General features: G+C 39.4%; 2 protein-coding genes and 1 long non-coding RNA gene across 7 annotated transcripts; 1 reads left to right on the forward strand and 2 right to left on the reverse strand.

Moving 5' to 3' along the window:
* The first annotated feature begins 36500 nt into the window (after nucleotides 1-36500).
* On the forward strand, nucleotides 36501-82540 carry ntrk1 (neurotrophic tyrosine kinase, receptor, type 1). 2 transcript variants are annotated; one of them, XM_041987636.1, is made up of 17 exons: nucleotides 36501-36697; nucleotides 40854-40928; nucleotides 42607-42678; nucleotides 46026-46094; nucleotides 48575-48729; nucleotides 49039-49181; nucleotides 50485-50623; nucleotides 53151-53483; nucleotides 53754-53762; nucleotides 53871-53929; nucleotides 54014-54116; nucleotides 58428-58583; nucleotides 58750-58880; nucleotides 60853-61025; nucleotides 65601-65841; nucleotides 68841-68999; nucleotides 82006-82540. In XM_041987636.1, the coding sequence occupies exons 1-17, from the start codon at nucleotides 36501-36503 to the stop codon at nucleotides 82189-82191; spliced, it is 2400 nt and encodes a 799-aa protein (XP_041843570.1). In that variant the 3' UTR covers nucleotides 82192-82540. The 2 variants fall into 2 exon arrangements, with proteins under 2 accessions (XP_041843570.1, XP_041843571.1); XM_041987637.1 differs by lacking the exon at nucleotides 53754-53762.
* Nucleotides 43236-62010, reverse strand: LOC121641488. Its single transcript, XR_006010704.1, has 3 exons — nucleotides 60657-62010; nucleotides 52637-52740; nucleotides 43236-43408 (listed from the first exon to the last, which is right to left on the reverse strand). It is a non-coding gene; the product is annotated as an uncharacterized LOC121641488 (long non-coding RNA).
* Nucleotides 82541-84833: 2293 nt separating the features above from the next.
* On the reverse strand, nucleotides 84834-121419 carry paqr6 (progestin and adipoQ receptor family member VI). Of its 4 annotated transcripts, none has more exons than XM_041987641.1 (9): nucleotides 121210-121419; nucleotides 101787-102052; nucleotides 100037-100081; nucleotides 99017-99144; nucleotides 98546-98751; nucleotides 95250-95376; nucleotides 94663-94759; nucleotides 94220-94364; nucleotides 84834-87701 (listed from the first exon to the last, which is right to left on the reverse strand). In XM_041987641.1, the coding sequence occupies exons 1-9, from the start codon at nucleotides 121268-121270 to the stop codon at nucleotides 87433-87435; spliced, it is 1344 nt and encodes a 447-aa protein (XP_041843575.1). In that variant the 5' UTR covers nucleotides 121271-121419; the 3' UTR covers nucleotides 84834-87432. The 4 variants fall into 4 exon arrangements, with proteins under 4 accessions (XP_041843575.1, XP_041843576.1, XP_041843572.1 ...); XM_041987642.1 differs by lacking the exon at nucleotides 121210-121419 and adding an exon at nucleotides 120791-120934; XM_041987638.1 differs by lacking the exon at nucleotides 121210-121419 and adding an exon at nucleotides 113185-113460.
* Nucleotides 121420-121896: the final 477 nt, after the last annotated feature.

Raw genomic sequence — 121896 nt, forward strand, 5'->3', positions numbered from 1 at the left:
TTAATTCAGAGGTTCTATATGGTAAATTCACAATAAATGATCCACGACAACAACATTATTTATCCCACTTTGTTGCTGAAGGACCTCTATTTTGACACACTTTTGATCAATCAGATATCTTAAATTGATTTTAATGTCCAATCAGGAGCAGCCAAAGATGAACAAGTGAGAAGAAAGTTGTTTCTCTGTTCGAAAAGAAGAAAAATAATGGTCCTCTATAGCTGGAACAAAGCCAAGAAGATGTTTTTGATGTTTGAAATGTTTTGAAATGAGCTGCATTGGAGTTGGTTTTGTGAGGATAGTAGGAAAATAGTAGCATAAATAACTGTAAATAGCAAAAAACAGCTGGAGGAAAAAGTGTAAATATGTAAATAGTTTCTGTTGTGTGTTTGTTACAATACCAATATTTTTATCTCCTGAAAGCCAAGACGTAAGAAAATGATGTGCAGAAGAAAAAAGGCTTGTCAGTGTTGATCTCTGTGTTAATTCTACAAAGTTCTGTTAGTTATAAATTGGCCTTCATGGTGCTATATTTTTACACATTTATTTTACAGAATTTTAGCTCCATAATCTGACATCTGAGGCTGTCTTGAAAACATAATGTCTGGATATTGACTGGGATTAAAAGAGTTGAGGCTCTACATGCATTTTTACATTTAGAAACAGGTGGACGAAAACTAGCAAATAGGAAAAAATGAATCAAGAATCAAGAATTGATAATTAGAGACATTTTCATAGGTTTTCCTCAGTGAATTTTTACTGCAAATATGCCCTAACATTTTTCATGTTGCCATGGTGACACGTCTTTACAAAACCTGCGTTGTGGCCTTGATCCTGACTCAAACACTGGGTTTCCCTTCACTGGCGAAGCAAATCTAAAGCGATTGTTTTAAAAGCTGCAAAAAAGAAAAAGGGAATGTTTCCATCATCTGGTTTAAAGTGAACCTGGCTGTCACCAGAGATTGGTGGTATGGGCTACAATGCTAGCTGCTGCAACCGAATCAAAACACCTAGTAACACCTAGAAGAGGAAATGGAGAGAACTCATCTTCAGGAATCACTTTAACCTCTGGATATATTTGGCATATTATGACAACTAAGATGCTGTTCAGTCATGAGTTTGTTTGATGGCTCAGACTGGAAACATTCGGTGAGATGTAATTTTAGGCCCCCCCAAAAATCACATCCACACTATTTCTAAAAAGATTTCTGTCCATGTGAAAATGCAGATATGACTGATTTGCAATCAGGGGCTAAACCAAAAGGTGGTGGTCTAGCCCCTACATCTGAAGCCATGTTGGTCAGTCAGAAAGCTGATGAAAAACCCTAAAAAAACTACAGCTTCCAGCCAATCCTGCTGGTTCTGAGTTGTGGAAACTTTTTTTTCACTGTCCTCTATAACGCATTATGATTTGAATGAATTTGCATGTGGATGACAGGCGCTCAGTGCTCCTCCTTGCCAGGTCAGACCTGATTTGGAAAGTTGTTTCTATTCATCAATACTACTCTGAAAGAGAAAAAAACAAAACAAACAACAACAATAAGAACACTTCAGATGAACATATATTTTTTGTAGTTTAGTATTTTTGTGCATTTTGATTTTTTTCTATTCATTTTTTCTTATTTGCACCTTATAAATGTGACTCAGCTACGACAGTGGAAGCATGGGGATGTATAATAATTTAGCAACGGGAGCAAATAGGATACAAAAGCCTCTGCAGTTTCCTTCCCACTTACATCACATTTTATACAGAACAAAACCTATTTACATTTTTCTTAAAATGCAGGAATATATGTAACTCAGGTGTAGCTGATATCTGACTGGAATTCAGTTTTCTACTGTGTGGAGAACCAGCTGATGAACCTTTGCATCTCCACCTGCTGACCAACACTTTGTCCATGTCTGCTGCTTACCCCCGTCCATGCAGGAGGTCACAGGTTGGACTGTTTGGAGAGTTTCCCCTGACCATCTGGAAAATGTGAGTGATTTAGAATTGATCTCCTCCCTCATGAGAGCTACTGTCGGTTCTCTGAAGCAATGCTGTACTTTAAAGTAGAAAATAAGCAGTAACAGGCAGTAATGCAACCTAAGAGCTGAGAGAGATTGTGACATTCGCAGGCTGATTTGTAGTAATTACACAGTCAGCACCAATTAAATCCTTGAGGGCCATTTATAATTTTATTTTGTGTATGTGGCTTAATATTTGGCTCAACAGGGGTCCTGTGAAAATGTCTTAAAGCCTTTCAAACCGAAGCGAATGCCTGGCTTTTTTTGGAATAACTTGAAGGTAATCATAGTGGTGGAACAACTGAGAAGTGTAGTGCACTCAGAAGCCATAATCCAATCATATTCACGAAACAGTCATTGATGAAGTGTTAAAGTTAATTATAGAAAAAAGAAAAAAAAAAACAACAACAAAAGACTCCCAGTGACATTTGTCAATTAAAAAAAATTCAGAGCAGGGGTTGAGGTATAGTAAGCACCATATGTAGGCAGTGGATATAATGGTCAACTTGTGTGCAGTCCTGCAGCTAATGATTGAATATTGGATTATACAGTATCACCAGAAGCATTAAGTCATCGTCATGAAACAATAGAGCGGGGGGTGGGTGAAGCAAGATCATTGCTACTACAAAATATTGATGCCTCGGCTGGCTCGTATCATTTTTTTCTGAGTGGGGTCCAGGCGCTGAAATGTAAATAAATCTATCATAGCGAGGAGCTGGGAGCTCCAGTTACCACTCCTAACAATCAAGAGGCTTTTCATGCTGCCCTGGAGGGCCATTCCTGTAACGCTAGCACACTGGAGAGAGCCACAAATCATCATCTCTCCTCTGATGGAGCTTTCTTTCTTTCTCTCCTCCTTTTTTCTTTGCTGTTTCTTTGCGCTGGCACCATTTCTGCTCTGTTCTTAGCCTCCCCCCTTTGTAACGTCCCTTTTTTCCTCTTAATGCCCTTCATTGTTATGTTCTCATGCTCCCTCCTCTCACACAGCTCTGATTTTATACCAGAAAAAAACCCTAAAATTCCTTTTAAAACCCAAATGACAACTAAAGGAAATCTTACACACCTTCAAAGATTTATCAGCATCTTATCATCTTTATCATCTTTAAAATAGACTCATTATGTTTATGAATATACAACTAAACATCTTCAGTTTATTATATATAAATCAGGGGTTGGACTCGATTTAAAATTTTAATCTAATTAATTAAAGGCCTTGTAATTATTTAATCTCGATTAACTGCATTTTTAACACACATTTAAATGGATTTAAGTGGATGACTGAATCAAATAATAGACAAAAACATTAATATTATAAACTCAAGCTCTAGTAATATCTGGAAAATGCATTTAATTGCATTTATTTCAAAACAGTAGAAAAAGAAATAGAAAATATCCTTTACACTGTACACTTAATAATATACTTTAATATCTGTCAGTAAGCCAGGGCAGGATCAGCCAGCTGCAGCTTTGAGTCTGGTCATGGAGCAGAGGTGAACATCTCCTGCTCTGGAGCTGGAAGCTGGGACTGATGTTGCGAGGAGCCGAGGCTAACGGGCTGAGTTAGCATCGCAGCTTAATGAGTAAACGTTGCGTGTTTTCACGTCAGTCTCCAAAAGTCTCCAGAGACATCAGAACAAGTCTCTAGATTTGTTTCTACTCGCTTATTTAAATATTCATTCATTCATTCATTCATTCATTCATTCATTCATTCATTCATTCATTCATTCATTCATTCATTCATTATTATTAAAACATTTACTAAGATTAATCACAGCTTTCAAATTAATCATGTTTTATCATCAGACTATGCCTGAAATTTGCCCGTTTTTACTGTATTATACCAACAGAACGAGCCGATGTTACAAATATTTATTGTTAACTGACCCTTTCTTGGGTAAAGGTCAGATGTCCAATGGTCAATAAATGCAGCATATAATGTACTAAATCATCTCCACTATGTTTTAGATCGCAATTCAGAATTCATATATCATTTCACCAACCATCTCCATGGTGATCATTTCTGTCCTAAAACCAGCAGATGTGACGACTGAAGTTAAACAGCCAACATTGATGAAGAAACTCTGATAAAACTGATGATCTGGATAAAAACAGGTTTTTCCTTTGATCATTGAAGTGTTAGTGTTTGTGCAGCAGTGATAAAAGTCCTATAGCAGCATCACCCAAAGTAAACACCTGCTGATAAAATACATCATTGACCATTTGTTTTAAGGTTTTTCTTCACTTTTTTACATTAGATGATAACTTTAGTTGTAACAATCAGTTCAATATTTAATAAAATCTAGACCTAAAATAGGGTCTCATTTGTGCCCCCTTTTCCTGGTCAGTGCTCCTGCCTGGCCCCCCATCACAACTTTTCTAGACCCGCCCCTGCATAGCTGAAGTACAAACCCTGTCTACCACCAGCCAGCTACTGTGTTAGAGAAGGTCCTGCAAAAAACAACACTTTGGGGTAAATATGTGACAGTGTGAACCATGAACCACTAGTTTCCTCCATCTCAGCTGAACGATAAACAAACACAAGAAGAGAGAAAAGCTGATAAGCCAATCAGCTGATCAACGGAACAACAACATGAGAGGAAGGAAGCAGCTGCTGCACAAACACTGAGACAACCAGACCAGACCAGAGGTCCTCTAAAGCAGACACGTTGGTGCAAAATGCAGGATAAGTAAAAAAAAAAAATAAATAAATAAATAAAAAAAATACAGGAAAAGTGTAGGTTTGAAACCCTCTCACGGGGGGGGATCATAGATATATGAATGTTAATGATGATGATCTGGAATACTGATTGGTCCGATCTGAATCCAGGTTTCCACTTCATGATGGTCCATCCCAGAGCCTCCGAGTCCAGAGAAGTCGACTCTGGAACTCTGGAGCAGGTTAAGTTGCGGCTTCTTTTCCGCTCAGTAAAGTCTGTGAATGTAACACGGTCCTGTTGATCCTTGTTCATGTGGTTTTATCAGCTGTTGATGAATGATGGTTCTTTATGCTTAGATTTGCTTTCTTGTCCTTTAAACACTGAAATTCTTCCAGATTCCCCGATATTCTGATATCCCCAAATGTGGTGTTTGAGTTGTTCTGAAACATTCTGTAAATATTTTAATGCATTTGTTGGCAAAGTGTCAGCCTTCTGTCCACAGCTGCTCTTTAAAGACTCAGCTTTACCTGGTTATTGTTTTATTTTTGTACAAAATCATATGATTGTTTCATTACTGGCCACACTTTGCCTCCATTTTAACATTTTGGGGAAAGTTGCTAAGGCCTTAAATAAATAAATTGCTGTATGTTGACAAATTAATGAAATAATACTTTATTTATCTCAGAGAGGAATTGTAGTAGTTTTTTAATGACTATAAAGAGAATAATAATAATAAATCATAATTAAGTTAAATAATTAATAAATGCAATAATAATTATATATATGCATATATATATATATATGCATATATATATATATATAGAGTTAATTAAAAAAAGATTAAATATTTTTGACTTTTAGTATCTGTAAAGACAAAAGTCAAACTAAATGGTGGAATTAATTTTGTGTACTATTACAACTTTTAATAATATAATTCAGCAAACATGTTCAAGTATGACTGGAAGATTAAAGCATTTCCAGGCAAAATTAAACATTTTCTCAATTACGAGTGAGTCGACAGCAGTCAGCTCAGCCCTCGGAGTTCCTGAGTGTCGGCTACTCGTGTTTACACCCCACATCACTCCTTTGTGGTGGAAAAATGGATTTGCTTTTACAGACAGCAGGCTCTTTTCAGAAAGCTTCAGTGCACCGGGCAGAAATGGTGCATGTTGGTAAGGAGGTTTTGTTCTGAGGTGAGAAAGAATCCCCCCTACACACCTCATCAATCAACACACCAGGATTTGTATTTTCTTCTTATTTTATGAGAACATGCATGTTTTAGGCATGGATGCCATCTTATCTCCAACCGTTACATGAATAACATCTGTTGCTGCTGCTCATTGAGTGATGATGCTATCTTTCTCCCTGATCAATGCTGGCCTGAGCTTGTCATTGATCTGTCTGGGTCAAGCGCTGGGACCTGGCTTGTTGGGTTCTGATCCACAGAGAGTGGCAGGGTGACACGGGTCATGGCTACAGTGGGCTGAGGTTAATATGAACCAGCTAAACATGAAAACATGATGCAAAACACAGGAGACGTGCTTGACTGTCAGCTGTTTGTGTTTAACTTTGGGGAACCAAGAGGCTGAATTTCCTTTCATCTACTTTGCATATGTAAATTGTAAATGAACCTTTTGATCATGGACTTTTTTTTTATCATGGACCATTTTTATTTTTTGTCCTTCTTCTTCTTGGTAGCTGCAGCATCCACAAAACCGCAGTCGACAGTTTGGGTCAGACTTGTGTGTTTTGTTGGAGTCGCAGTTATTTTAACCTCGTGCTGCTTGCTTCAAGCAGAGATAAGGGGCGTCCTACAGGAGTCGGGTAGGCTCACCTCTTTCTAACTCCCACTACCTGATTTCTTTTATTATTGTCCAACTTGTATTCTTCAGAGCCACCTGATGCTGGCTCAAGTGGTATTTCAAGCAATTTAAGAGTACCCCTCAGGATCTACAAAAGGCTTTATACATTTTTCCCAAGCTATGGTGTACAAGTCCTGCACTTACCTGTGACCATGTCCCGAATTTTTATTTTTTCAGCTTTAAGCAGATACAAACATATAGCCATTTCTTGACTGTATGAACTTATAACTACGGTGGCAGAGAAGTACAAAAACACATTACCATTTAAAAAAACACAGAAACCAATTTGTATTTTATAGAACACATTCACAAATTTGAAAATAAATTTACAGTTTAGGAAACAAATGTGCTGTACGGTGATGTGGTGGTTAACACAGAAAGAAGGTTGCTGGTTCGAGCCTTGGCTGGGGGCGGGTATGCATGGCTTCTCTCCAGGTATGTCCAAAGATATGCATGTTAGGCTAATTGGTGACTCTAAATTCACTCTAAATTGAGTGAATGTAAATGGTTGTTTGTCCCTCCATGTTGGCCCTGTGTTGGACTGCTGACCTGTCCAGGGTGTATCTGGCTTTCACCTGCTAATTGCTGGGGTGGGCTCTAGCTTCACTGCGACCCTGTATTGAACTAAGCGGAATAGAAACTGAATGGAAACAAAAGATTTGTAGTTCAGCTACAACGTCTACGGTGGTTCTTCAAGGGCACTTGTTTTGCTCCTCAAATAACTGCCATTGACTTCCTGTATGTAGCTGAACTATGAATCATTTTTTGTACAAGATGAGGTCATTGCCAGTATTTAAGACATTCCCTTTCTGTTAAGAGCCATCTTTAGTTAATTTGTTTCGTGATTTGTATTTGTGTTTTGCCATGTTTACTTTAGTAAATTTTCTTCCTAAAAGTTTGTGAATATTTTTTTTTATGAAATATAAATTTGTTATCAAAATATAAGTTGGTTTTCTAAACATGATTTTGTTTTAAATTTGTGTTTTTTGAAAGGTAAATGTATTTGCATCACTGTACATAACACTGTACATAACAAAAGAACCAATTTTAAATGGGATGTTCAGAGACTTTGTTACCAGCCGTCTGTCATTTTCCTTTTTCTTTAGCTGCATTTTTAAAAAATCCCAAATATAACAGAGTTTGATAGACAAGTGCATTTCTGCATCAACAAGGGGATTCACAAAGAGCTACTGGCTGGAAACTTGGCTTTTCTCAGCATGGTGTGAAATGTGTCTTTGAAAAAATAGATGAAACTGGATAAGTGGAGGACACAAAAAGTTTCAAGTCTAAAATAAAATAAAAAAAAAAAAACTATCCATGGCAGATGAACAGGATCTAAAAGAATCCATCAAAGACCTGAACCAGGACCTAAGAGATGCATCTGGTCCTTCAGCTGATCCGTCTACTGTTGGCTGAGGACTTACTAATCTTACTAATTGTAAGAGGTTTACTAGCAGCAGCACTATGTCTCTCATGAGTAACATAAACGTATGGCTTTATTACACTGATCATCAAGCAGTCCATCCAACATATATTGTTCACTTTCAAACAATTATTCTCCAACTTCACTGATTTTGTTTTTCAGCTTATTCTCTTATTGGCCAGTCTAATTAACGTACAGTGTTTTTTCCAGATACAGAGTACACAAAACAACCTGGGAGCGGCGATGTGTGACAGATGTCAGCGAATCTTCGGGTATCCAATTAGCAGGGTTGTACACGAACAAGTTCAAAAGGACCTGTTCATTTGTCTGTTTCTAAGAAACGTACCATAGAAGACACGCACAAGTGGAAAAGCTTGAAGTACGCAGAAATAGCAGCCCAAGCAGAACAATGCGGCTGGCGTACTAAGGTTTTCCCCTGTAGAAGTTGGATGCAGAGGGTTTGTTGGCAAGACCACAACAAGGCCCCTGAAGAGAATGGGGGTCAAAGGACAGGCCTTACAACAAACTGTGAATTCAACTGGCAACTGGCTGTGGCTCATGAGGAAAGATTCCAGCTGGGCCGTGAGAGGACCACTGAGGGTAGAAACAGAGGGGGGTACACCTGGAATGCCAGGTGCTGCCGTTGAGCCCTCTGGAGGAGTCATGGGCCTATATCAGCAAAACACTGAGGAGGAGGGAAGGGAATTTCCTACCCCTCTCCCACCCAAAACCACCAAGAAAGAAGCAAAGCTGATTATTCCAGGGATTGTACCATCAAGTCCTAAAGCTCTACTTCTGAGAATGTTGAACTAAACAAAAAATATTTGCAAAGAAAGAACTTGAACTTGTTCATATTATGTGAGAACCTACAACAGTCACTGCCTGCATTTCCCCAGTGCTACACCTATTTCAGACTATGTTACCCACAATGCATTGTGCACTCTAGCATACCTGGAGATACAGAGTACACATCAGACTCCTTGTCTGCTTACGATTATTTACAGAAATATGACAAACTGCAAATTATGTTCGTCTGAGTTGAAGCATCTGTCCAGTGTGAGAAGATGTCTTCTTATAATATTTCTACACTTTGCAGCATTTTCTTCTTCTTGCTTTAATATTTATGGAAGAGGTAAGCTGACAGAATTACTTTGTTACACTGAAAATGGTTTTTCAGTGAAATAAAACAAAAATAGAAACAGTTCTTGTCCTTTGTCCATGCATCTGTTTCACATGCAGAGATATTTTATGTGCTAGTTTAAGGTCTGGTATAATTTATATTATTGCAGGAAACAACATTTTAATATATTTTCTTTCTCAAGTTCAGGCATTTAATCCCACTTCTAACCTAGTGTTTTTAAATTAACTGAATTTTGAACTAGCTCAAAATTGAAATGGTGAACTCTGAATGTGGCTATTAATTTTAACTTATGAGAACTGAACTTTGAACTAGTTCATGAGAAGTGTGCCAACTGGTCACAGCCAAGTTTATGAGCACAGAACTGAATATTTATATGTTGTTTGTCTGCATGCAACTGAAGCCAGATGTATGATGGACAGTGTGCAACTTTGAACCAAAGATCATTCATCTTTAATTTACTGTAATTACTGCCAGGCTTCTGGTGGGGCACCTCTCCCAGTGGGTGACTGAGCCCCATCCATCCTGCCAAAATGGCAGCTTTATAGCCTTTTTCCTGGATGGGCCTCAACAGGCCGATGGGATGGGGAAAGGCTGTCTGAACAGTGGGCAAACAAAAGGATACATCTGGCTGAGAATTTAATGGGTTGCCCAAGGGTAGTTGGTTGTGTTCTTGGTTGGGACAATTAAATAATTAGCCAATAGTCTTTTGTGGTGCTCTGGGTCTGTTTCTTCCAACCAAAGCCAAGATATGGTTAACTCCAAAGATAAGGGTGCTTTGAAAACTGTTTTGAGTTTGTGTGAATGGTGATCAAAATTACAGCTGGTTTAATCTCTTATTTGAAATTTTCTTCCTATATCATTGCATTTTCTAAACATATTTTTCTGCTAAATGGATAAAGAAAATTTATTTACCATGAGACTTTTAGACAAAAGTGTGAAGTCAGTGTTGTCTTGCACATTTTCTGTGGTGACTGACATAAATATCAGGTTGGAAATGTTCAGTCATACTCTGCCTCAAATCACAAACACATTTACTCATTCCAATGTGTAGAAGAGTTAAGCTAAGTGTGGCAATGCTCCGTAAACAGGAGAGTCTTTAGCTTGCACTTAAAAGTGGGTGAGGACTATTCAGATTGGACGGAGTTTGGTAGATTGTTCCACCACCAGTGAACAACAGGAAAAGAGTCTAGCTACTGATTTTGCGCCATGTTGTAGTGGGAGCACTAGGCGTTTTTTTGCTAGCAGAGTGTAACTATTGAGAGGAAATGTAGCTCTGGATTAAGGAGTAAAGGTAGACAGGAGTTGTTTGGGTTATTGTTTTGTAAGCCAGAAGCAGAGCTTTGCATTTGATGCGTGCTGCTACTGGAAGCCAGTGAAGAGCGATTAGCAGCGGAGTGACATGAGCTCTTTAGGTCTGGTTGAAGACCAGACGTGCTGCAGCATTATGAAACATCTGCAGAGGTTTAACTGAGCATGCAGGCAGGCCAGCCAGGAAGGAGGTGCTGTAGTCAATGTGTGAAATGACCAGAGCCTGAACCAGGAGCTGTGCCGTGTGTTCAGTCAGGTAGGGTCTGATCCTCCTGGTGTTGCAGAGAGCAAATCGGCAAGATCGAGCAACCAACGCAACATGGTTGTTAAAAGTCAGCTGGTTGTATACCATGACACCAAGATTCCTGGTAGAAGACGTAGGCACAAGCGTGATAGAGTCAAGCTGTACGCTTATCTGTGGCGGTAAGGAAGGATTAGCTGGATAGAAATATGGTTGGTCTTGGACAGATTTAGCTGAAGGTGGCGATCCTTCATCCATGTGGAGACATCAGCAAGGCATGCTGATATTCGCATTGAGACGGTTGTGTCGCCAGGTGGGAAAGAAAGGAAAAGCTGAGTGTCATCTGCGTAGCAGTGGTAGGAGAAACCATGAGAGCTAATGACTGCACCGAGTGAGGAGGTGTATAGTGAAAAGAGTAGAGGACCAAGCACCGACCCCTGAGGCACACCTATTGTCAGCCCATGTGATCTGGACATTCCTCCATGCCAAGATATTCTGAAGGATCTTCCTTTGAGGTAGGACATAATCACGAGAGGACAGATCCCAGGATGCCAAGCTCTGAGAGTGTGGAGAAAAGTATATGATGGTTGACCATGTCAAAGGCAGCAGACAGGTACAGCAGTATAAGGATTGAGGGTTGACCAACGGATCTGACAAGCCATAGGGAGTCAGTAACAGCAGAGGAGTTTCAGTAGAGTGGCCTTGCCTATAGCCAGATAGATGTGAATCAAACAGGTTGTTGTCTTGGAGGAACTGTGAGACCTGACTGAAGATGGCATGTTCTAGTAGCTTAGACAGTTTCCAACTGGGGCTGGGTTGAGTGTTGGTTTCTTCAGCAGGGGGGTCTCTTCAATCTCTTGCTCCATCCTTCCAGCACTTTTGAACTCCTCCACTTGAAGACACTGCACCTGTTTCTATTTGATGACCTTGGTCTCAGATTCAGAGGTATCGTTTTGCATCCCAGCTGCTTCACACTCAGTGGCGAATCACTCCAGCCTGATGAAGCCACCTGAACCTCATCATCTCCAAAAAGCAGAGACCCAATCATTAGATCACTAAACCGGACCCCCTCAACACCTTGGCTGTGCATTGAAATTTTGTTCATAAAAATTATGAACAGAATCCGTGACAAAGGGCAGCCTTGGCAGAGACCAACCCTCACCAAAAACTAATCCGATTTACTGCCAGGAATGAGGACCAAGCTCTGACACTTGTGATACAGGAAGCAGACAGCTCATACAAGGGGGTCATCTTGTGGGAGGTGCTCCCACAAGATTACCTGAGGGACACAGTCGAACATCTTCTCCAAGTCCACAATGCAAATGTGGACAGGTTGTACCCTCATGCCCCCTCCCAAACCCTGCAGACAGTGTAGAGCTCTTAGACATAATAAAGAGTAGACATTGCACTCACTGTGGCCTCCTGTCGGAGCTGACAAGCCGCTTGACCACCAGTTTGGGCCACTTGTCAGCTTCGTTATAATTGACTAGAACTCAACGGGTTCTCAATCTATTTTCCAGCGTTTTTTCTTTGTTGCAAAAAGTGAGACATGTTGTTCTGATACAGGAGGCTTAGTTACAGTGATTGTCATAGTTTGTGGGCAGATAGGCATAGTAATAATTTATTTTGTGTCTGTGTGCAGGTACATGATGTATTCGGTGTATCATAAAACACACACACATGCATAGAGAGACAGTAATAGTCAATTTTACTTAATTAAATAACTGGTTCTATAAAAATATTCAGTGCAAGACATGTATACAAAAAAATATTTGAAATATTCAAACATATCTGTAACAATATTTTCACACATACCTGTATGTACAGTAGAAACACATTTTGTCACACACTAAGCTATCAGTAAAGTATAACACAACATCCATAGTTAATTGTAAAAATTTGGCAACGTGGTGAAGCCTTATTTTATAGAACACTGGCACAACCAATGACAATAAGATGGAATGATGGTTAACAATGCACCTGAATAAAGCAACAGCATCAAAGCCAGAGACAAATGTTTTAAGACTCCTCAAAATATTGTTATGCTTGCATAATGACAATAAAAATCTTGAATGTTGAATGTTGAAACTGATCCAGAAGTCTGGTTCTGTGCTGGGGATATATCTGGAGCTGCTGGAGCTGGTCGTCCAGGAAAGATGGTGCACAAGCTGCTGAACATAATAGCTGACTCTTCACATCCTCGACACAACATGGTGAAGAAACAACAGAGTGTGTTCAGTGTAAGACGTCATCAAGTCCAAGACAGAAAGACACCAGAGATCATTCCACTTAGTTTTTTGTCCAGCTGAACTCTGAGGTACTTGGATTCCTCCAGCACCTTCACCCTTTCTACCAGGATGGAAACAGTGTTTTGTTTACTCTTGTTTCTCCCAAAGTCAACAATCATCTCTTTTTTTGTTTGTCTTCAAGATGAGGTGATTGTTTCTGCACCATCTCACAAACTGACTGACCAGCTCTTTGTACTCAGCTTCTTGTCCATCAACAATACTCCCCACAGCTACAGGAGTAATCAGAGTATTTCTGCAGATGACAGAACTCAGAGTTGTAATGAAAGTCTGAAGTGTGAGTTTGTGTGTTTCAGATCCAACATTAGGATTTATCCTTATTGCTGTCTTTTGTAATGTACATAGTGACTGGAGACTGCTTTTGTATGTGTTACCCCAGATACTCACACAGTAATTCAGGCATGGTAGAACCACTAAATATTAAATATGCATTGCTTTTTGGCTTTCATCTATACTGACATATTAAATCAACGTGCAGCTCAGTGTCATCTTTATTATTGATGTGCTCACATCTGCATCCAGAAGAGATTTGTTGAAACAGATACTGAATTCCTGACTTGTATTCATTGCATATTAATGATGATATATATTCTCCAAGTTTAATAATAATGTTAATTAACTAATATTCACTTTCTGTTTTATGGTCCTCAGTCAACATTCACATTTTTTTCTCTTTATACTGTATTTTACTTTTAATTCATTCATGCATGCACAAGGCACTTACAGACACAGCAGTGCAGTGCATCTGTGAAGCAGTGAAGTTTTAAAAACAGCCACTTAAGAGGAGCCACCCCAGCTACACACCCATCACTCATAAATAAGATGCTGTGTAAGTAATGTTGATGGTTGAAAGCTGGATTTCAATGTTTTTTTAATTATACCACAGAAGCTGGCCGATTTCAGTCTAAAATCCCCTGTTTGAATGAACCAGTAAGCCCACAGAGGTTTACTTTGGAACTTTGCCGGATTCACACAACCTGTGAGCCTTTGCATGACCACCACATTAAGGAATTTACAAATATTTATTCAGCCAGGAAAATTTGCATGTTGTTGCTCTTTATTCACTGCGTGTCAAGTTTTATGGGTGAAGTTCTAGTTCTATGCTGGTTTACAAAAACTTGCAACACTGGCCACTTTGAGGTCCACCTGTTCAACCAATTGTTAACAGAACATCTAATCAACCAATCACATGATAGCAACTTAATGTATTTAGTCATGTCGACATGGTCAAAACGACTTGATGAAGTTCACACTGAGCATCAGAATGAGGAAGAAAGGTGATATACAATCATTTCTTGGATTACAATTTACAAAGACTCACCAAAACTGGACAACAGAAGATAGAAAAATGTTGATGATGAGTCTCCATCTCAGCTCCATCTCAGCTCCACATTCAGATGCTAGGCTCAGAATTTGGTGGAAACATCATAGAAGCATGGATCCATCCTGAACTGGATCAACGCTTCAGGCTGCTGGTGGTGTAACAGAGTGGAGATTATTTTCTTGGCCCACTTTGGGCCCCTTAGTACCAACATGGTCTGGTTTAACCACTACAACCTACCTGAGTATTGTTGCTGACCATGTCCATCCCTTTATGACCACAGTGTAGCATCTTCTGATGGCTACTTCCAGCAGGATAATGCACCATGTCACAAAGCTCAGATCATCTCCAACCTCTTTCTTGAACATGATGATGAGTTTACTGGACTCCAATGGCCTCCGCAGTCACCGACATTCAGTACAATAGAGCAGCTTTGGGATGTGGTGGAAGAAGAAATTTTCATCATGGATGTGCAGCCCACAAATCTGCAGCAACTTTGTGATGCTGTCATGTCAATAAGGAGCAAAATCTGTGAAAGGCTGAATGAAAAACACAGTTTGAGGCACTTTGTAACCTAGATTGTTAAACAGTGTTTTATTAAGTTTGGACCAGTTATTATTTGACAGCATAGCTCATATAAGCATGAACCTTCTTACTGGTTCAGGGAAAATATTTAAAATGCACACATTGCATGTTAGGGAGACCTGTGTCTCTGTTGGATGACCTTCATAAAGAAAGGTTAATAAATAACATGCTTTCTCGAGAACGCTGCTTAACACAGCTATATGGTTATATAAAGGATGGGTAGTTGAATAGATCATTTTGTTTAGAGAACCTTCCAGAGTGAAATGACCTGGAAGTATATAGCAGTCAGGATAAGAGCTGTTTGGATTGTCCAAATACTAAAAAGAGGAGATTAAGTGCTTCCATTATTGTTTCTTTCTGCATAGAGTGGGCCATCCTTTATGAAAGAAAGGAGATAATTTCCCACACAGTTCCTTGCAGCTGTAACTTTATATACAATGCTCGATTGTGTTTATCCAGCTGCTGTGATTAATGTGGATAAAAATTATGCCAGATGAGTGGGTTTAAGCAGCCAGTTTGACTTTTATGTCCTTCATCTTTCCTTTGTTTCAAACATTGATGATGTCAAATTTGATATTATATCTTAACACACCAATATGGTATATAGTCTGTGACACTTAGCAGACTGCATCAGATGAATTACTGTATCTAAAGCACTTTCTGTAGAGTATTTATCACATCTGAGTGTCTTTGTCATCAGATTATGATTGTAGCGCAGTCAACTTTCCCAAAGTCCTTTCAAATCTCTTCTACCATCTTTCCCCTTTGCCCATGGGGCCTGGTCGGGCTCACTCCTGATGGTGCAACATGGGCCCTCTCCTGTAGACTCACCACTTCCAGGGGGGGCCATAGGGGTCGGATGCAGTGCGATCCGGTGCCTGATCCTGATCCTCAGCTGCAGAAGTAGCTCTAGGGACTTGGAACATCACCTCTCTGGCAGGGAAGGAGCTTGAGCTGGTGCACAAGGTTGAGCGGTTCGGGCTAGATATAGTTGGACTCACAGCTTGGGCTCTGGAACCACTGTCCTTGAGAAGGGCTCCAGAACTCCCTTTCTGGAGTTGCTCCTAGTGAGGGTCCACATGTGCACTTGGCACCAGGACACTAGGCTGCAGTTTCTATACTAGGACAGGCCAGATTCTGGTTCCCGGGGAGCAGATCGGGGTTATGGACCTTGCTGGTTCACCTCAGTTGCCAGTCTGGGAACAAACCAGGGATTTGGATCATATTGCATGTCCATAGTTTGCTGGATGCTTACAGAGTAGGTTTGATCCTCTCATTCAAACTCTCCAGTCCAGTCCGTCCAGTAGCAGCTTGTGTTTTACTTTTCAACAACAGATCTAACTTTTGCCAGGTTACATGTTCATCAACGATGGTGACTGCAGCCTCCTTGAGTCACCCAAGGCTCCAGTGGAGCAGACAAACAATAGAAAGTAAAAAGAGGAAAGAACTGTGTGACAAAGTGGAATAAATTCATTCTGAATGACTAAATGCAACCAAAATGTTAATTTTCCATGAAGCTACTCTGTAAAAATGTGATGGTAGTAACCACCAGTTTAATTTAAATTTTTATTATAACATTTTTAATCAAGAAGTGTTTTTCCAGTTGATACGAGCTTCAGGCTGCGTTCGTATAACTGGGATTTCAGCAGGTAATCCTTATTTCTTTATACAAAAGGAGTTTATTAATCAAAAACAGACTAAAACAGTAAAAGCTTCTTTGGTGTGGGTTAAATCGTTATGTTCCAAACAGTGGAAGCTGGATGCGGTTCAGTCAGCTATTACAACATGAAATTGTTGAAGCTTTTTTCTTATGTTTCCTGCCTCTTATTTGTTGACATGCAGTCATGAGATATATAATGTGGATGTTTCAGAAATAACCTCCTAGCATCTGCTGTTTCCTTCTGTCCGCTGTGTCCCCTGTGCTGATTGTTAGCGTGTATTTGTGCTTTAACCTCCTCTAATAACCCGTGGCTTCACATATTGTGAGTGGTACATAATTATTATGTTCTGTCTTCATATTTAGCTGTATTGTTGGTTTTTCCCAGTAATGCATAAGGCAGGTTCCATAAACCTCTTTAATGTGAGTGGACATACTGCATGAGTCACAATATGCTTTGTGAGTTAATATTCTGAACTATTTCAGTGATTCTGGGAAGTTCGAGTAGAGGCAAGTCATAAAAATAATTGACTATGAGTCATCCTGACTTCACTTAATGAATGGGTGGGATTTTTGCGTGTTTTTGCCATACTGCATGTGTTTTTTTAACACTAGAAGTCCCAGGAATTTTGATGTCTCCCTAAAGTCCCAGAGAAGGGTCGAAAGACCTTTAGTCCAAACTGACGACTCTGCTGGCAAAAATTAGCATCTCTTCATTTGTAAATGCAGCCATTACCTGAGGAATGCACCCATTGCATCCAGCCCCTCCTTGTTACCTTGAAACGTCTGGTAAATTCTGTGGCAGTGGGGGATGGTGGGCTGAGGGGGATAAATAGTAGCTAGCTTCACCTCGAACAAATAGAAGGAAGCAAAATGCAGAGGCGGCTTACAACTCAGCAGGCATTGGACCTGATCCTCAGCGATACAAACCCTTGTGACTCAGATGGAGAAGAGATACAAATTCAGCTGGATTCGGACTCTGACTCTGAGCAGTCTTCAGGTAAGATTTGAAACTATTATTGAACTTTTTGGTATGACAAATTTCTTTCTTTCTGCTTTGTCCTGTACTGTGAGTTGCAACACTGGAATTTCTCCATTTTGGTACAAATAAAGGATTTTTTTAATCTTATTTCCAAAACATCCTATTTTCGTCCTCTGAAATTGTGAAATTGTTTACCTTGCAGATGATGAGACTGCTCCACTGCCAGAAAAGAGGGCTCGGTTGGGAAGTGAGAGGACAGAGATGGCTAAAGATGGCACAGTGTGGCATGAAGAACAGCTGGGGACATGTCTCAATTTCACCCCAATAGAACCATACGGCACAGATGGAGAGCCAACTGCTAAGGCCAGAAGAAGTATCCGGACTCGTCTTCAAAGCTTCTTCTGTTTTATAACACTTGAAATGCTTCGTAGCATTCAAGAATGGACCATTCAGCATGCACGGCAAAAGGAGCAGGCAGATTGGTTCATGAACCTCCCAGAACTAATGGCATTTATTGCAATTATTATCTTGCGGGGGGTGAAGAAAGTTCCATCACTACGTGACAATTGGTCAGCAGAGCTGGGAAACCCACGAATCATTGCTACTATGGCCCGAAAGCGCTTCCAAAACATCATGCAACACCTACGCTTTGATAACATGTTCACACGCAGTGAGCGAGTGGAGACAAATAAGTTTGCTGCAATTTCTAATCTGTGGGAATCTTTTGTCAATAACTGCATCAGATCTTATAACCCTGGTCGACACATCACTATTGATGAACAGCTTTTCCCGACAAAGACTCGCTGCAGTTTTCTGCAGTACATTGCAACAAAACCGGACAAATTTGGCATTAAGTTTTGGCTGGCTTGTGACTTGAAATCAAAGTACATTTGCAATATCCTGCCATATCTTGGCAAGGACCCCAGTCGTCCCAGTGGAGAGAGACTCTCTGAGAGTGTAGTGATGAGGCTGATGGAGCCGTTCATGGATAAGGGCAGAACTGTAACAACAGACAATTTTTTTACATCGCTGTCCCTTGCGCAACGACTGCTTAGCCGGAAAACCACCATCCTTGGCACAGTCAACAAGATTCGCCGGGAAATTCCTCAGTCAACTAGACTGAAGGACCACACTAAATTCACCACTCGAGTGTTTTCCACCACTGGTGCAACACTCACAGTATATGCGCCGAAACGGAAAAAGACTGTCTATCTTCTCAGCAGCATGCACAATGTGGTTGAGACTGAGAATACCACCAAAAGGAAGCCAAACACTGTCACACAATACAACACCACAAAGTGTGGTGTGGATGTGATGGACCAGATGGTGCGGGAGTACAGCGTGCGTGCAGGAACACGGAGATGGCCAGTCGCCGTGTTCTACAACATGATCGACATGGCGGCACTGAACGCTCATGTTCTTCATAAGGAATGCACCGGAGTGCAGGAGAGAAGAGTGGACTTCCTGGTTGAGCTCGCGAAAGAGTTGGCCAACTCTCATGTGAGTCAGAAGAAGGCACATAAGGAGCAACTGCTTCAGCAGCAACCTCCCACACCTAGCCCTGGGAAAAGGGCAAAATGTCAGGTCAACCATCGATGCAAGAACAATTGCGCAACTGTAAGATGTGTTGACTGCTACAAATACACATGTGGCAAATGCAGGATGGAGATACCATGGAAGTGCCAAGCATGTTTGGACTTAGCACAGACGGACTGCTGAAAGAGCAGAAAAGCCATTCACACAAGGGCATGCCACTGTAGCCTTGTGTAAATATTTGTGAAATTGTTTCATTACTTGCATTATTTTAACTGTTTTGTTGTTTTTTTTATGACAAAAATAAAAAGCATTGGAAAAAATTCACAGTTGTTCTTTTATATCTTTGTCATGTTGACATTTATGCCCTCTTGACTTAGACACTAATGCTTCTGGATATTTTACTCACAGACCCTGCCTGTACCACCACAATCAAAAAATGTTCATTTTAAATATTCAAAATTGTTCATTGCTTGGGCTTTTTGGACATAAGGTACATGAACATTGGGTTAGAAAGTTTGAAAAATTGGTAAAAAATTCTGAAAAATTTGTATTTTTTCATTTGTATGAAAAGAGGAGAGCTGGACCTTTTAAAGTGATTTTTAAAAAAAATATGAATTCATCATTTTGTCATATCATTCTAAATTGTTTGCTTTTTTATTGAAGGCCCACAATGATTATCTTTTTTTTTTTCTTCTAAAAGCACACAAATGTGTCGAGGAGGTATATATCATATATCATATCAAATATATTTTTAATTATTTGAAATATACTAGAATGCAGGAAAACCTTTCTGAATCTGTTTGAGGTCTACTCCAATCTCATACTCAGGGGACCAAGCAGTGTCTCAAGCCAAGCTTTGGGCAAAAGTTGACAGTCCAGTTTCAAGAGTCTACAGTGTCTCCCCTAAGTATGCGCCCTCCTGGGGTGTGCCAGTAATTGACTCGTCTACAAACAAAAGAAGCTGTTCACAGCTTAAGACAGGATTTTAGCTAAAATCCTACTGGTCAATCGACCCATCTCTGGGTTGTAAAGGTAGAAAGGTCAATTGACCCCTCTCTGGGACTTCTAGTGTTAAATAGAAGCTTTTGCATGTGTGAACATGTTTTCTTTGATTTGGTGACAAAATTGTGTTGAACTTTTATGTAATAAAAATACAGAAAGCAAGCAGTAGTTGATTTTGTCATTTTTGTTTCGCCTCAGGGTGAACAGCACTGTACGAGATGACTACACGGGTTGTGGCTATGTATTGTAAAAATAAGTGGCTCTTCACTCCAATTTTTCAATTAGGATAATGGAGAGCCGTTTTTTATAAACATGGATATGAACTGGAGCTGTGTGTCAGCTGGGAGGGAGAAGGGGGGTGGAGCTAGGAAAAAAAAGAAGAAAGAAGCTGATTTTTTTTCTGTCTGCTGCCTTTAGGTTGTTTCTTTCTTTATGTGTAGTAAATATTCAAATTATGAACAATGAAATAAACAGTTAAGATGAAAACCTTCATTAAAGTTGTCAGGTAGAACCAGATAAAACAGAGCTGGTGCAGCTTTCAGTAAATTATCTATGTAGATTTTGTTACAGTGCCTTCCATTAGCAGCCATATACGCTCGGTATGAATACACACTCAGCGGCCTCTTTAACAGACACACCTCAATAGTACCCGGTTGGACCCCTTTTCCCTTCAGAATTGCCCAAATTCTTAAGATTCAACAAGGTGGTGGAAACATTCTCAGAGATTTTGCTCCATATTGACATGACAGCATCACACAGTTGCTGCAGGTTTGTCGGCTGCATCCATGATGAGAAGCTCCCGTTCCACCACATCCCAAAGCTGCTCTACTGGACTGAGATCTGGTGACTGTGGAGGCCGTTGGAGTCCAGCGAACTCATCGTCATGTTCTAGAAAGCAGGTGGAGATGATCTGAGCTTTGTGACATGGTGCATTATCCTGCTGGAAGTAGCATCAGAAGATGCTCCACTGTGGTCATAAAGGGATGGACATGGTCAGCAACAATACTCAGGTAGGCTGTGCTGGTTAAACCAGGCCATGTTGGTACTAAGGGACCCAAAGTGGGCCAAGAAAATATTCTCCACACCATTACACCAGCATCAGCCTGAACTATTGATCCAAGGCAGGATGGATCCATATTTTCATGTTTCTAGCAGATTCTGAGCCTAGCATCTGAATGTGGAGCTGAGGTGGAGACTCATCAGACCAGCAACGTTTCTTCATCTTCTTTTGTCCAGTGTTGGTGAGTGTGTGTGAATTGTAGCCTCAGTTTCCTGTTCTTAGTTGACAGGAGACACTTGGTGTGGTCTTCTGCTGCTGTAGCCCATCTGCTTCAAGGTTGGACGTGTTGTGTGTTCAGAGATATAGTTCTGTGGACGTTGGTACTAAATAATTTTCAGTGATTTCGAATATTATTTGGGCTTGAAATGCCATTCATACATTCACTATTTAAGAATCCATTTGTAAGTGTCTGTAGCAGCACTTCTATTACAGTATTTTGCAAAATAAAAGTGATGTTTCTAACATTTTGATCAAGTTCAATTGTGATTTGCAGGTGTTTCCATTGAATGGTGTTTAGTGCATTAGCCGTTATTCTCGTAAAATCTCGTTCCGTGAGACTCCACTTTGTGGAGCAAGGAGATTTTTAAATCTTTGTAAAACTCTTGCATTTTGTCGTTGTTTGTTATCAAGGATGATGATTTTATTTTTTTCTTAACTATTTATAAGAGATTTCTGTCTCCTTCTGCGTATACTCAGACCTCGCCATCTTTATTTGAAATGCACTGGTCCTGTGAACTGCTCCGTCACGTCCGGTGAGGCGTAAATGCGAGTAAAGTGTTTCCATTACAGTTTCACAATATTCTTCTATATTGACGCATCTGAAAAACCACCTCATGAGAGGGTAAAAACTTTTTAGGGATATTTGGGTGTTTTTTTTAATGTAGGTGTTTCTATTTCTGTTTTTTATTGCAATTTTTTGTTTTTTTACTGACTTTTTTATGCATCTTTTTTGTTAAACTTGATTATAGTTAATTTTTTTTAGCGTTTTGTCACGCCATTGTTCTGTTGACTGATTGGATATGTTATATGGATGAATTGCACTTTGGGATCAATAAAGTTGTGTAAATCTGAATCTTTAGCCTTACAGTTTTGCCTAATGAAAGAAATCAGTACCAGCTGATCATAGTTGAATTGCAGAGGAGGGAAGTGTATTTATTGAGAATAAAACTGACAGTCACACAGTTTACTGTTAGATTGATGTTTGGTCTGAGCTCTGTTAGCTGTGTGTGCTAATATGAGCTCTCATGCATGCTGCATTAGAGGGGCGGAGCAAGAAGGGTGGCCAGGGTGGCACTGGACACCTCTGAAATCTAATTAGACACCCTAGGTGCCACCTCAGGTGATTGACAGGTCATTGGAGGAGGACAGAAATGTCTTTCCAAGCACTCATCAGTTCTATGCACCAGTTTGAGGTAAATGTTAATGTGGCTTCCTAATTAGTCATCTTTTAAAAATAGAGCATTTAAAATATGGTCATCATCAATATATAATAATATATTATGTAAAAATGAACATTCTTGCTGATATCAAATCTATTTCAATGAGTCTAAATGAGTCTATAGTAAGTTTATTTTTACAATTACTACATCTATAAAGAGTGATAATGAACTGTGTAACAGTCATCTTTTCTTTCAAGATTTAATTAAGTTGATTAATATAAGTAGATTTCTTGTCCCTGAATAGAATATTATGCCTTGTAAACTTCTGCTTGTTTAGATTTTCTAACAGCCTAATAACATAATTTTGCAAATAATCATAAGTGCGAAAAACATCCATCTTTTCTTTTATGTATCTACTAATGTCCAAATCAAACCTACGCCTTTGCTTTAAAACCTCTGGAAAGTTTGTCAGCTTGTGAAAAGAGGACATAATTTGTACCATGAAACTTAGTTAAACGAGGAAAGCAAATAAAATAAATAAATAAACAAGTGAAGAGAGACTATACTGCATAGATGACAGAAGAAAAGAAGATGCTCACTAGATTCACCACCTTGCTTGTGCTGTCTCACCCCCCTCCCCAGCTACCACCACGGCTCCTCGGGTTTCTGCTCATCTGCATGAGCCTCTCAGAGACCTCTGGTGTCCACAGCCCAGTTACTAATGAGGGGCTGAGACAGGCCGATCCGATTACACACACTGTACACACTCATAGTGCTCTTACTACAACCCATTCCAGCCATTGATTGTGGGTTTACCCCTGTGATCTGCACACACACATACACACAATTACATGCACATTTACAAGCAGAGTCTGAGACAACTCACACAGACAGAAGGGCCAAATGTTTCACTTTATTTACACGACTTGATATACGTCTACAGTGTAATTTAGACATTTTGCTTTTATGTCGCTGTATGTAAAAATTTTGATCACAATATGAGCAATACTGGGGCCACACACACACACACACACACACACACACACACACACACACACACACACACACACACACACACACACGTTTCTGGGCATTTCTGGCTGGGTGTTGATGATCCAGCCACAGCTGCAAGTGGAAAATAAGATGGGCGAGGGCTAAAAAACACGAGACGTAAAGTGATGAAGAATTTGAGCTGGCTGCACCCAACACTGTTGTTTTGTTTGGTGGTGTATTGATCAGGGAGGGGAGGATTTGTTGTTTTTTTTTTGTCTGATGAGTAGCTGGGGGCTGTGATGTCCACATCTGTAGATATTTTAGATAAAGACACTAAAGCATGTTACAGCAACACAGAATCCCCTCGCTGTATCTTGTTCCATCAGCCTGTGCTGATCTGATAAGACACAGGAGACATATGGTCCATAGGACACAGTGTTTACATGACCAGATGACCAGGACTGGATTTTCTCAGAAAACTCAATCATTCCAAGATTTCAACATGAAAGTTTTAGTTTATTGTTTGATTTCATATTACCCACTTTCAGAGTTTTGATGGACATAAACTAGAAAAAAAATCCAGTAAGTTTTGTTCCTCGATCTTAAAAGAAAAACCAGTACATAAATGGAGACATGGAGTACAACATGATTATCAAAATTGTGATTTAAGTATATCCATTTAAAGGTAGTTTAAAAAATAAAAATAAAATAAAATAAAAAAATAAAAAAAATTCTTTCCCAGATTTTTTTAAAGCCCAGGGAATGATGCTTTAGGTAGCTGTCTGACTGTAAAACTCACATCTTTCACCACAGCTCTGACGTCACTCTCAGCCACTGTAGGTTTATCACATAAATAATGTGTTTGGCTTTAGTTGTGCTGAGACTGTTGTGTGCTGTTGTTTTTCTTGTGCCAGCTATGTGCTGCTGTTGTATGTTATATGCTACAGTTGTTCTGCAGCTTGTAGATAGCTGGTCTCAGATTGATGAACCTCTGTCCGTCTTTCCATTCGAGACTCTGCCTCCCCTGAATGTTCTTTTGTGTTGCTGCCATCAGATTCAAACTGAGCCCATATTTTCCCATGAAATTGTAAAATGTCTGTTTCAGCATCTGATATGTTGTTTACGTTCTATTGTTTATAAAATATGGATTCAGAAGATTTATAATTTTTCCTCTTAAATTTAACCTTTAACTATATAAAAACCCATTGAGATCATACTGCTTTCATAAGGGTGACCTAGCCATGTCACATGTTGGTATAAAACCCAGGAAGTAAAAATATGAATGAAAATCATTGCATTCTGTTTTTATTAAACATTTTAAACAACAACAGGACCAATTACATTATAAACTGATTAATCTCCAGCATTCATGATGAGTCAAGTGATGTTGACCATAGCTCCGTAGTTAACAACTTCTTCCCTCAGGCTGTCACAGCCCTCAAACTCACACACACATGTACAACCTGCTGCTTTCACCCCCACAATAACACACACCTTTTTTATTACTATTATTTTTTATTAAACCTGTATTTAACTGGGTTAAAATCCCATTTAGATCGATATCACGTTTCCAAAGATGACCTGGTCAAAGAAACAGATTTAAAGTAAAATAGTCCATAAATTAACAAGCATTACCAATACATTTGAACATAATTTAGAAAGGTCAGAAACAATTGAAAACACAGGCTCTGTTTATAATCTTCTCACCTGACTTAATGCACCCATTCTACCTCATTCTTGTGCTGCTGCCAGCTAGCCCACAGGTTTTCAGGCTCATTCATTGTCCTGGACTGTTACTGTCTGCATTGTCTTGTTTGTCTTGCAAATATCTGTATAATATATATCTGTATGTCTCTTAAATTTTGCACTAATTGTTGCTGCACTGCGAGTCCACACAGAACGACATTTCGTTCAACTGCATGTTCTGTATGCAGCAGAATGACAATAAAACTTCTCTATTCAAATGTGCTGCTGTGAACTCCGATGGTTCAGCATTTTCTTCTGTCACAACATAAAAAAGCATTAAAATGTGAAGAGTGAAGTTTTCTTTAAGAGTGAAATAGATTTTGAGACTCTAAACTGTGTTCATTTATTAGGACAGGGGGTAAAAAGGATTTTTTTCTTTGTGAACTTTGCAGACAGGTTAGGTGGATGGCCATGAGCTCTTTCCATTTTCAGATGATGGATTGAACAGCTCGCTATGAGCTGTTCAAAGCTTTTTCATAACCTAACCCCTAATGTATACTCCTCCATAACTTTATCCCTTACCTGTCTGGTGTCTAGTAAGCCTCTGAAGCTTCACAGAACAGTTGCATTCATCCTGAGGATAAATCACACACAGGTGGACTCTATCTACTATTTAGGTGTCTTTTGAGGACAGTTATTTAAAGCAGGGGTGCCCAAATCCAGTCCTCGAGATCCATCCTGCAACTTTTAGATGCATCCCTTCTCCAACACACCTGAATCAAATGAATGGATCGTTACCAGGCCTCTGCAGCGCTGGATGACATGTGGGTGAGAAGATTCAGCCATGTGATTCCACTGAGTCTACCTGTGTTTGATTTATCCTCTGGATGAATGCTGGATGAACTGCTCTGTGAAGCCTCGGAGGCTTACTAGATTCAATGTCAGGAATCTTGTCACTTTGCTTGTAGTAACTTCAGGTTCTTTGCAGACACCAGAAAGGTAGCAGAAGCTGAAAAAGTAAACTAAATTCCTCATCTCTATGTCGGAGGCTATGCACCCCTAAAAGTGGATTTCCAAATTAAACTTTACTAAACAGGAATGAAAAGAAGGACATGATTCAATATTATTTATTATTCAGCAGAGCCACTGGCCTCTTCAGTAGCTGAAATTGAATAAAATAAATATAGAAAATAAAATATGAAAAATAAAAATTTAATGAAACAGCGTAATTAGCTTGGAGTTGAGAGAGTTCATAGAAAATAAAACAACCTTGGGGTAATTCAACCAAGGCCACCACTACCATAAAGAAACAAAGAGGACATCATTCAAGACTGGAAAAATACTGATTTCTAAACAACATAACAGTGGAAAGATGTAACCAGCTGATGGTTTTCAGAGACGTCCGTCTGTCTGTCCATCCATAACTATGATCTGATGTCCTGTAAGCCAGGGGTAGCCAGCTCTAGTCCTCAAGTGAAGCAGTTCTGTCGGTTTTAGATGTTTCCCTGCTCCAACACACCTGTTTCAAAATTAAATAGCTCTCCTCAACAGCTTGTTTTCATGTTGTGTCCAAACATTTACCCTTTTTTATAATCTTATTTAGACTCTTTAGTTTTCTACATACACCATGTAACATGATCCATTTTATCTCTGTTCTGTACAGGAGTCAATGCACAGCAAGTAAATGGTAGACAGGAGCAACACAGGGTCCATACAAACATGGCAGCTTTGTGCATTCACCAATTGGAGTGTAAAAGCCTTTGCTTGTACTTGATCCAAAAGAGCTTTTACTCACCCTCTTGGTCTCTTGTTAAGCTCCCTCCTTGTCTGTCCCCCACTCTTTCCTTCTTCAACGCCGACATAAATATGAAACTGATTGATTATTGTGTCTGACAGAAGTGCAGCCTCTCTTACTCGTCCTGTCCACACGTGTTTCATGTACTCATTTCTGCCTAAATTTGCTCCTTTAATGTTTGTTGTTTTGAAAGAAAACCTCAATACTCTCTTGGAGAGTCATAAAAAAAGATGGAGAAGAGGATGGGGAGCTAGGAAGACATGCTATCAGCTATGTGAATTTGCTCCTGGGGATTGTTGAAGTAAAGAACCCAGATAATAAAATGTTGAATTGATATCTGACTTTGAATCCAAACTGCTTGTTTAATCAGTTTTGAATTTTCAACCACAACTAAAACGTTTTCCAAAGTTCACTCAGCTTTCATCTAAAACATCATTCTGAGCTCCTTTTTGGTCAAAATAATAATAAAACAATGTTTGTAAATCACTATTATTCAATTATCATTGAAAAGGCAAAGTTTTTTTCTCCTAAATTCAATAGTATCGAAGTTGTAATGTTGGGGTTTTTCCTGTGGTTGCTTTGTCTATGCTTGTACCTTCGCATGGATGGGGCTCATGCAGTGTATCTGTGACTTCTGATTGCTTCCCCCTTAAAACCTGGACCAGTTTGTCTGCTTTCCTATCAGCTTCAGTTTGGATCTTTTGGGATTTTGTACCTCTTCAAGTCACTGGAAATGATCCATCATCAGTCAGTCCTGTGAGCTCTTCCATCATCTTACCCTCACACTCAGATTAATTACAGATTAATTTCCCAATACTCACCTGCGGACTCAACTGTTTCATCTCCTCCAGCAGTCTCTGCCAGAACCCCCTCCCTCCTGTATTAAGATCCACAGCCCCAGCAGTTTCTTTCTTCAATCCACTTAATAAATCGATCTGAATCTGTTTTCAGGGTCCTTCCTCCCCTTACAGAAAAACTACATGTGCTCATTTTTAACATGTCCATGTCAACCACATGTACAATGCATGACTTTGGAATGTGTTTATGTAATCCTCATGTGATGAACATGTGAAGAGCATGTGCAGCATCCATATTTACTTCTGTAAACAGATCGTACTGCATGTAACGTTACGTCTTCTTATGTGCATGTGGGTCAGAAACGGATCACATTTAAACCATAATATAAACAGCCACGCCAAAAAGTTCAGTTCTCAGCAAAAAATCGGAAAAGAGCTTTAAGACCTGAAGTGAGAATGGAGCCCACATTTTAATGATGGGGGCAGGAGGCAACCTGGATAATGTATATGGGGGGGGGCACTGGCTCTAAATGGGTTTAGCTTTTATTAGAGTTTTAGTAATCGTAGAGCTCAACAGCACAAATACATAGAATATCTCCAAGCTTATCTCTTCATTAACCTCCGATGCATTAAGCCTGTGCATTGCGTGTTGAGGTGCACCAGAGAGACAAAGAGAGGAAACATGGAGGAGATATGGTTGGTAACATGGTCAAGTCTATAAAACAGGATGTAACAACTCTATCTGCTGCCTGTGAGTAGAGTCCTAACCAGCATACTTATCTTTGGTTTGACAGAAGAGATTGATTCAAAAGTCAAGTGTCGCAATTAACCCCCACTGTGACTATCAATCAACATAATGCAGGAAAACAGTAATTCAATTAAAAACCCAGAGAGACCAAGACCATTATTATCTGTCAACTGTTGACAGTTTTCAGATGATGTTGGGATGAATATTGCTGTATGGCTAATAGGAAATTAGATTGTCTTTAAATTAATGGTGAGGATTGTGGTATGGAGAAAAAAATCATGATTACTGTAAGTTGGATACATTACAGGAAAAACATGAGACACAACTGAATGCCATCAGACAGTAAATAGTCTCTTGGGTGAAAAATGTACAACCGAACATCAGCCACAGTACAGGCTGATGCTACACTTCAATACGTGGGGAATTAAGTTCATTGTTATTTGCCTTTTAAAAAAACAAGACATATTCTCCATTTGATAGGCATCTTATTCAATAAAACTTGCTTAGTGCAGACAAAATTAGTGGATTTTATTCTCATTTTCAAATTCATAAAATCAACAAGGAACCCTGGAGAAAGCAGATGATGTGTGTGTGGGCAGAAAATATAAATTCCCTGATTGGTTATTGTTTTATCAGGACTTATATTATCTCGTACCTGAACAGAGGGTAATTAAATTCTTTCTCCCTGCACACTCATTTTAAGGCAAGACAGGCTAATTCACAGTGAGAAAATTGGAGGCAAACAATATGTACACAACAATAGAGCACACTTAGAGAAATAATGGAAGCAGGAGCAGAGCAGCTCTGTGAGGCTGTGTGGGAAATGGTTTTCAGGTACAGTATTGTGCAGAAGTCTTAAAACTCCCCCATTTCTTTGAATATTACCAGGAAAAGTAGAATATATGTGTAGCGGTTTACTGAGACATGTGAAAACATAAATGGAAATGCTTTACATACAACAAAACAGAGTATGCAGACTTCTAATGAGCTTGAAAGTCAGTATTTGGCATAACTACCTTCATTTTCCAACAAATGCTCAACCATGAGAAGCTACTAGTCGACACTATCCTCCTCCATCCCCCATGAAATATTTATACTGTGAAACAATCTCGGTGATGTCTTTGATTACATCACAAATTTCATTATTACATAATATTATATTGATTCAATGGACAACAGATTAAATTTGATGTGATTTAATTAAATTCAGATCCTGGTGATCGATATGATGCAAAATAATGCTGACATGACTCAATCACTCTATTCACATAACATCACAAAAAGCAAATAAAATATCAAAATCTAACTATATTTCTGATCACAGTCAGATCAATCAGTGCCTTGCTCGCCTAAAAAAAATGTAATCCTATATTTAGAAAGGATTCAAAGGCCACAAGACAATTGGAATGGTCTCCTACCCAGCTAATAGGAACACAGCATGAAATGATTCATCGATCAGTCTGACACCGAGTTGCTGGATGAAAACTAATCCTCAACCATTATTTATGTTGCAGCATTATGCTAAAACCACTTAAATCTATACTAAGTACCCCATAATGACAGTACAAATACAAAATTATAGAAATTGTTGCAAATTTTTATATATAAGTAAAAAGAATATCATGTGAACACAAGTATGGTGCACCCTGAGAGCGTTTGCCTTTGCACAGTTGGCCGTAGAGCAGATGCTTTGGGAGGCGCTTGTCGTCCATGCGGCACACATAGCCTGCCCATCTGAGTTGGGCGTGCTTGAGCATGGCATGCATGCTTTCCATGTCAGAGCTCTGCAGGACTTCAGTGTCTAGCACTTTGTCCTGCCATTTGACGTGCAGCAGCTTCCTTAGGTATCTCATATGGAATGAGTTTAGCTTTTTCGCATGTTGACTGTACACAATCCAAGTCTTGCAAACATACAGCAGAGACGGCAGTATAACTGTGCGGTACACTTTCAGCTTGGTCTGCAGGCTGATGCATCTCCTGTCCCACACTGTTTGCTGTAACCTGGCGTAGGCACCACTAGCTCTGGCCAACCTATAGGAAACTTCATCGTCATTGTTAGTAGATCGTGACAGCGTGGTCCCAAGGTAGAGAAACTTGTCCACAGCCACAAGTTGCTGACCACTGTAAGGGCTGGCTCCGTGTACTGTGTTCCAGGGGCTTGCTGGTGCATCACTTTGGTCTTCTTGGTGCTGATGGTGAGACCAAAATTGTCACAGGCTTTGGAGAACAGGTCCATGCTTTTCTGCATTTCAGACTGAGTGCTAGCCTTTAATGCACAGTCGTCAGCAAAGAGAAAGTCACGGGCTGTATCTTCGTGGACTTTGGTTTCGGCCTGCAGTCGTCGCAGATTGAAGAGCTTCCCCGTCTGTCCTGTATCTGAAGCCGACTCCAACGTCGCTATCACAGAAGGCATCAGACAGCTTTCCTTTGCTGGGTCTGCCTTCCTGCCCGTTGACCCAATCTAGTGGTTTCCCCCGTGCAGTCTGCCAGGTCCAGTCTTTGCATGCATCGGTAGGCAAGCCCTAACTCACCGGCGGTTTGAGACCCGTCAACTACCCTCACCAGGTTTTGCCAGCCAGTGGAAGTCCTTACCTGGGGTGTGGCCCCTGATGCATGCAAACAGCTTCTAGGAGCCACTGGTGAGAGCTGAGTGCCAGGTGGGGACCACAGTGGACAAACTACTCCTAAGAGCACCACATGTCCCCCCGACAAAGGCACTACCCCTCCTTGACACCTCATACACCCCTTATCACCTTCAACTACCCTATAACCCAACAGTGAAGCTTGGTGGTACAAGCATCATTCTGTGGTGGCGTTTTTTTTTCTTTTTTTGCTGGACTGGGCAAATAGTTATAGGTGAAGGAAAGAAGAATTCAGCAAAGAGAAATCCAGGATAAAAACCTTGTTGAGAATGAGGTATCTAAGCATAGCATTTGTATGGTACACACTTAAGACTTTACCATATGGGGTTCTCTGTCCCACAGACTGGATTGACACAAGAACATGCATTCCATGCAAATGAGCATCCTATAGGCAAACTCTATGATTGGAGGACACAGGACTGAGGAATTTTCTTTGTTTAAACCCTATATAAGACAGAATGACACATCAAGTCTTTAGGTCTTCGTTCTGGCTTTGGGACCTCCAGATTTTGCTGCAGAAATCTGTTTTGATGTCTGAACTTTTGTAATAAACTTCTTTTTATTATTCAAGTCAGCGTCCAGAGACGTTTTTGCCTGAAAGACAATTTTTCCACATCTGATCAAGATACATCAAGAATGCTCAGGAGCTTCACCTTTCAACACAAAAGTGAAGCCAAAACTATACATGAATGACTCTGGAACAACTCTGTGAATGTACTTTGATGGTACAGCCAAAACCCAGGCTTAAAAGCAATGAAACATCTCTGGGTAGACCTGAAAATGGTGATCCACCTACATTCTCCATCCAACATAACACAGCAGGGAAGAATCTGTGACAGAAAATCTTCACATCTTCACACTCATAGCTGCTTTAGCAACTTATTTAATACCAAGGAAAGGGTCAAAAAACACTGGTGTCCGTGTGATATTTCAGTTTCTCTTGAAATTTTTGATAGAACAATGACTATGCAAACAGGGAAGATCATTCTGTGGCATTCACAATCATCTCAGGAAACAACTGGCTGAAATATATCAGTAGATTTCTATCCACTTACCAATATATTTTATTCTAATTTGGCATTTATTTACTTTAATTACTATTTTCAGGACCATGGACAGAGCATAAGAGAAAGGCGATTATTAAGTCAGTAACAAGGAACACATTTTTAACCTCTCTAAAAGCCAGCAGTAAACTGCAAGCTGTTTAATGCCCCTCAATTTGTGTAAAATGCTGCTATCCAGTGAATCTAAACCAGTTTGAGCCTGAAACCACTGACTGCGGAGCATCTGGGAATGCTGCACTCAGTGACAAAACAGGTGAAACTATCTATAAGAAAATTTCAACTACAGTTGAAACAAAGAAAAATGAGAACAAAACCTGAAGTTTTGGTGCAGCAGGTGGTGTGACAGTGGCTCTTCCTTGTTCCATTCAGTTTTATTTCTTGTTTAAGAGGATGTTTTTTTTTAAATAAATGAAAAATAATGTGCCTTGGTGGTGAATATTTTCTGAGTCTTCCCCTGGAATCCCGAATACATTAACACAAGTTGAGAAATCACTTTGCAAGCGCTTTTATGCTGCTTTGAGTGCAGTTATCTCACAAAGAAAGCAAGGAGTCATGTTCAGATAATGTAACTCACTTTGCAGCTTGACTCCATGGGCTTGCTTTGCATGATAAGCTACATCCTTACTTCCCATTCAGTTTCTCCTCTTTTTACGGCCATGCTTCAGCTCTCAAACATGTTTCCTGTGAATAAGTGCCTTGTTCTTGCACACTATTTGCTGAGCTAAGACCAAGAAAAAAGGGGATGTTAAAGGAAGAGTAATTAAGCCAGCAGCTAATCCTGATGACTGCAGCAAAAATGGCAATTCAGCTTATGGCCAGTAATTGTGGTCAGGACACCATGACCCTGCTCATGTGTAGAGTGACTTAAGAGGAATGGGGGTGGGGTACGCTGGGGGGAAACCCTCTCTGTTCATGTAGTGATCATGAGTGAGATGGACAGGAGTGGATCTCTACAGAAGGGTAGAGACAGCGGTTGCAGGATTAGAGAAGCTGTCAGGGAAGGCATATGGAGTTCACCTGCCAGCACAGATTGAGCTCTCTTGTTAAATGTCAAATTTACTCTTTTGCTGGATATCATCTGTTGTACTCCTGTCCTGCTGCCATTTGAAGTATCAGTTTTTTTCCTGGGCTGAGATACTTGCACTTCCCTTTAAATCTGAACTGTGTTTTAAAGAACAGAAAAACTGTCTTTACATTTTAAATGTACAATGGCAGGTTGTCCCAGCACTGTTCTCTGCTGCTTATGAATTACTCATCACCCACTTTATCAGGTCACCCTGTTCAACTGCTTTTTAACACAAAGATCTAATCAGCCAATCACACGACATCAGCTCAGTGCATTTATTCATGTAGACATGGTGAAGAAGACTTCCTGAAGTTCAAACTGAGCATCAGAATGAGGAAGAATGAGGATTTAAGTGACTCTGAATGTGGCATGGCTGCTGGTCTGACTATTTCCTGGGATTTGTACAACCATCTCTAGGGTTTACAGAGAATGGTCTGAAGAAGAGAAAATATCCAGTGAGCAGCAGTTGTCTGGACCAGAATGGCTTGTTGGTGTCAGAGGTCAGAGGAAAATGGGTAGACTGGTTGGAAATGAGAGTAACGTCCTGCTAGGAAACTCTTTTTCCTCCAGAATTGTCTTAATTCTTGATGTCATAGATTCAACAAGGTGTTAGAAACATTCCACAGTTCCTGAGTTGTCCCAGGGAGTTTATACACTAAAGCCGGATTTATGCTAGCGTGACATCTGAGTGTGGTCCTTTACGGCGTAGCTAACGCTGGTGAGTTTGCTTTCGCACTCAAGCGTAGGTATTACACGTAGTTTTGGTGTTGTGTTGCAGTGTGTCCTCCTAATCTGAAGGTGGCAGCAGGGGTGGTATCAGTAGGTAAACTCACCAAGTCGGAGTTCTTTTGATGGTTCACTTCAGTTCGGTAGGTATTTTCTATTTTAAAACAATGGCATCCAGTATGGTTCAGTGTCTTTACTAGTTTGTGGAAGAAAACAAAAAAATAATTCGATCAGCCTCTCATCATGGTTATTGTTTTTAAAAACGGTGGTTACCACACAAATTCAGCAAGAAGATCCAGATGTCCGGCAACACATGATCCAAAACTGACCAATCACAAGGGAGTACCTCTGCATAACCGCCTGCAAAGCAGTGGTGCACGTCAGGTCTGGAAGAGGTGCGCGTCGAGCCTCTGCAGACCTACGCCAAGCCTACGGTGGTTACGCAGACGCCACGCAACCATAAAGCTGCCTTAAGACCTACTTCTGACCTTTTTTTTTTTTTATTTATTTGTGTGTGTGTGTGTGTGTGTGTGTGTGTGTGTGTGTGTGTGTGTGTGTGTGTGTGTGTGTGTGTGTGTGTGTGTGTGTGTGTATTTCTGGTACTTTGATTGTTGTTGTGATATATGTTGTTGCTGTCTTGGTTATTTCTTTAGGAACTCCTGATGATTGTCAGCTTAGTTTACCTGTAAAAGCTGTAGGAAATTCTCTGTAGTGTTTCTGTAGAGGTGTAGCAGCTGGTTGTCTGGTGTTAGGTTGGATTGAAGAGTCTTTGCTTCTATCTGTTCTATCTTTGTCTCCTCTTCCTTTTTTGTACTTTCCTTGTACTTCTCTTTATTATTATTCTTTTTTCTCTGTACCCTCCAATAAAGTCCAGTCTGATTATATAGATTCCATAATTAAAAATAAATAAATATGACAAAATAATAATAATAATAATTAATTAATTAATTTTAGAGGATAGAGATAAGAGGAGCCTTATACCCATAAAGCTCCCCTTGGCAAAGCAAATTTGTTCGGCACAACACAGCAGCCAGACCATCATTCTGGAAAGGTCAAGTTAAAAAAAAAAAAAAAAAAAGGAAACATTTTTCAGAGATTTTACTCCATATTGACATGACAACATCAAAAAGTTGCTGCAACAATCATTTGTCAGCTGCACATCCAAAATGAGAATCTCCGGTTCCACCACATCCCAAACCCGCTCTGCTGGATGAGATCTGGTGACTGAGGACACCATTGGAGTCCAGTGAACTCATTGTCATGTTCAAGAAAGCAGTTGGAGGGGTCAGAGCAGGATGGGCAGACTGGTTGGAGATGACAGAAAGACAGCAGGAAGTCAAATAAGCACTGGTTCCAATCAAGGTCTGCAGGATATCATCTCTGAACACACAACACATCCAACCTTGAAGCAGATGGGCTACAGCAGCAGAAGACCACACGGGTGCCTCCTGTCAGCTAAGACTTAATTAGGTCCAGAGGGTGGACCTAATTAAGTGGCCGGTGAGTGTCTATCTTAGATTGTGTTGGAAAAAATTGTGAGGGAACTTTAGAGTGAATGACCCACATGTAATTTACAGGGCTGAATGGATACACACAGACATGCATATTAGTTAGAGTACAGGAGCAGAAGAAGAAACACATTTCAGAGCTTCAGATAATAAATCACTGATTAAATCAAGTTTTCCAGCTGCAACAGATGTCTAAGTGAATCTTTTAAAATGAAAGCTTGAGATCTGGAAGAGTTTTTAAACTCTGTTTAATGTGAAGTTACATCTCCAGGCCAGATGTTGAGCTGCTCTTTGTTTGAATTTTCAGTGATAAAAATCTAAAGTGATGGGGAGTTTTCAAGTTAAAAATAAATAAAGTTGTAATTAAAACTAGAGATCATTAAACCTTGTTGGGAGTTCATGCAGCTTGAAGATAAACTGTGCCCTTCGCCCCTGATCATATTCCCACTGGCATTAAATACATGATCGAGCTCTTGTGTCAACAATCAGCTCTCCCAGGACTGAGATGTCCATTCACACTGAACACAAGCGACGCTCAGAGCTGCTGCTGACGTTTGGCTCTGCTCTCACCCCAAGCTGCTGGCGACCCAGCGGACTTCTCACCCAGAGGAGGGAGTAGATGAGATGTCCACCACCACATCTCCTTCACCTCCAACTCCTCCCTCTTCCCCCTCTTTCTCTCAGAGGTGTCTGGTGACTCTGGCCCATGTTATGTTGCTCCTCCCTTCATCGTAGTGGAGAGGAAGAGAGAGGGAGAAAAGGAGAGGCTCCATCCCACTACTAGCATGTCCCCAGAGGCCCCCCAGCCTGCCTGCCTGCCTGCCTCTCCTGCTGCTCAGTACAGACCCAGACCAGCTGGGATCTCAACCTTTCCAGAGAGCCACAAGAGGAGTGTGTGAAAGCTCTTCACAAATCTTCATTTACTCTTCATTAGGTGAACCACACAGATACTAATTCCAGCTGCACCTGCCATACCTCTCGCTGGTGTGGAGGAGATTTTCTTTTGAGATGGATGTGGCTCCCCAGGCCCTGGCGCTTCTGTTGCCCCTGGTGCTCGTTGTGCTCAGCCTGTCCCCTGTACCCACCTATGGAGGATGCCCGTCAGCTTGCCGGTGCTCTTTTGCCATGCTGCAGTGCCTGGAGCCCAATGGTATAACCAGTATCCCACCACTGGTACTGCAAGAGAGCGAGAATGTGACAGAGATGTGAGTATGACCTGTTACCTAAACGAGTTCACTTTCTCCGATGCTGATGGCTTGTAAAGATGGATTTTATCTGTGTTGGCGCTGAATTTGCTTTTCTGGTTTAAGATGCATTTTGTGGAAGTTTTGGGGCAAGAAAACAGGAAAATACATTTGAGTTTTGTTTAGTTCAAAGGAGTATATCCAGTAGTTAAATAGCCCCACAGCCAATGACAAGGTAGTCAAAGTTAGAGCACTTGAACTGACTCAGTCTTTAAAAGTTTGCTAAGAACAACAGCAGCAAGCTGGAGAGCAGATATACTTTGTGTAAGTTTCTTTATTGAATACAGTCAGATTCAACTAATCGTAACTCATCATACAGGCAGCCATGTTGCCAACTTTAGCTGACAAAAGCTACTTTCCATTCATGTAAACCAAGTGAAATCATCATTTTAATTAGCCTGTTTTAAGTTTTTGCTAAATCTAGATGCTGTTTAACCTCTTTTAATGGCAAAAAAAATTAAGTTTCACAAGTACAAGGATTATATGTTTTTATATAGATCTTAAAAGAAAGTTGAGACATGTGAGATTACTACAGAAGTATCAGAATCAAGAAATGTACCGAGTAAATTCACCTTACTTATATTATGTTCAGCACTCTGTTCAGTAGCTGCTGTTGTAAAGTGCTTTATAAATAAAGTTGGCTTGGCTTGGAGCACAGTAGAAAATGTACTGTCTGATTTGTGTTTAATTACTTACAGTTAAAAACCAGAGGATAGCAGCCTGATCAATCTAGGAATGAGTAAAGTAAAGCCTGATGAGGAACAGTAACCTGAAAACTTTAAATAATTTTTTAATAGAGGTGTTACACAGATAAATATCTCAGAAATATCTCATTGGCTGATTTTGAAGATGAACACCTCATTCAATGGTCAGAGTCTGAAGAATGGAGGGATTGCTCCAAATTCACCTTGGAAACGCCATAAGGATCCAGAAAGAAGTGAAGCCCAAGACAGTCGATCATAGAAAGAGTAAATACTTTACTATAAAACCTCCTTCATCTCCATGGAAACTACCAGGACCTTCATCATCCATTTCAAAAGGCAAATCTTCTGTACTGCACATGTCTCATGCTGCCCCCTATACAGAGGGTTTTGATGAAGAAAAGGTTAATTCAAAGTAAATCTGCCTGAGACATTAAGATGGCAGCATATAAGGGACTTTGGCTTTCGGTACAGGCAGAAACTGATACCTTGAGTGTGTTTCAAAGCCGTGTATCTGGTTGTGGATGAGATTTCAGTGCTGTAGATTTAATATTAAAAGTGCTAATAATAATAAAAAACTTAACACCAAATCTAATGATCCAGTTGATTCTATGAAATGTCACATTGTCATTGTAACATATTGAGTGTGAGAGTAAGTTTAAACGAAACTTGCATGCCTGAAGCGTATGGCTCAGATGAACAGAGACTTCTCTCTTAGCAACAGCATGTCTGCAGCAGAAGATTGTTATTTAACTTTGGCTTTTTTAGACTTGGCTCAGAAAAAGCAGTAGAAACTGACCACCTGTGATTTTAAAGAGGGCTGCTGTATTATTAAGCAACACACCTTCAGCTCCACCATAGAAAACTAAATGTCACTCTCTGCACCGCCATGCTGCTCTCTCTTTGTTCTTGTCCCTGGATCTGAGCAATTAGCACTTGTTAAGAAGGAACTACATTTATGAAACGCTATTTCAACAGAGGAAGTCAATTTACTGCCACTCTCCTCTGCTTTCACTCTTACTGTTCTTTTTTGCCCTTTCCTTTCTCCCTTCCCTCATATTTCAGAGGTATTTCCTTGTACCTGCAGCTGAACATCCTTTGTAGAGCTCAGAATGAAGCTTGACATTCTCACTCGAACATCCAATCGATAAGAGAGCAGGCTTCTGTTTACTGTGCTGCTCTACATGCCAGCAAACAACAGCTCTTGGCTGTATCAGCAGTGGAAAGGAATACAGGCGATGCGTGGAACAAACAAGAGGCCATTAACTGTGAAACAGGGGCTGAAATTCATCATATGCTGAGTTATAAATTCAATTTTGTGAATTGCCAGTCAATGCCCCCACTCGGGAACAATAGATGATATACAGCCCACTTGGCTCAATCCAATAAGTAGGGACGATGGGTGATCCTGGGCCCACCTGCCCTGTAATCACATTATTGCTGTGTGGGTCAATCAAACATGAATATAAAGGTTTGTGTGCTGCAGCTTATAAACACTGGGCTAGAAAGTTGAAAATGATGCCACTTTCTGCAAGTACAAACTAAAACAGGTTTGTTTTTTTTGGCACAAGTTCTTCATGCTGCAGAAGTATTTACATTTACAGAAAAAGAAGTTCCACACTTTATATTTTCTAATGTTTTACCCATCAGGGCATAATAATAATTACAGAATGTTACAGAAATTTCACTCCAAGAGGAACAAACAGCTCCATCAAGTCGTGAGTTTATTATATTTTACTTGCAGCAAGGAGTTCTAACAAGCAAGGAGAACTAACTAACAGTCTAACAGTTAGGTTTAGATTCTTTTATACACAGCTTCACACACAATAGCGGGTGCAAAACTGCTGACACACCAGCAAGCTTATCAAGGCACGCTGTGGTTTTAAAGTCCAATGTCCTTGTCCAGAGACGTAGTCCAGGCAAAATCAATCTGCACGACACATTTCAGAACAAGTTATACAATGTGGTGTTATATGAGGACATGAAGAACATGGTTTTGCATTTTTACAACAAAGAACATTAATGTGGTCTAAACCAATTCTTGAAATTGGGTAAATACAAACTCAAATGAGCATCAGATTATGTAGTAAAATGTGAAAAACTAAATCCATCCCATGATTTAGCAGTTTATAAAAGAACATTCAGCATTACTTGCGTGAAGTAATGGTTTTGGTATGACGTTATCAGTCTCTTACCTCATTGTGGGGGAATTTTGGCCCACTCCTCTTTACATAGTCCCTTCAGTTCATTGAGGTTCAGTTCTTTTAAAGGCCCCACTTCAGCATTTCAATCAGTTTAAGTTCTGGGCTGTGACTGGAGCATTGCAACAACTTAATTCTTTACTTCTTTGGTCATTCATGGATCATTGTCCTGTTGCACAAGTTAATTTTAGACAAGTTTTAGCTCTCAGACAGATGGGCTTACATTTGACTCCAGAATATGTTGGTACACAGAGAGGATCATGGTTCCCAAGGTGCAAGGTGTGCAGATCCTGTGGCTGCAGGACCAGCCCAAATCATCATCCCTCCACACCATGCTTGACAGTTTGTATGAAGTGTTTCAGCTGATATGCTGAGTTTGGTTTTATCCAAACATGCTGCTGTGTATTCTAACCATACAGCTTCACTTTGGTTTGGTCTGCCCAAAGGACATTGTTCCAGAAGTCATGTAGTTTGTTTGCAAGCCTAAGTCGTGCTGCTATGTTCTCTTTTAGAAAGACACTTTTTCCTGCAGCCTCTTCCAAGTGTTTAATAGACTTTAATAGACTCCTCTTGAGCAAAAGGTGGACGGTTTTTTGAGCAAGATCCTTGGACGGTCTAGTTAAGCCACCTATTGAGATATCTCATGAAAAGAGCCGGCTGTCCTTGCACCAGTTGCTATACTGACCTACAATGAGCTCGCTAGTTATTCCAAGGTGGCTGTTTCTGGAAGACAGAAAGCCTGGGGAAGAATTTCCCATCAGCCTTGTCCACCTGACGTCTCTAAGAGCATTATTTATTTCATCTCATGATCAGACCGTTGTGTTCTGATTGTGGTTTGTAGGTCTCTGGTTTGTTAGTTGGTAAATGTCAGGAAGGTCAGATAGGACTCAGCATTGCATTTGGATGTGAATGTCCTTTCCTTCAGACCAGCGTGGTTTCTTTTCCTACTGCTATTCCCAACTCTGAGCAGTTACATGCACAAAGTGGTTTATGGTTTAAGTGATTAACTGCTGAGCGCTGACATTAAAATTATACAAATTACTTGAGCCTCATTAAGGTTCTTTTTTTTTAGTTGTTGCAGTCCCCAAACAAACCTCATCTTAACTGTGTTCTCTTTAACAAACAGCCAAGTAACAAAAGGCTTAAGGTTACAACAAAATGCATGTATTTAACTTCATCTATTTTTCTCCACCCCTTTCTCTTTTTATTATCTAGCTACATTGAAAACCAAGCAGGCCTGGAAAATATAACAAAAGTTGACCTTGCTTACTACAGAGAGCTGAAGAACCTGTAAGTTCCTATTTACTCTTTCTTTTTGCTTACTATTGCCACAGCTGTTAGGTTTATTTGCTGCAAATAGATTTTACAATGAAACATCTTATCTTAGACTTAAAAAGGTTTTAAGGACATGTTGAGAACCCCTCATTTCTTTGTATGTTCTTTGTATGTTTTTCTACTATTTAAAGTCCATTCCTTGTACCACATGTCACAAAGACACATAACTGTTCCATTTTTTTAGTTGCATCAAAAATGCAAAAAGACAACAGTTTAGCAGACAGGAAAAAAAACATTCTTGTGATTCCCAAAGAGGTGTTGCCTGAAAACTTGGCAGATGTCAGCATGCCTCGCTGCGTGTCCTTAAAATATTTGAGAAAACTGGACAAATATAGGAAAAAAGCAGGAGAGTCAGGACCAGAAAACTGGCTACAGCAGATGAACAGGATCTGAAAGTGGTGTCCTGAAGTAGTAGGAACAAATCCAGCAAAGACCTGAACCATGACCTGAGACCTGAGAGATGGCTCTGCACCTTCAGCTGATCCTTCTACCGTTGGCCAAAGACTCATCAGGAAACATGGCTGTCAAGAAGCCATTCTTAAGGAAAGGAAACAGGGAGAAAAGGCTGAGGTTTGCCAAATGACACAAGACATGGACTGAAAATCAGTGGCAACAGGTCTGATGAAGGAATGGCTCCTCCCCAGAACCCGGACAACAACATTACTAAAGCCGTGTGGGATCATCTGGACAGAAAACAGAAGAAAAAACAGAAAAATCCACTGATGAGCTTTTTAAAGTCCTGATTTATTAAGTCTGAAGAACTATTCCCAAAGTCTACTTAAAGAAATGACAGAAAGCTTGTCTAAGAGGGTTCAGGCTTTTTTTTTCTTTTGTGTGTGTTCCTACATCCACTGTGTTTATACTTTATTTTTATTAAAATTATATGCATACATGCAGAATAAAGCGGCACAACTTGTGCAGTGAATGAGACAATAAACAATAATAAATGACTAAATGTGTCCAGACTGTGCTGCTAAGAAGGAAAATTAAAAACAGACATGAGAAAAAAAGAAGTAAAATAATAATAATAATAATAAAAAAAATCATTCAAAGAAATAAAAACAGGAAAAAGAATGAAGTAGATGATGGGGATACAATCACTCCCAATCAAAAGCTCTCTTTTCATGAAGAGAAGAGAAATTAAACATATACAGAAGACATAAAATACAGACATCATCACAATATTTTATATATATATATATATGTATATATATATATATTTCTCCCAGAGAGCATCACATTTTCCCTTTAATAATTCCATACGCTGAATATCTCTGATTTTTGCATTGTTGAATTGTGGGAGGTTCTTGGCAAATCCAGCTGTTTGTTCTGGCCTTCTCACGTACCATCATAAAGATTTTAATAGTCTCTCACATTTGGGCCCTTGTGTGTCCAGTTTTCCCAGTTAGAAAGATAGACAGGACTCAGAGTGCATTAAAGAAAAAAATACTGACTTACAAGCTGGTTAGAACTGGATAAATTCTGCCTTATATACTGCATCTACATTTATGTTACCTCTTTACCGTAATATATGAAGTGATAAGGGGTTACTCAGTTACTGCTTAGTTATTTATCAAACTTCTATTCAGAGTTTAATGCTTTGATGTGTGTTGTGATCTTTCCTCTCCTCCAGCACGGTGACGTTGTGTAGGCTGAGGTTCATCTCCTCCAACGCTTTCCAAAACAACCTGAAGCTCCAGTATGTGTAAGTGTCCTTGTCCAGACAAAGGGATTGTCTTCCCTTGTGTTTTGACATGTATGTGGGTCTGCCTATTTGTCGCTGTCATTCAGTGTTCAGCCAACTCAGGAGTGACACCATTTCTCTAAATTAATAATAGTAATAATGGATTAGATTTCTATAGCACTCTTTAAGGCACCCAAAGTGCTTTACATTGGATTAAATCTTACATAACCTCACACTGGGTGTAAAAGAACAAATTACTTTGAGTTGAAACATTCTTTAGTAATGCATTTCTTAGAAATATGAATTATTATTTGATGGAGCTGTTGTCCTGTGTATGCAAGCTTAAACTATTTAAATTCCTCAGTATTCAGCAATATAATATGAGGACTTAAAAACCTCAGCTTTAACTTTATATGGGGTTAATTATCATTGATTAGCAGAAAATCAGTCAGTATTGTCAGTAGTATGTTGTTGGAGCCCTAAATATGATTCATTTTGGTGTCGCTGACAAAACAGAAACATACAGGTACAGTGAGAACAAATAAATAAGAAAACTTTGTTAGTGGTAAATCATTTATTTTCTATTACATCTTATAAATCTTCTGATTTGAGCTGTGTTTAATGTCCACGCTGAGCAGTACTTTGTCATATTGAAAGTCATCAAATCTGTTCGTCAGCAGCTGAGCCTTATCTCCACCATCTTGTCCTCATCATTTTACCGAGCGTGTGCAACATGTCCAACGTTGTTTATCTGAAAGACAGGCGGGTTTTGAGGATCAGAGAGGGTGGGGGGTGCAGGGAGGTTTAAGAAATTGGAGAAGACATCCACCAGTCACCTTTTACTCGCTCACTTTGGCGGATTATCGACAACTGATGCATAATAAATACACTCCACTAAGGGTCCATTATCACTTAATCAATATTTTACTGTGAAGGGAGAGGGGCCTGCTGAGGTTGGGTGGAGTGTGGGGGTTTTCTGTGTGACAGATGTATTTCTGAGATTAAGAGGGACTGACAACAAAGTTTAAAAAAAAAAAAAAAAGAGCTAGGAAGCTACATCAGCGTAAACCACTTCTCTCTCCTCGTCTGCACACACAGACCTCCTGGATTTAATATTATTTAGTAAAACTCTTCTCAATAACGGCTGGAAGAGACTGAGCTACTATTCCCGGCTCTGTCCCCCTCCCCCTGTGGACCCGATGAAAAGGAATGGAGCTGGTAATGGATAAGCCCCAATGGCTAACCCATCTGACATGAACTTTTGGGATCAAGGAAAACAAATAATTGAACCCTTGGCCTTGTCAGAGTGATTATGTATTGGTTTCCATCTGCAGGCTCCCCAGTGTGGCTTCCTGTCATCTTCTGAGGGAGGTTTATTTACAGCCTGAATCTTTGCAAGTCTGAGGATCATTTGAGCTTCGCTGTGATGATATTTAAGTGGCCTGAGAGGATTGACCAAAAGGATGTGTGGCATTCTATCCCAGTGTTATTATGAGCCATGCAATTGGGTGTATCAGCATGAGTGAATTTCAATTCTTTTTCACAAGAACAAGACAGTAGAGTCTGTTGTTGTCACGACTCTGTCTTTGAGCTTACACTTATATTATACAGCAAGGAGACTGTAAGAACATCACAGCTTTCTTAGTTGGAGATACTAATAACTATTAAGTTGGTGCTATAAACTTTACAATCAAGTTGGCTTATCATGGTTACTTCAGTTTGACCTTTTTCTTACAGGGGCTGGTTTAGAGGAAAAGCTAGTTCTTTACCTTTTCTTATCGCTATAAAATCTGGTCCTGAGAGCTACGTATGAAAGGATTTAACCCAGGCTGGTCCTCAAACCTCTCTACATGCCATACAGACTTTTAAGGACCTTCGGAGTTGTGTGAACCCTCAATCACACACTGGTGTAGACCAAAGACGTGAACTCTGATCCACTTGAAAACCAAGTGGGTTAATGAGTCTCGGTTACATGAATGTCGTGATAACTAACGGAAATGAACGGTTCTTACAGGATTTGAACTGGCAGTAGTGGCATCCCAGTACCAACACCTGGTTCCAGTTACTGGGGTAAAACAGTTGTGGGACTAAAATGCAGTGAAGCTTTATTTAACAACTTGACAACAAACGTTATATACCAATATATCGTTCAAATCTAGATAAAAGTCATTACCAAAGTTTAAGTAAATACAGCCAGTAATTTAAGAGATATAACAAAAGCCAAAATCACTAAAATCTTTTTATTTATGTGTTTATTTAAAACAGCGAATGCATATTGATGAACATTTCACATGTAAATATGCTAGAATGAGTCAAGAGGTCAGATTCAAACAACAGATACAATGAAGACAAACATCTTCAGAACAATTAAATAGGAATAGAAATACTTCTAAAACATACAGACTTTTTCTAGCACATCAGACACATCTTATTATAGAATCAATGATAACAGATCTGATTAATCTAAACTAATTGTTTGAGATTAGTTTGAAAGGTTTTAAAGGTGGTACATTCTCGTTATTTCAGCCTCTCAACCCTTGACTGATGAAACGCTTGTTTGGATGTTGTATGTCTATGAGTCACCTCAAGGCTCTGGTTCCTTTCCCACTAATACTGGATTTTAACACAATAAACTCCATGTAAGAGGTTAGAAATTGAAGACGTAAGCTTAAATTTTCTAAATATTTGGAAACTGAGCATGTTGAATAAGGCTTTCTGTCCAATACTATTAAGGCTTTTTTCTGTTGTTGTTGTTGAACTCTATAAATCGGAACATTTCTCCACTAAACCTTTTCCTTGTACAGCTCTTTGACATGTTCAGTCCTGAGTTCTGCAACAGGGCAGCATTCTTCTACCAAGAACTGTTTGTGAGTCTGGACTAATCATCTGATGTACCAAACAGCGAACAAACACACAGAGGTGTGCTGGGGGGTGTTTGTGAAAGTGGCTCCGGGTTGGTGTGAATTGCTTGCCGGAGTAATTGATCCGAGCCCATTTGGATGCATTAATGTTTCCACGGAGTGTAATTTAAAGCAGGTACACATTGTTCTGAGAGTGAGCAATCACATCACAGCTTGACTTAACCTGTAGAACAGGAGCGTATTACAACCAGGAAAGAATAATATATTTACATTAGATTTTGCTTTATTTAGTCTTGGAAATGTTTAATTGTAATCTCTCTCTTCAAACGTTTCCCAGATGATATGAAAGTTTAGTGGAGAATAAATTTTTACTGACCTCTTTATCTGTATGGAAAGTTCTTACTTGTGTTGTCAGAAAATACTAAAGTGTTTTTTGTGCTCATGTAAAATATGGGTAAGATTTATTATCTCATCAAAACTGCCATGTCACTTCTTTTTGTGTTGCAGGAACCTGGCATCAAACTCTCTGGAGCACATCAGCTGGAGAGTGTTTCACTTCCTGCCTTTGCTGAACCTGTGAGTCTCTTTAAATTCACAGAGAGGGTACTGTTATGTGACTCATTCTGTTTTCATTTGGGTTCAATGTGAATTTATGAGGGAGAATTTCTGATAAAGCAAGTAACACTAACAGCTGACAAGAAAATGTGAACCACAGGTCTCCTCCGTGCTTTGCATTTGATTGTGTCTGGTGTTTTTGGGCCTAATCATCCTCTTCTGCAAAGGTTAAACGGCACATAATTAAAGAATTTAAAAAAATTTCAAAGGAAACTGGTGATAAAATTTCTTAGATGGAGGTATGGGATCATGTGATGAGTCCACAGTATAGCTACTGCTGCTCCAATTTGAAGGTTCAGTATACAATCGTGCAGGGATCACCAACTCTAGACCTCTTGGGCCAGTGTCCTGAAGGTTTTATTAAAATTAAATGGTCCTTTAACAGCTTGTTGTCAAGTTCCACACAAGCCTCTTAGTGACCCTTTTATTTGAGTCAGGTGTGTTAAAGAAGGGAAACATTTAAAACCTGTAGGACATCGGCCCAAGAGGTCCGGATTTGGTGATCCCTGCAATAAAACCACTCCAGAGGACGAGTTTGGACAATAATAGGTCAATCACAAACTGTCCAATCAGAGCGCAGATGGTTTTGTTGCTATCCTCTCTGCTTCAGGTCCTCAAAGTGGAGTAGAACTTCAGAAGACATATTTGCAAAAGTGAAGAAGAATTCACACATTTACTTTTCATTCACTTTGAATGGAGGGATGTCTTCCACTGCTCGGCTGATTTGCTTTGTAGTTAAACATATTTATACTTATTGAGAAGGCAGTGGAAGCAATAAATCAAATTACTGGACAAGTTATCTTCCAGATCTCATGACTGATTATTGCTACAGTTCCAAATTCCAGGCCCACTCACCATCGAGCATTAACACATTGCATCCATAGGAATCCTGCTTAAGATTAAAGTAACGAAAAGCTTCATACAGTACATACTCAGGACATTAAATGTTTACCTTTTCCTTTTACAGCATCATAACCAAGTTGTGATGCAGAAAAACTCACAGTTGTTCATCTTCAAAGTCTTTTTTCACCTTCAGGACCTGCAGGAGAGTTATATGGAACCAGCCATCTGACTTTTATCAGGACAGCTTGATTGATTTTTCACCATCCAGTTGGTTTGAGGTATAAAGACAAGGACTAAGTTTGTACTCATAATTTCAGGCGCCTTCACACTGGTACTGCTTGATCCACTTTAAACTAACCCTGATCTGCTTCCATGGATAGCACAGTTCCTTTGGAGTAGTGTGAACACTCATTCACACTCAAAGAAGCGTACTGAACTGGATCTGGATTTTCTTCTTCCCTCTGCTTTCTTTTCCTTCTTGTTCAGTAGTATTTCGGGGAAATAACCCCCCGAGCATCTGTTCAGGTGTTCAGGCAAACCAAGTCCCCCAGACTATCCTGGTCTGAATGGGCCCTAAAATTTAGAGCCATGTTCTGCTCTTTTCTTTGTGTTGTTGTGTAACTTTACAAATTGTTTTATTCTACTGGGGGGCAAAGCTTAATTTACAACTAGAATGTCTGAAACCACTTATCAGCATTTTATTTTAAGCTTAAAATATGAACTCTTTGAGCCCATCCCAGTGAATCCCTGACTTGAAGCACAGACAGAGAAATCTCCAGGTTTTCCTAGAGTTCGCTTTGCTTAGATTTCCCAGATATTGGAAGCAAAATAAACTGGTTAAAGGGCTCCATGTTTGACTTCACTTTTGGTCTATGCTCTGTTTATTGTGTGGTTCCACGACAACACTCAGTGTCTTTCTTAGACTGTGTTGCATCTTTAAAGTGCAGAGAATGTTGAATAAAGTCAGTAATTTCAAAGATTTCTATATTAATGAGCCTTTCTGTTTGTTTTTTTTTTTTGTTTTTTTTTAGGTTTTATTGTGCTTTAACTATAATTTTGGTGAGGTTAATTTAAAAGGTTAACATGAAAAGTTTTATACAGAGGGTAAATTGTAAAAATAAAGCACACTTTCTCATTTTTTAACCTACTGAGAGCACTTCTTTGTGCTCACTGCAGCAAACCTCCACTGGTTATAGTTTAAGTTTATCGAAAAGAAAGAAAAGAGTCTTTATTGAAGATGTATAAAGTTGAATGTATGGAATGGATGAATGTATGAATCTTCTAAAGGTAAACCTTTAAAAGGATTTAATGTTAACTTGCTTAGGCATATACTGTAGATGGTAAGAAGGTCTACTAGGAGAAAAGTCTGAGACTATATATATATATATATATATATTGGTTTCTGCATTACAAAGAGTCTAAACTACTACATGCTTACATGCATATAATACTTTTTTTTTCAGGTCTGTGAAGATTTAATAGAAAATATTTGTGGCCTGACCTTTTTGCTTACTTGCCGGAAGAAAATTAAATAAGAATTTTAAAAATGCTGAATTTGTAGCCAACAGATGATGATTTTCCGTCTTTTTTCTTTGCAGGGTTTTAAGGGACAACCCTCTTGCTTGCTCGTGTGACCTCTTCTGGCTGCAGCAGTGGCAGAATGATGATCGCGGCGACCTGTACAGCCAAACGTTGTTCTGTTTGTCCGGTGACGAGGAAATACTCCTCAACTCTTTGGTGATAGAAAACTGCAGTGCGTTTAGCTTTAATTATCATATGTGATTGAAACAGAGTTGCTTTACTTGAAAGATTTGATGTAGAAACAGATATTTGGAACTAGACGTCTCATAAGAATCATTCTTTGCTGGTCTTCCAGCAGGTGCAGGGAAATGCGGTTCATTATTGTTGCTTTAATAACATACAGCAGGAACATCTTGTTGCCAGGAAACATAAGAAAAATCTGGGCCCTGTGCCATTTGGAAAATAAGAAAGAATGGCTCTACACTTGATTTACCACCACAGTGGCAACCTGTGCTCAGTCTGTCTCCTCTGCTGCTCCCAGGTCTGCCTGAGGTGAGGATCGAGCCCTCTCCCAACAAAATTCAGGAAGGAGGAAACCTTACATTTGAGTGTGAGGTGACAGGAAGTCCGACTCCCAACGTGAGATGGCGAACGGACGAACTTGCCTCTCACTTCGTTATCCAGGTATATCTAAGTAATTACAGAGAAGTGCTTTTAGACTCTTAAGATCTAAACTGATACCTACGATATCTTTGTTTTTTATGAAAACATACTGCAAAGTGCAGCATAGAAAAAAGGATTTGACCATTTTCTGTAAAGAAAGATTTTTTTTTTATAAATAATACAACAAATAATAATAAAGAATATAATAATAATGTAATATATTAGGAATGGATCTTTAGTAGCTATTAGAGTCTTGGGCTAAATTTATTTGATTGTACTAGTATTTGTTATGTAGTGTCAGATATGCCCTTTGGATACCTTTGTGGACATAAATGTCTCATTGACTTATATTAAAATCACCTTTTTATCTCTGTCATTGCAATTTAAATCCTTGTATTCTACAATACATGGATAATAACAGTTTTCTATTGTAAGAAAAGTTATGATATTTGGCATTTTTACAGATGCATAAAATTCTTGTAGAATCAGTTATATTATGAAACCATGGGACCAGCAGGGGGGCAAGAGATTTTGGCTTGAATTGTCTTGAAAAAATTCATAATCCTAGCAGCAACACAATCAAAATGATCACCAAAAAAAAAAGTTATGTCATTTTCAGTGCCTCTGTATTTTGTTTAGGAAGAGCATTTTTATGTGATGGTAGAAATTAATCAGATTCTAATCAGGCCTGACAAGGAGAACTAATTACAATTTTAAAACAAGTTTCTTCTTAAGTTTTCTTGAGTCCAATTTTTTTATTATTATTTATTTAGTTTTTACTGGCAGGAGTTAAGTAGTCAGTACATCCGGTTCTTCCAGTGATTTTGATATAATTTGTGTAATCTTTGCAAATGGTGACCACCCAGATAGCAGACACGTTCAGGCCTTATCAGGCCTACTTTTGGCTTTTATGGCTCAGCAGGCAAGTGTTATGTGGGCTAGACGTGGACTAGATGTCAGGCAGGAAAAGGGGTCTCAAACCTTATTTGAGACCTTATTTTAGGACTAGATTTTATGAAATATTGAACTAATTATTACAACTTAAGTGATAATCTAATTTAAAAAATGAAGAAAAACTTGTAAAACAAACATCCAATGACAGTTTATCAACAGTGTGTTTACTTTGGGTGATGCTGCTGTAGGACTTTTATCACTGCTGCAAAAACACTCACACTTCGATGATAAAAGGAAAAGATGTTTTTTATCCAGATCATCAGTTTTATCATCAGTGTTGGCTGTTTAACTTCAGTCGTCACATCTGAATAAAGACACATCTTTATCCCCACCCCCAACCCCGCTTTGTGTGTGTGGTCGTTTGTTGCAGGAGAGAATCTGGGGCTCCACATTACAGCTGGTCCTTCACCTTACCAATGTTTCCTACAAGGACAACCTGCACAATCTGACTTGTGAGGCTGAGAACCAAGCTGGGCCCAAAGAGGAGATGGTGCAATTGGACATTGAGTGTAAGTGCCTGCGAAATAAAGCCATACTCCTGAAAGCTCACAGTCTCAATACAAGTCCTTAGGCTTAATGGAGGTGAGGGCAAGAGCACACTGGCGCTATTTTCTAGTGCAGGCAGGGTGGTCGGCTTGAGAAAAGAAAAATGCACTGCACTGATTTCTTCTAAATGTCCTTTCTACAAATACAAGTATGTACCCACCATGCTTCTAATGGAGCTTTCTGTCATCTGCCACTCTGAAGACTAGCAACTGGGGAGAAGTGTTAATATAAGTGAAGTGCTGCAGGTATGGCTTGTCATCTAATGCACGATACAATGAGAGGACAAAGGAAGGTGAACTTACCTGATCTCGCTCTTAATGAACATCTTCAGCTCATATATTCTCTACTTTTATATTACACTTGAAGCTTGACTCTGGAGGTTGGCTGTTTGTTTTTTTGTTTTTTTTTCAAACGCATTAGTGCACGTAGAAGCTGAGCAACACTGAGGAATGATAGCACCCAGTGGTCCCAAAGAAGACAGCCAGATGCATTAGTGATGCATTACTCAAAATACTGCCCAAACAGTATCATATCACCAAATCAGTGACATTCATTAGAAAATAAAGCCAAAAAGAGCGGGGGCGCCAATCAGCTGAGGCCAAATGCACGAGCATCAAGGGACAGATAATGAACATCAGGAAAATGGGGCTGATAACCCGTGCTCAGATCTGATTTGAGCTCGTGCTAATGGACTTTTCCCTCCCACTCCGGAAGAACGCTTCATCCACAGTGATTGGCAGTCTGTAAATGCGTTACTGCAGCTAATCTATCAGCATCAGCCCCCATGGTGGACGGACACTCGTTAACCGCTAGCCCTTTAATTACTTCTAATTACCTCCCTGAACAGTGGGTGTTTACTGCTGAGTGGCTCCCGGCCATTGATTCATAGCGTTCATGTGGCTTCCCTTTTGTAGAGCAGCTTTCTGAATCAGTTTGATTTTTAAACTTGTAGCTTGAGAAGTTGAAATCAAAGTTTTATCAGTTTTAATCACTAAAATTATTTTGTCCCACACAAAGGATCAACTGCAACTGCCTGGATGGTGGCCAACAAATTGATTTTTTTCCCTATTTTCCACATTTCAAAATGTCTAATTCTGAAATTATATCTTATTAAATATAATTCTAGCTTTCCTTTTATCCTTTTATCCCCTGCGGTGAAATCACTTGAGGGAGATTAGTCAAGGCTGCTAATGGATGATTAGTTAAATGTGATAAATAACACTAATTTCCACTCGGTGTGCAGGGTAAAGAGAGAAATGTCTCGGTATTGCCTTAGCGCAGCACTTTCTGGGGCTGGGTCGTGGGTTAAGAGCAGCAGAATGGTCCATGCAAAGTGAAGGGTCGCTGCACTTGAGAGTTGTGTTCGATCTAAATGAGGCTATTTCCTGTAACTTCATGTCCAGAACAGCTTCCAGGTAGTTTTTGTGGTCAGGGGCATGGCGAGGACCAGGATTCATTATTCATGGCAGGTCAGCACAGGTTTGCCATGCAGATGGAGAACATTGATTCATGGAAATTCACAGAGAACTTGCAGGAGCAACTTTTTTTTTTTTTTACACATTCAGCATTAAAAAGGACACAGAGTAGCACATAGAGTTAGGTATTATTCCACTTATTTCCTGTTATCTTTTAATTTTAAAATCTTATAATTTTTTTTTATCATTTGAATTTTAATCTGTTAAACGAAATTTTTTAGGCATTGCAGCTGTGTGATCATCTGGAGCTAAATGTTAATTTGACAATCTGATGATTGAGGCTGTAAGAATTACTGGTACTGTAGACTATGTAATTATTATATAAGACCAAAAACCCCTTACAGGCCTTTTTAACATAAATTAGTTGTGAGAGAATAATTTCTGTTAACAGAAAAAATTAAAATGAAATAAAAAAGGTTTTGAAAATGTGAGCTTTTTGTTTTAATAGTTTATTTTTCCTCAATCAGGCCAAATAAGTCTTATCATCATTGTCAAACTTACTATGTGGATGGAGCTTTGGTAGGTTCTTGTCCTGGTTCATGCTGTTGCACCCTCATTTCTGCTGTTTGTCTTTGTAATGTCATCTTCACTCCTGCTGGCAGAAACTGTAGAAGCAGCATGAAAGTTTGTCATTTTCAGGCACTATAAACATGTCAGAAATATTGAGGCTTTTTTGTGTCGTCTTCGGTCCATAACATTAACATAGGCTCTGAGAGGATGTAGGACCACTCCAGCTGCAACCGTTCCACTTCATAAAAAGTAGGGATGGACATTTCAAGGATAACTATGATTAAAAATCACCAAGAATTATTTGGCCAGTCTTCAAATACCCACACCCCATCATCATCTACAGGTGTTAGGTGTTGCTAGACATTTTTCTCCATTAGTTCTCAGTGGATAAGCAAGATTTTATTTGATGAATTTTCAATTAGATTTCCTGTATCCACTCAGAGTTGCTCATTTAATTTTCCACTATTATCACAGATGAACTCCTAAACCTCTCCTCTCCCCACAGTTCCTGTCAAAATCCTCTTCCTGAGAGATGCCGTGCAGCAACATAACTGGTGTTTCCCCTTTGCCGTGGATGGCAATCCTGAGCCGAAGATTTCCTGGCTGTACAATAACAATAAACTGAGAGAGAGCCATTTGGCTTACACACAGTTCATCACAGATTCAGGCGACGGATCTGTGAAACACGGATGTCTCTTCCTGAACAGGCCAACCCACATGAACAACGGCAACTACACCCTGATTGTGGAGAATAAGCTGGGAAGGGATGAAGCCACTGCTGTTGGGATGTTTATGGACAACCCTTTTGGCCCAATTGATCCCGATGGGATAATTCCAGGTGACTTATTGAAAATGTTTTGTTGCTAAATAGTTTTTCCAAGCTGCAAAGAGGGGATCACAGCAGCTAAAAGACACATCGATTGAATCTTTATGATGATGAGCACATAAAACAGATTTTCCCTTCCAGTTAAATTGGTGCATCATTCTGCAAAAGAAACAGGTGTACAGACCTGCTATGCACCATAATAATGAAATAGGATTGAGTAGCATCTGATCTGTGGTGATAAATATGTCTGTGCTCTTGCTTCCCACATGCCAGTCCTCGAAGTGTATCCAAGTAAGTCTTCGACTGATTTTAAGATTCTTAAACATCTCTGAATGTCTCCAAGACGCTGATTAGATTTCATGTGAATTTATTCCTTCATTCTTTTGTTTTCCCCCTCAGGTCCCACAAACAAGCCAGACATGGACGTCACTGAGAACCCGGAGAGCCGAGTGTTTGTGGTACGTCTTTGTGTCACTATCGGCAAAGCAAGCCTCGCAATCATCAGGATGACCGCAGATCTTCCCTCTTTCCTTGTTTGACAGGTGTCTATAGCTGTGGGTCTGGCTGTGTTTGCCTGCACGTTTCTTCTCGTCATGGTTTTGATCATCAACAAATGTGGTCAGGAGTCCAAGTTTGGTATTCATCGTAAGTTGACAGAAGTTTCTTTTAAACTGCATGAATGATGATGATGAGAGAAGTCGTTCAACACCTCTGGCGACACTGCAGCCTACATCCTTTTCTTCAAACCACTTAATAGAAAAATGTCTCATTTATGTTCGTTTTTGTAGCTTTTCAGAAGATCCCTTCAGATTTTTTAATAAGTGAACGAAAACTGCTGATGTGGGAATGCATTTCTTTGCTTTCTTGCTCAGAAGATGATAGAAAGTCTTTTGCCACACTCATATTCAAACAGCATACAGGAAATTCAAGCTGTGGGAGCCAAGAGCTGATCAGATTTTAAGAAACATCATTACTCGTCTGTCTGAGGCTTTAAGCTGATTTATGACTCCTGGGGTCCCGTATTACCCTCATTTGACCAAAGATGTTCCATTGCTGGTTGAGGTAATTCTGAATTTTTTAATAATAAAAAAAAAAGACATCTTCCTCTCACAAGTCTGGCTTTTAAATACTGCTTTAAACACTTGTTGAGTTTGTGAACGCTCTCTGAAACGCTGACGGGTGTTTCCAAACAGTAAACTGCTATATAAACAGGATTTATACACGTTGCTTTGGACAAGATCTATAAACGCTGACTGAATTCTTTTAAACACCTGAGAGGGTTGGTAAACCAAGCTGCAAACGCTGTTTAAAAACTGCTGCACATGAGGATTGTGAACGCACCTCTGCAGGTGCTTTGGTTTGTATTTACAGACATGACATCAGGAAAATGACAGGAACATAGAGCTCATTATTCCTCTGATGGTTCATCTTTCCATCTTTACAGAAGACTAAAAACTATACCGGCTTTGGATTTTTCAACATTTCTATTGGTCTGTTTGGTTTACATAACTTGTCCGCCATATTGGCCATGGCAAGAGAACTCATTTGATGTACACTAGAGAACACTGGTTGTGTTTAAACAGGATTAAATATTAAATGTTTGTAATCATTTTAGCTGATTTGGTTTTTATATGTGATTTACGATGAAAAAGTTTGAAACTGTAATGTAACATCATTATTAATCAATAATCACTGAAGTAAATACATAATTGGTGGGGCAAAATATTGTCTAAGGAAAAGGATAAAACCAGGTGTAGATGTGGCTGAAACCCTGTAGTCCTGTCGCCGACGGCTCTGACATATAATCAATAATATAGAATGACAACATTTATGATAAAATGAGTACTATGAAATGTATTCCTCGTGATGATGTTCAAAGGTTTGTTAAGCTCCAAGCCACAGAAAATCCAGGCGTCTTTCTTCCGTTCACTCCGGTTGAAAGCTGAAAACTTGGCGGCACTGTTGACATGCGAAGCCTGGACCAATGTGGTGTCTACGTATGTCTATGGTTTTATGTACTGGTTCGGCAAAGAGCTAGCTTTTGTTGCTACTGAAGCCAGTGTTCTAGAGTAGTGGTTTTCAAACCGTTTGAGCCATGGCACCCAAGATAAGATGCATAGTTGTTCGTGACCCCCACCCCCACGTGATGACTTAGTGATCAGTAGAGTCATGTATCAAATAGGACATCTTGCAACACTTTCTTGTAAGGCTGAAAAACTGTCAGACTGGAGTTTAGCACCTGTAATATAAGACCTGTGGGAATCTTCATAAATAAGGAGGATAAAATTGTGTTTGGTGGTTCATCGCCGTGACAAGTCACCTACATACTGAAAAATAGCTTCTTTTGTGGGGATGATGTCAAATTCAGATTTTTAATATGGCATAGTACTAACTTTGTTCTTATTATTTGTGACAAAGAAATGTTTGTACTATTTTCAAGGATGTACCTTGAAATTTTGACAGCCTTGGTAAAAAATCTAAATTTATTAAGATAAATGTAGGATACATATTTTTTAAAATGATCTGGCCACCCCCTGAAATTATTTTACGACCCCCATGGGGGTCCCGACCCCCCGTTTGAAAACCACTGCTCTAGTGATTAAAACATAAAGACATGATTCTAAGTTATAAACAGCACTGGAACTATTTGTGTCAAAAACCCTCTGGTTTAGTCTGAAAACTAGTTTGGAAATATGTATATAAAAAATAAATAGATTAAAACAGTACAGCTGCCGCCTGCTGTCCTTTGGTCCTCAGTGCTGTGAGCAAATTCATTTCTTGTCTCTTCATTTCCATGTTCAGGTCAAAATTTGTCCAAATTAAATACAGCACTTGGGGATATGGAGATTTACATCTTTCACTCTATGTGCTTGGTGTGAGTCGTATGCTGTGGCAGCTGGTCCTGTGTGTGCATGTTGAATGAACCAACAACTGCTTCCAGACTTTTCAGGAGACGGAAAAGACCAGAAAACACAAACTTAAAGCAACACTACAAAAGTTTGCGGCCTTAAAATGCTATGCTTCTGACTCATTTTCACAGCACACTGAGGAAACTGTCCTACAGTGTCCACAGGCTGAGAAACAACACTTTACAACTTTTTTCCAAGCTGATTCATAAAAGAAACCAAAGAGGATATTTTTGGAGGAAGTGAGGAAAAGAAAGAGAGACAGTACCAGAAAGAAAAGATAAAACAAGAATCAACATGGGAATAACTTTTACTGGCTGAGGAGAGCTTAGAGAAGAGACAGGATGCAACACAGATGCTAAATTAGCCATCATTAGGGGGCGCCACCGTACAGAAATCTGCCAAAGTTCAGTAGTGCTGCTTCAATAAGCACCATGTCTTAAAACATATAATTTGTTTGTATTACATAGTCTGAACTAAACTAATCAGTGTATCAGCTGCCTCATGGTGGCACAGAGAATTGCAGTAATGAAGGAAGGGAAGGTCACTGATAGCCTCTGTTGTGCTTTTGTTTTCTGTACTTTCTAAAGCCATAAAAACCCCTCCATAAAAAGTACTTCTGCCTCATTTTTAAACTTCGAAGGTATCAGAACGCTCACAATACACATTGCCTGGACAAGTATTTAAGTTTCCAAATCCCTCTGTTCTTTTTTTTTAAAGAGTGTGATTAATTTTCCCTAAGAGCTTTAGATGCAGATTGTGCCTGTCAGAGATCAGATTAGTCATTTTTTAAAGGACTTATTGTTATCCAAACTACCTTATTAAAGTCCCATAGAGGCAGATGGATGTAAACCAGCAGCTGCATTGTGGAGGTGAAAGAAATCTGGTGGTTTTAAGGGAGCCTTGGCCGATTCATAAAGCAGCTTTCTAAATTGGCAAATTTAAATTATTTATATTGCAGAAAAACATATATTAACATTTAAGAAAAGTCACTGAAACATATACTGGATATCCTGACCTCCCTCCTGAAGTACTTGCTCCATACAATAAAATCCTAAAATCCTCTGCCTGTAGGAGAAGAAGTTTAATATGCTTCTGGTGAACCTTCTTGGGAAAAAATCTGGAGGATGTGACCAGCTCCTCGGGTCTACTCTTGCTGATACTATCACTGCATACCTGAATCAGCCAAACTTTTGGCAAACAGGCTACATTGTTTATGAGCTTATTACACTTTCATTTTTACAATTTGGGATCCGAGGTTAACTTTTCATCACTCTATCTGAATTTCTACATCCAAATAGGAAAAAGTCATCATTAAATGTTTGGCCAAATTATGGTTTCATATGGTAGATGGTTGTGTCAGCCTTTCAGCAGGTTATGCACAGCACAGAGCAACTCATATAGGCGTCCATGGAGCTGTAACTTTGCTCAATGGCGGCCGCTGTGTTTGCTGGGCTAAAGTGCCTTAATTACTGCAGCATAAACCTCCACTAGTCGCTGCCACGTGGTGAGGGCCATTAAAGAAGATGGATGGATGGAAGGATGGAAGAACAACAAGACGTGATATTGCTCCATGCGGACACCCCACCCTTCCCTCTCAGTATGCCTAAGTGGGCCTGATTGCCTAAGTGGACCGTGCTCCCTCTCTCCTTCCTTTCCATTGCCTCTGCGCTCCCTCTTTGTTGTTCCATTTTCTTCTGTTTTGGACTCTGGGGGGGCTTCTGTGGTTTGCCATGCTAAGTGGGGTTTTAAAATTTGGGTCCTACTTGTTTGGCTTTTAATACGCACCATAGTCAGGGGTTGCTTACCGTTCAGGCTTCCTGTAAGGTTCAATGTGGCCTGATTGCTGCATGGCTGATGATGGTGATTATTAGAGCTTGTCATCATCTGTCACCATGGTACCAACAAATGTGCAGCCAAGTTGGTGGCAGAGAATGTTCATTCCTCGAAGGGGAAAATGGGTCTTGAATTGCTTCTTTTGTTGCCCACTGCAATCACCAAAGGTTTGAGATTGATTAGGTGTCATGCATCTCTCCTTCATTTTTATTAGGCTCGTCAGTTCTGGGTACAGAGGATGATCTGGCCGTGTCACTTCGTTTCATGAACTTTGGAACCAGCCCACCTTCCTCAGATGAAGACTCCGGTCTGTCGAGTTTTGTTGAGAACCCACAATACTTCTGTGGCATCATCAAGGACAAAGATATGTGTGAGTGATGCTTGTTATCCATGACAGCCATGTCAGTTTCACAAAACTTCTTTTAGTTTCTCATTTTCTAATACTACTCTTATTTATTACTCATTTTTTATCCTATAATGCATAATGAAAGATTATTTCCCGGATTCTCAAGGCATTTCTGTTTTCATGCCCCCAGGTGTCCAGCATATCAAACGGAAGGACATTGTGTTGAAGTGGGAGCTGGGTGAAGGAGCATTTGGCAAAGTTTACCTGGCAGAGTGTGCAAACCTCAGCCCCGATAGCGACAAGATGCTGGTTGCCATCAAAGTGAGTGACTCTTATACGTTCTCCACTGTTTCTAAAGCAATTTAGCTGTTAACAGAGGCTTTTCCTGCTCGAAACATTGGCAGCAGCAGAGAAAATGTCAGCTGTTAGTGTGAGGTCTCAGCAGTACAATCAGCAGTACAAAGAAAAATACTGAAAAGATCAAGCTACTACTGTGCTTGGGTAAAGGTAAAAAAAAAAAACACTTTAAAAGCTGTATTTTTAAATCCACGTGGTGAAAATGTTACAGAAAAAGTTGTATCTGAGCACCACTCAGTCATGATTATTTTGGTCTTTTGAAAAAGTTTAGTGGGTGCTCGTTTGCCAGAATTTCATTTATGAATTTAAAGAAATATCCAAGAAATACACAGAATCAAAAGATGAAGCTTTATCCTTCCTTTCTGACACCTAGATCTAAGCAGAAATAATGACTTGTGGTTTCAGAGTGAGTCTTTGTTAAAGGACTGTCAGGTGATCTAATACACGGCTCATGTTACAGCAGGTTAATGCAAACCCACAGAGCACAAAAAAGACAAGTGAATATAGATCTGCTCACATTTATCTTTCCATTAATCACTTATATGCTTATATAATACAACAATCTGTTATACTCCTCATCATCTGTTGTTTTTACTGCAGTTCATTTATTTTATCATGAGAAGAAACTTGAATAAAATACTTGTAAAATTAAATGAATAAAAAGATTATTTATTAGTTTAATTTACATTTAAGTATCATATTTGCATGAATTAAAGGTTTGATAAATAAATTGCTCACTGGAGTCCCAAGTTTTAAAGTAAACTAAATGGTTCATTTCCATTTCTTTGATCGTTTAGCTCTGGATGATGCCACCACCATGTTCACAAACTTATCAGCAGCATCCTGACAGTCAAAAAACTGTTTAATGTTTAGGGTATAAAATTTAATCCAGGAATAATCACAGATTTCAATCATTTAATACTTAACACATTATCAGGTCCACCTTCTAGTACCGGGTTGGACCCACTTTTTCCTCCAGAACTGCCTGGGAAGGTGTTGGAAACATTCCTCAGAGGTTTTGCTCCATATTTACATAACAGCATCACACATCCATGATGTAGAGTGCAGTAGAGTCCAGTGAACTCATCGTCATGTTCTAGAAAGCAGGTGGAGATGATCTGAGCTTTGTGACATGGTGCATCATCCTGCTGGAAGTAGCATCAGAAGATGCTACACTGTGGTCATAAAGGGATGGACATGGTCAGCAACAATACTCAGGTAGGCTGTGCTGTTAAACCAGGCCACGCTGGTACTAAGGGGATGTATTCCAAGAAAATATCCCCCACAACATTACATGGTTCCAGAGCCCAAGCCGTGCGTCGAGGTGAGTCCAACTATATCTAGCCGGAACCGTTCAACCTCGTGCACCAGCTCAGGCTCCTTCCCCGTCAGAGAGGTGACATTCTACGTCCCTAGAGCTAGCTTTTGCAGCCGAGGATCAGACCGCCAGGGTCCCCGCCTCTGGCAGCCGCCCAGCTCACACTGCACCCGACCCCTATGGCCACTCCTGCAGGTGGTGAGCCCACGGGAGGGGTCTTCATCAAGTCGTCTTCACCATATCTACATCACTAAATGCATTAAGTTGTTTCCATGTGATTGACTAGATATTTGTGTTAACAATCGAGAGCAAAGGGATATTTTATAAAGTGACTGGTGACTGTAGCTGTATTCATTAGCTGCTTTTATCCTCAGGTTAGTTTTGGTGTCTGAGTTTTGGGCTCTTTGGCATATTTATATTACCTGGTAAAGAATATATTAAACTTCTGGAGCCTCTGTTGCCAATCTTATGTGACAATTGATGCAGTCAATCCTGTAAAACACAAGCAAATGGTCAGTCTAACTTCTTCAGTCTGAGCTGAAGGAATCTTACAGAAAATTATTCATGATAGAAAATATAAAAAGATTTAAGTAAATGTAAATCTTTGTGTGTTCACAGACTCTGAAGGATGCAAACGAGTCGACTCGCCAGGACTTCCAGCGGGAGGCGGAGCTCCTAACGGTGCTCCAGCACCAGCACATTGTGCGGTTCTATGGCGTCTGCACAGATGGAGAGCCCCTGGCCATGGTGTTCGAGTACATGAGGCACGGAGACCTAAACCGCTTCCTACGGTACGTAGAGGACCACAACACTCAGTCCATCTGTGCTGCATGGAACGGCTATCCTCACAGTGGTTACTGTCACACCTCAGCTCACTCAGTGAAAGTATTGGATGAAAGGCTGAATAGGCACATGTATCAGAGAAGGAAAAGCACAGTGGGAACGTTTCCCAGCAGCATGCCAACATTCACAAACCAGAACCCTGAATCTGAAGCAGGAATACAGCCATCACTCCTTTTATTATAAACTAAATGCTTAAGTGACTAGTTGAATAATAAATTAGTTGATTGAATGAAGAATTAATTAAACCCCTAATTTTTGTGCTTCATTTATTGTCATCATTTTAGGCACAAATAGTGAAGGAATCATCTTCTAGCTGTGAGCTGTGAATGTTTCCTGATTTTCTGCATTTTGTGGTTATTTTATTTCTATCACAGTTCCTGTAATGTCATTCACATTGGAATAGAAATAAAAAAAATCTCAGTTTTTACATCATCATCATTCTTTTCCCCTCTTTCCTGGTAACACTAATTATGTAATGTCTCCATGAAGCACGTATATATAAATACATTTATATATAAATACCTGTATAGATAAATACATACAGGTGCTCTTCGTCAGTTGAAAAGACGATCTTTTTAAAAAGGTTTTTTTTTGGCAGCTGCAGCACTGTAATCAGACAAACCCAACATGTTTAAAGGTTAAACCCACTCGGTTGACCTCAGCACTGCTTGTGGTTCCAGTGGTCACTCAGTGCATCCGTGTGTTTAATTAGAAGCTGTTGAAGCTCGACTCTACAGGCTGTTATTTCTCATATGTCTGCTGCTGTTGCCTCTATTCCACTACATATATAAATATTATTAAAAAAATATTATAAATAATATATAATATAAATAATTATAATTTCTTGTTAGACAGTTGATGGCAGCTAAATATTTCCTTTCCTGGAAACTGACTGTAGACAAGCAGCGTCAGTCTAATCTTGCTAAGTGGATTGCTCAGTGTGTCCAGACTGTTTGCTGGAACTACTCATAAATGATAAGATCAAACCTCTAGGTATTATATATATATATATATATATATATATATATATATATATATATATATATATATATACACTATTAAATCACACCTGAAGTTAAGAATCTAATCTTCTCTGTGGTCTGTTAGGAACACACAGAACACAAAGAAACAAGAACACAAAACTCAAGATAAAGGAATTAATTATACTGATTGAGACAGAGATGGAGACCTGGACCCCAAGCTGACCAGAACTGGATCTCTTGGATGTGATTCACAACATGTCAAATCACTGGGCACTTTATTATATTAGTATAGCTTTTTAAAAATCACAAATAGAGTAAATATGAAATCTGAAAGAGTTTAGTTTAATATTGATGAAGATTGAGTTTTTTTTTTTGTTTTTTTTTTTTTTTTGTTGTTGTTTTTTACCTTAATTATGCCGTCATTTAAAATTGTCTAACTTTGTAGAGCTTATGGAAGGTGGATAGTCAAAGACGGCTGAGGCTGTGTTGCTCTATATGAACCCACTTTGCACCTTGGACACGGTCAGAGAAAGCTATCAGCTATCAGAGCAGACAGTATATGCTGGTTGCCAGGTGTTCTCCACAGGAGGCAGCCTGGAAATGAACACACAAAGAGAAATACACACACATGCATGCATGCACACACACTTTCCCTGAGATATATGTTCACGAATGGATGGAAATCACATTTCCAGAAGACAGAATGGGTGAAATGTCTGAGAGCCCCCACAATGCAGCTGCTTTCCCACCCTGCCACCTGCCTTTTAAACTAATAGTGATTGTATAGACAACTTCCTTTGTTAGGAGGGGACAAAGTGGAGAGGAGTGATATTAGGATGGATGGAGACACATCAGCTGTGATTTGCTCATTTAGGCAGGAGTTAGATGCACGAGTGGGTGTTTATGATCCTCAGAAACAACTCAGAGTCAATGTACTCTGCATTTCTCAATTACATTATTGCAAATCAATTGAAGGCATATTACAAGCCTCATGTTTTCTATTAACCATCATTTTTAAATGGCCTTTTTTGTGGTGTGGTCATGTTGACCATGCCTGTAATGCTCTTAAGAGCTCAAACTCTTTCTGTCACAAGTGTTCAATCTGCAGATTGCATGCTGAGGTCATTCTCTTCAGGTCACCAAAGGTTGGTACCACAAACTTAGTGTTTTAAAAAACTCAACAGCCAGTAGAAACAAAATAGCAGAGACCAGCAGAGCTCTGACAAAACATACACCAGTCATCAGGGGTTTGAGACGATATAAACAAAACAGAATCACCTGTTTATGTGCAAAAATTACCTATAGGTCAGGTATGATATATCCACCTAATCCTGCAGATTACCTGGAAAAAAGGTGCATTAGGTGCACCAATTTACTGGAATGAGGCAAAACCAGAGTTTGTTCTTCAACACAGTCTAAACGCTCTTAGATGAGCTTTCTGGCATTTCTTTAAGTAGCCTTTAGGTGTCGTTTTCCAAGTTTCTTGAAGGACTTTCCAATGCTCCTCTTTGGATGTTTCTGCCTTTTGTTCTGTTCTCTGTTCAGATGATCCCACAGTACCTCAATAATGTCAAGATCCAAGCTCTGTAGAGGATGCCACTGATTATCAGTCCAGATCTTGTGTCATGTGACATACTGCTGCTGTTTCTCCCATTTTTTTGTTTTTCCTTAAGAATGGCTAATTGACAGCCATCCTTCCATGGAGACCATTTCTGGTGAGGCTTTGACCAACAATAGATGGATCAGCTGAAGGTCCAGATGCGTGTCTCAGGTCCTGGTTCAGGTCTTTACTGGATCTGATGCTCTTTCTTTAGGACGTCACTTTCAGATCCTGTTCATCTGCTGTAGGTCGTAGATAGTTTTTAGCAAAATTGTCAATTATTCTTATTTATACACTTATACTCTTAGGTAAATTTGTTCTGCAGTGACATGATATTCATTCATTCATGCACTCATTGTGCAAACTAACACTTCAGCTTCTTTAATTAAAAAATGGCAGCAGGAACAAAAAAGTTTCTGTAACATTTAGTTCCTTTGGGGACTAAGACCCTGCATATGGAGGGAAGAAGCTGAAAGTCACCGTGTTAGGATGGGAGTCATGACTCAGAATGGAAGTGTGTGGTGTACAGGGATGCTGGTAAAAGAAGTGACTCACCAATCAGCTGAGAGGACCATAAAACCACTTAAAGGCTTTTCTCTCTTTTAGGGACACATGACCAAACCACAACTCCAGAGAAAAAGATAAAACTGATAAAATAAAAGCACAATAAAACAGTCATTAAGGTTCAGTCAATGTGAAAATAAGAAAGTTTCCTTAAAAAAAACACACAGGCCCTGCAGAGCTGTGCCAGTATGTGAATGTGTTTATTGTTTTTAAAAAAATCTTTTTATTTCTCCAAATGACTTTAACCATCCTTTTCCGAATTAAACTAATCCCATTTCCCAGAAGTGACACAGAACGTGATGATTACCCCTCATGTCATTTTTATATTATATAACACAATACAACAGTACAATTTTGGCCAAATGATTAGCACATAGAAAATACTTTTATAAAAAATTACACTTCATCATATATGTGCTATATAAATATTCAAGATTCAAGATAATTTAACGTCTCTAGTTTAAACGAAATCTGGTTTCTAACCAGCTTCAGATATAAAAAGAACAAAATAAAGAAATTCTTTAGATGTAATAAATAGTAAAAACAATAAAAACAAAACAAGTGGACCACATGTGACCCACAGAAGACTTGCTAATGCAGGCCAGGCTGGCAACTGACATTTGGTCCACTTCCGGCCCACATAACACTTGCCTTTGCCTTAACTGAGCCATAACTGCCAAAAGTAGCCCAGATTTGGCCCAAACATGTCTGTTATTTGGGAAGCATTACACACATATAAATGTGGACTATAAGTAAGGGATAATGCCCGACGAGGTGTCCATTATCATAAATTAATGGATGACGCAGAGGCGTGAACCATCCAACGCCAAGCCTATTACACGTCACAACGAAATAGTTAGTTAGTTAGCTTCACAAGGCTTCATCTGGCCATCACTAATACAGTACTCTAAACAAGTTGAATCAATTCTTGATCAGTTCTGTTATGGTGTTTTAGTTCACTTTGATTTGTCACAAAAAGTCCTGCATTTCAGATGTTTATAGTTGTTAAAAGCTCAACTAAACATTTCTGGTTTTATATAAATAATTCATAATGCCTAAAGCTGTAACATAATCCAGCATTTAATAAAATCAACATTAGAGTCTTCATGTATACATGAATATGATTTTATTAGTTTCTATATTCAGCTTTGTCCTGTGTTGAAGTACACACACCCCTCCACTGGACTGAATTACAAGTGTCTAAAGTGGGTAAAACCAAATCAATGCCACCAGCTACAACAAAAAAATAGCTTTTACCCAATTTGTGTAAGAAAAAAAAAAATCTAAATTCACATTTGAACATCTATGTGTGTGTGTGTGTGTGTGTGTGTGTGTGTGTGTGTGTGTGTGTGTGTGTGTGTGTGTGTGACCTGCAGGGCTCACGGTCCTGACGCTCGCATCCTGGAGGAATCAAAGATGCCGCCTTTAGGTCAGCTGACTCTGCCTCAGATGCTGCACATCGCCGCGCAGATCGCCTCTGGCATGGTTTACCTGGCATCGCTGCACTTCGTCCACCGTGACCTGGCGACTCGGAACTGCCTGGTGGGAGAAGGTCTGGTGGTGAAAATCGGAGACTTTGGAATGTCCCGAGACATTTACAGCACAGATTACTACCGGGTAAGAGGACTAATCAGGTTACAATCAATATTTTTTAAATAAGTTTTGAAGTCAAGCATCAGAAAAGGTTTGAAATGGAAAAAAACATGAAAATCCTTCAAAAGGGACATTGCCTTGTACTTCCGGGGAATAAACAAAGCCATTAATTATTAGCATGAATAAGTAATTTCATGTGGAACTGCTCAAGGACTCTCCCCACTGCTCTGTCGTATACAACAAAAGTCAAAGTTAGTCTTTTTCTTCAAGGTTTTTATTTTCATTCTGCTTAGCAAGTATGTTTTTTATTACAGCCCTGTGCCATGCAGCCTGTACCGCCACTTGTCAGACATACTATGATGTGCAAAGCAAGCATTTAAAGGTTGGCTTCAGATGCTCTTTGCAGCTACATGGAAACATATCAGATATGCATGTAAGGATCAAATTTATACCAATCAAAACCAATCAAAGCAAACAACTAAACTAAACGCCCAGAGGGAAAAGCTTGTTGACAGGCTGGTTTGATTTGTGCTGGTATTTGTTATCACACATTCAAATATGGTGAATGTTTGAGCTATAGCTAATGGAGCATCACAGAACTCAGTTAGCTGTCAGCTGAATTAAGCAATGCATGCTTGGTGTTTGTGAGCACTATACCAGTCAAAATTAAGATGTTAATACAGAGATTAATCTGTGAAATGAACCCTGAAATGGTTTCTGTATCCTGGGGGATACAATAATTTGGCAGGTTGTTGGGGGGAGGGGACTTTAGGTATCCACATTTCATGTCACGAAAATGTTTTAAGGTGGGGAGGTGGTTGGTAGGTATGCAGGTCATGTGATTTCATGTCAGTTTTCAAAACTATGTTAATACATTTCTATCAAACTCCACAATGGAGTTGGAAAAAAATGGTAATCAGGGGGTAAACACTCTTTATTTTTCTTCTTAATTATGTTTTGGAGGATTTGTTTTTGAAAACTACATTTGTTTTCAGCGTTAAATACATGTGAATAACTGGTTTTGTTTTTTTCTCCACTTTCTCCACAAAACACCAAAGAGAGTAGCTAACAAATTACTTCTAAAATATTTTAAAAGCCTACACATAAAATATTTAAGAAAATTTGACAGAATCGAGCAAAACCCAGTTTACCCGCCTTATTTATTAAGATTTTCGTTTTGCAATCTGGTGTCCAGAAGCAAGTTATTAGTCATGTCATATTAAAATCTAAAAGTGGTATCTCTGTGAGAGAAGCTGATTTTGGACAAAATACACTTTATCCACCTTACTCATGAAGATTATATATAGAACACAGGTGCTAAACTCCAGTCCTCGAGGGCTGGCACCCTGCAGGTTTTTGTTGTTTCCCTGCTCCAACACACCTGACTGAAATTAATGGATCATTGTGAAGAAGTTGACAAGAAGCTGTTGCCTGCATTTGATTTGAATTAGATGTGTTGGAGCAAAAAAATAACAAAACTCTGCAGGATGGCGGTCCTGAGTTTGGCAACTAATCACCAAGTCATCGCATCTAGTCCCTTATCCATTTTACAATGGTGTTATTTAGCAAAGAATGAAAAGTATGGACAACAAAGGAGGTCTTAGTTTTATATATATATATATATATATATATATATATATATATATATATATATATAAAACTGAGTGTGTGTGTGTGTGTTATTCCTCCATATATTTCCATAATTTGATGGTTTTAAACAACTGTCCAAGTTATGTTTACACAGTAACTCCCTTTAGTGTAATGCTGTGGTATTTTGCATCAGTCTTTATAGCTGGTTGTTAAACATGCAGGTTCATGAAGTTTTGTTCTTATTTGGAACTAATTCTGATAAGTTTCTTGTTCTATACATGAGTTTGGCTGTTTTGAAGTCTAAGGAGTCCTTATGATTTAATAAGGAGTAAATTGGATTGCTTGTATTAGGGAGTGTGCATGATCCATTATGTATTTTGCACATCTTTGTTCGGTATGTCAAATATGGACATTCAAAGAAACACTACAGAGTGTATCATGATTTTTGGTACACAAAATCTTTACATGACTTCTTAGTGCTGATCCAAATAATTTAACAAATGTTTTTTTCTTCTTTGCCATGTAAACTGTTTTGATTTCTTTGTCACATATGAAGATGTTTATCTATACCACCATCCTTAAGAAGGTTTTTGGAAATTAATTTTTCTAAAAATGGTCAGAGAACTGACTGTGAACAGGTATTACTGGGCCATATTTTTACTATGACTAAATCATTACTTATCATAAATTGCACATGTGCTCTATAATGACCTTTTCAGACCATTTCATTTAATTTTACCTCATAAGACACAATTAGAGTCGGACCAGTTATGGGAAAAGCTAGTCAATGTGGAGTCACAAGTGCACATTTGACTAGCCCTGGACCTTTTGATGCAAAAGACATTAAAATGTATAATTAAAGGAAATGCACTGATGGCTGCATTTCATACGGGGTAAAGTTATGCTGTCGTTCATGCCGGCTGATTGTCAAGATCTGCAGGAACACTAAAAGGTTCTTATCCATTGCTAATGCCATTTATTACACCTGTACTTTTCACACTGTGACTATTCAAAATGTCTACTGTGAAAAAATATCTTGGACAGGTTAGATTTTGTCATGCAGTAAAGTGAAAGTTAATTTAATACGGCTTACTTCCCAACTCTGCAAACTTCAGTTCACATAATCTGAGAAAATTACTGTGAGCTTTAAGAGGACATGCAATTAAGTTTGGTCTCATATTATTTTTGTAAGATTTTCTAAAAGTGAAAAGCTATTGTCTCACCAGATATCTATTTTTTTCTGTTTTTCTCTAAATTTAACTCCCATAAATCAGAGGTGCACTGATCAGGCCAGATTCAAGCTGGTCTTCCAGTAAATCAGTCAAGTCAAGGAGGAACAGGAATAGAAACTATTTTAAATTTGGTTGAAACCAAGTAATAATTTTTTTATTAAATTAAAGTGATGCTAGATTTATGCATTTCTTCATCTCTAGGTGGGTGGACGTACGATGCTGCCGATCCGCTGGATGCCCCCGGAGAGCATCATGTACAGGAAGTTTACGACAGAGAGCGACATCTGGAGTTTTGGCGTGGTGCTTTGGGAGATCTTCACCTACGGTAAACAGCCCTGGTATCAGCTGTCCAACAGTGAGGTGAGCTGGATGCTAGTGTTTGCTGTCTTTGATTTGATGTGATGAACTTGAGTGGAATTTTTTCTCTTTCTTTTTTTCTGTAAATTATTTCTGTCTTTATTCTGAGACATGAAGGCCATTTCAATCCCTCTTTAAAGCTGTAAAAAGCAAACAACTGGATTCCTGCCTTATTATTATCACTTAATGCAAACATTAGCATGCTTTATCATCCCATGTAAAGGGACAGATATTATTTATAAAATCTTTCACCACTCACTGTTTCCTCTTCGTAAGTTTCTAATATGTAGTAGTGCTAAAAATTTGGGGGTATTTTCTTTCCAGTTTTTAACAAATAGGTTTGTGAAAATTAGAGGTGAAATATATTGCTCCGGATGTTCACTGTTTTCTTTTTTTTTCCTTTACTGGATTTGATATTTCTGTAGCTGAAAGAAGTTCTGCTGAAAACTGGTGTCCCTTGAAATGGAAAGTCTATAATATAGTAATAAAAAAAGTATAGTAATAAAAACAAAATTGACAGATGCAAAGCAATAAATGTATAGTAGAAATAATTATTTGAGATGACAAAAGTGATCACAACTGTTATTCAATCAAAACTGAAGTTATATTTTAACTACGTTAGATATAGATATAGAAATAGAATAAATTAAAAATTACCTATTGAAAACTTCATCATTTAAAAATAAAACTGTATTTACTTACCTACATCATTTCTGTATATTTGTACTTTTCTAACGTCTGTCTGTTTATATGTAGTTTGCTCATTTCTGGGTTTATTTCAGTGGCTGAATACTTATTTTATTGAAAAATATATTATTACATACTGAATGAAGTGGTATAATCTGAAAAAAGTAGCAGAAGACAAATAGATTTTGGGGATGAATTATAGAAAGTGTTTAACAAAACTGTGCTTGTTGTCCAATCTTGTTTCATCAAATATGAGGCTACAGCTAACAAAAAGTTAGCTTAGCGCTACTGCTTGTTTAATTAAAAAAAACACACTTTTTTTTTCTTTTTGTGTGGTTAATTCAAACAAGACATGCATGTTAGCTTAATCGGTCACTCTAAATTCTCCCTAGGAGTGAGTGCGAGCCAGGCTAGGCTAGCAGTTAATTCTATGCTAAGCTAAGCTAACTGCCTGCCGTCTGTGTTTCTATCTTAATTGTATTACAATTAAAAACACTAAACTTAAATGTTCTTTTTAAACTTGGCATCTTGTGCACACATTTTTCTCAACTTTGGGGTAGTTAAGTTGGATTTCTAAACCTCAACAAATAAAGAAGCAGGTGGATAATCAGGATAATTAAGTTCTTTGTGAGCGATTTTCTAAACCCAAAAAAGTTGTTGCCATAGCATTTATAGTTTGAAAAGACCTGCAGACAAGCCAAAAGAAAACCTTTGAAAACTCAGACACAGCTATGCAGCCTTTCTTTCATGTCATCTCCTCAATCAAAGAGCTTCAACAGCATGTTGAGCTTCCACATTGATGGATGTTAGTTTTTGTTTGTTGCTGAGGAAGTTTTACTCTTTTCATCAAGTCAGATTTAATAAAAAAAAAAAAAAAATGAGCCTGAACCTGAATTGGAAATAAAAGGACATTTTTTCTCAGATGTTTGCAATTTAGTTGTTGAATTATGTGCTCACATGAACTATAGTTTCTTTTTTTTATTTTCTTTTTTTTAATTTTTTTGTTTAGTTTTGTTTTTAATTATTTAATTTTGTTCAGTCAACTCACATCAGCTAAACTTTTTAAAGCATTATGGTACGATTTGAAATGATTTGCCATAATCTAAACTTTCACAACAAAACATTTTCACTACAGTTGTGGACACTTTGCACTCTTAAACTAATCAATAAGTTCATAGTAATTAAGGGCAGTCCAGTCTAGCCTTTTCAGCTTAAGCACCAAGAAGTGGGTCTCCACTGTGACCACAGCGGTGCTATTACAGGCCATAACCCTCTCTCCTTTCAAGACCAGGGTGGATCACTTTTCCTTTGCACTCAATCCTAATCTCATTGGCTTCATTTTTGTTCAGGGCGATTGAGCTATAACCTCGTTATCCTAATATGTCTTGCCCAATGAGGGACAGGTGAAATTATCATGTTGCCTAAATACTCAGTGGCAGCAATAAATCATCCCAAACTACTGAAATGGCGACAGTGGGTATTTTAGCTGGAGGACTGATGGGTTATTTTGATGAAGTGGCTCTGCTGACAGGCCTCTTCTGTTCACTGGATCAGGCAAAGGTTAACAACAGGGAAGCGATGGAGTTAGTAACCATTCAAATGGAGAGTGTGGTGAAATCCACTCATCCTCTATGATTTATTCACTGAGCAGCGAAAGTGTGTGGACTGCAACAGTCACTGCAGCCATTAGTGTCTGAGCTGGAGGTTATTCATATTTTGGCTGCTCTCATTTGTCCCCGAGGTTGCGGCTAATGGACACAGATCAGTGAATCTGTAGATAGGGAGGCTGTTATCTAAAAAATATTGTCCTTGGTTCAGCCAGGAGATTTTAATAATAAAAAAAATCTTGGTGAATACATGTTTGTGTATATTAGACAGGTAAAAAAAAAAAAAAAAACATTTTTTTTTAGCTTATATTAAATGTTATCTGTGCATACAGACAGTTTTCTTCTCTCAGCCATGCAAGTAACATTTACAAACTTAAACTTTACATCTGTATTTCCTTTGTTTGGTACCTTATGCCCTATTTCCCCATAAGCCATAAAATCAGATCATACACGGGGGTGCACATAACAATTTTGGTCTTGTTCTCAGGGGTGAGCCTAGGGTTGTTGCTTGGTCCTCACATTTTCAATTACATTTTTTCCTTAACCCACCTCATGTTAGGAACAAAATAGAAGGATGCTTGAATAATGTGACATGTAGTTTAATTTCAACTGAAAATGAAGAGAACCAGCACAACAGAATGTCTGGTATTGAATAACATGACTGTATTTCAAACTCAGAAAATAAAAATGTGCTAATATCTGTTTTTTTAACACTGAAAATTAAAAGACAGCTTTATAAGCACTTACAAGAGCTGCAATTTTAAAACATCTGAGATTCAGTTTTGCTACAGAATGTCATCATCATCATCATTGTGATCCACACTCTTGTTCTGTTTTCCTCTATTTCATAATCAGCAGAGGATGTGGATGAACCAGGCCTACTCCTTTCTCCCTAGTTTAATCTGTGATTAGCTGTTAGCATCCACAAGTCAACAGCTGGATCTGGGTCACAAGTGGTGAACTTGGACAACAGAATGTGCATTAGAGATGAAAGGCAAGAGTCTGATAGGCTGGATCTGTATTTGTTTTTTTTATGACGTTCAAGGGCAGTGTAAGGGACAAGAGAAGGGCCTTCTGAATATTGGAATAATTGTCAGGACTGCTTGTCTTCACTACATTCAGCAGGTTATGCACAGAGAAGGCTGCCAAACGTTTTTCACTCTTAAAGTGGTGTCTCTATTAAAGGACATGTTTGGCCTCATATTTCTCAAGGATGTTATTGAGAGTTGTGTTGCCATAACTCTAGAGATCTTTCTTTCAAGAGGCCAAAAACCAATCACACGATTTCAAGGATTCATATCTGCATTCAAACTCAGAAATTAGAGCTCTCAAGACATTGATCGTGTCCCTGTCAGCATCAGCATGTGACCCAGTCTCTTTTCAGTACTTGCCCTCACTCTCCATCAGTAGCATCAACTGTCCAACAGCAACCATGAGCTCATCTTTGCATTCACCAGTATTTAAATTCTCTTGCTGAAACCTGAGGGAAGTGAGCTTTAAAATGTTTCCAATATCAAGAATGTTGGCTAGGAAACAAGGAAATGGTCTGTGCAGATGTTTCAGGCTCATGTCATGACTTGAATCTGAAAGTTGGTAACATTCTCCTCACAAATCATCTTTAGTTGTGCAATTCGTTTTGCATCCCCTTTCTTTAAGTAAAATCTTAGCAACTTGACAGTGGATTGATTAAATTACTCAGCATGAGACTGTGCGATCAGCTGGCCTGGCTGGTTCTCCAGAGTATGGGTGGTGCACAGAATATGCACAAAGGAATCCCCAATGACCACCACGTGACGTAGTTTGGGAACAACTCTGTAGCTGCGTTTCCATTAAAGTATTTTGCAAAATAAAAGCAATATTTCTAAAATTTTGACAAAGTGCAATTGCGATTTGCAGGCGTTTCCATTGAATGGTGTTTAGCACATTAGCCATTATTTTCATAAAATCTCGTCCCGTGAGACTCCACTTTGAGGAGGAAGGAGATTTCTAATTCTTTGTAAAAGTCTTGCATTTTACTGTTATATTCTTTCTTTAATTGTTTGTAAAAAAAATCCGTTTCCTCCTGCGTCTGCTCATAACTGTGCCATCTTTATTTGAAATGAATTGGTCATGTGACCCCTTACGTCACATCTGGGGGACGTGTAAATGTGAAACAAGTCCCATTACACTTTTGCGATATACTTCCATATCGACACATCTGGAAAAACCACCTCATGATTGTAAAAGCCTTTTAGCGATATTTTAGAGGTTTTTCAAAATGTAGGTGTTTCCATTACTGTTTTTTTTTTTTTTTTAATTGCGATATTTAGGTTTTGCACAAGCCTTGGGGTAATGGAAACACATCTTGTTGTACATTCCAACGTTGACAGCGTCTCCGTCCGTGGATTCCGAGACCAGCTTTGTCTTCCACTCTGCTAACCAGCAAGCGTGGAACAGTTGCACAAGTTTTCTACTATGTCCAGCTGTTCGATTGGCCCCCAGATGAATTGATCCAAGCAAATCTGTGCTGAAATTTCCGTTGCTGGACACAGAAACAATGCACACAATTTCTTGTTCTGTTTTTGTTAGATTTTCTGATCCATCAAAGAGGACACCCCAAAATTCATCTGCTTGCAATTTTTCTCAAGTTATTGTCTGTGTGATGCACTGGACAATACAGCTTCCCCCTTCTCGAGAATGATGCGCGTTACTGACGTTAACTCCAAGCCTTTTTAGAAGAGGAATATCTTGCTCATATGAACACATAGGACGTCTGTGTTTGCTTTGTGAAAGGCTAAAAGAAAAGCGTTAGTGCTTGATGAATGAATGAATGAATGAAAAATACTTTATTAATCCCAAAGGGAAATTCAATATTGTAGTAGTAGTAATTTTTTAGTAAAACAATCCCATTAATTAATTAAGGGCTTTGTTCTTCAGCCTGATAGCTGCTGGAAGGAAGGATCTTCTGTATCTCTCTGTCTTGCATCGGACTTGAACAAGCCTCCCACTGAACACACTCTGTTGTTTCGTCACGGCGTTGTGTAGAGGGTGTGAAGGATCTTCCATTATCTTCGTCAGCTTGTACAGAATTCTTTTTTTGATGATCAACTCCAGCGGCTCCAGAGTTACTCCAAGCACAGAACCGGCTTTCTTGATCAGTTTGTTAATTCTTTTCAAGTCTCTGGTTCTGATGCCGCTGCCCCAGCAGATTGCTGCAAAGCTGATTGCACTTTCAACAACAGACCTGTAGAACATTTGCAACATTTTGGTGCAGATGTTAAAAGATCTCAGCTTCCTTAAGAAGTAGAGTCTGCTCTGACCTTTCTTGTAAATGTACTCAGTGTTGCTTTTCCACTCAAGTCTGTTGTCCAGCTGAACTCCAAGGTACTTGTATTCCTCCACCACCTCCACCTCCTCTCCCATGATGGAAACACTTCTATGTGTGTTCTTGTTCCTCCTGAAGTCAACAATCATCTCCTTTGTTTTCTTGGTATTCAAGATGAGATGATTGTCACCCCACCATTTCACAAACTGACCGACCAGTTCTCTGTACTCTGCTTCTTGTCCATCACTGATACACCCAACAACTGCTGAGTCATCAGAGTATTTCTGCAGATGACAGAACTCAGAGTTGTACTGGAAGTCTGAGGTGTACAGCGTGAATAGAAATGGTGAAAGTACAGTCCCTTGTGGTGTTCCAGTGCAGCTGACCACCATTTCAGACACACAACCTTTCAGTCTCACAAACTGTGGTCTGTTTGTGAGGTAGTCGTAAATCCAGGTGGTTGTGGAGGGATCCACCTGGAATTTCTGCAGCTTCTCACACAGCAGAGCAGGCTGAATCGTATTAAAAGCACTTGAGAAATCAAAGAACATGACCCTCAAAGTGCTGCCTGACTGGTCCAGATGAGAGTGGGCTCTCTGAAGCAGGTATATGATGGCATCTTCAACCCCAAGCCCATTACGGTATGCAAACTGTAATGGGTCCTGAAAGGTGTTCACCTGCTTGCTGAGGTGAGCCAGTAAGAGTCTCTCCAGGACTTTCATGACGTGAGATGTCAGGGCGACTGGTCTGTAGTCTTTTGGTTCAGCTGGTTGTGGTTTTTTAGGCACTGGAACAAGGCAGGATGTTTTCCACAGCACCGGGATTCTTCTCTGGCTCAGGCTGGTGTTGAACAGGTGCTGGAGAATCGGACATAGCTGTTTTGAGCAGGTCTTGAGAACTCTGGGACTGACACCATCTGGACCTGCAGCCTTGTTCTGGTTCAGTTTCACCAGTTGTTGCATGACTTGGTTACAGGAGACAGACAGAGTGGAGGTGGAGGCAGAGGAGGTTTCAGGAAGTCCTGATGTGGAGGGAGATGAGGTTGTGTCCAGGTCCTTGACTGAGCTGCAGGGTGACAGAGTGGAGGTGTGACAGGAAAGCTGTGGGCTCATGGAGGGTGTGTGGCTAGTTGGGGTTGAAGCAGGAGGTGAGCTAAACCTATTGAAGAACATGTTCAGTTCATTCGCTCTGTCCAGACCTCCATCAGTCTGATCCTCCTTTATCCCGAAGCCAGTGATCTTCTTCATTCCTGACCACACATCCCTCACATTATTTTTCTGAAGCTTACTTTCCAACTTCTTCCTGTAGTCCTCCTTGCACTTCTTCATTTGTGTTTTAAGTTGTTTTTGTGTGGACTTCAATAACTCCCTGTCTCCATCCCTAAAAGCTTTCTTTTTGATGTTCAGCAGCTTTTTCAGGTCACTGGTGATCCAGGGTTTGTTATTGGGGAAGCACCTCACTGTTCTTGTTGGAACGGTGCTGTCCACACAGAAGTTAATATAATCTGTCACACACTCAGTCAAGGCATTGATGTCATCTCCATGAGGTTCACATAGGACGTTCCAGTCTGTAGCCTCGAAGCATCCTCTCAGAGCATCTTCAGCTTCATTAGACCAGGTTCTAATAGCCTTTCTAATGACTGGTTGTTGCTGAACGATGGGCTTGTAGGAGGAGGAGAGAAGAACTAGGTTATGGTCTGATCTTCCTAAAGGTGGCAGGGCAAAGGAGCTGTATGCATTTTTAATATTTGCATAAAATAAGTCCAACGTTTTGTTTTCTCTGGTGGAGCAGCTGACAAACTGTTGGAAAGTTGGTAGAGTTGCAGAGAGGGAGATGTTGTTAAAATCTCCAGAGATCGCCACAAATGCGTTTGGATGTTGTGTTTGAAGCCTGGCCACTACAGAGTTAATGACATCACAGGCTGCGTCTGGAGCGGTACCAGGTAATATATATACCGCTACCAGAATAACGCATGTGAACTCTCTGGGTAAATAATACGGGCGGAGACTCACAGCTAGCAGTTCAATGTCTCTTTTGCAGATCTTCTCTTTAACAGTGACATGTTCAGGATGACACCAGCGCTGGTTTACCAGCACCGCAATTCCACCTCCCTTCAGCTTCCCGCTGAGTTGTTTATTGCGGTCTGCACGGACCGTCCTGAAGCCGTGTACAGACGCATTACAGTCTGGGATGTTTTCATGCAGCCATGTCTCGGTGAAGCACATAATACTGCACTCTCTGTATTCTTTATGATGCTGCTCTTCATTAAGTTTGTCTTTCCATTTGTCGAGCGGAGCACTGGGCCTCTGGTGCTGGCTGGTCTGTTTTCATTATCAGTTGCTTGAATTACTTTCAGGTGCTCTCTGCTGTTGGCATGCTTATCAAAAGCTGGATGACTGAAGCTTTCCGTACCTGTATAAAAGGTGTCATTTTTGTCCGCCAGACTGGGATTTTCACAGCATATTCTGCACCACATTTCTATGTCGTTCGTTTGAAGCCAGCTGAACCTGCAGCCACTTTTCCGAAAACACGCGTATGATTTGCAGTTCAGATTCAACCTAGCATTTCTTTGGAGGTGATACCAAAGATACCAAAGTAAACTGCTTAATGGAGCTTGCTTCTTTGACATTTTGATGACGTTCTAAAACGAAGGCTTACAACCAGTGACTCAGCAGCGTGACCAACCTGCATTAACAAACATTCTGCTCTAACTAATATTTTGGAAGATGACTAAACCTTTCGGACAGAAGCCATAGGAGTTTAGATCCTCTTTGTTTGCCTTTAATTGGAGCAACTGGTATTTTATTTTTTTTTTTCTTGTTTTTCCTTTAGGGAGATGGGAGCTGCCCTGGACAGGTCATAGTATGAACTGCATTATGAATCCCACAGTAGCCTTATAGGATTATCCTGCAGTATAGATTGCAGACTTCTCTATCCCCAAATCTTAGATATGCAAATGTGCGTTGCAACATTTCATTTGGCACGCATTTTTTATTTTGATAGCACATGAGCACCTGCGCCCCACTGATGTGCACCTCTGATTATACAATTAATACCAATAAGTATTAAATATAGAGACAAAGAATCTTGCTAGTAACGATTTTATGTGTTAGCCGTTTGTAGTCTTTTACAGAAATATTTATAGAATCCAGTTAAAGCTAGTACTTTTACATTTAAAGATCTAGTGTGTCAGGTGTAGCTCCATCTAGTGGTTCAAAATGTAAACTGCAGCTTACTGAATAATCCATACCTACGCCCAAACTGGAGTAGAGAAGCAATGATGGAGCTCTGCTTATTTATTTTTTTTATTTTTTTTATTTTTGCCACTTTCTGCAACATAAACACGTTTAGCGGCTTTAAAGTTAAATTGAAAAGTTAAAAAATTTTAACCAACTGTGTAATTACTGTGTGTTTAGTTATGTAAACCAAGCCAAAACATTATGACAAAGCATTGTTATTTATTATACTTTACTAATCCCAGCTGGGAAATCCCTTCTCTGCATTTAGCCCATCTTGGTTAATAGGAGCAGTGAGCTGCCAGGCTAGATTCTGGTGCATGGGGACCAGTTATGGGTTAAGGGCCTTGCTCAGGGGCCCACAGTAGTTTACCTCAGTTTCCAGCTGACAGACTTGAACCCAGGTTTTCCAGACCCAAGCCCACCTCTACGCCACCACTCCCCCTTTTTATCTTTTATGCTTATTTTTCTTTTGCAGCATGGATTCTACTAGACCCCCCTAAATATGCCAGAGTGTGGCATTGAACTTTGTTAGCAGATCCTCATCGTCTTTGTCCAGCACAGGCCACAGATGCTTGATTGGATTGAGATCTAAAGAAGTTGGAGGCCAAGTGGACACTCCAAACTTGTCCTGTCCATCATGTCAAACTATTCATGAATTATTTTTGTAGTCTATCAGGGTGCATAAGTCTGCTGCTATCAGGAAATGACATTAGTATGAAGGTTGTAGCAATAATGTGTAATGAGGTGATACCTGTCAAAGTGACATGTGCATGGACGGCAGGGTTTCCCAGCAGGACATATGTAAATAAGAGAAGGAAGGAAAGAATTTTCTTTTATTCAGCACCTTTCACAGATAAAAAACACAAATATTAACAAAAAGACAAAGACATAAGAAAACACAACACATATACACAGTCATAAAACCCTAATTTATCTAAAATGCTTGTTCGAATAAAATGTTTTTTTTAATGTTTTAAACTGCTTTTTAAAATAATTGACATATGAAAGAGCGAGGCAGCACATTCCACAATTTGGGTGCCACTGCCTGAAAGGATCAGTCGCCTTTGGTCCTGAAGCATGTACGTGGAACTGCTAGTAATCCATGATCTGAAGCCCACAGAGCACGGCCTGGTACGTGTAAATGAATAAGGTCAGAGATGTAGGGAGGACCCTGACCATGTAGAGCTCTAAACGTTAGGACCAGTATTTTAAATAAATAAAACATCAGTCTGCCTAAAAAGCCTGCCAAGTGTTCCTTTTGTCCTATAGAGAAGTGGTTCGCACCCTTTTTTTTCCTTGAAGGCCCCCTTCATGCAAATACTAAAAAGCCAAGGACCCCCGCCCCACTCCCTGCTGAAGCCACGCTTGGTTTTATGCTTTCAAAAGTGAGATTCTTTCCATAAATGATGTATTCTGGCTGAGTCCTGTTCTTCACTAGAGCCAAAGTTAAGTTAATAACATATACACTTTATTTTTTCTTAAATTAGGGACAATGTGTGGATATTGACCCTATTTGTTGCTCTAAATGCTCAAAGCCTCGGGGACCCCATGTGCTCTTTAGGGGACCCCCTTGGGGGTCTAGACCCCAAGTTTGGAACCACTGCTATGGAGCATCTAGATTTCATGCCCTGCTCACACAGACGTTCTTTCAATTGCTCTGAGGTTCAGTTTTAATGCTCGTATGCCCACACGAAGCAAACAGCAATGATCTGCGTGTTCTGACATCTTTCTTCATCATCCAGCTTTCACCCCCATGACCCTGTCACTGGATGTCTGATTGTCCTTCTTTGGACCGTTTTGGTAGGCCCTGATGACTCCAGACTAGGAACATCCTGGTCTGAAGCTGTGGAAATACCATGCCCCAGCCTCTCACACTGGTCCTTGTCTGAAATGTTCAATATCCAGTCTCTCTGTGTGTGTGTTACACCTATCATATGACTGCTGATTCTAATAATTTTTCCTCCATTACTAGTGCTCAAATAACAACACATCTGAAAGTGTGCAAGACTCTAAAATGACAACAAAAGTTTTTTTGTGCCTCATCGTTATTAAAAAGAAAAGAAAGAAATCCAGCTGTAATTCTCTTCAGGAACAATAACTGTACTGTAGCAGCTTTTATGGAGACTTTTCTACAGAAACCAGGAACTTTAAGCTTTGACATTTTCAGTGCTATAAACAGATAAGGATGTAATATCCCATTTTATCATGATGTAGGCCGAAATCTTTAAAAAAATAAATAAATAAATAAATAAAGCAAAACTACTTCATTCTTCCACTGATAGTAAATATTATGTTTTTGTAGGACTTTGGACATTTTATTTTATTTATTTAATACTGTATTCTAGATTCAATGCTAAAATATTCATTGGAATCAGTATGAAAATAATACATGTTATTTTATATTTGAATATTTATTAATATCTGTAATATTTATAATTGGGGTATTAATTTTTTTAATGATAAACAATTAAATTATTTTATTTAATATAATTTTAGAGTATTGTTTATATTTTTGTATCTATATTTAATATTACAACATATTCATTGTTTTATTAAATAAAAAATTATTCTCAATAAATGATCAATTTAGAATTGAAATAGATGAGATGTTTAATGTGGATCCTGTTTAGATTTTGTTTTGTTTTGTTTTTCTCGGGCTGTCATTCCTGTTTTACCTTAGAAACCAAACCAAAGTCACTGAACTTAGCTAATGTTAAATGTGCTTATACATGAAATGCTATACAAATAAACTCGCTTTACCTTACTGTTTGAAGTGGTTGTAAACACTCATAATTTAACCCTTAAAGTCTGCCTAATCTCCGGCACCACCGAGTGCTATCACTTATAATGTCAACAGTTTCTCAGGAGCAGTAGTGTGTAACTCTGTAGAGCAAACTGTGATCGATAGCTTAACCTCAGGCATTTATATCCCATCCAGGAGGTTTACAACTCAGCCTTATTCTCAGACTCTCTCTCTTTCTGCAATTTCCAACCAAGAGCAGCTAAAGATCAACCAGTGAGCAGAAAGTTCTGTGTGTGTGAACAGAAGAAAAATAAGGCTCCTCTATGGCTGGAATAAAACCAAGAGGTTTTTAATGCATGGTGGCACCAAAAAGCGGCTGAGTTGGAGTTGGTTTTGTGAGGATAGCAGGTAAATAGGAGCAGAAATACCTGGAAATGAGGAAAAAGTGTAAATATGAAAATTGTGTTAATTTCTGCAAAGTTCTGTTAGTAAGCCAGCACCTTGTTGACATTTGGCTTAAAGCCCCTTTTTAAACATACATGAAAAGTAATCTTTACACGTTGCTGATTTAAATCAGCCACTTCTTATGACTGCTGTCTATACTGGTGATCAGGTTCCTCATGTCACCGTGAGCCTTATTGTTTCACTTTCCTGCTACAGCGGGTGGATTAATCAATAAAATCATTGGATCTATACATAACAGCTTCCTGCTGGATCTACAAGAAAATATGTGGATCCTCAACACACATCCTGTCTTTGTAAGGTTGCAATTCTACTGCAGACACAGTAATCTGGGAAAAATGGTCTCACAAAGTGTAAAAAGATCATAGCTGATGTATTTTTTATGTATTTATGCATTTGTGCACTGCACACCTTCTTTTCAACACATCACACCGGTTCTCAAACAACTTCACTGGCTCCCAATAAAATTCAGAATCAACTACAAGATCCTGCTTTTCACCTTCAAATGTCTCCATAATCTGGCCCCTCCATATCTGTCTGACCTACTCCATATAGCTACTCCCTCCCGCACTCTCAGATCATCTTCCTCCATTCACCTTTCTGTGCCCCGTGCCCGTCTCACCACCATGGGGAGCAGAGCCTTCAGTCGCTCTGCTCCCCAGCTCTGGAACACACTCCCACCTGAACTCCGTAACATCGACTCACTTCCATCATTCAAATCACAACTTAAAACTCATCTGTTTAAACTGGCCTTCTCACCTTAATGTTTTTAACTGTCTGCTGCATGATGTTTGTTTGATGTTTTGTCTTATGTTTTAACTGATTTTAATTGTCTTTTGTGAGGTGACCTTGGGTCTTGAAAGGCGCCTTGAAATAAAATTTATTATTATTATTATTATTAAGTATCATGAACTATCCATTCATTTCCACTCAATCCATTTTTTCTTTTATGTTCCCACCCTGACAGGCCATTGAATGCATCACCCAGGGACGAGAGCTGGAGAGGCCCCGTACCTGCCCCAAAGAGGTCTACCTGCTGATGCAGGGCTGCTGGCAGAGGGAGCCCCAGCAGAGGATGGTTATAAAAGACATCCACAGCCGCCTGTTGACCCTGGTCAAGAACCCACCAGTTTACCTGGATATTCTGGGCTAGAAGGACCCAGAGAGCAGAGGCTGAGAGGTCCAATCAGACTACAACTCCTTTTCTTTCCTTTGGATTTTACTTTAGTACCCAGCTTTATTTATTTTTCTAACTCATCACCCAGTTACTATTTTTTTCAGCTTTTCTCAACAACCGTTACAACCAGTTCGCAAAGACCTTTCCGCCTTAATTCTGCCCCCATTCTAGCTTGACCTCCCTGTGTTTCTCTGGAAAATGTCAAATGTTTACCAAAGTGTTTGCTGTTTATCTGAAGTGGGATCAGCCTGATGGAGGGACATGCATGGATAAGTGTTAAAGGGACATACAGGCTTTATGTTGTTGAGAATCCTTTTTCAGGTGGCGGCTCATCAGAGATTCAAACACGATGCATCTCATACGAGACTAAAGCGACTAGAAAAAAGGTCATTTTTCAGGATTGAGAAGCAGAAACATGCTACAGATGTGGGTACAGAAGAAAGTCATTTGTATAGCACACTTTCAGTCCATGTAAATAAGATAATCACAGTGAAAGCTTGTTTGACATGAGTTAAGCTCAGTGTATTATATGATTATTTTTCAGACAAAAAGAACAACAAATGGTAAATATTAGTGGAGAAAGTGTTTCTATAATAACTACTGTGTTTACATTTAATATGAACAGGAACATATTTCCAAAGAGCAGCGCTTTGCCCTGCAGCCGGAGTCAGTCAGGAGTTGTTTTTTCATCTAAAAGCGCTTCTGTAAAATCAAAGCACTGCAGTGAAATCTGGTAAGGGAGCAAGATGGAGGGGAGGTGACACCCTGAGCCGGGTGGAGAGGCAACAGATGGATCAAATGAGACTCCAGGAGGAGAGGGACAGATGGAGCTGAAAGTGACACTGGAGGCGAGGCCACCACCCTGGTAAAAATAAGAGGAAAAAAAATTCTGCCTGAAAAGCCAAACGGGGCTGTTTTTGGGGGTGAACAGTCAGATGTACAAAACACTGCAGCGCCTTGTGTAAATACTGACTGTACATACTCTGCATTAATGTGGAAAATATATATCCTTATCTATTCTTACTCCAGCACTTTGTATGTTGTCTGCCCTTAAAAATAAAGAAAGTTGATAAAAAAAAAAAAAAAAAGTCGATCCTTTATCACGGCACGCTTCAGACCGAATAATGATTTGTGCTCCTTCCTGTACTTAAAGTTAGACATCTTAACAAGCTATTCAAGAGCTTCTGTCCTGGTGACGAACTAATCAGCAACCCACGACGTCTCCACGGGATGCTCAGCAGACGTTATTGATAAGGAATAATCACGTTTCATATTGCCCCTCCAAAACAGAGCCCCTCTTCCCCTCAGTCTCACCCTCACCACACACCCCACCCTCCCTCGCTCCATCACTCTGTATGCAGAGCATCTCCGGGGAGTGGTAATGGATTGTGAGTAATGCTATCATCCCTTTCTCTCTCTCTCCATCTCTAGTGTGCTGGGGGGGTGAACAACGCTTGGAGGACTCGTGTCTGGCTTATTGTTTCTTCTAGTGTCTTACAAGCAGATCCTGGGCCAGATAGGATTAGTACACTCTAGTGTTTGTCCCCGTATCCTTAAGGGCTCCTTTTGTGGTTTCAGAATGAAGCTTTTTAATAAGCACTCGAGGCTCCAACCCAGTTGGATACAGAATATAGAGTATAATAAAAAGATCTGGAAATGAGGCCACTTTTAAAATGAAAGCCCTATCCGAGCTTTACAGCAGAAAACTTTCCCTTTCGGTCTTTCAGCTCATCATATAATGTACACACAGGATATTCATTTCTCATTTTATATATACATATATATATATATGATCATAGAAGTGTCGATTCATTATCAGACGCTAATAATAAGCCACTCTGTGTCCACACTGTGAGAGGAAACTAACGAATCCTAATGAGTCAAACCAAAGCAAAACACAAAAAGATGGAGAACTGATTGAGCTTTAACAACCAACACTTCATGGACATTTATTGAAAAACATTCTTTCATCAGCTTCTTTGGAAGATTTTTGTGGAATTAGATTCAACTTTCCTGCAGCTCTGGGCTTTATTAAAGTCTGGTGATAACTTTGTGGACTCCTGAAACAAAAGAATCTGGATCTTACTGTAAAGCTTCTTTTTTTGTGTAATAATCATGATTTATGCAGATTTCTTGAGTTTTTTCCTCACGTCGCTCCCTTCCAGTCACCAAGCAGCTGGTTTTCCTGCAGATAAACCCTCACTGGTATCATGATGCGCCTGCAGTTCATTTTTGTCCAAGTTCATCAGCGGACAGACTATTTGTCTTATGATGTGACACAAACCTGTTGCGCTGCTCTGCCCTCTGCTGGTCACCGAGACACACTGCTCAGGTTCAGATCTGAGGTTTTTATTTCACCTGTTGTTTTACATTGAGGTTTTCATTGGTTATTCAGGATTTCTTTTTCGTAAAATGTGCCAAATATTTGCCATTTCTAATTTCTTTATATTAATTAAATATATTTCAATATATATTAAGAAATCTTTACCTTTTAAAAACACAAAAAACAATTAACCAAGTTCAATTAATCCTCTAACAAGCTAAAAAAATATTTATCTGCATTTTCTGCAAACAAATTTGATGCTAAATATCAATAAAATTATTCCAATGACAAATACTTCATTTATAAAGGCCTTAATTTATTACACAAGTCTAAAAGAACAAAGCAGCAAATTACACACAGCAAAAAACACACAAATATTATACAGTTTAAGAGTAATTATATCACAGGACAAGTTGTATAAAACATAAAAAAGGCACCAATGACATTTTTTAACTAAATACTTGTATCAAATGACTCCTTCTCTTTTGCTTTCTATTAAACATAATCAAACCCTTCAATCCATGATTTACCTTAAAGTGTTTTTCTGATAATTACAGCCTGCTTTAACATGTCCACTTTAACACGTAAAAGCTGCTTTTAGAGCAACAGTGATCCGGTCTGGAGGATTTTATCAGCTTTGTCAGGTTGGATGTTTAAAGTAACGAGCGTTTGGAAGCACGTGTGAGCTGTCAAACGGCTGCAAACACGTCAGAGGGAAAGAAAAACCAACTGGTTTGTGTCCACAGCATGGGAGGCCTGTACTGCTGCGATTCCAGGAATCAACAGGGTCAAACGGAGGAATGCTGTAACGTGATGACTGCAGAGATGATGGAAATCGATGAATTCTCAGCAGGAGCAGAGATAAAAGTCCAGAGGGTGAAGACGGCTGTTGTGTCTGCGACCGGCTGATGAAGCTACTTTTATACTCTGCACACTAACCTTGACAAAGACGAATAAGTGCTCCGATACAAAAGAGTGTGTATGTGTGTGAGCGCTTTGTGATACTACACATTCATTCTGTGTTCGACATTTCCACCTCAGCGTCCCACACGGACCTGGAAACGCACCTCTATCCCATAATATCACATACATTTCCCCTCTGATTAAACCTCTACTGACAGGGTGTTAGCAGCGTGTTTCCTGTGGCTTTTGAGCTGGAAGAACTGGTGTTAATGGTAGTAAAAGGTGTGTGTTTGTGCTATTGAAGTCCTCAGTCACACGTTACACAGGTTTTAATCCACTTGTCAAGAAACTTGACAGAAACCTGCAGCTACGGTGAGTCAGTGCTTATAGAAGTGACGCTGTGCAACACCAGCCTCAGTGGAAACCATCCTCCCTCTCTAGCCCGAATAAAGTAACATACAGATTATTAGCTTAATCTTATCAATTAGTTATGCAATTTGTCTGTTTATTAAGTCAATTTAAATCTAAAATTTGTCGGAAAATGGTGTTTTTCCTTTACAGAAACACCTTGGAATCTAGTGGTTTTTGTTGCAAGGATAATTAGAATATTTTGCATGAAAAGTGGCTTAATTACTAGAATTTATCTTCAAATTTTCCACTTGTAAGATGGACCTTTCTATGTGTAAGTGATGAAGTAACTTCACTAATGTAGAGTTCTTGCAAAAATAAAATAAAACCAAAACATTCATCATTAATCCTGTTTATGCACCTAAAAGAAGCAATAAATAAAAAAAGAAAAAAAAAAACAAAACAAACTATAAATAGATGAGACAGTTATTATTTCAGTGGTAAATGTAAACAGTCACAGGGGCCAACAGGATTGTTAATGCTTCACTGGAACATTTATACACAATATGCACCAAAAAAAAACAACACTAACATTAAGAAGAACCCGAATAACGACAAAATTCTTCTTCCTCTCACCGTTTTTTTCTCCTTTCCATCAGTTATTTTTAAACACAGGAGTTAGAAAGATCAGTGGAAACGTGAAAATGCTTTTTAAAGCCTGACAACCGCTGGCTTTGTTTCAGTTCTCTGGTTGGTGGAACGCTAGCGAAGCTGATGGAAGTTCAGAAGGGATCTTACGATGCGTGAAGCAAGAAGAGAAGAATGAAGCTATTTGCTCCCAACTGAAAATTGTTGGAGACCTTCAGGGGGCAAGAGAGTGCTATAGGGTTGCCATGGGAACATAATGTTATAAAAGTGGTACCTGTCTTTTAATCACCACCTCACTGCAACTTTTTTTCCTTTCCTCCCCTGTTGAGGGCAGATTGTGTGGTTCATAATGAGGCAGGCAATCAGAAAAAGAACCACACGTGTCTGAAAATCAATTCCAGTCAGCGCAGAGTGGAATCAATAGGTGGATGTTTAAGAGCTGGCAATCCAATCTGCATTATATTATGTAAAGTTTGGATGAGAGCTGCTTCACATACACAAACCACCACATCAGCCAACCAGCGGGTCCAGTTCTGAGGGATATTTTCAGTGAATCATTAACGTAAAAGGCGATTCTGGTCTCATCTACAGAAGAATCCCTGCAAGTTTAGACTTTTAATGTTTCCAGTTTGAGATTTAAACAGTATTGCTGTGAAACCGTACAGCGTCTATGCTAAGGCACTTGTGTGTGTTGTTAGAGCAGCGTGCTTCCTTCAACCCACAGCTGATCTGAATGCACGAGCAAAACAAACCTGGTTTTCAGGCTCCCGCACAACAACTGATCAGAAAACAGCTCTAATACATGTGGGTCATCAGCCTCTGAGTAAATACACACACACTTCAGGTGTTAGAAAAGTCTTTTCATACTGAATAAGAGTAAAAAAGAGAAAACTGCTGGTGTTAAACCAGCACTAAAGTGAACTGTTAATGCTGAGGTGAACAGCCAAACCTCTCTTCTGGAAAGGGATTCAGCTGTTTGAGTGGAAAATGCTCCCTTACTGCTCCTTGCAGTCGCAGGCTGCTGAGGTGTGCTGCTGGGTGGAGCTGTGGCGGGGTTTCCATAGCAGCGGCGCGCTGAAAATGCCGATGATGCCCAGGTTGAGGAGGAGGCTGATCACGAGGGCCCCGATGGTGCTGAGGAAAGATGGCATCACCCCGTGGGCTTGGAGCCACGCCCTCCGGGACGTCATGTCCGCTATGATGCCCTCCATCTGGAAGCTGGTTCCCACCACAGCACTGACGTGGAACAGCTGGTGGCTGTGGCCTTCAGGAAAGATGAGCGGGTTTTCACGAGTTAAACAAACATCAAATGTCAAGAAATTACTGCTGCTGGTCAGACAGAAGGATGAAAGAATAAATTTAATAAATGTTTCATAAGCTACAGTTCTATCTATGCAAAAGTCTTTTCCTTCCTCAGCAGCCAGACTTTAACTGTTTAAGTGGACCTGAGCAGCAGTTTTTCAGACTTTCTGAAGGTCTTTTTCTTTGGAAGTCGGCTGCTTTTTCACTAGTTTTCAGTCTAATTAATTAACTAATCCAACTATTTATAAAGCACTTTTCATACAAGTGTTTAAAAGTGCAAAATAAATAAATAAACTAATCAAAAACATCAACTCCAGTCCCAACGGTAATGTATTAAATGGATTTTATATTCAAAACATTCAGATGCAAAACAAAAAGCAAAAAACCTCCAAAATGTGTGCAAAGAAACAATAAAGGCAGATGAATAGCTGCAATAGTTATCATTAAGTTATCAAACATCCCAAAAATATTTTAGAACTGAATCAGGGAGGTAAAAAAGTAAATAGATAATAAGCAGATAATCTGGTTAAGGATTATTTCAGTTCTAAGTAAATTTAAATTAAAAGTAAAATCAAACTGCATTTGTCAAAAAGTACACATTTTAAAAGTTAAAATATAATAATAATAATAATAATAATAATAATAATGTCTGAGCATCTTTTCAAAACCAATGCAGAGTCCTTTCTTGAATCTGACTATTTTCAGAGGTTTGTTTATTTGTTTATTTTTTGGATGTGTGTATTTGTTTATTTCTTAATATCTGTAATGCTTTTGTTTTATGTAAAGCACTTTGAATTGTCCTGCACATGAAATGTGCTATACAAATAAACTGACCCATCTGACCCACACAGCTGCAACTGTTTATGGAAGCAGGATTTTACAAAACTGCACATATTGGTAAAATATGCAATAGAAACAAACCTTTTTGCCTTTGCCACCATGTCAGACTGGATTTGCTGATGAAGAAAATGTGTGTATACTTTCTCTCCTCATAAAAAGAGGATTATTTGTGGGAAAAGCTCTTTGTTGGTGCAAACTGTTGACACATCCAGCCACAGATTCCCCCTCTGGCTTGTGAAACCTCATTAACTCCAGATAAACTCTGGAATTTAAACGAGACCACACACAGTTTTTGTTCCCCCTCCTTCTTTTATATACTGTAACCATGTTTATTAAAAACGTCCTGCAGTTTAAACAAGAGAAAATTACTCTAAGAGAAAAAGTTTTCTTTTGCAATCAGTCCCATTTTCTTTATACAAAATAAAACAAAGTTTATAGAATTATTTTAAATAAAGTCAGCAGGTTGATTATTTTCATTAGATAATGAGTTCATTTTTTCAACCCTTACTGAATTTATAATTGTTCATAAGTTATTCTTTTCTTAAGTCTTCACTCTGCCTCAAACAACCTGTTTTCCAGCTATTGAACATAAAATTAAAGCTCCAGATGGTTCATAACTCCTTCTTCTCAAAATGTCTTTCCAGTAGTTTTTCTAAGGAGTCTTTAGTCAATTTAATCTATATCTGTGGATGTTGGCAGTTTCTCCAAAATCAGAAAACTTTTCACAGCATCTCAAGTGCCCTCAAGGATGTTTCCACTTCCTGAAGCCATCCCCGCTTAGCTGAGGGCTCTTCTCTTCGTTTTAAACCCGGCAGTAACAAAAGTACATAACAACATGGTTTATTGTCTCCATTCCTTATTTCTATTTAATAGTTCCAGCTTGTAAATCTGCAGCCCTCTTGGTATAAAGTGTTACTGTCTTGAACAGATCCTCTACAGCTGAGCAGTTCTTTTGAGTTCTGTTCATCAAATTATTATTATTTTTTATTTTAATCATGTGTTTATTAATAAAAATGTATTTATCTAGTAGGAAAAATGAAAATACAATCCCTGCAGCAAGTTTTTTTTAAATATTTTATAGGGGCCCTTGGCAGTTTGGGGCCCAAGCCGATTGCCGACCATGTCAAACGTTAAGTCCACCTCTGCTTTTAGCTGGGAATTCAATTAGTAAATAACGTGTTTAAACCACTGAGGTCCTGACTGTGTTAATCAGTTTTAAGCTAGCTAGCTTTATAGTTTATTTTAAAAGGAACAACTCTTGACGTCTACCAGTCAGGTTTTTGGCCACAGCACAGGTCAGCGGCAGCATTTCAGTCCTGGTACTACTGGATCCACCACATCTTACTGGACTGGCTGGAAAACTGGGTAGGACTTACAGGCACCACAATGAACGGGTTTAATTTCTATTAAAAAGACAGGGACGTCTTTGTGTTAATAGGCAAGTATAAATCTGAGTGAACTAGAATAACCTGTGGTTAATAATAACCTGATGTTCAACATCTACAAACTCCAACTGGCTCAAACTACGAAAAACAACTTCACAAATTTTACTATAATTATGCTGATGACACATAACTCTACACAACCATCTCACAAAGAGACAATAGTCTGATCCAAATTCATCGATCAAATGTTCTAAAGAAGAAAGACTAAAAGTGGACTCAGACCCGAGTTTCAGCGTCACATTAAGACAGTTGTGAAGTCGGTCTGTTATCACTTAAAGAACATCTAGAGGACTAAAGGACTGACGTCTCAGCAGGGTTTATGCATTTATCTTTGGAAGACTGGACTACTGTAATGCTGTCCTCACAGGTCTCCCTAAAACGTCCATCAGACAGCTGCAGTTGGTCCCGAACGCTGCTGCTCCAGGCCTCACTAAGACCAGGAAAGTGGATCATATCGCTCCAGTCCTCGTCCCCAGATCTTTTCACCAAAATAGGACCGAAATACATTCAGGATCTTCTGGTTTGTTATGAACGAACCATCAGGGTCAGGTTTACTTTCTGTTCCCAGAGTCAGAAACGTTTTTGTTTTTAAGCTCCTCACATGTGGAACAAACCCCCAGAAAACTGCAGGTCTGATGAAACTCTGCTGCTGTTTAAATCAAGGTTAAAATCACCTTTTATAAAAACAACTATTAATTCCTCACACTGTAACTTTTATTTCTTGCATTTAATATTATTCTGTTTTAGGTTTTTGTCTTTAATTTCTTTTTAAAGTTTGTTTTAGTGAACTTTTTAAATTTAATACTCCTTTTACATCCAGCTGGAAGGCTTTTAATGTTTTAAGTAAAGCACTTTGTACATGAAATGTGTTATACAAGGCTGAGGCTGCCATTTAGCACCTTTAGTCCTTCACTGTCGGTGCTGCACAACCAGCAGACCCTGATCTCATTTCAGTTAACAGTAAATGAAAGAAACATTGAACCATTTTCCTTTAAACTAACAGTCTAAACATTGTGTAAGACACCTTTCAGCAGTTTGCACTTGTAGTTTTCCTCCCGTCCCTCTGCTGTCATGTCTGATTAAAACATAATTTACTTGAAGCTGTCCGTTTGTTCGGTAAGCTGAGAAATTCTCATTCCTCTGATTTGCAGCTCTATTAGCTGGTGCTAACTGAAGACATCTGCTGACATGCAGGGAGGAGAAGCTGCATTTAGGAGCGGTTATAGAAAAACTTGTGTTTAAAACTGAGAAAGGTATTTAATTAGATTGGAGGAAGTAGAAGTTCAGCATGACGTGATGAAGCTGGAACTGAGCCGAATCTTTCATCTGTTACTTTAAGCTTTAATAGTAAAATATACATACAGAAACAATACTTTGCCTTTGTGTCAATTTCTGTTACATAAATTTTGTTCCTGTTTTTAATCTTTTTGCATCATTTGTAAACAGCCTGTGCTTTCTTTTCTTTTTGCTAAATTATCATCAAACAGCAGCTCTTCCTTTGCAGTAAAAAGCATGAGACCCTTCTGCATTGGAAGACAATAAAAGTTGGGGGAGCAAACAAAACAATCCATAGAGCAAAGAGACGGGCGGAGGAGCTCACATCAGTTTCCACACAATCAAATCCACATCCTGTTTGATGTGGAGCCAATTTTCTGAGCCAACTGTTTAGCAGCCTGAAGGAAAAAGTCAGATGAAGAAGAAGAGGTGAAGTTACGGGAGTGAGGAGCTGCAAGCAGCCAGAACTGCCCTCGTTTTACAAGGTCACATGTAAACACATACATGCTCAATGAAAAGACCTGGACTGCAGATAAAGAGCTTTTTAAAGCCATTTTTCTATTCTTACTTGATTTGTTTATTAACTCAATATATCAAATATTAAAATCATTTTTGCCAATAAAGACTTTTTAAATGAACAATTAATCAATAATCTGATGAATTAGCAAAATAATTTGACATTTTCTGTTCCTGTCAAGCCGTCGCCACAATTTTTAAAACATGTCTCTAAACACAACAGAACATAAACAGAATATTACACATTAAAAACTCATGGAAATGCAATATTTCTCTTAGATTCACCCTTTTTTATGAACTCTGGTCAATGTGAAGACAACCTGATGAAATAGGCAGAAAAACACTTATTTGGTGGGCTGCCTTACACCAGTTTTTAGAGAAGATTTAGAGCCTAAACCTACATTAATATTCATACTACATTTTAGAAAGTAGGGACCAGTTTAAGTCAGCTGGTGTCACAATTGGAGGATTTTGCAGGATTTAACCTGAACTAAGAAACAAATGAACTTTTAAAAATTAAAATGTGCTTCAACAGAAACACGTGATCCAGATTCAGACATCACTTATAATATTAATGAGGATAATCCTGATCTAAACCTGATTTCTTCTGTCTACAGCAGAGCAAAATGTTCACTAAATGATAAAGTTGTGGGTCTTATAGTTTGGGCTTTAATTCAACTTTCCACATCAATTTAATCTAACATCAGTTCTGGAAATGCTGCCTCCCATCTTAAGAGGATGTTCCTCTAAGGCTCAGTGCTGAAAGAACATCAAGTCTATGATCATTTTTATTTCTGCTTCTTTTCTATTCTGTTGTACGTTTATTTGTAATTTATGTTTTATCTGTACTTGCTTGGTCTTGTTTTCATGGGTCTTTTAACCTCCCTTGGAGCTACGGGTGGAAATCATCACTTTGCTATAATCCGGCATGTTTGCATCATGCTGTTTTTGTATTGATGCTCATTAACTTGCAATGGCACAATGAAATCAACTTTTTTTTTTAAAGTTGACAAATACTTTAATATGAGAAAATGCTCCTATAAAAGCAGAGAGAAAGCAGCTGAAAAAACCAAAGCAGAAGAACTTGGAAAAGAGCCATGGTAGCTGCATGGAGCAACTTTAACTTTGCAGCACTTGAAATGTGACTCGAAGCCATTCACCTCCACGAAACTCCACTATGTGGAGTTTATGTTACACACTCACGGACCACTTTATTAGGTCCGCCTGTTTAGTTGGTTGTTAACACAAATATCTGATCAATCACAAGGCAGCAGCTCAAAGCATTTAGTGATGTAGACATGGTGAAGACAACCTGATGGGAGCTCAAACTGAGCATTAGAACGAGGAAGAAAGGAGATTTAAGTGACTTTGAACGTGACATGGTTGTTGGTCTGAGTATTTACTGGGATTTTCACATGAAATCATCTCCAGGGTTTCCAGAGAATGATCTGAAGAAGAGAAAATATCCAGCGAGCAGCAGTTGTCTGGACCAGAATGTCTTGTTAATGTCAGAGGTCAGAGCAGGATGGGCAGACTGGTTGGAGATGATGGAAAGACAACAGGAAATAAAATCAGCACTGGTTCTAACCAAGGTCTGCAGAACAGCTTCTCTGAACACACAACACGTCCAACCTTACAGCAGATGGGCTACAGCAGCGGAAGACACACCGGGTGCCTCCTGTCAGCTAAGAACAGGAAACTGAGGCTACAATTCACACACACTCACCAACACTGGACAATAGAAGATGGAGAAACGTTGCTGGTCTGATGAGTCTCCATCTCAGCTCCACATTCAGATGCTGTGCTCAGAATTTAGTGGAAACACCATGAAAACATGGATCCATCCTGCTTCGGATCAATGGTTCAGGCTGCTGCTGGTGTAATGATGTGGGGGATATTTTCTGGGCCCACTTTGGGTCCCTTAGTACCAACGTGGCCTGGTTTAAGCACCACAGCCTACCTGAGTATTGTTGCTGACCATGTCCATCCCTTTATGACCACAGTGGAGCATCTTCTGATGCTACTTCCAGCAGGATAATACACCATGTCACAAAGCTCAGATCATCTCCACCTGCTTTCTAGAACATGACAGTGAGTTCACTGGACTCCAACGACCTCCACAGCCACCAGATCTCAATCCAGTAGAGCAGCTTTGGGATGTGGTGGAACGGGAGATCCTCTTATAATAACTGTGTGATGCTGTCATGTCAATATAGAGCAAAACCTCAGAGGAATGTTTCCAGCACCTTGTTGAATCTCTGACACCAAGAATTAAGGCAGTTCTGGAGGAAAACGTGGCTCCAGCTCTAATAATCATTTGCATCATAAACATTTAGCCTCGTCTTTGCCATTGCAGGATGAAAGATGCCATTACAAACTATACAAAACACAATGAGCGACATACCGATGTAGTCGAAGCGCCCCGGGGCCAGCCTCTCTGGCAGGTGGGATGTAAACAGAAAACAGGTGAGGAAGGCGAAGAGGAGGTGGTAACAGTGACTGGACAGGGCATCACTCGGACTGCAGCTTCCTCCACAGCAAAGAACAATCTAAACAGACATTACATCAACAAAACCCAGATTACTAGCACAGCCTTTCTGACCCAGTTAAACCACCAACGGACCAGTTGCATAATGGAAAATGTAATCATCACGGGAGATTAAGGGAATTAATTGATGGCACCAATACGTTTGTATTAGATTAGGAAAGAAAATCAGATTCTGGGTTAAGGAGCCAAAGTCCTGTTAAACTTAATAAAGCCTGGTTCTAATCAGCTCTGAGCACTTACATCATCATACAAACCAAAACAGTCTGCAGTTTCTTTTTTTTTGTCTCTGAAGGACTCACCCTGTAAAACAGAGGGACTGTGTCAAACAGAAATGGGAGGACAAACGCTCCTGTTCGGAGGGCCTTACTTCTCTGTGGAAACTGCAACTCCAAGAACCTGTGCAGAGAAACGAGAGGCAGAAAAGTCACACATCATCCGAGACTTTGCCTCAGCACAACCTGTGATGTACATACTGGAATCACCAAGGCTATGCAGGCTTAAAACCCTTCAACCACATTCATCTTTGGACTTGGCATTGAACTTTCAGTGGTGTGGAATCAGCGTTTCTCCTTTCATACCAACACTGCCTTCAAGGATAAAATTATTTTTGTTTCATATATAAAACTGAGGAGCTTTCCTGAGAGGCTGCAGCAGGTCACTGCAACTTCAGGAGCTGCTGAGACTAAAAGAATTTCATTTGTCTGGGTTTCAGTGGAGAGTTACAGCGTCACATGATGGCTTTAATGCTGAAATCTCGTGGTTTTCAGGCAGACAGGAATTTAGTCCTCACAAGTCTGATATTAAAGGACAAATTCATGTCCAACTTCAATATCTAAACTAAAATATTCAAACTGGAATTTCCCCCCTCCAGCATGAATGTCCTCACCTGGAGTAGCAGGACATGCTGGTGCAGAACAGCGTGTTTCCGATGGCGATGGGAACAAAATGCTGATGGAGCCAACTGTTCACCCAAAAATCTGGCATGACGTAGCACCCGTAGCTGATGGCACATCCTGAACACAAACACAGAGCGTTGGACAAATGAGACAAGCTGAGGGGTGACTCGGAAGATGACGTCAAAAGCTGCTGGAGTTTGTTCACACATTTTACATTTTATTAGTAATCCAGGATGGTCCTTTTAAGGCCTCTGCTTGAAAACTGCATCCACATCATGAAATGAGTTAATCAAGGTCTATTTGAATAGCGTGTTAAATAGTAAAGAGACTTGTTAAGATGTGTAAATATCAGTATTTGTGACACTGGTGAAGAATAAAAGAAGATGGCACAAATGGAAAAGAATCATGAATCTCTCTTTGGAATGATGCAGCTGTAGCACAAAATCTCTCTCAGGTCAGTGTAAGAAGTTAACATTATCTCCAATAAAGTGAAGCAGAACAAAACAAGAAGTTTGAGTGCAGACAGGTCAAGAGAAGTCTCCAAAATGGACATTTTTGGCATCATCTCTTCTCAATGACCCCCAAACTGGGGACCTCAGGTTTAAAAAGGTTAATAAAATAACAACAGACTTTCATGAAGAAAAGAGATGCAGAACCAAGATGCAGCTCATTTTCTTCTAAAAGCCTCAAAAATATTCTGTTTTTTTATGATGAGATCAAGTAAAACAGCAAATCACTGGAAGTATTGAACCTATAAATCTATATTCTTTAATTTAGTTAAACTTTACTATTCCCTTCAAATGACAATCCATCTACTGAACATAAAACTTAAAAACTTAAACATAATCTTTTCACTTTAAAGTATGAAAAGTCTCATTCTGCAGGTTTGAGTGCAGCCAGTTATAAAAGGCTGACTGCAGGGTGTAGTTCCGGATACAAACACCAGGGGTCACTAAACTACAAGACAAATATAATCTACATGTGGCAGTTTTAATAGACAAAAAATATAGTAATTGCATGTTAAAGTTAGCCGTCTTCCAGGTGGACTTTACACACCTAAAGACATATTTAAAAATGCTGAATGTAGAATAAATTAAGGAAATTTGTCTTTTTAAGCATAGATGTGAAGAAGTATTTTGTCTGTTTTTTGCCTGGAGTGTCAAAACCTCCTGAAATTCTCACCTATATAGACTTAAAACTCTAGGAACAAGGTAATGAACATTTATGTAGCTGCTTTAAAAGATCAAAACATTTCCAAAAATCTTTTAGTTAGTATTTGCACGTCAGATTTCATATATTGTGCAAGATCTATAGTGCACACACTACAGTGCATATTGTTGTGCAAGGATTACAAGAACTACAGTAAAATGTATCTGAAATTCACATGCATCCATGCCATCCACAAAATGCACATTTAAAAGTTGATTTATTTAAAATGAAAGGAGGGAAAAGGTAAATAACCACTTCTGCATTTATAGAACAGGTATGTTATTGTTGTGTGGATTGCAGGTGCATAGTGGGAAGTAAATATTAATTAGAGAGCAGGCAGTCAGGACAAGCAAACACTGTGCAGCATAGAGCCATTAAACAGTTTTTTTCCTCATGAGTATGAATGTACACAGAAATATTATCACACTTGCTTTGAGGTTACATGTAAATCAGACCTGATGCAGCCATAATAAAATGAAAAAGTGACAATGCTTTGAATATGAGTGTTATTAGAATTTGCAAGTCAAAACACATTTTATCTCTCGGGGTTCCTAAAAATATATCACATCTGCTTTCCGTCTGATCAGAAGAAAGTCATAAACGATAGAGAAGTAAATGAGCTGGTATACACGCAGGCTGCAGTTTTACGTAAAACAGCCTCCTAAAAACTGTCCAACTTCTGTTGTTTACACTGTTTCAAAGTTCCTGTTTGAGGAAATGTCCCAGCTCAGGAATGTGTTCATATGCTGCTCATCATATTTTAAATTCCTTTATGATGGTCTGCCAAAACAAAATCCAGGCAAGGCTCAAGGTTTTCACTTTTTAATTTAAAGAAAAGATCATGATTAAACTCCACTTCTTTCACCTGAAATTGCATTGATTTTACATGGAGATGAGAAGAGCAACAAGGCTTTAAAACATCAACCTTTTTTCTGTAGTCGTATGAAAAACTTCATTCCCTAAGAACCTTTCCAAACAGCTGATTTTGATCAGCTACAAACCAGGTTAGAAGATGCAAAATGAAATAGAAAGGAAAAACAACAAATATGTGATCATGTTTCATTTATATCCACATATCATATGCATGCTTAGAAACAGCTCAAATGAGGACGTAATGTTGTAATTAATGAAATTAAAGCATCTGTCAGTTGGATTCTGTTTAGTTTTGATTCGGTTGTCAGAACTCAGTTTAGTTTCTGTTATCAGGGAAGATTCTTTGGCTTTAGAGATAACTTTTCAACTTTAAAACTCTGCGTTTTGGACTCGTCTGATGACACAGTGACATCTATAATGTGCATTTCAGGAGCCGTCTCTACCCAGCAACGTCATGAGGCTGAGATACCAAGCTATACAACTTTCTATTCTGGTATGCGGAGTGGTTTTACAACTTGGTTTAACTTTAAGGCCCATTTATGCTCCCTTACGTACATAAACATTGCTGTCCTCAAACTTCCATGAGTCTTTTAAGTTGCCATGGCTGTTAAGTCAATCCTTCACTAGTGGGCCACCCAACACGTCCCAAACACTCACACAGCCCTTTTTCAAAAACTTGGGCAATTTTGACAGTTGTTGCCCTTTTCTTCATTCTTCTTATTGTTTTTCTTCCTGTTCCTTCTCTTCTTCTCTGGTTGTTTCTCTCGCTGGTTGCATGTCAGCTTTTCTGCTCAGCTCTGCCCCTGGGATTCTGTTTTCTTGGTCAAGTGACGGATGGCGAAGCTCTGTGAAAAGGGACGTGCGTAACTGACACAGGAGACGGACAAAACTGTCCGTCTGTCTGCGTTTACGTCTTCTGCGTAGAGCAGAATAAATGGGCTTTATGCACCACATCTCATGCAAGCCAATGGGACACACCGGCTGTTCTGAATGTGCACTGCGGTTGATCCAGCAAAGAAATGCAAGAAGACATTATCAGAGGAAGAGAGGAGAAGAAAGAGAGAAAGGGACAGAACAAGAGACAAGATAAGACAGGTAGGATGCAAGATGGATGCTGAAGCCATTGATAGGTGGCGTGTTACAGAAAATCTGCAGCGGTTCTGTAGTGCGTTGTTAACATCCTTGTGTCCAGCTCGTTTCTTACCGAGGCTGTAGAGGCTGAGAGCTCCGTAGTCAAAGAAGTAGCAGATGTGCCGGGACTCTGGGGACATGGTGCTGAAGGTGTGTGCACAGCTGGAGGTGAAGGGGTAAATACAGATGACCAACATGTAGACCAGGAGGGGCCAGGTGTAGCTGTCACTCAGGAAGTTCATAGTGGAGCAGAGAAGGCAGAAACGCCACAGGAAGTACCTGAAAGATTTGATTTAAGAAGCCATGCTAAATGCTCCAGACTGCTCCTCATCGTCTTTAAAATGTTGGACATTTTATGGACAACATTTTTGTTGATTCTGCATCTTTGCTTTAATATCTATTCAACACTTTAACTGCATGTTCAGGCAGGCAGGATTTTCTTTCCATCACTTTTAACAGCATCAAATCCTCAAATCTGAAACAAACAACATATGCAAACTACTTCTGCTGGGATTTAAAGTATTTAAATTGTTTGCGCACCCACCATGTTGGCAGAAAGTGGGTCCAGATGTTGACCGTCTCATTGTTCAGCTGGAAGCTGCTGAGGACACAGTCCAGGGCGGAGCTCCGGGGGTGTCGGTATCCAGAGATGATGCCGTCCTCCCTGAACACCTGAGGACCAACACACAGTCCAACTGAGCAGAAACACCCAAAAGTTTTTACTAAACTAATTTTAAGCACTTGTATGACAGTTCAGTAAAACTACAGCCCACATGATACCGGATTAACAAGTTCACATAGAAAGTTTGTAAAAAATACTTACACCAATTTATTTAATATTAACGCCTTTAATTGAGACCGAAGGCACCTGAGCGATGGAGTCAGTGGATGGAGGATTGAAGCAAAGAGAAGATTCAATGCAATTTGTTGGTTTCCTTATTTATATGTACATATAAATAATAATCATATTACAGTTTTTACACTAAAAGCAGTGTGTTTAATCATGTTTTTGCATGCAGGTGCACTTTCTCAGACGTGTTAATAGGTAATATAGTGTTTACCCTCAGTGTGCTGGGGGATACAACATACACAGAAGAGGAGTTTCATCCAGTTACTACGACTGCTTCCCAAGGAAAAACATGAAGGGACGCCATTACTCTGTATCCTGCAGACTGTGCTGGACCACAGATTCTGATGGGGATGACTTTTTGAGATAATCAGACTAAACATTTGTGAATTTCGTCTCTTTTTGTTGTTCTAAGAAAGAAAAAAAAAAAAAAAAAAGCGCTGTGCCCACTCTTGCAGCCCTAAGTGCAGCACCCTCAGTAAATATTTAAGGCATAGTGCTTCAATCAAGATCAACTAGAGTGTACTGAGTTATTAATCCTCAATCTGATCCAGGTCTGAATGCAGATTAAAACCTTTACATATTTAACTCAAAAGCCAGCTACTAGCAGTTTTATCTAGTGGAACAGAGGCTCTACAAAGGGTGCTGAGGTACATTTAGAGATCTGCAGCTGAGATATTTTGCCTTTATAAATGCCATCACTGACTAAATGTTTACCTTGTGGAAGTGTTGAAATCTAGTCTTCTTGCAGCCAGTCTTTGCCTGGATGTTACTGGATGTGCAAAGAAGTAAGAAGTGGAGATAAAGTGGATAACTATGTAAATATTTGGCCGGAGGAATCTCTTCATGTCTCAGTTAAAACTGACTCGACTGTCAAACATGGTGAGGTTTTCACGGGAATATCTTTTAAAAATATACTGAAACTACTATATCTGGTTTTAAATTAGATTACCAGGGAAGCACATGAGAACTGGGGATATACACAAAAGTCAAATATTCACAGAAAACCAAGCACATCTTTTTAAGTACTCAACTCTAAACCCATGAGTGGAAGTTGTGATGGAGAAGTGTTAGAGCACTAAGTATTAATCATGTATGAGATAAGGTTTCTACAGCAGGGTGGATGCCAGCCAACACAGATGCTTGAACTGCAGGACTCTGGCTCCTGTCGACAGCGTCTCCGCCTCGATCAGCATTAACCCTGACATGGCCCGTCTGTTGTGTGCAAATACACACCGTTTGTGTATGGCTGCATGGAGAAGGGTAATGTTTGCAGACTTTTAGAGGTGGGTGTTATAGAAGGGGACAAGCTTGGCGATGACTGGAGATATTTCCTGACAAAAACATGCTCAGATTGTTATACTTGCATCAATATTTGTTTAAGTGTGGGCCTCTGCTACTATAGAGCTACAGGACAAAATAACATGCCCTCTCATGATGATATTACATTTTTGGTCAAGGCTGGGTTTATGAATATCCTTTTTCCTTTGAAACTGTCTTATGAAAGGATCCAACAATACATACTGTATCCAAAACAGATGCTGCTTTAATAATTTCTATATCTGATTGTTTTGGGAAGTTTCATGACTTGATAAAAGAGCCAAAAGCAGGTCAGATTTCAACACAACACAGGCTTGTAATTAGATTTTGTAGCCAGTTTAAGGGACCACTTCCTTGGATTTGTAACTCTAAAAAAAAAAAACATAGTTCAAAAATAAAGTTTATAGTGTGAAAAACCAAGTGGAGGTAGTGCATCAGTCAGTAATCGAATTCTCTCCATCTCTTCCCTTCTCTGTTTAGATTTTACCAAATAATCACGAGATAGCACTTTCATCATGCATCTTCATACTCTCCATTCATTCCCCAGATTTAAAGGCAAACTAAGCAGGAAATGTCTAAAAAGCAACCTGTACGCTCATGCAAAGGTAATCCCTCTCAACCATGTCTTCTGACGCAATACAAGTATGTGACGGTGCTTCTGCTTGAAGTCTTTTAGTTAGTTATTGCTTCACTATTTGAGATGGATCTGCCAGCAGAAAAGGAACTTTCAAGTCAAATCTGTCAATGAGGCACCTTTCATACCGTCAGAGATACCCATCTGTTCTGCTCTTGGGTTTTTGGGGGACTGTCTGATCCATGCATCGCCCTCGGAGCTGATGCGCGTGTTGGTTGAATGCTGATTGGATGAAAGGGCTGACTTTGCAGACGTGCACCACAATGCACATTTCCCTCAGCTCTGCCGCTGAGAGGAAGTTTTAAGACCTTGTAAATGACGGCTATTCAACTCTGGTCCTTCGAGGGCCAGTGGTCTGCAGGTTTTAGATGTTTACCTGCTCCAATGCACCTGATTCAAATCAAATGGATCCAACAGCTTGTTGTGAGGTTGTAAACAATAAGCTATTAATTTGAGTCAGGTGTGTTAATACAGGAAACCTGCAGGACAGTGGTGACTTCTCTCCATCCTTACCTTGGGGACCTGATGGATGTCAAACAGCTGGGGAAGTTTAATGCTCAGCATGTCGGTGGGAAGTCTGATGGCACCTCTCCCTCTCTGACAAACTTCCCTGAGCCTGGCACGCCCCCCACGGCAGAGGACCAACCAGAGAGGGTAGTCAAACACCGGGATTTTGGCCCCTTGGTCTTGACTGTCTGGTTCCCATCTCAAGCACCGCCCCCAGCCCTGGCTCCACCCAACACCGCTACTGGCCCCGATCCCCCGCCACACCGGAAACACTGCAAGGACAAATGATAAACACACAAAAATCATCAAAGATATCATGGTGATGTAAGAACTTTGCACATAAACCTGGAACAAAATGTCTATTTTTACCCGTGTAAGGATGAAAACAAGCCGATGGCGTTCTTTAATGGAATACTCCTTCTAAATTAAATTCAGAATCCCATTTGAGATCTTTGTGATGCCTCAGATGCTTCAGAGTCAAACCAGGCCCGAGTCTTGCTTCAGAAATGAAAACCGCTTCCTCTCACTTAATACACGAAGAGTGTAAACATGGAATACCATCAATTTAATTTCTTATCTGTACCGTTTCATTAAATCATGGTCTGTCCTTAATTTTCTTTTCAAAGATGCTGAATACATTTAAAACATCTCTGGTCATAATGGCCTTAACACAGTCAGGCTTGTTCTGATGCTTAGTAGAATACAATGGCACAGATAAAACTGGATTTCTGGACATTTTGTTCCAGGTTTATGCACGAGATGACTGCAGAGTCCTTCAGTGTGACATCTTTGTTGACTGCAGCAGACTCAGAAAACAATGTCTTATTGTGGCTGCTCTTCAGACGACCCAAACAATGACTTGAAGAATGCCCGGCTCTGTCACACTGGAGTCGCCAGTGACCAGTTGCAGTCGCTTTAACAGCGTGTTTCTGAGAGGCAACATTCCTGACATGTCAACAGAAGGAGACCAGCATCTGATAACAGTTATCATGACATTCAGCAACATGCTTGACAACCAAACATGCTAAACAATTTTTTCCAGAAAACTCAACATCTCCACAAACAGCAGCAAGCTGTCAGTATCCTTGCTGATGTGTCAAATACATTAAATTAGCTAATGAGAATTATGTTACATTCATAATAAATGTAAGGAAAGGAAATACATACAACAGGACACCCCTCCCATTTGTAGAAAAAAATATATTAATCTGTTTTGCTTTGCAGTACCATGTCACACACTTTGACTTGAAGCAACACTACATAACTTTCCATCTTTAAAACTCTGTGCTTCTGACTTGTTTTGATCGTACAGACATTCATTCTGTACATTCCTGGAGGCGTTGTTGTCCTGCAGCGACCCAAAGACAGCTGTGTTTTGCTTTATGGCACCGTGTCACAAACCAGCAACTGGATATCAAGAAGCTGGCTGGTTTGAACAGGAACCGCAGCCGATTCAGAAAAAAAAAAAATAAGACAAGAGGATGTCAACAGAGCAAGCAAAAAAAAAAAGGAGAGAAAGTGACAGAGGAACATGTAAGAAGGCCAAAAATATTAGATCAAAAAGAATAAATTCCTTTAAATATAAAAGATAGAGAAAATGAATGAATGAAGATTAAATAAAATAAGACAGAATAAAGTTAAAATGAGATAAAATATTAAGATTAAATCAAATAAAATTAATGCCTTACAATAAAACTAAATACAAAACAAAAATAAAATTGCTTATTAAATGTAGAATATAAAATAAACTACAATATGAATAAAGTGAGAGAAGAATTAAAGATTAAAATAAATAGAAATAAAATATTAAGATTAAATGAAAGACAAAAAACTGAAAACAAAATGTAAAATAGAATCCAAAACAATTACTGTTAACTATAAAATATTATATTTCATTTATATAACTATAAAATAGAAAAGGTAAAACTAAAATATTATTGAATTAAATTAAACAGCATTATATTAAAAAAAACATTAAATAGAAAATAGAAAAAAAAAGATTAAATTAATAAGATTAAATAAGACATTAAATATAAATTAAATTTAATTTAAAATATTAAATGAAACAATATAAAATGTCTTCATATCATCAACTGTCATGGCTGACAGCAGAAACTGAAGAGCTGAATTTCTGTTGCTGTAACTGGGTCACAGGAACAGTTGATGGCTTTTCGCATGTTCACACACAGCAGATGTAAACCGAGAACACTGCTGGCGTGTTCCACATTTTTCTCATGAAGTCTGCAGCTGTAATCAAAGCACATCCTGAGTCATCTTACCAACCTGTGATTTTTACCGATCACTGAGTTCAGGCGTCTCCTCCTAAAATCGGACTAAATAAATCATCTCCTCGAATCTCTCTCTCATGGCTCGCACCTCGCAGGCCTCCCCTCTGCACCCCAGCTGCAGGCCCCAGCCTACTAACTGCAACAAAGTGAGCTTTGTGGAAGCAAAAGCCTGGAGAGCACAGAGGCCAAAGGATAACTGATACTCGCTGCACTGGATGGAAATGAGGCATCTCGCATGCAGACACATGAACATGCTGTAGAGCTTGGTGCACCGACACAAATCCTGCATTCTTAATGGTTGCAAACAAAGCAGCACAAACACAAAACATCAGTGCTCGCAAACAATAACATGCTTCCAATTCAGAATACTGGAAGCAAGTGATGCAGAGACGGCTTTTTAAATCAGATTACACATTAGATTATCTAACTGGATATTACAGATGGCAGATGAAAGAGGAAAAGAAAACAAGTAAACAAAATTATTGCTCCAATTTATGTTAGACAGCTTAATCAGTGTCCAAGGACATGAGCTAGAAAAGATAAAAGTCCCAATACTTCTCCTGACTCATGTTTACAGCAAAGCTGTCGTTAGGATAATTATGAGCTTAAAGCTCAGATTAAGACTTAAACAGAATAACATGCTAATCAAGCCGATAAGAGTGCAGGTGAAGATTTTATTTGACATCTCTGAACCAGAAGGTTTAAACAAAGAACTACAAAAACACTGAGGATTTGCATTAAGACTCAACTCTTCCAAGTAGCAGAAATAACCCACAGCATGGGAAGTTATTACCTCAAGACTTTTCACAGTGAAGGATTTCCCACTGACTTGACGGAAATTTGGAGTCAACCTGAAAACCTTCGGCTCGGTTTTCTCCCAAGACCAAGAGGGAAAAACTCACGTGATGTAAGACGACTGAATATGCCCAGAGCGAGACGAGACACGTCTGGGCTGCCAAACACAGACACAGGTTCAGATGGTTAAATGTTTGTTATTTTTTTGGCTTTAAATTCACTAAACCTCTCAATCTCAGCTGGGACAAGAGCTTCCCATGAAACTGGGTTTACAAGGTTTGCTTTTAAACTTTTAGAAAAGTAAATTATTACTTTTCAAAGCATAAAATATTAAATCCAAGATATACACTGCATAAGCTCTACCTTCTAGTACCGGGTTGGACCCCCTTTTTTTCTCCAGAACTGCCTTAATTCTTGGTGTGATAGATTCAAGGTGTTTGAAACGTTCAGAGATTTTGCTCCACACTGACATGACAGCATCACCCATCCATGACGAAAATCTCCCGTTCCACATCATCCCAAAGCTTCTCTACGAGACTGAGATGTCGGCCTTATTTATAAAGCTGTTGTAGGTACAAAAACCGGCGTACACCAAATATAGTCAATGTTTGGGATTTATAACTCTGACCCTGCAGTAGTTACATAATCTAGAAAATCGGGAAACGGCGACACCAACAGTCCAGAATAAAATCTAGGAAATGATGAGAAATGTGAGACATTTGTGTACAATCCACTATTACCTTTTACATCAAGTGTTAGATATTAAAGCTGTTTGCAGAAATGAATAAAGACGCATATTCCATATTAACTGTTAAAAGAGCGCACGCTCGGGGGAAAAACAATAGGAATTTCTGAAAAAAAAGGGAGATATTAATAAAAACCTCAACCACTAAAATATGTTGTCATTGTGAAACAAAATTTACATGTTATAAAAAAGGTGGACAGTCTGCTGCCAGCATGTAGCAGTCAGTGTGAAAAGTAGCTTTGAGCTTCATTCCAGCAGAGCGGGTCCAGACTGGAGGTCTAGAAGTGATGCTACGCTAATGAAACAAGAGGTGGATTTTTCTTTTTATTTATTTATCCTTACACAATGCTTTTTTTTAATTGTCCCAATTTTTGTCAAGACGGTCTTTATTTCCTGCAACTCCTTGTCCACCTGGTTAATAGCAACAATCGTGTCCCTCTGCACCGCCCACCCAGCTGGAGCACCGCCCACCCAGCTGGAGCACCGCGCACCCAGCTGCAGCACCGCCCACCCAGCTGCAGCACCACCCACCCAGCTGGAGCACCCAGCAACTAGAAAGAAATATTATTTAACACTAAATAAACTGCTACCAAACTCAGATGTATCTGTACATATTTATTGTACACATTAAAACAAATGACTAAATTACTGACATCATTAAAGTAATTTAGCAGATGGGTTTCTCCAAAGCGATTTACCAACATGGGAATTGAACTTCGGTCTCCCGCATGGCAGACGGATGCTCTTCCGACTGAGATCTCCAGCCACATGTTCTGATGCCTCTGCCCACGCCAAGCCCACCAATGAAACATTTTTACGTTTCTCTATGTGGTCCATCAGGATCTCAGTCTCACACCCCGAAAAATTCCACTTTTTCCCTCCCGAGCCATCATAGAAACAATGTGATGAATATTCATTACAGACGTTCATCTGACCATTTATAGCCACCATGTGGGTGTGGGAAGGCGTTCCCTCACGTGCCCCGCTTTAGAGTTGATTGTGATTTATGAACGGAAACAGGTGTACGACGTGCGTGGGCACTCTTTTATAAATCTGAAAGTAGAATTTTTCCTTTTTGCGCAGCAGACGCCGCCTGTAGTTTGCTTTGCTACGCACAGTTTGATAAATGAGGCCCCTGGTGACTGGAGGCCACTGGAGTACAGTGAACTCGTCACGTTCTAGAAAGCAGGTGGAGATGATCTGAGCTTTGTGACGTGGTGCATTATCCTGCTGGAAGTAGCATCAGAAGATGCTACACTGTGGTCATAAAGGGATGGACATGGTCAGCAACAATACTCAGGTAGGCTGTGGTGGTTAAACCATGTACAATGATGCTAAGGGGCTCAAAATTTATGAAGACAATGTCCCCTACACCATTACACCACCAGCAGCCTGAACCATCCATGTTTTCATGATGTTTCCACTAAATTCTGAGCCTACCATCTGAATATGGAGCTGAAATGGAGACTCATCCGACCAGCAATGTTTCTCCATCTTCTATTGTCCAGTGTTGGTGAGTGTGTGTGAATTGTAGCCTCAGCTTCTTGTTCTTAGCTGACTGGAGGCACCCGGTGTGGTCTTCTACTGCTGTAGCCCATCTACTTCAAGGTTGGGCTTGTTGTGTATTCAGAGATGCTGTTCTGTAGACGTTGGTTGGAACCAGTGCTTATTGGACTTCCTGTTTCCTTTCTATCATCTCCAACCAGTCTGCCCATTCTCCTCTGACATCTGACATAAACTAGACATTCTGGTCCAGACAACTGCTGCTCACTGGATATTTTCTCTTCTTCAGACTATTCTCTGGAAACCCTAGAGATGGCTGTGAGTGAAAATCCCAGTAAATACTCAGACCAACAACCATGCCACGTTTAAAGTCATTTAAATCTCTATTCTTCCTCGTTGTGATGCTCAGTTTGAACTTCAGCAAGTTGTCTTCACCACGTCTACATGACTAAACGCTGTCGTGTGACTGGCTGATTAGATATTTGTTTAAGTGATTGAACAGGTGGACCTGATAAAGTGGTTGGGGAGCATATATGTTGTATTTAAATATATACAATAATTTAAAAAGGAAAAATAATAAAGTTAGTATGAGGATTTTGTGGACACAGATGTATTTGTTAAATTAATATACTATGTATTGCTCAGCTTTTAGGTAGGTTAAGAACCTCCTCAGATCTCAGGTAGTCTCTCTTTGACCCATTTCCCATCTAGCTTTTCTAAAATAAAGGCCACTTCAGCCCAAAAGACAAATTTATGTATCTTTCAATTAGATGTATAAAATCACACAACTGGAGCAGAAACTGTGGTCAAGAAATCTTCATGAGAAAAATATTAATCGTATGGGTAAATTTTAGTGTCAAACACTGCATTCAATACACACCAGTTACAAAAAAAAAAAACAACTGTTCAAACATTTCATGAAACTTGAACTGTGGCCGTTTAAAAACCATAAAAGATGTGAAGAAAACTGAAGCAGAATAAACATGTTAAATAACACCTGGTGTGCTTTGATGCTCAGGCATCGGCACAGTGAAGCTAAATTTAAAGATGAGACGCAAAATGCACAAAAAAACCTTCTAGATCATCCCTTAAATATAAAAATGATATAAAAAATGTCACGTTTTAGAAATGTACTGAGTTTTGGAGATGGAAGCAGGCAGAACGGGGCACCTCTGGTCCGAGCCAGGGTCTCTGTGCTCAGCTAAGTTAACCAACTCCTGCTGTTGCTTCCATTAACACAAACATGAGACCATTTCCAAATATGTGATATATGAGCTTAAATAAATGTGTACCACAGACGCCAAACCAAAGAAGACAGTACAGAAACACATTAGACGAGTCATCAAAGCAAACACAAAGCCAACATTCCTCTTTAACCTGCATCAAATCCAAACTCACCAAAAGATCCCTTCCTTCCTGTTTTTCTCCTGACATGAGAGCCCCCTCCCCTGCTCACTATCCCATCATGTGACCTCTCTGAATGGACATCTTTATTGGCCTGAGCCTGGCAATGAGAAGAGTATGCAGAGGGACAACACCCACACGCCTTGTCTTCATCTGTGGGTTAAACTGTGGAAATTTCCACTGTTCTGCTCAAACACGTCGATACTTAGGGACAACAATTATGCAGCCTAGTCACCGCTTAACTTCACACCCTGAAAGCAACCGTCCTGAAAACACACCTTTACCTGCTGTACACACCTGTCTGAGTGACTAGCAGCAATGCAGAGAGAATTTCCACTTTTAAAATAGAAAATTGATGCATGAAGTTTCTGGTTGTTTTACATGAAGTTTGCAGCCAGGACAAAAATGGGTTTTATTTAAAAATGTCAGTGTGACACCAGGTTACAATTAACCAAAACAAAAAACAGCAAACAGCTATAAAAGGGACAGAAATGCCGTCTTCCATCTGGGCAGAGCAGACATGTTGGGCTTGAATAAATCTTTTCACACTCAAAGTGCTCCTCAAGAAAAAGAAAATATTACAAGTATTGTGTGAAAACAGCATCGTAAAACCCGAGTGTTCCTGAAAAACAGAGAGAACTGTTAGAGTTTACTTAAACCTTTAACTCTCAGCCGGAGAAGAAACCAGAAACGTGACATTAAAAAAAAAAAAAAAAAAAAAAACATGAAAGATTGAACTCACTGTTTTTGCAAATCGCTGCTTTTGGTCCATGTCTGAAATAATGACTTTACTAATCACACCACTGTTGCATCAGTCTTGAAAATTCTACTCAATTCAGCTTTATGTGTACAGCATCCATAAACATCCAACATTCTATTTATTTCCATCATGTGATGCCAACATGCTGAAATAATTTAGAAACAAAGCAACCAAGAAGTCTCACTGCAACTAAATCTCCACTGCACCGTAAACGGTAAATAAATACTACATATGAACTCAGAGAAAACAGATGGAAAAAGCTACAGGACCTCTACCTGGACTTGGGAGGCTTCTTTCTATAAACTACATATAAAAATGTTTCTGAACTTTTCTTTTTAACCTGAGTAAAGAATTTAGAAACACCAGACAAACATCGTGCTAGCTTTAACTTCCAGCTTTGGGACATAAATAAAAGTGGGACAGTGGAAAAAAAGAAACAAGACCAGATATCTCCCAGTAAATCCAGTAAATCCAGCTTCTTCTACAGACCACTGCACACCAACCGCTTTCTTTGTCATAAAAAGCTGCTGGTTATCCTGCAGGCAGTGAAACATATCGGCTGTTTTTATCCTTCTTTGCAACTTTTTATGTCATCCTTTACAGGCTGGTGACACCTTGATATTTTTTATTATCATAACCAAAGAAATAACTAACCGTCCCACTCCAACTCACCTCTTCTGCAACTAACACAGAACGAAGACAAAGCAACACAAGCAGCAACCCACGGATGTTGTGTAACATTGTTTTCGTTCCATGTGTAAATTACACTGATCTTTTGATACGTTCCAGACAAAATCTTTCACAGAAAGTGACAGTAATGAGGAATTTTTACAATTAATTAACCACAGAGTATAATACCACCAGTAACATCCCTAAAAAGGAAGTTTACAGTTCTATTCAATCCAATTCACTAAACCAATTATAATCCAATTTTTAAAAATCTATTATCTGATCCACATTTGCCCATTCTATAATAATGTGTTCATACATAACCATTCATAAAAAAAAATTGCCTAGCTAAGGAAGCTAACATCGAATCTGCCATGGCACATGTTCAATACAGAAAAGAAATGCAAGAAGACATTATGAGAGGAAGAGAGGAAGAGAGAGAGAGACAAGACAAGAGTCAACATCATCAGACTTCCGTTTACTGGCTGGATAGATCTCAAGGTACGATGCAAGATGGATGCTGGATTAACTGCTGATAAGGGGACAAAATCTCTAAAAGTTCCATATTGCATCAACAGGAAGGAAAACCACCTGCAGAACCAGACTCGGGGAAGACGATGCATGCATGTAGGCTTCATGGGATGGGTCAACCGGCTTAAAAAGCTCAAACTCTGTGCATCACTTTTTAATTGCATCATGCTCCCAGCATGATGTGTGGGTAAAAGTGTGTGTTAGGTGCATCATGCTTTCATGTATTTCATGTGGAAGACCAAAGCTCACAATCTGTAATAGCCAGGGGCATCCTGATCAAGACTTCCTAGCTGAAGAGATACTGCACCTCATGAGACCTTCCTGGTGGAACAACCACTAAAATGTTTACATTAAGAGATAAAGCATCACCCCTTTCTGGATCAAACTACCAAATTCAAAGCCAGCAAGTAGCCCCGTCTCTACCTTTCCCTCTGCATTAGTCAGCAACAAACTGAGATGTAGACTTGTTTACACCATCTCCTTGTTGTCACCATCTCAGCCATTTTTGAGAAGCAACTAGCGTGACATGTTGAACAAACCCTGGCTGCACTCACCTGAAAAAATGCTGCCAAAACAACACTGTGAGAGGTAACGCTCCCCTTTTCCTGCCTCACCTCCATCTGCCCTGCAGCTGGGAGCTCTGCATGTCAAGCTTACTTATAACAACCAGAGGTGACAATGCTGTCCAGTAAGTTAAGTAAGTCCATGTTAAAAACAAAGCTGCAAACAAAGGACAGTCAGCTATAAAAGTTGTACAAAAAAGAGAAAATGCAAAGACTTAATCCGATTTACAAAGAAATCGTTTTAAGCTGGGCTGCACAAAATCAACATGCACAATATTCATACTGTAAAACCTTGAAACACCTTCACTGCAGATATTTTCATTTGTAGTAGGACACGCCTGCCATAAGAGCCACATTCCAGCTACACTACCAGTCATCAGTTTTAGGAAACTTTTCCATTGGATTTAATCAGAAATTCCCAAACTTATGACCAGTAGTGTTAATGTTCCTCTTTCATGCACAGGTGCAGGTGTTTAAACAAATCAAAGCTTAACACCATATACTGAAGTTTAATTATCATATGAGTTATATCCTAATCTCACTGCAAATTTTGTTATTGTTCCATAAAAAATGAGTCAAATGAGGAATAATTGACTCATATCATAAATATGACCAAAATAAATCCTCATGTGAAAAAACAAACCTGGTATCTTTTTCTTCAATCGTGTCTCTAACACACAGAAATGAACAAGTAATAATAACAACAATAATAATAATAATTATTATTATTATTATATTATATTCATATTAGTAATTCTTTTAGTTTTTGACACTATTCTGATAGTCGCTCAGTCACTATTAAAACGACTAGTTGACTAATCGGACTAATCGGCTTATTTCACCTTCAGCTTTGAAATCTTGCATGATGTTATGTAAGTCTGACGAGCCTCCTCTTTAAATGTTCGAGCATTGCAGACGTACTTCTGTGGCCATTTTGTTCTCTGGTCAGCCACCATATTTTTCCCCTAACGGACTTTATTGCACATGTGCAACTCTCAGCATAGATAGGGAACCCCCCCCCCCCCCCCCCCGACAATAGTCAACAGGTAAATTCACTGTAGTCTATTTTGTATTGCAGCCCTATTTGACACTATGGGACAATCCTGCACACACTGGAGCAAATGCCAACATGAGACCATTTTAAAAATATTTCCCCCCTTAAAGTCATGCAGGAGTGTTTCCTATAAGTTGCTCCTCCTCAGTCCCCACCTTCCTGAACACCATCTACACCTCACATTAAAGGACAGAACCTGTTATGCTACCTTATAGTGACTCTGCTTGCCACATCAAAACATGTAATTGTTAACAATTTGGATCACTCAAACAAAAATTTGGATCTGTTTGTAAGACATCACCCAAGACACAAGCGTCAGCAAGTCCTGGCAAATAAAGGGAACATCGTGTCAAACAGAAATGGGACTCAGCTTATTGCTCAATGTGTATGAGGTCATAGATTTTTTTCCCCCCTCATTTCCAAGGATCTGGAATAAAGTCAACTTCACCAAACCAGCTGCTGTAAGAAAAACAAAATATGGGACATTTAGCGTCAAACTGAAGCAGATTAGGTTCATTTTCAGTATCACATTTCTTTCTGGTCAGGCAGAAAATTATTTATTTTATTATTCTTATTATTATTTACAAATTAATTTAAATATATTTAAATAAATTGGTAAAAGTATTTGGATACAACTGTGGTGAGACAATTTAAAAGTAAAAATGAAAATAAAATAAAACGGGCAAATAAGTTCAGCTCCATGTGCCAAGTTCTCACGTTATGGAAAACCAGAGATTGAGAAACCAGCTGAAACCTGTCTGACAACTTTTCCCGGACAATTTTCCCCAAACAACCACTTATTAAAACATGCAAGTCACATGCAGCTCATAACACCATGTCTCAATCCTTCCACAGTGTGTGTTTTCTGTTTCCATTTATTTAATGAAAACTCTCGTTTGCGTTAAAACGTAAAACACGACTTTCTAAGGATCCGTGGAGCCACGTTTTCTGTAAAAAACAGATTTGAGTGATGAAGATGAAGTTCGACACAATGGAAACAAACTAGCGCAAAACGTCGCTTCATCAACGGACAAAACAAAGAACAATATCCCCGCGTTTTGTCCCCTAAACGTTTTGTGTTTAACGACTCACCGCGACCCGCAGACATGTGGAGGTCCCCGGCGTCCTGTCCCTCTGAGTCCCGCTGGTCTGCCAGATTGACCTGGGCTGGGCTAGGCTGGGCTGGGTCGGGCGTCTTCACCGCTCCGAGTCTAATTGTGTAAGGTCTGCACATCCACAGCCTCTTTTTCTTCTCCAGTCTTGCGTGAGCCACGACAAGAGCCAGTAAGAAGCGCTGCACGGTGCTCACGTGGATCTCTCGAGTAACAACAACACGAACCATGTGCTCCACCGTCTGAGCGCGCGCCACTGAGACGAGAGGAAAATTAAAGAGTAGAAACGAACCGCTGCTGAAGGCTCCTGCTTCGCAGGGGCGTTGCTAGACATAGGACTCTACAGGGGCCCAGGACCCCATCACTCAGATAACATTTTTTATTATAAAGAGCTGCTATGTTTATAAAACGGAACAGTGTTGTTCCACATACTCCCCTTTCTAACCCGACTGTTAATGCTGCTTCCAAGAAACTGCTGCTGAAAATGGGACATCAAATAATAATAATAATAATAATGAATTTATAGAATTATAATCTACTTATGAATTTATAATCTAATCAAATGCATAAATTAAGGCTGTCAAAAAGAATGTGTTAACAGCTGTACCTAATTTATGTAATTACTTGCGTTAAACTTTTTATCGCATTTAATGCATGCAAAGCATCTGTCATTTATGGCGACGAGACATGAAGGCCTGTAGAGGCAAAATGGAGAAATGACTGGGCTCTATGGATGGATTTAAGTGTGTCACACCCGTGGGGGATGAGGGCATTTTATTACTTACACTTTTCCAGATGAGAGGGTTCAACACCTGCACTTTTCAAGAATTTCTATTAAAAAAGCTTTTCTGTAGTTTTTCCTCTCCGTGTCTGCAGCAGCCTCCTCCTCTCCTCCTCCCTCTCCTGTTGTGAATCAGGACGGCTGTCGGTGATCAGCTGATCGGCTTTTCTATCATTACTTCCTTCTCTCTAGTTGCGTTTGTTTATCATTCAGCTGAGATGGCAGAAAATGGTTCACATCAGCACATATTTACCCTGTAGTATTGCTTTTGGACACACTAGCAATAGTAGGCAACATTTATCAGTCTCGTGTCAATAAGATTCATGTCACGTCAAGCTGAAAAATGAAACATGTTGATAACAGCAGCTCTTTTCAATTAGATATTGTTTGCATTTATTTCATATTACTTTTCAGTATTAATGAGGTTTGCTAGTGAAAAGGCTGTAAAATCTAAGACAGTCAAGCACACATGGATTTATACTTCAGCTATGCACTGGGCCAGGCGGGGGTCTGACCAGGAAAGGGTTGGTACAAATGAAATACACATTTTTTAAGGTCTTGATTTTATTAAATATTGAACTGATTATTATAACTAAAGTGATCATCTAATGTAAAAAATAGAAGAAAAACCCAAGTAAGCATTGGCTCTTTCTGTTGATACAATACAGTAAAAACGGGCAAATTTTAGGCATAATCGCGAATGGTGATTAATCATGATTAATCACGATTAAGTCATTTTAAAGCTGTGATTAATCTGATTAAAAATTTTAATCATTTAACAGCCCTAGTATGAATTAATATGGATTCAAGTTAGAAAATACTTCTAATTGAACATTAGATTATTGTGGTTAATGCAGTCAGGTGATGTCATTTTGATCTTTCACATGAATTTGGAGGTTTGCTTTAAAAATCCAGCTAAATAAATATAATTTAGTAAGACTTTACCCATATTCATTTATATTTGCATTTAAGCCTAAGATCACTTGGAGTTAACGTTACCGATTTTGAGGTCTGTTGCCTTCAGTTTTTCAGGTGAAGCAGCGACAGTGGGATCTTCACAATCCTGATATTCCAAGAAATCCACTGATACTAAATATGTCCTGGTTGATCACTGGAAAAGGGACAAAATATTGACACGAAGCTGAAATGTTTTTACATTCGTAGACGTCTCAGAGTGAAATAATTAGCGGTAATAACTTTGATGAACATTTGGTCGTAACAATCTTGTTGTCCTAAAAGGAATCCTAACATGCTGCTGATATCTGGTTCAGGTGAGGTGCTCCCCTCTCTTCTTAAAGAAGTCAGGAAGTAGCTGCTTCTCTCTTCATTTTCTCTCTTTTCTTTTCTTTTCTTTTCTTTTCTGGTAGGCTGATTTCCCTTTATGGGGAAAGACATGACTTTACGCATTTTTTGTTTTTTGCAAGATTCTTTATCTGTCTTTAGCATAGAGCATAAATGGTCCTAAAGTTTGAATTTAGCTTTGGAGCGATTTCAGTCAGACTAACCCCTTCTTTCCACTTGGTGCGTGTGCACCATGTTACAGCTGCGCCACGGTTTTGTTCTGACCTCTGTGGCATGTCAATCCACACCGGAGCGTGTCAGGTGTGGAGATCACAAAATCACAGGAGAATTTGAGGATCCTGTGATTCTCCACTTTCAGGATAAATGTCTCGTCATCTATGGTGAAAGAAAAAAAGCACTGAGACACCCTGACCAGTTAATGATGGAATGTCTACACTGTTCAGCGAGCGCAAGTCTGCAGAGAGGGCTTTTATTTTGAAAAATACTGGAAGCTTTTACATTGCTCCTAATTTCCTGTCTGCTCCTATTTGAACTGTGGAGTTTGATGCATTCTGGGTGCGTGTTCCTTCAAAAACAGACTCGGCGCGTAAATGGCGGAGAGCTTCTGACATGCTCCCGACGGGAACCAAACCGCTGACTGCCTTAAGGGCCTTAAGGGCTCATTTATGCTTCCTTTACATTCATAAATATGCATGTGTCAAGCTGCCTACATTGTCCCATGCATCCTTTACATTGGGATGGTTGTTAGACAATAAATCCACTAGAGGGCAGTCAAGAGTTTAGTTAATTCCCAGGTTCTGATGTCAGACAACATCAAACATGGTGATATTGGAGAAGATTATAATAATATAAATAGGGAGCACAGTAGCTAAATGGTGGTAGTCTGTGTAATCATTAAATACATTCTCTTCTTTGTTCCTTCTGCTGTTCACACTAATCTGAGCAACACTGCCCCCATGTTTTCCTGTGGTACTACTCCGTTTGGTTGCACATCCAAACGTGGGCTAAAGCTGTACGAAAGGATACGACAAGAAAAGAGAAAAGCAAATCAATGACACAACAGGATAAAACAACCACGGTAGCTCCAACAAAACAAATAAATGACAATAACCAAACAACAAAAGAACATATACTAAAAAAAAAAAAAAAAAAAAAAACTCCAGACACACAAAACAGCCTCAAATGGGCAACTTCTGCCTCATTACATTTCAGTGATACATTTTAATCCAGTTTTATTTATATACATTTATTTATGTAATTAAAAAGGTTGTGAAAGAATGTTTTCATTGTCTGATCTATATAAATGTTATACATGTCATGTTTTTCTGATGTAAAACACTGCCTGTACTGTGTGATAGGATCCGATAAAAGCCCCACAACTTTTGGAGGTTGTCACCCCAGTAATTCATTCTCTGCTTAACTAATGACATAATCAGTCAATAACCAGTTAAATATCTGCAGCCATGATTCCTAAACACAACTGCCATGTAACATATGTATTCTAAAATAACTTCACATTTCTCTGAACCCTTTTTCCTGCTTAGAAAAAAAACAGAGGTCCTTTTTTGACAACTCAAACATGGTTATCTGTATGTTTTGAACATTAACCGGCTCAAACACTCTTGATTCAAATGAATAGGTCATTATCTGGCTTCCACAGAGCTCGAAGAAGAGCTGATAAGATAACAGATTTATTTGAATCAAATGTGTTGGAGCAGGGTTATATGTAAAGTGAGGAAGGCAGAGACAAACCAAGTGCTGAGAAATGCTGGCTTGTAGCTTCAGGTGCACCTTGTAAAATCTGATATCTGCAATGCTATCAAAGCCTCCAAGACTTTATGTTGCTTTCATGCCTAAACAGTGACTCAGCAGGAAGTTATTGAAAGTTTTCCAACATGACTGCGACTTATGATGCCTCTTGGATGACGAAACGCCCTAAAACAAAGCAGAAAGTCCAGCTGGCCTTGACTTAGTTTCAGTTCGACTTTATCACATGATTTCGAGGAGCTTTTACAGAAACCTGCAGGGAGGCTCTTTTGTCCAAGCGTTGACAGCAGTGGACATCTTTTTTGATTCTGTGCTGGACAAACATTCAGTTTCAACCAACACGCCTCTGTCCCATCATATTTCTGCAAAGTTTTAGTTTGACAGCCTCCAAACCTGAAGCGCTGTGGCGTGAAACAGTGGAGAAAAACAAAGGTTATTTTAGTCCCATGTGTTAAAAACGAGCTTGGATAGCACTTCACTAAATTGTGCAAATAGAAATTTTAGATAAAAATGTATTTTATATTTCTTTATTATAACTCCTGATGACTAATGATCGGTCCTAAATGGGAATAATGCGGAGTCTCAAACTAAGAAACTTCACAATCAGGCATCAATTCTTTTCTCCAATTAGTGTCCAATACCAATGACGCACTAGATTAACACCAGATTAAATCCAACTGTAAAGCATATTGCAGTGGGAGGTCTGGATTTCCTTCTTTGGAGCCACATTAGTAGCTGCTCTGACCTTCTTCTGCACATGTTCTTCCATACAATCAGAATGTTTCAAGCTGAAGGTTTAAATATATTAGAGCTCTTACACTAAGGATTAATTGTCTGAAGAAATCAACCCCAGGTGGCCTACTTTCAAGGTATTCCTTTTAGTTATTTATTTCCAATCTTATTATTTTGGCTTACCGAGTTTTTATCTGATTTTCTTGTATTATGTTGCAGGAATGTCCCAGCTGATGTTGTTACAGCCAGCTCGCTCAGTGCTGACTCAGCTGATCCTCTCAGCTCAAATCATGGGCGTCCTTGAATTAAATTCTTATGCAAAAAGGGTTTTGTGTTTATTTTGTTTGTGTTGTATATTAATTCAACATTTTTAAATTCTAAGCCTCAACAATCCTAGATTTCCCTGGACTGGATTTAAACTGTTGCAGAATGTCCAGTAAAGTCTGAGATAATCTGTTATCAGACGGTTGTTTCTAAATGTTTGAGAATGATTAAACAAATGGCTTTTTTAAATAATCATAAACTACGTCTCGACTGTCTTGCGAGCAAATGTTGGTTTGGTGTGGTACCGATGCAGGTGTATAATATCTAGAATTAATCTGTTAAGCATAAAAACTAAAATGAAAGTGTAGCTTTAGGGCCACAAAGTTTGATTTTTCCCTCTAATTTCCTTCATTTATTGCCAGTAAATCAGGAAGCAGCCATCTGTTGAAAAATCTTCAGAGTTTAGTTTGGGATCATTGTGATTCCGTAAAGCAAAACAGTTGCCAATCAAACATTTTCCAGATGCCACGGTGGATCAGTCTCTGATGGTACTGATAGTGATGGGGGCCCAAACCATGAAGCAGCCTTCACCGTGCTTTACAGATGACTGAAGACTAACTGTTGTGCTTCTCTTGACCTCCTTTGTGCAAAATAAAGAGTAATCTGGTGCTCTGGGGAGGAACCATTCCTTTATCAGACCTGTTGCCACCATTTTTCACTCCAGTTCTTGTGTCATGTGGCAGACCTCAGCCTTTACTTCAGTCTATCTTCCCTGCCCTGTGTCAGGTCTTTGCTTGATTTGTTCCTATTTCTTCAGGACATCACTTTGAGATGCTGGTTATCTACTGTGGATTTTTTTTTGTAGTCCTGAGTCTTCTTCTTTTGTCCTCTACTTGTCTAGTTTCTTGTCTAGTTGCTGGGATGTGCCACGTTTTCTTAGCTACTAGCTCTTTAGGAATTATCTTGTTGCTGCAGAAATACTATTTTCCGTCAAACTGCTTAAAAACCTTAGCTGGTTTTCAAAGATGCAATTAAAGAAATTGGAACAAATGATGTGTCCTTGTAACAGGCTGCAAGTAACAAAGTCCATATCTTTGCAAAGTTGTCTGTTATGTGTTTGTGTGTGACACAGCACTGGTTCATTGAGTTATGAGCCTCTGAAAGTGGTCAGGCACAAGGACTGGACTGAAAGCGGATGAAAAAGTTGCCAATGACAAAAGAAAGACTTGGAGAGAACCTCAGAAATCTGGAGAATTACTGGCCCATTTAAACAAATACAACAAAGTTTGACTGTTTGGAGTAAAATATAAAGAAATGAGCCTTTTACACAGTGTTTATATCAGATAGTAGAAAAGGGACTAATGAAAAAACCACCTACACTGTTGCCCATGAAGTTGGAATAATGTTGGATCCCAACTTTATGGATAACAGTGTATTATTGTTAGTTTTAGCTGGTGACGTGTGGGGCAAACTGCATTCTCCTATTTCCCACTGATAACCTGACCTCCAGGCAGCAACAACACCAGCTAATAGATGAATCATTATCATGGATGCATTATAACTGGCATAACCAGTTTAACTGAAATTACTTTACCACACACAACTTCATAGGACTAATAACTGGTTTTAACTTTAATCAGCAAATAATTATTAAGATAAATTTACAGAACCTTACGGAACACATTTATAAGAAAGATCCAAAATACAACAACTTCTAGCCGTAGCTCCATCTCTGCTTAAAGTGGCTTCATAATGTTTTCATTTGCACAATTTTTCAAAAGACAGCTTTAACCCTTATAAATCATTGGAAATGGTTTTTGTCCTTTCAGATTATTTTCCCTTAAATTCCCTCAACATGAAAGCATGGATCCACTTTTGGCCAAGATTTTAGTTGTGGTTAAAGAACTCTTGAAAAACTTTGAAATTCCAATTTAAGTTTTTCAACAAGACAACAAGACAAATCTACCGTTTTGTGTTATTAGAGGACAAAAAAAGTCCTCTCCGAAAAACTGCTGTAAAAAATGACTCATTAATATTTTTTTCACTCCCCCCCAAAATCTTTCAACCTTACTCCTAATTAAAAACCCCAAATACGTCATTATTCAAATTATTTTAATCAAATTTGATCTCATGATGTCACCTTAAAAAAAAGAGTAACTTCAGTTAAAAGTAACTTATAATTTATGTTAAGGGGGATGGTGATTTTATTTCAAGGTAAAAATCAAAGCCATTACTCATTTTTAGTACATTTAAGGCTGATCAGAAAAAAAGTTCCCAGCACTCAAACACATAGACATCTCGTAATCAAATTGGCATTTTGAAGGATAAAGTTATTTGAATAATGACATATTAGTCGCTTTGATTAACGTTGAAGGAGTCATTTGAGGGGGAAAATTAAATAAAAAAATGTATATGTTTTGTTTTACAGAAGTAGGAGAGGACTTGGGTCATCACAGGGTGCGTAAAGAATCCTGATCCAGGATGCGCAATGCAAACAATACAAGTATGCGGATACAAATTGCGCCATACCACAAATGTGCTCGGAGCTTCGAGGGGGGTAAGGTACGTTTAGTTTCCAGAAAATGTGAGTGATTTACGACGCAAAGCCCCGGGGCCTCTTTACAGGGAGGACTGGGTGTAAATTCACAGAAACATGAAGACAGTTCTTGGAAAGACGAACAAGCAGTCCGCGACGGCGCGCTGGAGATCTGCTGCCAAACTTAGAGAAAAGTGGTCTGACCTGTCAGATTTATGAGTCCTATCGTGTCATGTCAGGCTTGAGAAGTGACTCCGGAGCGCGGAGGGAGGATGACTCGAGTGACAGAGAAGTTACAGTTACATCACAACTCCCCAGCAGAGTTCAGCTCGGTGTGGAGGCACCCGTCCCCACCTCCTCTCCCTCTGCACATTCCTGCAAATAAAAACACTACTGGATCCCCCAGCGCTCAGATCCCACCCTCCGGCTGGAGACGTCTTTTCCATTGGATGTGGAAAAGAAAGAAAGCTTGTTTTTCCCGATCAGGAGCTGAGAAGCAGCAACAGCTCGACCATAAGTGACAAAATGAAACATTAACAATGGATTAAACAAGTTCCACTCAAAATCAAACTTAAAAAAATAATAAAAAGAACATGATAACTCATTCTTGCAGGAGCACTTACGCATAAACTCCAGGCAGGCGAGGCATTTCCCCAGAGCGAGCACGGACCTCTGCGTGGACATTTCTCAGATGGATCACAGGCGCTTTCAGCCCCCCAAAAACTGTTAAATCGAACTATTTCTTTCTACATTTAGGCTTCTCATTCCGTCCGCTCCAAAGTCCCTGCAGCCCCGCAGCCGCATGAGCTCACAGACAGAGTATTGCTGTGGGGTCAGAGATACTTCCCAACCCACTTACCCAGCAAAAAAAAAAAAAAAAAAAACTGGGCCAACACCAGTGCCAGCCGTCTTCTGTTGGGGAGGCAGTAGCGCTGCTGCCAGGGGATTGGTTATTCAGTGTGCACGGTCAGCGGTGGGCACTGGGCCTGGGACAGAGGGGAACACAAGAGATGGAAGAAAAGAAAAGCAAGAATGGCACATGGAGACCTAGTTTGAGAGAAAAGGCAGAGGCCCGCGAAAGAAAGTCACATGAGAAGTTGAGAAGAGTTCAACTCACTGACGTTAACTGAAAGAATGCTGGAGACGAAGCTGATACTTTTATTACAGAACAATAACTGCTTTTTTAAAAGAAAGGGTGAAAACTTATAAAACAAAACCTTCAAATGTTACATTTTGTCTGCTAGACCAAGACACTTTATTAACTCCACCTGTTCAACTGCTTTTTAACACAACTATCTGATCAGCCAATC

The sequence above is a fragment of the Melanotaenia boesemani genome, chromosome 6 (genome assembly GCF_017639745.1).
Source record: "Melanotaenia boesemani isolate fMelBoe1 chromosome 6, fMelBoe1.pri, whole genome shotgun sequence".
NCBI classification, from domain to species: domain Eukaryota; kingdom Metazoa; phylum Chordata; class Actinopteri; order Atheriniformes; family Melanotaeniidae; genus Melanotaenia; species Melanotaenia boesemani.

Bases quoted from the DNA above. Each gene is read 5' to 3' on its own strand.
- ntrk1 (XM_041987636.1), top strand. From the start codon at position 36,501: ATGGATGTGGCTCCCCAGGCCCTGGCGCTTCTGTTGCCCCTGGTGCTC. The intron at 36,698-40,853 runs GTGAGTATGACC...TTTATTATCTAG, and splicing joins AGCGAGAATGTGACAGAGAT to CTACATTGAAAACCAAGCAG. The intron at 48,730-49,038 runs GTGCGTTTAGCT...TGCTGCTCCCAG, and splicing joins TTTGGTGATAGAAAACTGCA to GTCTGCCTGAGGTGAGGATC.
- paqr6 (XM_041987638.1), bottom strand. From the start codon at position 113,434: ATGGTTCGTGTTGTTGTTACTCGAGAGATCCACGTGAGCACCGTGCAG. The intron at 100,082-101,786 runs GTAAGGATGGAG...AGTAACATCCAG, and splicing joins ACATCCATCAGGTCCCCAAG to GCAAAGACTGGCTGCAAGAA. The intron at 94,760-95,249 runs GTGAGGACATTC...TTCTCTGCACAG, and splicing joins AGCATGTCCTGCTACTCCAG to GTTCTTGGAGTTGCAGTTTC.